Here is a 144,179-nt window from a genome sequence, read left to right on the forward strand (position 1 = left end):
TTCTCAATGAGTAAGGTGATAATAAATCCCACCTTTGCCCTATCCGTAGGATAGGAGCGAGGTTGCAATTCAAAGTGGATACTAATTTGGTTTAAAAACCCACGACACTTCTCAGGAGCACCACCATAACGTACTGGTGGGGTAATGCGAGAAGAAGCACCTACAGTGGCTACCTCTAGGCCTGAACCTACAGGAGAGATAGGAGTAGTACGTAACTCCTCTGGTGGATTATTGGCACGAGATAATAACGCCTGTAGCGCTAGCGCCATCTGATCCATTCTGTGATCCATGGCTTCAAACCTAGGATCAGGAGAACCAAGCTGACTGTTTGTACTTGCAGGATCCATTGGCCCTGTCGTAATGTCAGGATCGGGACAGGGATCCAACACGCAGAGTACAAACAGTAGCCAGATACGTATACCGGACCTTAGAATGGCCGGACTAACGTAAGTAGTACAGTAGAGAATGGTCAAAGACAAGCCGAGGTCGAGGGTAACAGAAGACAGGTAAGCGGTAGACAAGCCGAATCAAGGGTAACAGAGATAAGCAGAGAAGAGCAAACAAGCCGGGTCAAAACCAAAAGGGATAACTAGAAAACACGAGCACTGAGTGGCTAGAACAAGCTAGAACCACGACAGGGCAATGAGCTAATGAAAGAAGCACTGTTAAATGCCCTGTTCAGATAAGTAGACACACCTCCGACGAGTCCTGATTGGTCCTGAACCAATTGAGTGACAGGTCGTTCCGGGTTGACGTCCTGACATCGACTTCCGGGCGTCATGCTATAAAAGGGAGTCACTCCCTCGCGGCCGGCTTTGCATGACCGGATGGATGAACGACTAAGTCTCTACCTCTCTCGGAGGTAGAGACCTCAGGTACCCTGACAGTAAGGTGGCAGGGCTGAGGAAGAGTGACAGGAGCTTAGGAGGAGGGGGGGGGGGGGCATGGGCTGAGGAAGGGGCCATGGGCTGAAGAGGGGGACAGAGGCTGAGGAGGGGAGCAGGGGCTGATGAAGGGAGCAGGGGCTGAGGAGGGGGACAGGGCCTGAGTAACAAGACAGGGACTGAGGAGGGAGACATGGACTGAGTAAGGGGACAGGGCTTGAGGAGGGGGACAGAGACTGAGGAAAGGGACAGGGACTTGAGGAGGGGGGCAAGGACTTGAGGAGGGAGACAGGGCTTGAGGAGGGGGGCAGGGACTGAGTAAGGGGACAGGGACTGAGTAAGGGGACAGGGCTTGAGGAGGGGGGCAGGGACTGAGGAGGGAGACAGGCACTGAGTAAGGGGACAGGACTTGAGGAGGGGGGCAGGGACTGAGGAGGGAGACAGGGACTGAGGAGCGGGACAGGGACTGAGGAGCGGGACAGGGACTGAGGAGCGGGACAGGGACTGAGGAGGGGGACAGGGACTCAGGAAAGGGACAGGGACTGAGGAAGGGGGACAGGGCCCGAGGAGGGAGACAGGGCCTGAGGAGGGGGGCAGGAACTGAGGAAGGGGAACAGGGCCTTAAATAGGGGGACAGGGACTCAGGAAAGGGACAGGCCTGAGGATGGGGGCAGGGACTGAGGAGGGGGACAGGGACTGAGTAAGGGGATAGGGCTTGAGGAGGGGGGCAGGGACTGGGGAAAGGGACTAAGGAGGGAGACAGGGACTGAGGAGGGGGGACAGGGCCTTAAATAGGGGGATAGGGACTGAGGAGGGGGGCAGGAACTGAGGAGGGGGGGCAGGGCCTTAAATAGGGGGACAGGGACTGAGGAGGGGGGACATGGCCTTAAATAGGGGGACAGGGACTTAGGAGGGGGGACAGGGCCTTAAATAGGGGGCAGGGACTGAGGAGGGGGACAGGGACAGGCCTGAGGAAGGGGGACAGGGCCTTAAATAGGGGGGCAGGGACTCAGGAAAGGGACAGGCCTGAGGAGGGGGACAGGGACTGAGTAAGGGGATAGGGCCTGAGGAGGGGGACAGGGACTGGGGAAAGTGACTAAGGAGGGAGACAGGGACTGAGGAGGGGGGACAGGGCCTTAAATATGGGGGCAGGGACTGAGGAGGGGGGCAGGAACTGAGGAGGGGGGACAGGGCCTTAAATAGGGGGACAGGGACTGAGGAGGGAGACAGGGCCTTAAATAGGGGGACAGGGACTCAGGAAAGGGACAGGCTTGAGGAGGGGGACAGGGACTGGGGAAAGGGACTAAGGAGGGAGACAGGGACTGAGGAGGGGGGACAGGGCCTTAAATAGGGGGACAGGGACTGAGGAGGGGGGACAGGGACAGGCCTGAGGAAGGGGGACAGGGCCTTAAATAGGGGGACAGGGACTCAGGAAAGGGACAGGCCTGAGGAGGGGGACAGGGACTGAGTAAGGGGATAGGGCCTGAGGAGGGGGACAGGGACTGGGGAAAGGGACTAAGGAGGGAGACAGGGACTGAGGAGGGGGGACAGGGCCTTAAATATGGGGGCAGGGACTGAGGAGGGGGGCAGGAACTGAGGAGGGGGGACAGGGCCTTAAATAGGGGGACAGGGACTGAGGAGGGGGACAGGGCCTTAAATAGGGGGACAGGGACTGAGGAGGGGGACAGGGCCTTAAATAGGGGGACAGGGACTGAGGAGGGGGACAGGGCCTTAAATAGGGGGACAGGGACTCAGGAAAGGGACAGGGACTGAGTAAGGGGATAGGGCCTGAGGAGGGGGACAGGGACTGGGGAAAGGGACTAAGGAGGGAGACAGGGACTGAGGAGAGGGGACAGGGCCTTAAATAGGGGGACAGGGACTGAGGAGGGGGGACAGGGACTCAGGAAACTGATAAAAAAGAAACAAAAAAAACCCTAAAGTGCCTTCCCCCCTCCCTGAGGCTTACCTTGGGCCAGGAGGGGTGGGACTGTATCTGGAACCTGCAGCCTGCAGTCAGTGGAGTAAGCCGGCCTCTCCTGATGATGTCAGGAGGAGGGGGCGTGGCTTTCTCTGCTCCCCAGCGGTCCTGTGAGAAGAGCAGAGAAAGTCACGCCCCCCTCCTACTGACATTATCAGGAGAGGCCACTCCACTGACTGCAGGGGGAGAGGTGAGTTTAAAAATCCGAGTCCCCAGTCAGAGGCAGGGGATTCGGATTTGTGCTCCCCCTGCTCTGGCAGCCGCTTGTGCCAGCCCTGGGTCCTGCAGGACTAGTAATGGGAACGGCGTTCCTGCTGTGGAAAAAGTGCAGGAACGTCGTTCCCACGCGTTCCTGCAGGACTTGAGCCCTGGGAGGGGGAATATAATGTTTATTTTTTTCTTAAACTAGAAAAAAAATAATATATATATTTTTGCCTTAATATTCCCATCTCACACACAATACCTCCCAACACCCCTTACACACACACACACACACACACTGTACCCCTCATACACGCTGCACCACACACACCCTATACACCCGCTCTCTCTCACTCTCTACAGCTCTAGAGTCACAAATATTACACCACAAACCCAACACAACTGAAACCGACCTATTTACAAAAAACACCCCATCGCAGTCAGCTCACTCAACACATACACAGTTCCACAAGCAGGCTCCAAACGCATACACAGTACGCTTTCCTGGCCCTTTTGTCCTCTATTATCCCACTTATGGAGACACCAGAGACAAGTCACAAACCAACACAGCGCAAGCATGTTAATAATTATCCTTGTGCTGCACAGAACAAATACAGAACCATGGTCTGCCCTGGAAGAGCATTGACCCAGCATGCTCACTTTGCATATCAAATAAATAAATATATAAATACATTAAAAAATGTAAAAAAAAAAAATATATATATATGCATAATTTTGTTCTAACTGTATTTTGATATCAATATATATATATATATATATATAGAGAGAGAGAGAGAGAGAGAGAGAGAGATCAAAATACACGTAGAACAAAATAATATATATATCTATTTACATATATATACATATATAGGTGTAATGGCACTCACCCTTTCAAATGATATTTGTGCCAATAATGTGCCCTGGTGCAATTCCACACTGGATATATATAGTAAATGGAGAAAGGAGATGCACTCTTCGGTCTTTATGAAAAAATCTTTATTCTCAAATCTTGAGGAAGACCTGAAGAGGTCGAAACGGCGATCGGACATATGTAAACGTTTTTGCAACATTAAATAAGATTGATGTTTTCATAAAAACTGAAGAGTGCATTTCCTGTCTCCATTTACTCTTTACATAAATATTTATGTGTATATCACTATATATAAATAAAAAAATAAAAATAAATAAATAAATATATATATATGTTATTCTACGTATATATTTATGTAATATTTTTACATAATTAAGTCATTTTATTAATTACAATTTGCGGAACCTGTCTGATAACCCAGGCAGAATGTCCAGAGAATTTATTTTGCTAGCACTATATTTAACCCTATATTTAGCCCTGTAACTTTCCAAGACACCATAAAACCTGTACATGGCGGGTACTGTTTTACTCGGGAGACTTCGCTGAACACAAATATTAGTGTTTCAAAACAGTAAAATGTATTACAACAATGATATCCTCAGTAAAAATGCAGTTTTTTGTATTTTTCACACACTAACGGCACTTACAGACAATATAATTGTTGTGATACATTTTATGGTTTTGAAACACTAATATTTGTGTTCAGCTAAGTCTCCCGAGTATAACAGTACCCCTCATGTCCAGGTTTTATGGTGTTTTAAAAAGTTACAGAGTCAATACCTTGTCTACTATTGCAAATGGTATGCCATCATGGTGGTAATTCTAATTCCTGGGCTAAAACTGTGAAAAAACTGAAAATGTAACATGCTATATTTGACCTTGTAACTTCCCAATACACCATAAGACCTGTACATAGCGGGCATTGTTTTACATGTGAGACTTTGCTGAATAGAAATATGTGTATTTTATTGCAGTAAAAGCAAACAGTATTATGACATTAAATTATGTTTCATTGCTAAATATTTGATGTCAAGTTAAAGCCTTACTTCTTATGAATAAAATGATAAATAATAAGTGTGCATGCACTTAATATGACAGAGGTGAATTGCGGTTGAACAGACATTTAGCGCAAATTCAAGTTTTTGTTTACGTTTTGTTTTGATCACAATGTGTACATTTTGCTCAGTCATTAAACATAGAAACATAGAATGTGACGGCAGATAAGAACCATTCGGCCCATCTAGTCTGCCCAGTTTTCTAAATACTTTCATTAGTCCCTGGCCTTATCTTATAGTTAGGATAGCCTTATGCCTATCCCACGCATGCTTAACCCCTTAAGGACCAAACTTCTGGAATAAAAGGGAATCATGACGTGTCACACATGTCATGTGTCCTTAAGGGGTTAAACTCCTTTACTGTGTTAACCTCTACCACTTCAGCTGGAAGGCTATTCCATGCATCCACTACCCTCTCAGTAAAGTAATACTTCCTGATATTATTTTTAAACCTTTGTCCCTCTAATTTAAGACTATGTCCTCTTGTTGTGGTAGTTTTTCTTCTTTTAAATATAGTCTCCTCCTTTACTGTGTTGATTCCCTTTATGTATTTAAATGTTTCTATCATATCCCCCCTGTCTCGTCTTTCCTCCATGCTATACATGTTAAGATCCTTTAACCTTTCCTGGTAAGTTTTATCCTGCAATCCATGAACCAGTTTAGTAGCCCTTCTTTGAACTCTCTCTAAGGTATCAATATCCTTCTGAAGATAGGGTCTCCAGTACTGTGTACAGTACTCCAAGTGAGGTCTCACCAGTGTTCTGTACAATGGCATGAGCACTTCCCTCTTTCTACTGCTAATACCTCTCCCTATACAACCAAGCATTCTGCTAGCATTTCCTGCTGCTCTATTACATTGTCTGCCTACCTTTAAGTCATCAGAAATAATCACCCCTAAATCCCTTTCCTCAGATGTTGAGGTTAGGACTCTATCAAATATTCTGTACTCTGCCCTTGGGTTTTTACGTCCAAGATGCATTATCTTGCACTTATCCACATTAAATGTCATTTGCCACAACTCTGACCATTTTTCTAGTTTACCTAAATCATTTTCCATTTGGCTTATCCCTCCTGGAACATCAACCCTGTTACATATCTTAGTATCATCCGCAAAAAGACACACCTTACCATCAAGACCTTCTGCAATATCACTAATAAAAATATTAAAGAGAATGGGTCTAAGTACAGATCCCTGAGGTACCCCACTGGTGACAAGCCCAAGCTTCGAATATACTCCATTGACTACACCCCGCTGTTGCCTGTCACTCAGCCACTGCCTTACCCATTCAACAATATTGGAATCCAAACTCAAAGATTGTAGTTTATTGATAAGCCTTCTATGTGCAACAGTGTCAAAAGCCTTACTGAAATCTAGGTAAGCAATGTCTACTGCACCACCCTGATCTATTATTTTAGTTACCCAATCAAAAAAATCAATAAGATTAGTTTGGCATGATCTCCCTGAAGTAAACCCATGTTGTCTCTGATCTTGAAATCCATGTGTTTTTAGATGTTCAACAATCCTATCCTTTAACATGGTTTCCATCACTTTCCCCACTACTGAAGTAAGGCTTACTGGCCTATAGTTGCCCGACTCCTCCCTATTACCTTTCTTGTGAATGGGCACAACATTCACTAACTTCCAATCTTCTGGGACTACTCCTGTTATCAATGATTGGTTAAATAAATCTGTTAATGGTTTTGCTAGTACACCACTAAGCTCTTTTAATAGCTTTGGGTGTATTCCAAGGGGTTAATAGTCCAAAAACTCTAAAGAGGAGAGATTTGTGCTCCAGAATTCAGGAGGAGTTGCATCCATTTTTAGTGTCCTCACTATCTCTGCAGGATTTGCAAACAAATTGACAAACAGTGCAGTAAATCGTCATGTGAAATGTCATGTTAAACTATACGCAGCGCACACTCATACACAAGCAAATAAAATACGTGCTCTGATGAGCTTGTACACTGAGGGTTTAGAAAGATGGGCAGGGTTATTTACTAACGTGAGAATTCAAATTGAATTCAAAGAAAATTTCTAATTTAAGGTCAAAATTTGGAAATTCTCTTAAAGGGACTCTAGACTCCCAGACGATTTGCTCTCAATGAAGTGGACTGGATCCCATGCCCCTGTCTTTTTATCACTGCAACGTAAAACATTACCATTCTGCCGGATCATAGAGACCATTAGATTGGCACGGCAATGCGTTTTGACACACAGGTGCACTACCCTCCCAATGTTTGTCTATGGGGAAACATTTGATTGGCTGAGATCATAAATCTTGATGATCTCAGCCAAGAAGGCAGGACTTTGGAAAAGAGACCAATGCGTTAAAGGATGTAAGTTAAGTAAATCTTACCTGGGGGAACACCTACCGAGGGTACTCTGACATAGGTTGGAAAACAGCTACATGGGGACACCTACATAGGGGAACAGCTACATGGGGACACCTACATAGGGGAACAGCTACATGGGGACACCTACATAGGGGAACAGCTACATGGGGACACCTACATAGGGGAACAGCTACATGGGGACACCTACATAGGGGAACAGCTACATGGGGACACCTACATAGGGGAACAGCTACATGGGGCACCTACATAGGGGAACAGCTACATGGGGACACCTACATAGGGGAACAGCTACGTGGGGACACCTACATAGGGGAACAGCTACATGGGGACACCTACATAGGGGAACAGCTACGTGGGGACACCTACATAGGGGAACAGCTACATGGGGACACCTACATAGGGGAACAGCTACATGGGGACACCTACATAGGGGAACAGATACGTGGGGACACCTACATAGGGGAACAGCTACGTGGGGACACCTACATAGGGGAACAGCTACATGGGGACACCTACATAGGGGAACAGCTACGTGGGGACACCTACATAGGGGAACAGCTACATGGGGACACCTACATAGGGGAACAGCTACATGGGGACACCTACATAGGGGAACAGCTACATGGGGACACCTACATAGGGGAACAGCTACGTGGGGACACCTACATAGGGGAACAGCTACATGGGGCACCTACATAGGGGAACAGATACATGGGGACACCTACATAGGGGAACAGCTACGTGGGGACACCTACATAGGGGAACAGATACATGGGGACACCTACATAGGGGAACAGCTACGTGGGGACACCTACATAGGGGAACAGATACATGGGGACACCTACATAGGGGAACAGCTACGTGGGGACACCTACATAGGGGAACATCTACATGGGGACACCTACATAGGGGAACAGCTACATGGGGACACCTACATAGGGGAACAGCTACATGGGGACACCTACATAGGGGAACAGATACGTGGGGACACCTACATAGGGGAACAGCTACGTGGGGACACCTACATAGGGGAACAGCTACATGGGGACACCTACATAGGGGAACAGCTACGTGGGGACACCTACATAGGGGAACAGCTACATGGGGACACCTACATAGGGGAACAGCTACATGGGGACACCTACATAGGGGAACAGCTACATGGGGACACCTACATAGGGGAACAGCTACGTGGGGACACCTACATAGGGGAACAGCTACATGGGGACACCTACATAGGGGAACAGATACATGGGGACACCTACATAGGGGAACAGCTACGTGGGGACACCTACATAGGGGAACAGATACATGGGGACACCTACATAGGGGAACAGCTACGTGGGGACACCTACATAGGGGAACAGATACATGGGGACACCTACATAGGGGAACAGCTACGTGGGGACACCTACATAGGGGAACATCTACATGGGGACACCTACATAGGGGAACAGCTACATGGGGACACCTACATAGGGGAACAGCTACATGGGGACACCTACATAGGGGAACAGCTACATGGGGACACCTACATAGGGGAACAGCTACGTGGGGACACCTACATAGGGGAACAGCTACATGGGGACACCTACATAGGGGAACAGCTACGTGGGGGGAGGGGGGGGGGGGGCACGGCACTATAGCCATTGAAATACAAGCTTGTTCCTTTGACATTTTAAATTCGCTTTGAATTTTCACTTTAGTAAGTAACACTGAAAGGATCTAATTGTGAAGGAATTACTATCTCAGTAATTTTACTGGACGAACAAAATTAACAGTTTTAAGCTTTTTTTTTTTTAACCTAGAATTCTACGCCACCAAACTGCACAGTTCATTAGACAATCTTTTAGTTATTTAAAAAAAAGAATATTTATAAAAATAAACAAGCAGACATAAAAATGGTTAAATAGGGTCTGCATGCCCAACTGTACCCTGCTTTTCGCTGTGCATTGGCACACATGCACACCCCTTGCACATTCCTGTATTGCACAAGAAAGCCACAACTCGATTCCTATAGTGTTTCTACTTTCAGAGAGAAGTTTAGATATCCCCACATTACTAGCAGACACAGATACAAGAATAAAATCCTATCTTCTGTAAAAAATAAACTTTACTTGTCTGCCCACACATTGATCTGGAGTCAGTCTAAATAATATCTGAAATACAGCACGATAGATGGTAAGAATCTACAGAAAAAAAAAAGAATTATTTTCATTTATTAAATTAAACCCAGTAACAATGACTGTTTGTAACAATTTAGTTTCTTGTAGTTTTCAAATAAAAATAAAATAAAAATAAGACTAGGAATAAGTCCAAAAGTAATATAACCAAATCAATGATACATAATAACTTCTCACACACTGAGACTGTATAATAGTGCTTTGATCAGTTAGTGAGAATATAGGACTGGTCAGGACTGGGTGTAATGAATGGTGGGGGGGGGGGGGGGGGGGGGGCAGGGGGAGAAAGGTAGGACTGGTCAGGACCGGGTGTAATGAATGGTGGGGGGGGGGGGCAGGGGGAGCAAGGTAGGACTGGTCAGGACTGGGTGTAATGAATGGGGGGGGCAGGGGGAGCAAGGTAGGACTGGTCAGGACTGGGTGTAATGAATGGTGGGGGGGGGGGCAGGGGGAGCAAGGTAGGGCTGGTCAGGACTGGGTGTAATGAATGGTGAGGGGGCAGGGGGAGCAAGGTATGACTGGTCGGGACTGGGTGTAATGAATGGGGGGCAGAGGGAGCAAGGTAGGACTGGTCAGGACTGGGTGTAATGAATGGTGGGGGGGGGGCAGGGGGAGCAAGGTAGGACTGGTCAGGACTGGGTGTAATGAATGGTGGGGGGGGGGGGGCAGGGGGAGCAAGGTAGGACTGGTCAGGACCGGGTGTAATGAATGGGGGGGGGCAGAGGGAGCAAGGTAGGACTGGTCAGGACTGGGTGTAATGAATGGTGGGGGGGGGGCAGGGGGAGCAAGGTAGGGCTGGTCAGGACTGGGTGTAATGAATGGTGGTGGGGGGGGGCAGGGGGAGCAAGGTAGGACTGTTCAGGACCGGGTGTAATGAATGGTGGGGGGGGGGGGCAGGGGGAGCAAGGTAGGACTGGTCAGGACTGGGTGTAATGAATGGTGGGGGGGGGCAGGGGGAGCAAGGTAGGACTGGTCAGGACTGGGTGTAATGAATGGGGGGGGGCAGAGGGAGCAAGGTAGGACTGGTCAGGACTGGGTGTAATGAATGGTGGGGGGGGCAGGGGGAGCAAGGTAGGGCTGGTCAGGACTGGGTGTAATGAATGGTGGTGGGGGGGGCAGGGGGAGCAAGGTAGGACTGGTCAGGACTGGGTGTAATGAATGGTGGGGGGGGGGCAGGGGGAGCAAGGTAGGACTGGTCAGGACCGGGTGTAATGAATGGGGGGGGCAGAGGGAGCAAGGTAGGACTGGTCAGGACTGGGTGTAATGAATGGTTGGTGGGGGGGGGGGCAGGGGGAGCAAGGTAGGGCTGGTCAGGACTGGGTGTAATGAATGGAGGTGGGGGGGGCAGGGGGAGCAAGGTAGGACTGGTCAGGACCGGGTGTAATGAATGGGGGGGGCAGAGGGAGCAAGGTAGGACTGGTCAGGACTGGGTGTAATGAATGGTGGGGGGGGGGGCAGGGGGAGCAAGGTAGGGCTGGTCAGGACTGGGTGTAATGAATGGTGGTGGTGGGGGGGGGCAGGGGGAGCAAGGTAGGACTGGTCAGGACCGGGTGTAATGAATGGTGGGGGGGGGGCAGGGGGAGCAAGGTAGGACTAGTCAGGACTGGGTGTAATGAATGGTGGGGGGGGGGCAGGGGGAGCAAGGTAGGACTGGTCAGGACTGGGTGTAATGAATGGGGGGGCAGAGGGAGCAAGGTAGGACTGGTCAGGACTGGGTGTAATGAATGGTGGGGGGGGGCAGGGGGAGCAAGGTAGGGCTGGTCAGGACTGGGTGTAATGAATGGTGGTGGGGGGGGGCAGGGGGAGCAAGGTAGGACTGGTCAGGACCGGGTGTAATGAATGGTGGGGGGGGGGCAGGGGGAGCAAGGTAGGACTGGTCAGGACTGGGTGTAATGAATGGGGGGGGCAGAGGGAGCAAGGTAGGACTGGTCAGGACTGGGTGTAATGAATGGTGGGGGGGCAGGGGGAGCAAGGTAGGGCTGGTCAGGACTGGGTGTAATGAATGGTGGGGGTGGGGGGGGCAGGGGGAGCAAGGTAGGACTGGTCAGGACTGGGTGTAATGAATGGGGGGGGCAGAGGGAGCAAGGTAGGATTGGTCAGGACTGGGTGTAATGAATGGTGGGGGGGGGCAGGGGGAGCAAGGTAGGGCTGGTCAGGACTGGGTGTAATGAATGGTGAGGGGGCAGGGGGAGCAAGGTAGGACTGGTCAGGACTGGGTGTAATGAATGGTGGGGGGGGGGGCAGGGGGAGCAAGGTAGGGCTGGTCAGGACTGGGTGTAATGAATGGTGAGGGGGCAGGGGGAGCAAGGTATGACTGGTCGGGACTGGGTGTAATGAATGGGGGGCAGAGGGAGCAAGGTAGGACTGGTCAGGACTGGGTGTAATGAATGGTGGGGGGGGGGGCAGGGGGAGCAAGGTAGGACTGGTCAGGACTGGGTGTAATGAATGGTGGGGGGGGGGGGCAGGGGGAGCAAGGTAGGACTGGTCAGGACCGGGTGTAATGAATGGGGGGGGGCAGAGGGAGCAAGGTAGGACTGGTCAGGACTGGGTGTAATGAATGGTGGGGGGGGGGCAGGGGGAGCAAGGTAGGGCTGGTCAGGACTGGCTGTAATGAATGGTGGTGGGGGGGGGCAGGGGGAGCAAGGTAGGACTGTTCAGGACCGGGTGTAATGAATGGTGGGGGGGGGGGGGCAGGGGGAGCAAGGTAGGACTGGTCAGGACTGGGTGTAATGAATGGTGGGGGGGGGCAGGGGGAGCAAGGTAGGACTGGTCAGGACTGGGTGTAATGAATGGGGGGGGCAGAGGGAGCAAGGTAGGACTGGTCAGGACTGGGTGTAATGAATGGTGGGGGGGGCAGGGGGAGCAAGGTAGGGCTGGTCAGGACTGGGTGTAATGAATGGTGGTGGGGGGGGCAGGGGGAGCAAGGTAGGACTGGTCAGGACTGGGTGTAATGAATGGTGGGGGGGGGGCAGGGGGAGCAAGGTAGGACTGGTCAGGACCGGGTGTAATGAATGGGGGGGGCAGAGGGAGCAAGGTAGGACTGGTCAGGACTGGGTGTAATGAATGGTTGGTGGGGGGGGGGGCAGGGGGAGCAAGGTAGGGCTGGTCAGGACTGGGTGTAATGAATGGAGGTGGGGGGGGCAGGGGGAGCAAGGTAGGACTGGTCAGGACCGGGTGTAATGAATGGGGGGGGCAGAGGGAGCAAGGTAGGACTGGTCAGGACTGGGTGTAATGAATGGTGGGGGGGGGGCAGGGGGAGCAAGGTAGGGCTGGTCAGGACTGGGTGTAATGAATGGTGGTGGTGGGGGGGGGCAGGGGGAGCAAGGTAGGACTGGTCAGGACCGGGTGTAATGAATGGTGGGGGGGGGGCAGGGGGAGCAAGGTAGGACTAGTCAGGACTGGGTGTAATGAATGGTGGGGGGGGGGCAGGGGGAGCAAGGTAGGACTGGTCAGGACTGGGTGTAATGAATGGGGGGGCAGAGGGAGCAAGGTAGGACTGGTCAGGACTGGGTGTAATGAATGGTGGGGGGGGGCAGGGGGAGCAAGGTAGGGCTGGTCAGGACTGGGTGTAATGAATGGTGGTGGGGGGGGGCAGGGGGAGCAAGGTAGGACTGGTCAGGACCGGGTGTAATGAATGGTGGGGGGGGGGCAGGGGGAGCAAGGTAGGACTGGTCAGGACTGGGTGTAATGAATGGGGGGGGCAGAGGGAGCAAGGTAGGACTGGTCAGGACTGGGTGTAATGAATGGTGGGGGGGCAGGGGGAGCAAGGTAGGGCTGGTCAGGACTGGGTGTAATGAATGGTGGGGGTGGGGGGGCAGGGGGAGCAAGGTAGGACTGGTCAGGACTGGGTGTAATGAATGGGGGGGGCAGAGGGAGCAAGGTAGGATTGGTCAGGACTGGGTGTAATGAATGGTGGGGGGGGGCAGGGGGAGCAAGGTAGGGCTGGTCAGGACTGGGTGTAATGAATGGTGAGGGGGCAGGGGGAGCAAGGTATGACTGGTCGGGACTGGGTGTAATGAATGGGGGGCAGAGGGAGCAAGGTAGGACTGGTCAGGACTGGGTGTAATGAATGGTGGGGGGGCAGGGGGAGCAAGGTATGACTGGTCAGGACTGGGTGTAATGAATGGTGGGGGCAGGGGGAGCAAGGTATGACTGGTCAGGACTGGGTGTAATGAATGGGGGGCAGAGGGAGCAAGGTAGGACTGGTCAGGACTGGGTGTAATGAATGGTGGGGGGGGGCAGGGGGAGCAAGGTAGGGCTGGTCAGGACTGGGTGTAATGAATGGTGAGGGGGCAGGGGGAGCAAGGTATGACTGGTCGGGACTGGGTGTAATGAATGATGGGGGGGGGGGGCAGGGGGAGACAGGTAGGACTGGTCAGGACCGGGTGTAATGAATGGTGGGGGCGGGGCAGGGGGAGCAAGGTAGGACTGGTCAGGACCGGGTGTAATGAATGGTGGGGGGGGGCAGGGGGAGCAAGGTAGGACTGGTCAGGACTGGGTGTAATGAATGGGGGGGGCAGAGGGAGCAAGGTAGGACTGGTCAGGACTGGGTGTAATGAATGGTGGGGGGGGCAGGGGGAGCAAGGTAGGGCTGGTCAGGACTGGGTGTAATGAATGGTGAGGGGGCAGGGGGAGCAAGGTATGACTGGTCGGGACTGGGTGTAATGAATGGGGGGCAGAGGGAGCAAGGTAGGACTGGTCAGGACTGGGTGTAATGAATGGTGGGGGGGGCAGGGGGAGCAAGGTATGACTGGTCAGGACTGGGTGTAATGAATGGTGGGGGCAGGGGGAGCAAGGTATGACTGGTCAGGACTGGGTGTAATGAATGGGGGGGCAGAGGGAGCAAGGTAGGACTGGTCAGGACTGGGTGTAATGAATGGTGGGGGGGGGCAGGGGGAGCAAGGTAGGGCTGGTCAGGACTGGGTGTAATGAATGGTGAGGGGGCAGGGGGAGCAAGGTATGACTGGTCGGGACTGGGTGTAATGAATGGGGGGGCAGAGGGAGCAAGGTAGGACTGGTCAGGACTGGGTGTAATGAATGGTGGGGGGGGCAGGGGGAGCAAGGTATGACTGGTCAGGACTGGGTGTAATGAATGGTGAGGGGGCAGGGGGAGCAAGGTATGACTGGTCGGGACTGGGTGTAATGAATGGGGGGCAGAGGGAGCAAGGTAGGACTGGTCAGGACTGGGTGTAATGAATGGTGGGGGGGCAGGGGGAGCAAGGTATGACTGGTCAGGACTGGGTGTAATGAATGGTGGGGGCAGGGGGAGCAAGGTATGACTGGTCAGGACTGGGTGTAATGAATGGGGGGGCAGAGGGAGCAAGGTAGGACTGGTCAGGACTGGGTGTAATGAATGGTGGGGGGGGCAGGGGGAGCAAGGTAGGGCTGGTCAGGACTGGGTGTAATGAATGGTGAGGGGGCAGGGGGAGCAAGGTATGACTGGTCGGGACTGGGTGTAATGAATGGGGGGGCAGAGGGAGCAAGGTAGGACTGGTCAGGACTGGGTGTAATGAATGGTGGGGGGGCAGGGGGAGCAAGGTATGACTGGTCAGGACTGTGTGTAATGGATGGTGGGGGGGCAGGGGGAGCAAGGTATGACTGGTCAGGACTGGGTGTAATGAATGGGGGGGCAGAGGGAGCAAGGTAGGACTGGTCAGGACTGGGTGTAATGAATGGTGGGGGGGGGCAGGGGGAGCAAGGTAGGGCTGGTCAGGACTGGGTGTAATGAATGGTGAGGGGGCAGGGGGAGCAAGGTATGACTGGTCGGGACTGGGTGTAATGAATGGGGGGGCAGAGGGAGCAAGGTAGGACTGGTCAGGACTGGGTGTAATGAATGGTGGGGGGGCAGGGGGAGCAAGGTATGACTGGTCAGGACTGTGTGTAATGGATGGTGGGGGGCAGGGGGAGCAAGGTATGACTGGTCAGGACTGGGTGTAATGAATGGTGGGGGCAAGGGGAGCAAGGTATGACTGGTCAGGACTGGGTGTAATGAATGGGGGGGGCAGAGGGAGCAAGGTAGGACTGGTCAGGACTGGGTGTAATGAATGGTGGGGGGGCAGGGGGAGCAAGGTAGGGCTGGTCAGGACTGGGTGTAATGAATGGTGAGGGGGCAGGGGGAGCAAGGTATGACTGGTCGGGACTGGGTGTAATGAATGGGGGGGCAGAGGGAGTAAGGTAGGACTGGTCAGGACTGGGTGTAATGAATGGTGGGGGGGCAGGGGGAGCAAGGTATGACTGGTCAGGACTGGGTGTAATGAATGGTGGGGTGGGGGGGCAGGGGGAGCAAGGTAGGACTGGTCAGGACTGGGTGTAATGGATGGTGGGGGGGCAGGGGGAGCAAGGTAAGACTGGTCAGGACTGGGTGTAATGAATGGTGGGGGGGGCAGGGGGAGCAAGGTATGACTGGTCAGGACTGGGTATAATGAATGGTGGGGGGGCAGGGAGAGCAAGGTATGACTGGTCAGGACTGGGTGTAATGAATGGTGGGGGGCAGGGGGAGCAAGGTATGACTGGTCAGGACTGGGTGTAATGAATGGTGGGGGGGCAGGGGGAGCAAGGTATGACTGGTCAGGACTGGGTGTAATGAATGGTGGGGGGCAGGGGGAGCAAGGTATGACTGGTCAGGACTGGGTGTAATGAATGGTGGGGGGGCAGGGGGAGCAAGGTATGACTGGTCAGGACTCGGTGTAATGAATGGTGGGGGGGGCAGGGGGAGCAAGGTAGGACTGGTCAGGACTGGGTGTAGTGAATGGTGGGGGGCAGGGGGAGCAAGGTAGGACTGGTCAGGACTGGGTGTAATGAATGGTGGGGGGGCAGGGGGAGCAAGGTATGACTGGTCAGGACTGGGTGTAATGAATGGGGGGGCAGGGGGAGCAAGGTAGGACTGGTCAGGACTGGGTGTAATGAATGGTGGGGGGGTAGGGGGAGCAAGGTAGGACTGGTCAGGACTGGGTGTAATGAATGGTGGGGGGGCAGGGGGAGCAAGGTATGACTGGTCAGGACTGGGTGTAATGAATGGTGGGGGGCAGGGGGAGCAAGGTAGGACTGGTCAGGACTGGGTGTAATGAATGGTGGGGGGCAGGGGGAGCAAGGTAGGACTGGTCAGGACTGGGTGTAATGAATGGTGGGGGGGGGGGGCAGGGGGAGCAAGGTATGCCTGGTCAGGACTGGGTGTAATGAATGGTGGGGCAGGGAGAGCAAGGTAGGACTGGTCAGGACTGGGTGTAATGAATGGTGGGGGGGGGGGGGGGGGCAGGGGGAGCAAGGTATGACTGGTCAGGACTAGGTGTAATGAATGGTGGGGGGCAGGGGGAGCAAGGTAGGCCTGTCAGGACTGGGTGTAATGAATGGTGGGGGGGCAGGGGGAGCAATGTAGGACTGGTCAGGACTGGGTGTAATGAATGGTGGGGGGGCAGGGGGAGCAAAGTAGGGCTGGTCAGGACTGGGTGTAATGAATGGTGGGGGGCAGGGGGAGCAAGGTAGGACTGGTCAGGACTGGGTGTAATGAATGGTGGGGGGGCAGGGGGAGCAAGGTAGGACTGGTCAGGACTGGGTGTAATGAATGGTGGGGGGGGCAGGGGGAGCCATGTAGGACTGGTCAGGACTGGGTGTAAGGAATGGTGGGGGGGCAGAGGGAGCAAGGTAGGACTGGTCAGGACTGGGTGTAATGAATGGTGGGGGGGCAGGGGGAGCAAGGTATGACTGGTCAGGACTGGGTGTAATGAATGGTGGGGGGGGGGCAGAGGATGCAAGGTAGGACTGGTCAGGAATCCTAATCAGGACTGTGTGTAAGGGGTGGGGGAAGCAGGGGAGCAGGATTTGGAAGCTGGGAGGGAGGGGCACACTGCAGTGCTACAGTAACACACAGGACAGTGAGGAAGCCAGCATTGTGTGGGAGAGGCTGGGAGGGAAGGAGCTATTAAAGGGGGAGGTAGGACAGGCTGATGTCACAGCCCTGAATACTGCACTGGGAGTCAGACTTACTGCATCAGCTGCATCATGTCTGTCAGGGAGGTCCAGGCTGCAGGTAAGATGCTGCAAACACCATCACTACTGAGGGACTGCAGGGCAAAACTCTGCCTTTAACTCCTGTGTCGTCTCAATTTACTCATTTAACCATCTGATTGCTGAGTGCCTGGCATGGCACCATGTGAATGCCAGCAGGCAGTCTGTTTTCTTACACTGGATCTCATCCTAATTCTGCATCTTGGGTTAATGGGACCAAGGTGTTTTATCATACAGTATGTGGGGTGTGGGTATTTCTCTATATTGTGTCTATTACCCCATAGTGTGAGTGGGTTTGGGGTATTACCCCATAGTTAGTGTGGGTTTGGGATATTACCCCATAGTTAGTGTGGGTTTGGGATATTACCCCATAGTGTCAGTAGGTTTGGGATATTACCCCATAGTGTGAGTGGGTTTGGGATATTACCCCATAGTGTCAGTAGGTTTGGGATATTACCCCATAGTGTGAGTGGGTTTGGGATATTACCCCATAGTGTCAGTGGGTTTGGGATATTACCCCATAGTTAGTGTGGGTTTGGGATATTACCCCATAGTGTCAGTGGGTTTGGGATATTACCCCATAGTTAGTGTGGGTTTGGGATATTACCCCATAGTGTCAGTGGGTGTGGGATATTACCCCATAGTGGGTTTGGGATATTACCCCATAGTTGGAGTGGGTTTGGGATATTACCTCATAGTTAGAGTGTGTTTGGGATATTACCTCATAGTGTCAGTGGGTTTGGGATATTACCCCATAGTGGGTTTGGGATATTGCCCCATAGTTAGAGTGGGTTTGGGATATTACATCATAGTGTCAGTGGGTTTGGGATATTACCCCACAGTGGGAGTAGTTTGGGGATATTACCCCATATTTAGAGTGGGTTTGGGATATTACCTCATAGTGTCAGTGGGTTTGGGATATTACCTCATAGTGTGAGTGGGTTTGGGATATTACCCCATAATGTCAGTGGGTTTGGGATATTAACCCATAGTGTCAGTGGGTTTGGGATATTAACCCATAGTGTCAGTGGGTTTGGGATATTACCCCATAGTTAGTGTGGGTTTGGGATATTAGCCCATAGTGTCAGTGGGTTTGGGATATTAGCCCATAGTGTGAGTGGGTTTGGAATATTACCCCATAGTGTCAGTGGGTTTAGGATATTACCCCATAGTGTCAGTCGGTTTGATATATTACCCCATAGTGTCAGTGGGTTTGGGATATTACCCCATAGTATGAGTGGGTTTGGGATATTACCCCATAGTTTGAGTGGGTTTGATATATTACCCCATAGTGTCCGTGGGTTTGGGATATTACCCCATAGGGTCAGTGGGTTTGGGATATTACCCCATAGTGTGAGTGGGGTTGGGATATTACCCCATAGTGTCAGTAGGTTTGGGATATTACCCCATAGTTAGTGTGGGTTTGGGATATTACCCCATAGTGTGAGTGGTTTTGATATATTACCCCATACTGTCAGTGGGTTTGGGATATTACCCATTATTATTATGCAGTGCAGGTCGCAGTGACAGTCTGTGTATTATGCAGTGCTGGGTGCAGTGACAGTCTGTGTATTATGCAGTGCAGGTCGCAGTGACAGTCTGTGTATTATGCAGTGCAGGTCGCAGTGACAGTCTGTGTATTATCCAGTGCAGGTCACAGTGACAGTCTGTGTATTATGCAGTGCTGGGTGCAGTGACAGGCTCTGTATTATGCAGTGCAGGTCGCTGTGACGGTTAGTCTGTGTATTATGCAGTGCTGGGTGCACTGACAATCTGTGTATTATGCAGTGCTGGGTGCAGTGACAGTCTCTGTATTATGCAGTGCTGGGTGCAGTGACAGTCTGTGTATTATGCAGTGCAGGTCGCAGTGACGGTTAGTCTGTGTATTATCCAGTGCAGGTCGCAGTGACAGTCTGTGTATTATGCAGTGCTGGGTGCAGTGACAGTCTGTGTATTATGCAGTGCAGGTCGCAGTGACGGTTAGTCTGTGTATTATGCAGTGCTGGGTGCAGTGACAGTCTCTGTATTATGGAGGGCTGGGTGCAGTGATGGTTAGTCTGTGTATTATGCAGTGCTGGGTGCAGTGACAGTCTGTGTATTATACAGTGCAGGTCGCAGTGACAGTCTCTGTATTATGCAGTGCTGGGTGCAGTGACAGTATCTGTATTATGCAGTGTAGGTCGCAGTGACAGTGTGTGTATTATGCAGTGCAGGTCGCAGTGACAGTCTGTGTATTATGCAGTGCTGGGTGCAGTGACAGTCTCTGTATTATGCAGTGCTGGGTGCAGTGACAGTCTCTGTATTATGCAGTGTAGGTCGCAGTGACAGGGTGTGTATTATGCAGTGCAGGTCGCAGTGACAGTCTGTGTATTATGCAGTGCTGGGTGCAGTGACAGTCTCTGTATTATGCAGTGCTGGGTGTAGTGACAGTCTGAGTATTATGCAGTGCTGGGTGCAGTGACAGTCTCTGTATTATGCAGTGCTGGGTCTAGTGACAGTCTCTGTATTATGCAGTGCTGGGTGCAGTGACAGCCTGTGTATTATGCAGTGCAGGTCGCAGTGACAGTCTGTGTATTATGCAGTGCAGGTCGCAGTGACAGTCTGTGTATTATGCAGTGCTGGGTGCAGTGACAGCCTGTGTATTATGCAGTGCTGGGTGCACTGACATTCTCTGTATTATGCAGTGCAGGTTGCAGTGACAGTCTGTGTATTATGCAGTGCAGGTCGCAGTGACAGTCTGTGTATTATGCAGTGCTGGGTGCAGTGACAGTCTCTGTATTATGCAGTGCTGGGTGCAGTGACAGTCTGTGTATTATACAGTGCAGGTCGCAGTGACAGTCTCTGTATTATGCAGTGCAGGGTGCAGTCACAGTCTCTGTATTATGCAGTGCAGGTCACAGTGACAGTCTGTGTATTATGCAGTGCTGGGTGCAGTGACAGTCTCTGTATTATGCAGTGCTGGGTGTAGTGACAGCCTGTGTATTATGCAGTGCTGGGTGCAGTGACAGTCTCTGTATTATGCAGTGCAGGTCGCAGTGACAGTCTGTGTATTATGCAGTGCAGGTCGCAGTGACAGTCTGTGTATTATGCAGTGCTGGGTGCAGTGACAGTCTCTGTATTATGCAGTGCTGGGTGTAGTGACAGTCTGTGTATTATGCAGTGCTGGGTGCAGTGACAGTCTGTGTATTATTCAGTGCTGGGTGCAGTGACAGTCTCTGTATTATGCAGTGCTGGGTGTAGTGACAGTCTCTGTATTATGCAGTGCAGGTCGCAGTGACGGTTAGTCTGTGTATTATGCAGTGCAGGTCGCAGTGACGGTCTGTGTATTATGCAGTGCAGGGTGCAGTGACAGTATGTGTATTATGCAGTGCAGGGTGCAATCAGTCTCTGTATTATGCAGTGTTGGTTGCAGTGACAGTCTCTGTATTATGCAGTGCTGGGTGTAGTGACAGTCTGTGTATTATGCAGTGCTGGGTGCAGTGACAGTCTCTGTATTATGCAGTGCTGGGTGTAGTGACAGTCTGTGTATTATGCAGTGCTGGGTGCAGTGACAGTCTGTGTATTATTCAGTGCTGGGTGCAGTGACAGTCTCTGTATTATGCAGTGCTGGGTGTAGTGACAGTCTCTGTATTATGCAGTGCTGGGTGCAGTGACAGTCTGTGTATCATGCAGTGCTGGGTGCAGTGACAGTCTCTGTATTATGCAGTGCAGGTCGCAGTGACGGTTAGTCTGTGTATTATGCAGTGCAGGTCGCAGTGACATTCTGTGTATTATGCAGTGCAGGGTGCAATCAGTCTCTGTATTATGCAGTGTTGGTTGCAGTGACAGTCTCTGTATTATGCAGTGCTGGGTGCAGTGACAGTCTCTGTATTATGCAGTGCTGGGTGCAGTGACAGTCTGTGTATTATGCAGTGCAGGTTGCAGTGGCAGTATGTATATTATGCAGTGCTGAGTGCAGTGACAGTCTCTGTATTATGCAGTGCTGGGTGCAGTGACAGTCTCTGTATTATGCAGTGCTGGGTGCAGTGACAGTCTCTGTGTTATGCAGTGCTGGGTGCAGTGACAGTCTCTGTTTTATGCAGTGCTGGGTGCAGTGACAGTCTCTGTATTATGCAGTGCTGGGTGCAGTGACAGTCTCTGTATTATGCAGTGCTGGGTGCAGTGACAGTCTCTGTATTATGCAGTGCTGGTTGCAGTGACAGTCTCTGTATTATGCAGTGCTGGGTGCAGTGACAGTCTGTGTATTATGCAGTGCTGGGTGCAGTGACAGTCTGTGTATTGTGCAGTGCTGGGTGTAGTGACAGTCTCTGTATTATGCAGTGCTGGGTGCAGTGACAGTCTCTGTATTATGCAGTGCTAGCTGCAGTGACCATCTGTGTATTATGCAGTGCAGGTTGCAGTGACAGTCTATGTATTATGCAGGTCGCAGTGACAGTCTCTGTATTATGCAGTGCTAGCTGCAGTGACAGTCTGTGTATTATGCAGTGCAGGTCGCAGTGACAGTCTCTGTATTATGCAGGTCGCAGTGACAGTCTCTGTATTATGCAGTGCTAGCTGCAGTGACAGTCCGTGTATTATGCAGTGCAGGTCGCAGTGACAGTCTCTGTATTATGCAGTGCTGGTTACAGTAGTAGTGTACAGTTTCCTATTTTAATTACAATTCTTACTCTAATTCAGTGCATACACCTTGAAGAGACAATACATTTAGTCCATGGGGCAAATATAAATAATTTCCTTTTTGTGAACCAGAACTCCCAGCTCTCTGTGTGGCCGGTCCAGCGCATGCAGAGCGCAGTATGTATGTGACAGACAGAGGTGTTACGTTATATACATCAGTATACTGCACAGCATGGGGTGAGAGGTGTACATTCTGAGAGAATCACACCCTGTTTGCTACCTGATCACTGGATGTCTCAATAGGCAGCGACAGTAACAGCACACAGCCAGCACTGCATTATGTATCCTGCACCAGGCCCAGAACATCCTGCATGCAGTGACAGTAACAGCACGCAGCCAGCACTGCATTATGTATCCTGCACCAGGCCCAGAACATCCTGCATGCAGTGACAGTAACAGCACACAGCCAGCACTGCATTATGTATCCTGCACCAGGCCCAGAACATCCTGCATGCAGTGACAGTAACAGCACGCAGCCAGCACTGTATTATATATCCTGCACCAGGCCCAGAACATCCTGCATGCAGTGACAGTAACAGCACGCAGCCAGCACTGCATTATGTATCCTGCACCAGGCCCAGAACATCCTGCATGCAGCGACAGTAACAGCACGCAGCCAGCACTGCATTATGTATCCTGCACCAGGCCCAGAACATCCTGCATGCAGCGACAGTAACAGCACGCAGCCAGCACTGCATTATGTATCCTGCACCAGGCCCAGAACATCCTGCATGCAGTAACAGCACGCAGCCAGCACTGCATTATGTATCCTGCACCAGGCCCAGAACATCCTGCATGCAGTGACAGTAACAGCACACAGCCAGCACTGCATTATGTATCCTGCACCAGGCCCAGAACATCCTGCATGCAGTGACAGTAACAGCACGCAGCCAGCACTGTATTATATATCCTGCACCAGGCCCAGAACATCCTGCATGCAGTGACAGTAACAGCACACAGCAAGCACTGCATTATGTATCCTGCACCAGGCCCAGAACATCCTGCATGCAGTGACAGTAACAGCACGCAGCCAGCACTGCATTATGTATCCTGCACCAGGCCCAGAACATCCTGCATGCAGTGACAGTAACAGCACGCAGCCAGCACTGCATTATGTATCCTGCACCAGGCCCAGAACATCCTGCATGCAGTGACAGTAACAGCACACAGCCAGCACTGCATTATGTATCCTGCACCAGGCCCAGAACATCCTGCATGCAGTGACAGTAACAGCACGCAGCCAGCACTGTATTATATATCAAGCACCAGGCCCAGAACATCCTGCATGCAGTGACAGTAACAGCACAAAGCCAGCACTGCATTATGTATCCTGCACCAGGCCCAGAACATCCTGCATGCAGTGACAGTAACAGCACGCAGCCAGCACTGCTCAAAAATCCATATTGTGCTGGGAGACTCTCTTCCCGTTTACTTACATTGTATCAGACATTCTGAGCTCCATATGTGTCTGTCTGAATGTTCATATTCATTCCTAAAGAGAAACACGTGGTATCACACACACTCTCACACACACACACAGACACACACACACACACACACACACAGACACACACACACACACACACACACACTGGGCTAGGAATACAAAGTTGTATTTCAAACACTATAGCTCTCTCGCACACCTCCCCTCCAAGTCCCCCCATAGCAAGAGGGTGTCCAGTATCAGTAAGCCGACCAAAATTATCCTAGTCACTCAGAAGTGCCTCTAGTGGCTGTCTCAGAAACTGCAATAATTACCATTGCAGGGTTAAAGGGACATTGCACCCAGACCACATGAATGAGCAGAAGTGATCTGGGTGCCTACAATGTCCCTTTAACATTAGCCTTTCTAGAACTCCTGGTCCAGACTGGCTAATGATACAACTAAATGTGGTCTTACACCTTTGGGAATAAAGTGTATTGTCTCTATATTTGCAGCAATTTGAGCATGCACCATAACCACTTCAAATCACTGGAGTTGTCATGGTGAAGGGCCCAGAGGGTAGGACAATATTTCGAGTCTTTGTTCCCCATGAGTTTCCTCCAGAGGGTTGTGTTCTGCATCTGATCGGTGTGATCACACTAAAGGAGGGAGTGGTTACTCCTTACCTCCAGAGCTTCTCCTTCCGTGCACTCCTTAATACAGCGTCCGGGTCCAGCGTTGGGAAGGATGCTGGCCTGCTGCAAGGCGGCGGTATATAGTAACGCCGCCCACAATAACGTCAATAGTAATGTGAACGTGCGGGCAGCGTCTGGGGTCATGTGACCAAAATCAGCCAATATCAGGGTTTACTGGGTTATTTAAACCCAAACCTGCAGTTGTTCAGTGCCCTGTCGTGTTTCCATCCTGTTGGTTATCCAAGAGTGCGTTACTGATTCTGTTTGTTTTTTGTTCTTGGCTTGACTTTCCCGGACCTTTGGCTTTGTTCTTACCGTATGTGTTCCTTTCTGTATTCCTGACCTCGGCTCATGACGGTTTATTCTGTAATGTTAATTCCGGTCATTCTAAGGCCCGGTAATACGTTGTTACTGTTTGTCTTTGTTACGTGTTTTACTTATTTTTGCATGTTGGGCCACAGGTTCGTCCTGACACTAATCTTATTGATTTTTTTTTTGATTGGGTAACTAAAATAATAGATCAGGGTGGTGCAGTAGACATTGCTTACCTAGATTTCAGTAAGGCTTTTGACACTGTTGCACATAGAAGGCTTATCAATAAACTGCAATCTTTGAGTTTGGATTCCAATATTGTTGAATGGGTAAGGCAGTGGCTGAGTGACAGGCAACAGAGGGTTGTAGTCAATGGAGTATATTCGAAGCTTGGGCTTGTCACCAGTGGGGTACCTCAGGGATCTGTACTTGGACCCATTCTCTTTAATATTTTTATTAGTGATATTGCAGAAGGTCTTGATGGTAAGGTGTGTCTTTTTGCGGATGATACTAAGATATGTAACAGGGTTGATGTTCCAGGAGGGATAAGCCAAATGGCTAATGATTTAGATAAACTAGAAAAATGGTCAGAGTTGTGGCAACTGACATTTAATGTGGATAATTGCAAGATAATGCATATTGGACGTAAAAACCCAAGGGCAGAGTACAGAATATTTGATAGAGTCCTAACCTCAACATCTGAGGAAAGGGATTTAGGGGTGATTATTTCTGATGACTTAAAGGTAGGCAGACAATGTAATAGAGCAGCAGGAAATGCTAGCAGAATGCTGGGTTGTATAGGGAGAGGTATTAGCAGTAGAAAGAGGGAAGTGCTCATGCCATTGTACAGAACACTGGTGAGACCTCACTTGGAGTATTGTACGCAGTACTGGAGATCTCCAGAAGGATATTGATACCTTAGAGAGAGTTCAGAGAAGGGCTACTAAACTGGTTCATGGATTGCAGGATAAAACTTACCAGGAAAGGTTAAAGGATCTTAACATGTATAGCTTGGAGGAAAGACGAGACAGGGGGGATATGATAGAAACATTTAAATACATAAAGGGAATCAACACAGTAAAGGAGGAGACTATATTTAAAAGAAGAAAAACTACCACAACAAGAGGACATAGTCTTAAATTAGAGGGACAAAGGTTTAAAAATAATATCAGGAAGTATTACTTTACTGAGAGGGTACTGGATGCATGGAATAGCCTTCCAGCTGAAGTGGTAGAGGTTAACACAGTAAAGGAGTTTAAGCATGCGTGGGATAGGCATAAGGCTATCCTAACTATAAGATAATGCCAGGGACTAATGAAAGTATTTAGAAAACTGGGCAGACTAGATGGGCCGAATGGTTCTTATCTGCCGTTACATTCTATGTTTCTATGAGTCCAGAGGTCACCCAGTTCCTGGCCATCTCAACCTTTGAGGCTTCCAAGATCGATAAATGACAGTAAATCTCATACATTTAGTCACAAAACGCAATATTGTGTATTTTATAATTCATTAGGACCTTTACTCGTACTGTAGTCATTATGATATATGTTTGTGGTATATAGAGCTAAATTCAATAACAAACACGTTTGTGTGTATATAAATATATATATATATATATATATATATATATATATATAGAGAGAGAGAGAGAAATGAAAAAACAACAACTTCTGTTCAATCTCTTTAATACAATTTGTATCAAATGGTTACATTTTGATAACGTCTAAGGAGGCTTTCACTAAGCATTAAATTGTGGTAAATTAAAAACAGAATTGCAAAAATTAGGCTTAATTAGGCGAGCAATTTTTTCTGGTAAAAAAATCAGTATTCAGGTTTTTTAATCAATCCTCGATTAAGGCAAGTGCCGCATAATGCCACAGAATGGATTGATCAGTTCTGTACTGCATTTCACAAGGTGATCCAGATCAGCACATGGTATGAATGACCTTGGGCCACGAGAAGATTTATTTATCTCAAGGTCATTAGTGACAAGAGCACTTAGCAGCAAGCAGAGTTTGTTCTGGTAAACTGAACGGCCAAATTCAGAGCTTTGTCCAACCACTTACATCAAGAGGATCCAGTGTCGGGGAAGGAATAAAATAATGGCATTGTTTGTCCCGGTGATATTAGCGAAATCTAACGCCAAAACTAGAAAGATGTAAAAAATCTAAAGATTTGTAAGCACTAAAAACCCAGAAATAAATACAGCGTTCGTGCACTACAGAGACATCCTGAAATGAGTGACATGGAATGAAAACAAACATAGACCACTCATCTCAGTGCTGTGATTTTGCCATTTAAATCCTGCAGGTTAAAGGGCTCCTCTGATCCTTCTTTGATTTAATTAGAATAATGAGTAGAACTCAGTCTCATACACAAACATTGAATGGATGAAGAGCATAGAATTAGACCATCGCAGAGGTGGCCATGTCTGAAGCGGGAGGTGAAGATATGAACAATTACTTTTCTTTTTTTTCTTTTTATTGGGGGGGGATATAGACTTAGGGCCAGGGGCACTATAGAGTTAGGAATATAGGTTCGATAGTGTATCTTTAATACACAGCGATATTGCAAAATGCTATTGAAAGTTGCAGAAGATTCACGTGACGCCATAGTATAGCTGTGGCAGTATTCCTCTCTCTGTTAGATCTCATGGTACAGTATTGGTTTAGGAAAGGCCAGTGACATCATGGATGAGCATCCCCCATTCTGTCCCTGACCTGGTTGCCCTGTACTATGTCTGTCATGTAGACTTACCTTGACTAGAACCTGCGAGATTCCACCCGCATCTCCGTGATGAAGGGTTCCTGCTGAGATTAGCAGAATCCTAGAATGACCAAATCTGGCTCCTTGGATTTGGTGAGTAAGGCCTTGAGATGTCCCATCAGTGGCTATTTCAGTTAGGGATAGATGTGATCAGGGACCACGTCCAGATACAATCCATACCGTCAGTGCTCCGGTAAGGGATCTGATCATTACAGGGACCCATAGGGGTTGGGTGGACACCTGCATAGTCATTAAATATTTGCTAATTCTTGGTGACATAACGTGAGTAAATTATGGATCCTTTACTGACTCCATTTTTTTTCCGAATGGCCATTTAATGCCTGCATGAACACGTGACCCTTTATTTGAGATTTAACTCTCCAGTCTCTGCTCCCAAGCCAGACCTCCTGCGGTGAGATCAATACTATTAATCTCTGCCCGATCCAATGCTTCCCACAGAGAAGCCCTGCGTACACAGGGTATACCTTATAAGTGCAGCTTTAATTTGTAAAATACGCCAAAGGGGACTTGAATTTAACCCCTCAACCACTTCAACAAGTAAAGCAGCTTTAGGTGACCAGAGTGTCCACATAGACATCATATCGTCTTAATTAGAAAGCTCTAACATGAAATCCCTACTTAGCACATGGTCTGGGATAGACCATACCTCTTGTATGTAACCTTTATTAATCTAGGGCAGAGAATATTTGTATCTCTCTAATATTCTCAATATTTCTGTATGATTCAATAAATGGACCTATTTACCAGACAACACTGGCACAGTCAACATCCAATCAGATCCAGTCCGAAAACACAGAATAACAATAAAACCATACACGCATTTATTAGTGGTAAACAAAATAATACGTTGCAAAATGCAGGCTTTCATATTGAAGCTGTAACTACTGAGGAATATTCACAAATTGGCAGTTTGGGGTTTGGTTTTCAATTCACTGTTTGGCGAATAGTCTATATCTACATTTCTATTGAGATGAAACATATTGTACATGTAATATGTCCCATATCTAATATATATACAAAACACACATGTAATATGTCCCATATCTAATATGTATACAATACACACATGTAATATGTCCCATATCTAATATGTATACAAAACACACATGTAATATGTCCCATATCTAATATATATACAAAACACACATGTAATATGTCCCATATCTAATATGTATACAATACACACATGTAATATGTCCCATATCTAATATATATACAAAACACACATGTAATATGTCCCATATCTAATATATATACAATGCACACATGTAATATGTCCCATATCTAATATATATACAATACACACATGTAATATGTCCCATATCTAATATATATACAATACACACATGTAATATGTCTCATATCTAATATATATACAATGCACACATGTAATATGTCTCATATCTAATATATATACAAAACACACATGTAATATGTCCCATATCTAATATATATACAAAACACACATGTAATATGTCTCATATCTAATATATATACAATACACACATGTAATATGTCCCATATCTAATATATATACAATACACACATGTAATATGTCCCATATCTAATATATATACAATACACACATGTAATATGTCTCATATCTAATATATATACAATACACACATGTAATATGTCCCATATCTAATATATATACAATACACACATGTAATATGTCTCATATCTAATATATATACAATACACACATGTAATATGTCCCATATCTAATATATATACAATACACACATGTAATATGTCCCATATCTAATATATATACAATACACACATGTAATATGTCTCATATCTAATATGTATACAATACACACATGTAATATGTCCCATATCTAATATGTATACAATACACACATGTAATATGTCCCATATCTAATATATATACAATACACACATGTAATATGTCCCATATCTAATATATATACAATACACACATGTAATATGTCCCATATCTAATATATATACAATACACACATGTAATATGTCCCATATCTAATATATATACAATACACACATGTAATATGTCTCATATCTAATATATATACAAAACACACATGTAATATGTCCCATATCTAATATATATACAATGCACACATGTAATATGTCTCATATCTAATATATATACAAAACACACATGTAATATGTCTCATATCTAATATATATACAAAACACACATGTAATATGTCTCATATCTAATATATATACAATACACACATGTAATATGTCCCATATCTAATATATATACAATACACACATGTAATATGTCCCATATCTAATATATATACAATACACACATGTAATATGTCCCATATCTAATATATATACAATACACACATGTAATATGTCCCATATCTAATATATATACAATACACACATGTAATATGTCCCATATCTAATATATATACAATACACACATGTAATATGTCTCATATCTAATATATATACAAAACACACATGTAATATGTCCCATATCTAATATATATACAATGCACACATGTAATATGTCTCATATCTAATATATATACAAAACACACATGTAATATGTCTCATATCTAATATATATACAAAACACACATGTAATATGTCTCATATCTAATATATATACAATACACACATGTAATATGTCCCATATCTAATATATATACAATACACACATGTAATATGTCCCATATCTAATATATATACAATACACACATGTAATATGTCCCATATCTAATATATATACAATACACACATGTAATATGTCTCATATCTAATATATATACAATACACACATGTAATATGTCTCATATCTAATATATATACAAAACACACATGTAATATGTCTCATATCTAATATATATACAATACACACATGTAATATGTCTCATATCTAATATATATACAAAACACACATGTAATATGTCTCATATCTAATATATATACAATACACACATGTAATATGTCCCATATCTAATATATATACAATACACACATGTAATATGTCTCATATCTAATATATATACAATACACACATGTAATATGTCTCATATCTAATATATATACAAAACACACATGTAATATGTCTCATATCTAATATATATACAAAACACACATGTAATATGTCCCATATCTAATATATATACAATGCACACATGTAATATGTCTCATATCTAATATATATACAATACACACATGTAATATGTCCCATATCTAATATATATACAATACACACATGTAATATGTCTCATATCTAATATATATACAATACACACATGTAATATGTCCCATATCTAATATATATACAATACACACATGTAATATGTCTCATATCTAATATATATACAAAACACACATGTAATATGTCCCATATCTAATATATATACAATGCACACATGTAATATGTCTCATATCTAATATATATACAAAACACACATGTAATATGTCTCATATCTAATATATATACAATACACACATGTAATATGTCTCATATCTAATATATATACAATACACACATGTAATATGTCCCATATCTAATATATATACAATGCACACATGTAATATGTCTCATATCTAATATATATACAAAACACACATGTAATATGTCCCATATCTAATATATATACAATACACACATGTAATATGTCTCATATCTAATATATATACAATGCACACATGTAATATGTCTCATATCTAATATATATACAAAACACACATGTAATATGTCCCATATCTAATATATATACAATACACACATGTAATATGTCTCATATCTAATATATATACAATACACACATGTAATATGTCCCATATCTAATATATATACAAAACACACATGTAATATGTCCCATATCTAATATATATACAATACACGCATGTAATATGTCCCATATCTAATATATATACAATACACACATGTAATATGTCTCATATCTAATATATATACAATACACACATGTAATATGTCCCATATCTAATATATATACAAAACACACATGTAATATGTCCCATATCTAATATATATACAATACACGCATGTAATATGTCCCATATCTAATATATATACAAAACACACATGTAATATGTCCCATATCTAATATATATACAAAACACACATGTAATATGTCCCATATCTAATATATATACAATGCACACATGTAATATGTCTCATATCTAATATATATACAAAACACACATGTAATATGTCCCATATCTAATATATATACAATACACACATGTAATATGTCTCATATCTAATATATATACAATACACACATGTAATATGTCCCATATCTAATATATATACAAAACACACATGTAATATGTCCCATATCTAATATATATACAATACACACATGTAATATGTCTCATATCTAATATATATACAATACACACATGTAATATGTCCCATATCTAATATATATACAAAACACACATGTAATATGTCCCATATCTAATATATATACAATACACGCATGTAATATGTCCCATATCTAATATATATACAATACACACATGTAATATGTCTCATATCTAATATATATACAATACACACATGTAATATGTCCCATATCTAATATATATACAAAACACACATGTAATATGTCCCATATCTAATATATATACAATACACGCATGTAATATGTCCCATATCTAATATATATACAAAACACACATGTAATATGTCCCATATCTAATATATATACAAAACACACATGTAATATGTCCCATATCTAATATATATACAATACACGCATGTAATATGTCCCATATCTAATATATATACAATACACACATGTAATATGTCTCATATCTAATATATATACAATACACACATGTAATATGTCCCATATCTAATATATATACAAAACACACATGTAATATGTCCCATATCTAATATATATACAATACACGCATGTAATATGTCCCATATCTAATATATATACAAAACACACATGTAATATGTCCCATATCTAATATATATACAATACACGCATGTAATATGTCCCATATCTAATATATATACAATACACACATGTAATATGTCTCATATCTAATATATATACAATACACACATGTAATATGTCCCATATCTAATATATATACAAAACACACATGTAATATGTCCCATATCTAATATATATACAATACACGCATGTAATATGTCCCATATCTAATATATATACAATACACACATGTAATATGTCCCATATCTAATATGTATACAATACACACATGTAATATGTCTCATATCTAATATATATACAATACACACATGTAATATGTCCCATATCTAATATATATACAAAACACACATGTAATATGTCCCATATCTAATATATATACAATACACGCATGTAATATGTCCCATATCTAATATATATACAATACACACATGTAATATGTCCCATATCTAATATGTATACAATACACACATGTAATATGTCTCATATCTAATATATATACAATACACACATGTAATATGTCCCATATCTAATATATATACAATACACGCATGTAATATGTCCCATATCTAATATATATACAATACACACATGTAATATGTCCCATATCTAATATATATACAATACACACATGTAATATGTCTCATATCTAATATATATACAATATACACATGTAATATGTCCCATATCTAATATATATACAATATACACATGTAATATGTCCCATATCTAATATATATACAATACACGCATGTAATATGTCCCATATCTAATATATATACAATACACGCATGTAATATGTCCCATATCTAATATATATACAATACACACATGTAATATGTCCCATATCTAATATATATATACAATACACACATGTAATATGTCCCATATATAATATATATACAATACACACATGTAATATGTCCCATATCTAATATATATATACAATACACACATGTAATATGTCCCATATCTAATATATATACAATACACACATGTAATATGTCCCATATCTAATATATATACAATACACACATGTAATATGTCCCATATCTAATATATATATACAATATACACATGTAATATGTCCCATATCTAATATATATACAAAACACACATGTAATATGTCCCATATCTAATATATATACAATGCACACATGTAATATGTCTCATATCTAATATATATACAATACACACATGTAATATGTCCCATATCTAATATGTATACAATACACACATGTAATATGTCTCATATCTAATATATATACAATACACACATGTAATATGTCCCATATCTAATATATATACAATACACGCATGTAATATGTCCCATATCTAATATATATACAATACACACATGTAATATGTCCCATATCTAATATATATACAATACACACATGTAATATGTCTCATATCTAATATATATACACATGTAATATGTCCCATATCTAATATATATACAATATACACATGTAATATGTCCCATATCTAATATATATACAATACACGCATGTAATATGTCCCATATCTAATATATATACAATACACACATGTAATATGTCCCATATCTAATATATATACAATACACACATGTAATATGTCCCATATCTAATATATATATACAATACACACATGTAATATGTCCCATATATAATATATATACAATACACACATGTAATATGTCCCATATCTAATATATATATACAATACACACATGTAATATGTCCCATATCTAATATATATACAATACACACATGTAATATGTCCCATATCTAATATATATACAATACACACATGTAATATGTCCCATATCTAATATATATATACAATATACACATGTAATATGTCCCATATCTAATATATATACAAAACACACATGTAATATGTCCCATATCTAATATATATACAATGCACACATGTAATATGTCCCATATCTAATATATATACAATGCACACATGTAATATGTCTCATATCTAATATATATACAATATACACATGTAATATGTCCCATATCTAATATATATACAATACACACATGTAATATGTCCCATATCTAATATGTATACAATACACACATGTAATATGTCTCATATCTAATATATATACAATGCACACATGTAATATGTCTCATATCTAATATATATATACAATACACACATGTAATATGTCCCATATCTAATATATATACAATATACACATGTAATATGTCCCATATCTAATATATATACAATACACACATGTAATATGTCCCATATCTAATATATATACAATACACACATGTAATATGTCCCATATCTAATATATATACAAAACACACATGTAATATGTCCCATATCTAATATATATACAATGCACACATGTAATATGTCTCATATCTAATATATATATACAATATACACATGTAATATGTCCCATATCTAATATATATACAATACACACATGTAATATGTCCCATATCTAATATATATACAAAACACACATGTAATATGTCCCATATCTAATATATATACAAAACACACATGTAATATGTCCCATATCTAATATATATACAATGCACACATGTAATATGTCTCATATCTAATATATATACAATATACACATGTAATATGTCCCATATCTAATATATATACAATACACACATGTAATATGTCCCATATCTAATATGTATACAATACACACATGTAATATGTCTCATATCTAATATATATACAATGCACACATGTAATATGTCTCATATCTAATATATATATACAATACACACATGTAATATGTCCCATATCTAATATATATACAATATACACATGTAATATGTCCCATATCTAATATATATACAATACACACATGTAATATGTCCCATATCTAATATGTATACAATACACACATGTAATATGTCTCATATCTAATATATATACAATGCACACATGTAATATGTCTCATATCTAATATATATATACAATACACACATGTAATATGTCCCATATCTAATATATATACAATATACACATGTAATATGTCCCATATCTAATATATATACAATACACACATGTAATATGTCCCATATCTAATATGTATACAATACACACATGTAATATGTCCCATATCTAATATATATACAATATACACATGTAATATGTCCCATATCTAATATATATACAATACACACATGTAATATGTCCCATATCTAATATATATACAATACACACATGTAATATGTCTCATATCTAATATATATAAAATGCACACATGTAATATGTCCCATATCTAATATATATATACAATACACACATGTAATATGTCCCATATCTAATATATATACAATATACACATGTAATATGTCCCATATCTAATATGTATACAATACACACATGTAATATGTCCCATATCTAATATGTATACAAAACACACATGTAATATGTCTCATATCTAATATATATACAATGCACACATGTAATATGTCTCATATCTAATATGTATACAATACACACATGTAATATGTCCCATATCTAATATGTATACAAAACACACATGTAATATGTCTCATATCTAATATATATACAATGCACACATGTAATATGTCTCATATCTAATATATATACAATACACACATGTAATATGTCCCATATCTAATATATATACACAATGCACACATGTAATATGTCTCATATCTAATATATATACAATACACACATGTAATATGTCCCATATCTAATATATATACAAAACACACATGTAATATGTCCCATATCTAATATATATACACAATGCACACATGTAATATGTCTCATATCTAATATATATACAATGCACACATGTAATATGTCTCATATCTAATATATATACAAAACACACATGTAATATGTCTCATATCTAATATATATATACAATGCACACATGTAATATGTCTCATATCTAATATATACACAATGCACACATGTAATATGTCTCATATCTAATATATATACAATACACACATGTAATATGTCCCATATCTAATATATATACAAAACACACATGTAATATGTCTCATATCTAATATATATATACAATGCACACATGTAATATGTCTCATATCTAATATATATACAATATACACATGTAATATGTCCCATATCTAATATATATACAAAACACACATGTAATATGTCCCAGATCTAATATATATACAATACACACATGTAATATGTCCCATATATAATATATATACAATATACACATGTAATATGTCCCATATCTAATATATATACAAAACACACATGTAATATGTCTCATATCTAATATATATACAATACACACATGTAATATGTCCCATATATAATATATATACAATGCACACATGTAATATGTCTCATATCTAATATATATATACAATACACGCATGTAATATGTCTCATATATAATATATATACAATACACACATGTAATATGTCCCAGATCTAATATATATACAATACACACATGTAATATGTCCCATATATAATATATATACAATACACACATGTAATATGTCCCAGATCTAATATATATACAATACACACATGTAATATGTCCCATATATAATATATATACAATACACGCATGTAATATGTCTCATATCTAATATATATACAATGCACACATGTAATATGTCCCATATCTAATATATATACAATATACACATGTAATATGTCCCAGATCTAATATATATACAATACACACATGTAATATGTCCCATATCTAATATATATACAATATACACATGTAATATGTCCCATATCTAATATATATACAATACACACATGTAATATGTCCCATATCTAATATATATACAAAACACACATGTAATATGTCCCAGATTTAATATATATACAATACACACATGTAATATGTCCCATATATAATATATATACAATACACGCATGTAATATGTCTCATATCTAATATATATACAATACACACATGTAATATGTCCCAGATCTAATATATATACAATACACACATGTAATATGTCCCATATCTAATATATATACACAATGCACACATGTAATATGTCTCATATCTAATATATATACAATATACACATGTAATATGTCCCATATCTAATATATATATACAATACACACATGTAATATGTCCCATATCTAATATATATACACAATGCACACATGTAATATGTCTCATATCTAATATATATACAATATACACATGTAATATGTCCCATATCTAATATATATACAATACACGCATGTAATATGTCTCATATCTAATATATATACAATACACACATGTAATATGTCCCATATCTAATATATATACAATACACGCATGTAATATGTCTCATATCTAATATATATACAATACACGCATGTAATATGTCTCATATCTAATATATATACAATACACACATGTAATATGTCTCATATCTAATATATATACAATGCACACATGTAATATGTCTCATATCTAATATATATACAATATACACATGTAATATGTCCCATATCTAATATATATACAATACACACATGCAAAACCTTCGACATAGCACTTTGTTATATCTTTTTATTTGAGGGTAAATATTCAGTATTAAGATGAGTTACATCCTCTATGATAATTTATTAGTGTAAGTTTTCACTTGATAAAGGAAACTAATTATTGGTTTAGTTTGTTTTTAAACTGAATATCTGTTATAATAGCTGATATTACTGCAGGTCTCATTTATTTAGCTTCTGGATTTCTGGTCTGACAGGCCACCCTGGTTACCTCTATTAATTATTGAAAAGAAATAGATTTTTAAAACATGAGAATGAAAACAGATGATTTGATGCTAAATCAGCAGAGGGCCGGGGATGGAGGGATGGAGGGAGGGGGTCAGAATGATAAAACAGTGTGTAATGCATGTTCTGATGATTGGAGCTGAAACATTGAGTTTCTCTGCTCCCCCTCATTGAATGTCACATTCTGTCTAATAATGCACTCCTACACACCTTGCTTTCTCCCAACGCTCTCTGTGGGTAACCCATTTACTGAAATCATTTTCTCTTCTATATGATTGTGAAAAAGAAAGTGCACCCTATGGTCCAATCTATCTTTGGAAATGTAATAATTATGAAGACGCAGCTGTTATCAAACCTTACAATCATAAAGCATTAGCCGTTAATTTATAATGGACACGTTGGGGTACACTAAGGTTCAAACTCCTGATGTTTCAGTTTAAAACGACGATTATTATCCGTGACTTTGTTTTGAGTGAGCCTTTTAGTTCAATAAAAATACAGTAGCATCTGTTTGGCCAGTTCCATAGCTTGGTTTATTGAGAGTGAACCAATGTATTAGGATACGTTGAGACTCCAATTTGAATGGTACTGTCGAGAAGACGGTAGGACATCGATAAAGATATATTATTGGCCGTAGTATTACTGGGCTTAACAAAATATCTCTGAAGAGGCAAAAAGAGCAAAGACCATATATCAGACTAATTTATTATTGTACAGGTCAAGGTGGGGACAACCAAAAACCACAATATTGGTAGAATAGTCAAGTTGGGGATTCCAGAAACTTCAGATGATAACCTGATAAACCCTGGTAATAAGTCATCTTTTTAAAATGGTTACTGGAGCAGGCAGAGGGGTCAATTATCGCTTGGAAGGTGACTGTGGTCAATGGTACTGGAGGAGAAGGGACGGGCGACTTAGAGGGACAGGTCAGAATTCCAAGCTAATGACCAGTTAGCCTTGGTTCCTGTTACCCAGTTCTAATGAACCGTTACAACGGTATTGACACTGGTTTATATAGCAGGAGAGGTTAGTCAGTCTGGTGATGCTTTTACAATGAGGCTGACTTTGAACGGGTTTGTAACAGTTAGTAGTCCGATAGCTTGGCATTGATTATGAACCTTGGAGAACTATCGAGGTACAGGATCCTAGCGATGGGGTACTGGGCAATGTGATTCCAAGAAGGTCCAAGTAAACTCTAATACAGCAATTATGCTGTGCTTTCTTCTAAATGAACTCTGATAAAATCTAGTGCCTGCACCTGGATTCTGTTTAATGGCGGCCCTGACACTATCTATTTTAAAGGGACACTATAGTCACCTGAACAACTTTAGCTTAATGAAGCAGTTTTGTTGTATAGAACATGCCCCTGCAGCCTCACTGCTCAATCCTCTTCCATTTAGGAGTTAAATCCCTTTGTTTATGAACCCTAGTCACACCTCCCTGCATGTGACTTGCACAGCCTTCCATAAACACTTCCTGTAAAGAGAGCCCTATTTAGGCTTTCTTTATTGCAAGTTCTGTTTAATTAAGATTTTCTTATCCCCTGCTATGTTAATAGCTTGCTAGACCCTGCAAGAGCCCCCTGTATGTGATTAAGGTTCAATTTAGAGATTGAGATATGATTATTTAATGTAAATTACATCTGTTTGAAAGTGAAACCAATTATTTTTTCATGCAGGCTCTGTCAATCATAGCCCGGGGAGGTGTGGCTAGGGCTGCATAAACAGAAACAAAGTGATTTATCTCCTAAATGACAGTGAATTGAGCAGTGAAATTGCAGGGGAATGATCTATACACTAAAACTGCTTTATTTAGCTAAAGTAATTTAGGTGACTATAGTGTTCCTTTAAATAAGCCTCTTATTTAATTAGCTAATGGCTTTTTTTTTTTTTGATTGACAGTTGGTATATTGCATATCAACAATGGTAGTAGACACAGAGCAATACTAGCAATACATGTCGGAACAGGGGCACAATAGGTATCAACGAGAAATTACAAAATGTCTCTTTCCAGTTGTTCATGTCTTCGGAAGCTCATTTTGATCCCAGGCTGTCAAAGACGTTTTTAATAGAACATAACCCATGACTCTTTCGGTAACTAAAGATAGGAGATGGTATAAATGTATGTCCAGGCGTAACGTGTTTGAAATGAGTTGCGCTGCTGAGGTAGTACAGCCATATAACAGATACTCTGTACAGTAAAAGATGATAGCGGGAAAGCTAATGGATTATTTTAATATTGAAAGTATTTTGAGTTCTTTACAGTTTCAATGAAAGAAACATGTAGACATGCATTTACCTCCCATGGCACGGTGTGTTATATCCCGGTGATTGTAGATGAGAGGTTACAATCTTCTCAATTCTGGGTGATTTAAGACTTTGTTATCTGTGGCGCCATTGAATGGCGTGATTGAGGTAATGATGCAAGCATAAAGTTTAATGACGGACACAGTGTAAATGGTATATGATTTAACGGAGATTGTACATGCAGTGTAATAGCTGGGGATTAAAAAAGTAATTGTGCGTACACCGGTCAATCTACAGCACTTATTGCACGGGTTTGGTTAATACTGTGGGATCTGTGTCTGCACTAATCAGCCAAGTAACCAAACCCCCATATTTATCAACTGAGACAGATACTGTGCAGGCTTCCTCTGTTACTGGATCATTCGTTCTCTGTTATCATTTCATTCATTCACTCTGAGCATCGTTCGGTTTCTTTTTCACCATTCTGTCTGTATCCTAATTAAAGAGTCCTCGGTGATTTATAAAGGTAAATTAGTAGATCTCGGTACATCTCTCTTTTTACATTGCCTCTTGGTTCCAGCTGGGCTTTGTTTGCTATGTTGTTTGTAAATTATACTCTCGATTGGACTCTTTTCTTTGCTGTCTGTAAAGTTTATTTCTATCTGATTTCCAATTTCTAGGTTTTCATTTTACAATCTATACTGTTGTACCTTATTTGCAGTATTACTATTTAGTGTTTCTGGTTAAATAGCGATGGCTTATCATGAATACGTACGACACAGTGCCAGTGCCATTAATATATAATAGTTTGCCATCACTCCCAGTGGTGTATCCTGGTTTTGTGCTGCCCTAGGCAGGACAAAACTCAGGCGCCCCCCTCCCGCCCGTGCCACCCCCATCCAACCCTTCCCCCCGCCCGCACCACCCCCACCCTTCCCCCGCCCCGCCTTCTAAATACACACACACACATTCACTTACAGATACGCATACACTAGCTAACAGAAACACACACTCGCTAATAGAAACACACACACTGACTGACACACTCACACTCACTAACAGACACACACTAGCAGACACACACACTAACAGACATACATCCACACACACTAACAGACATACACAATAACAGACATACATACACACACACACACACACACACTAACAGACATACACACACACACACACTAACAGACATACACACACACACACACAGACATTCACACACACACTAACAGACATACACACATACTCACTCACATATTTATATTTAACACATTTTTTTTTAAATTTACCCCCCCCAGCCTCCTTACCTTTGGGAATGCTGGGGGGGGGCTATTTCTCCCTGGTGGTCCAGTGGCTGCTGGGCTGCTGGGCGGGCGGCGAGGGAGCACTTTCCTCTGAGCTGTCTGCTCCGCTCCCTCGCGCGCCGCCTGCAGAGTGAGGCTGGGAGGCGGAGCCGGAATATGACGTCATATTCCGCCTCCCAGCCTCACTCTGCGGGCGGCGCGCGAGGGAGCTGAGCAGACAGCTCAGAGGAAAGTGCTCCCTCGCCGCCCGCCCAGCAGCCCAGCAGATCGCCCGCCCAAACGGCATGTCTTTTAGCCGCGAGGCTAACAAGGCATTTGCCCTGGGCATTTGGGGGCGGCTTTTTTTTGCCGCCCCCTGGAAAATGCCGCCCGAGGCAAATGCCTTGTTTGCCTCGCGGCTAATACGCCCCTGATCACTCCGACGGACCGCTTAGGGTTAGGAGTAGGTACGGTTTGGGGGTACCCATGGTTAGAATATCTCTTTTGCCACGGGCCATTTTCATTGAACTATTAACCTTGTGTCTGTGAACTGCAGCCCTCCAAATGCTGTACTTTTTCTCCCTAATGGGGGACTACTCACAGGAGATTGGGGGCAATAGGGGTCGGTGTGTTGCATATTGTGTTTTGTGAAAGATGTGATTGGCTGAATTGTGGTATGTGTTGAGTTTTTTTTGTCCTGATAAAGGTATATTGGTAAGGATTATGTGTTTATTTCCACCTGATATATTAACTGTATGGCATTTGGCACACATTGCACAGGTATGGCGTTTTTGGGATCGATATTTTACTTAGATTGGGGGCTATGGGTTGTATTGTTGAATTTGTATTGTGTAATGTCGATGTATTATTAGGCAGTTAAAACGTTTTGTATTAATAAAGGAAGGATTGTACAATGGTATGAAATGCTACTGCACTTCTGGTCAGAGGCCAACTGTATTTCGTTGTCCTTACCCTCCAGGTAAGCTAGCGGGTAAGTACAGGGCCATCATCAGGGCATGACAATTATGATGGTTGTCACCGGCCTGGCGGTCCTGCGGGGGCCCAGACTGCTCTGGGGGGGCCCCACATTCCCTATGTGACAGATAACAAAGTCTTAAATCACCCAGCATGGAGAAGATTGTAACCTCTCATCTACAATCACCGGGATATAACACACCGTGCCATGGGAGGTTAATGCATGTCTACATGTTTCTTTCATTGAAACTGTAAAGAACTCAAAATACTTTGAATATTAAAATAATCCATTAGCTTTCCCGCTATCATCTTTTACTGTACGGAGTATCTGTTATATGGCTGTACTACCTCAGCAGCGCAAGTCATTGTAACCTGAAAGATTTCAATGTCAAGCACATTACGCCTGGACATACATTGATACCATCTCCTATCTTTAGTTACCAAAAGAGTCATAGGTTATGTTCATATAGATAGTGATTATCGCTATATGTATGTGCACTGCGGGCACCCGGCTACCTGTACACGGCAGAGATTCCAGGTGATCTTTCCTCTCTAATTCTCGCGAGCTCCCCGGCTGTCAGAGCGTTCTTACAGGTTAACATGGCAACACTCCGCGCGGCACGCAGGCCGTCTCGCGAGAGTCGGAGGAGCTGCTGGAGGGTTAAGACCATTAACGGCGCGTGCTGGGCCCAATCTGCCTTGTACTGCGGCTGGCTCCCTCCACCATGCCAACGGACCACCAGTGAATGCATCTTCCCCCTCCCTGGACAGGTAAGAGGAATGGAGAGGGGGGAGTCAAATTAAAAATACTCAAATAATAATAATCTGGATATGCAAAAAATGTCTAAACCATCTTTATATTTCACTATTCATATTTTAATTGCTGTTAAATTGTGTATCTCTGGGAACTGAAGAAAAAATGAACCTCCCAATTTAACAGATATCAAAGCCCAAATCAACTATCAGAGTATAATGTAAAAGGCAGCAATATTGATACCTGCAATAAGATATGGGCAACTTGGTCTGATTGTTATAAACAATATGGCTGATTCCTCCAAGCCAGCAATACCCTGGCATAGACATATCTACTTGGTATTATAATGATAAATCTCACTCATAAAGTGGTTCAGTCGTGATTTAATCTTATTTAAGAAGTGCTGCTAGAATTGTCCAAAAATGCTCTTTATTCACCACAGAATGCAGCCCCTATTTTACACACACTACATACCCCCACACACATACTCTGCAGTCACTACACACACACACTGCAGTCACTACACATCCACTATATGCCTACACATAATCTGCATTTATTACACAAATACACACTTTGCATTTACTACAAAAACTGCTTTCACAATTGCTACACACTCTTCATTCACTACACTACACTACATTCACTATATACACTCCACAGTCACTATACACATTCTGTAGTCACTACACATACTACATTCACTATATACACTCCACAGTCACTATACACCCTCTCTAGTAACTGTGCAAACACTACCTTCACTATACACATTCTACAGTCACTATACACACACTCTGCGTTCACTATACACACTACATCCTTAAACACACACTCTGCAGTCAATATACACACTGTGCAGTCACTATACACACTACATTCATTACACAAACACACTCTACAGTCACTATGCACACACTACAATCACAATCATGACACACACACACTATGCATTAACTACATATACTACATTCACTGCACAAACACACACTCTACAATCACTATACACACACTGCGTAGTCACTATACACACACTCTGCAGTCACTACACACACACTACAATCACAATACACACTCTGCATTCCCCCCACACACTACATTCACTGTACACACTCTTCAGTCACTATACACACTCTGCAGTCACTACACACACACTACAATCACAATACACACTCTGCATTCCCCCACACACTACATTCACTGTACACACTCTTCAGTCACTATACACACTCTGCAGTCACTACACACACACACTACAATCACAATACACACTCTGCATTCCCCCCACACACTACATTCACTGTACACACTCTTCAGTCACTATACACATTCTGCAGTCACTATACACACACTACATGACTACACACTCAGCATTCACCATATTCAACATACACACTATGCATTCACTACGCACACTATCCATTTACTACACACACTACGTTCATTACACAAACACTCTGCTCTCACTATGCACACTCTGAATTCACTACACACACTACATTTACTATACCCACTCTGCAGTCACAATACACGCACTACACAAACACACACACTACACACACTACATCCACTACACAAACTCCCACCCTCCCATACCTTTGCATTCACTATAAACACAAACACTACATACATTTCACAAACGTACAATCTGCATCCATTATACACACTGTATCCATGACATACACCACATTCAGAACACACACTTCATCCTTGTGGGTGGACTTGGGGGCTGCCCCCCAGGGGCCCAGACTTTGAGCTGTATCAAGGGCTTCAAAATTTCTGATGGGAGCGCTGGTTAAGTACACCGAGTATGCTGCTGTAACACGTGCTATAATTTGCCCCATGCTCTAATATTAGGTGTGTACATGGGGTGTACCCTACTGACATCTTAAGGCTAAATTGTTGGTTAAAGATAAATATTATGAACACTGCATACAAATTATAACTACAGGAAAAAAACTGATTTAATTTTGAGCCAATAATTTTTTTTTTACAAAGTTTCAAAATATTTTAATGTGTTAAATAAAAATATGTATACTTTGTCACTAGGGATTCAATACATATTTGCTTCTTTTAAAGGGCAACTGTATTTTTCTGGTAATGATACCATTACATAAAACATTGAAAATCATCTATACCTTGTTCTAACATTTTTTTTCCATGTGATGTACTATTTTAAATCTATGTTAACATTTAGCGAATTTCATAGCGCTATTAATCAGCCCTGGCACAGCCGGGGCATAATATGCAAATAATAGAAATAGGAACATTGTTTAATTTCTTCTGGTCTCTGTATGGACAGAGCTTATCATAATGATTGACAGGTAGCTAAGATGGAGGCGCCCAGGGGCACAATAAATTCTGTATTTAACATTAAGATCAGACTGGCAGGGCCGTCTATAGATTTGGATACTTGTATCTGATTGGTTGTTTCTGCTTATAATCTGTGCTGCTGGATTTTACAGTAAAGAGAGTAATGCAAAATATTCGCCTCCTGTCATTACTAAAATGAAGATGATAGGTACACTACGTTAGCATAATCTGCAATTTCTATTTTAATTATAATCAATTTAACATGGACTTAAAATGACCGACCAGCCCAGTGAGATCAAGGCACATCTTTTCTGTTTCTATATGTTTGTAATAATGGATCTGGGTATTTTTCTTATCCCAGAGGTAGATTTATCAAGCGATGAAATTCACACGTTTTACTAGAATTCTAGTCTCCATTCCACGTTTTTAGAAAGAGTGATGGATTTAACATGTCCCCAGCTCTCTGATCTGCACAAAATCGATTTCTACCATTTTCCTGCCCTGTCAGCACAGAAAACATTAGTTTCCTAAATCTTGCATTCCTTAAGGGGGCCCTTCCATACAGCCTGAATAGTTTAACATACCTTCTTTAAGGCCGGAACTGTTAACCTCTTCTGTGCTGGGTTATAGACCATATTTAAAAAATAAATAAAAGATACTTTATCTAGTGTATTATTTCCTACCATAGACACTACAATGCAGCTATTTATGTTAAGGCGGAGAGTGGTAAAATAATAAAATATATTTTTGAACTTTGACCGGCTGATTCGCTAAAGTATGAATTGTAAGGATTTCAAAGTGAATTGTATCTTTTATACCAAAAGAGCAGAAAGCTGACTGCAGATTCAACTATTACCGCCTAAAATTAGATATTCATTTTAAATTCCTGATAATTCAGACTTTAGTAAATATTTCTGTAACAATTTTTATGAGAAGAAAAAGACATTTTTTTTTTGCAGTTTTATACGGCTCTCCCAGTGACTCTGAATTTTTGCGATTCCTGTAACATATTGTGTATAATATATATTTTTATTAAATGTGCTCCTGCTGCACATTCCGAGCAGTGAACGGATATATCTGGGTTTACTCCTCTTCCTGACAGCCCTACCATCTCACCGTATGTTTTACATTGAGACAATGTCCCATCTCAGACCCACTTAGTAACATCCTGGCCGCACGTCACTGCTCGCCATTTGCTGCGCGTCGTAGTCAGGCCGTTTCCCATGGTCTGTGAAGACAGCATTTCCTGCTCGGCAGAGGGTCTCCCATGTCAATGGCAATGCTTATTGTTATTCACCAATACTATCATCATTTCAGCCAGTTATTTGGGGATCTTGTTTACACAGATTTATTTAAAGGAGCAGTCACACCAACTATTTTATATTTAATAGTTTGTTGCTTTTTTTGCCATTTAGGAGTTAAACCACTATGTTTATGCAGCTCCCCTGGGTGAGACTCACACAGCCTTAATGAAAAAGTAAACATTTTACAGCACAGTGTGTTTACTTTACATTCAGGACATACTTGAAAACGAGAGAAATCTCAATGTATCTTTCCTGATAAAATATTTTATAAATAAATAAATAATCTCCTCAATTGCAGAGAAATGATCAGTGAGGCTGCTTCATTAAGATAATGTTGTTTTGGTGCTTAAACCTTATATCTTCAATTTTTGTTATGCATTCGTACAAGAGGAAAACAATCTGATATAGCGGTATTGTCATTTTTAATTAAAAAGATGTTAAAAAAATATGAATTATAAATTTTCCCAGATAAGCATTCTTACTGGCTCATTATAATTAGGTTAGTGCTGAGATAGATGGCTCTAACCCTTTGAGTATTTATAATGTCAATAAATTATTTTACGTCAACAATATATCATAGGTTGAAAAACAAAAAACAATGATATAATATTATACAACATATTACATAGTACAAATTACAGTTACATAGCTGAAAAGACACGTGTCCATCAAGTTCAGCCTTCCTCACATTTGATTTTTGCTGCTGAAGCGCTTCCAATTGTGCAACAAACTAGGACAAGCTTCCTTCTCGACCGCAGAATGGCAGTCAGAAATCTCATTGGATTAAGAAGCTATTACCCCACTAATTAAAATTTATATCCCTGAATATTATGTTTTTTCAAGTATTATCCAATTTAAAAATGCAGTTTAAACATCTGTATGGACTCTGATAAAACCACCCTTTTAGGCAGAGAATTCTATATCCTTATTGCTCTTACAGTAAAAAAAACCTTTTATTTGCCTTAGACAAAATCTTCTTTCTTGCAGTCTAAATGCACGACCTTTTGTCCTATGTATAGCCCTGTTTATGAATAGATTTCCAGACGATGGTTTGTACTGGTCCCGAATATATTTCTATAATGTTATCATATCCCCTCTGAGGCGCCGTTTTTCCAAACTAAAGAAAATTGAAGATACTATAGTCGACAAAACAAGTTTAGCTTAATAAAGCAGTTTTTCTGTATATATCATGTCCGTGAATTTCCACTGCTCAATTCACTGCCTTTTAGCAGCTAAATCACGTCCCTTGATGCGACTCACACTGCCTGTATTAAACAAAATGGTTTAAGTGTAACTTACTTTAAAGGTTTTTATCTCCTGCTATGTAAATTGAGCAGGGTCATGTAAGATCTCGGAAGCTATTAACAGAACAGAAGATAGGAAATTCTGAAGTTAAGAGAATTTGCAATACAATAAGTGTAAACATTAGATTACTATTTACAGGAAGTGTTTAGGATGGCTGTGTAAGTCACATGCAGGGAGGTGTGGCTAGGAATGTGTTTTCATTCTCAAATAGTTTGTTTTTATTTTCATGTGATTGTTTTGTCTAAAAAAATGATACTTGTTTCTACTTGCTCAGCTCTATTTTATGATTAACATCCCCATGTTATGTAGAAAATATATTTATTTAAATTATATGAAGACGTCACTATGAGCCTTTTTAATGGCATCAGTTGGTGACAGCAGATTTATTTTCCAACGTTCCAAGATTCTAGTTTTATAGACAGATACGTATAATCTAAACCTAAAACGAAAGAGAACTGAACGTTGGTTGTTTTTTTGTCTGACTGTTGACCTAATTTTAACTTGAACTCAGGTGTTATCACAAGCCCAAAGACTGTTAGCTAGGATTTTGAGAAGTATGTTTTTTCATCTGCTTTCAAGGACCATTTGACCTTTTCATTGAAAGGTATTCCAGCTTGTCGAATCATTCAGAGAGATAAAACCACAGTCTGTAGAGGGTGCATTTTGTGTTTTAAATCAGTTTTAAAAAATAAATAAAATAAAATACACTGATCAAAATAAAATGATAAAACTAAAATGAAACAAGCTGATAAATAATATCCATCTACAGTTCAGAGTAGAAAGATGTGAACTCTAAGTATTTAGTTTAATATTTAGTCAAAATGGGTTGCTTTCATACAAAATAAAACCTACTACTAATGATGAAAACATAAATTAATGATAACAACAACTAAATAACTCCGAACTGGAAGAAACTAACCATGCTTCAAGCCATGCCTACAATTCCTCTGGCTACGAGAGCTGGGATGTTACCATAACATACCGTGACATCGTGTGTGTGTGCATGCGCAGTGCGGTCTGCCATAGAGAATCATTGTATTTAAATCTTGTCTATGGCAGACTTTTAGGTGCATAATGACGAGCACCGCGCATGTGCCTAAGGTCCCCGATGCTCCTCTGGGGGGCATTGGATTGGATCGTCACCCTGGAGGCACATCTTAAAAAGGAGGTTGCAGCGGCACCGAGAAAGACTCTGCGTTGGGGAAAAGGTGAGTCGTTTGTTTTATTTTTTTATATTTTTGGTTTTATTTTATACTACCTGGGCGGCCTAAACTAAATAGTCGCATCAGGACTGCAGCGGTAGGAAAGGAGATATTTATTCCTAATGCTACACTGATCCTTTAATGAAAAAATACGTAACCCTCGATTTAATTCTTTTGGATACGCTTTTCAAATAATCACAACCTGTTGGAAAAACCTTTCGACGTATTTATCGATAAACATTCCCAAAGATTTTCAGAGATTTCAGTGGATAAACCATATGATCAGATTTTTCTAGCAGAATTACATAATTTCTGATGCTGATTCAAACAAATGAAATCGAGGCTAGAGCGTGATCATTTAAAAAGCCTCGCTAAAAAGATAAAATCAAGGCAATAGTGCTCTGAGATAATATCCAGGTCTTATGTGACCACAAAGCCCTTTCCTACACCACGATGGAGGCTCCATTCTTACCACTCACCTGCCAGGTACACAGCGAGCTTGATATCGGTTTACTCCCAAACATCTGCTTCTGTATTTACTCCGGCGTGATCGTGGTCCTTTCTCTCAGGTCTCCTACGTGTTTGATTGTTAGTTTCAGAGGGTTGGTAGCTTCCATTTCCTAGCTAATGATGGATATCCAAATGGCCTGATAGTGTATACTGCTTCCATATACAATGTATCTCCAGCTCCCCGTTCTCCTCCAGCTTGACTAATGCTGGACTCTGCTGAGTTTGTTTATTCTGAAAATCTGGTTCTAGGCTGGGAGTCAGTGGTTTGCCAATTGTATCCTTATTAGAGCATTTCTGTTACCTGTTTAAACCGGACACGTTACCGTGCAAGGTGGGACGTATGTGAGTGTATTTTAATGTTAGATAATATCCAGTCAAGGAGCACAACTACAAATGTGAAAAACATTTTTGTTAGATAGGACCACAAAACATAGCTATCTCACAATGCATATCAAGAAAAATCACAACATGAATCCCATACTAATAGTATACAAAAATAGTCAGAAGTTCTAGAATTACAATCAAGCAGGAGATTTAGTAAACAGATTCTTAAATGCATACCAGAACCAGTGAGAAGAGGGAAGAAAAATCAATCAGCAAGCCCCAACGTTTCGGCCAAAGAGATGCCTTCTTCCAGGGAGCCTGCTAGTTCTGGTATGCATGTGTTTTTCTTATATGTATTTATTGATGGCTTGTTAGGATTTGGTTTCTCTATTAATTATTTATTACATTGATATTTAAGAATCTGTTTACTAAATCTCCTGCTTGATTGTAATTCTAGAACCTCTGACTATTTTGTATACTATTAGTATGGGATTCATGTTCTGATTTTTCTTGATATGCATTGTGAGATATCTATGTTTTGTGGTCCTATCTAATAAATTATGTTTAACCCATTTATGGTTGTGCTCCTTGACTGGATATTATCTGTCATTTCATTTGGTCCTTAAGGAATAGGACCTTGTTTGAGTGAGCTCCCAGATTTATAAATCTAAAAAATCTTTGGATTTTCTTTGATATTTTTGTTTATCAACATTTGATACATTTCTAATTATAACTATCTCTGTATATTAATGTAACATTTTTCATAAAGACATTAAAAACAAACAAAGAATTTTGCCATATTGAAAGTGATCTTTGGAGGGTTCAAATACAATCTAGTGCAAAATGCCAGTGTACCACGTGTAGCCTTTTGAGACTCGAGATTCGCTCTGGGGTGTTTTAACGGCCCTGTATTTTATGGAAACCCAGAACAGAAGGGCCAACTGTTTCTGCTGGCGGTTTTTCTTTCATAATAAACTGTTCTTTTTTCATTTTTAGCCTTTCGAACCTAATTAAGATCTGTCCTACAGCTTGCATCTCAAAGACCATACTGGCAGATAGAAACCTCCCAATCTCTCTTCTTAGTTTCTGCCTCACGGCTCCTGATATTCCATTTATTTTAAGGCTGCGTTTTGCAGAGTGTCTCACAGAACTGGCCGACCCATCTGTGAGTGTAATTCAGCCCGGATTCTGGAGGGTTAGATGTCAATGTTCCTCGGATCAGGTCAAGCGACGAATGAACAGAAGGTCCAAATCATTTTGATAAATATTCATGGGATGTTTTTGCTGAAGGATTGCAGAGACACAGTTTATCATTCAGCATTTTAATAAAACTTAACATTAAAAAAAGCAGAAAACAGACTAAAGCATTACACCACTTTGTGTTGTTTATAAATGCAGTTTGTAAAAATGTATCATCGCAGTAAATACATTTATTTAAACGTCATGCGCACAGCCAGTTATATGCTCAAACTCTAAACAGAGTACCGCTATTAATAGACTTTACATCCGGTGCCTCTTCAAAACAGAAATCCTAATATTAATATATATGTGCATCTTCACTGCTCCCCCAGAATGCCGTGCAGAATATGTAAATGAAGAAACATGTCCAGATTACTGTGATTTGCTATTTTATATATAGAAGGCGTATGCCTGAAATTGTGGGAGGGATTTTATGGCTATTTAAACCCAGCAAATCCCCTTACTCACCTGTCTGCGACGATTTCGGAAATTCCCTCCCACCACACCCTCTTCATATATCATTATACCTGGGTGGGCCCTCTTTTGCAGGCCTAACCTCACGTCGGTTTCGGCACACCTCAACAGACTTTCATATATTTAAATTACACACAGTTTAATGTGCGCCCCTTCCATAATCCCGTACACAAATATAGCTTTTCCATCATAACACATACATTCTTTTCATGCTATTAGTGTGGAGGTGGAATTTAGCCTTTATAAATAAGAGATAAAATGGGCCGATTTCTAGAGAAACGGTAATTATTCTGGCCATCTGTAGCTCACGTGTAGAGGCCAGTAACGGCCTGTACTTTACACTCGCTGTGAAAACAGGCTCCGGTGTCTCACTGCGGAGAGCTGACTCAGCAGCTTAGACCTTATTCCCCTGACACAAGCTCGGGTAACCAAAGAATATAAAAAGCTTCTGTTCCTTCCAATAGGGAACAGGTTATTGTACACCACAAAGAAGCATCTGAGACACTTAATGACTAATCACCAAAAGACACATAAAGGAATGTAAAAAGGTTAACCCTTTAAATGGTGAACAACGAACACCCTATTGCACATGGGTTTCACGCCACCATCGCAGTCGAAGGGTTAATGTTCACGTGATGTGTTGAGTAGGGACATTTGTTGTATTCACTTATATTGAAGGATGCATATCAGAGTTATAAATAGCCTTTTCTCCGATACACATTATGGCAATTTTCCAAGAAATACTGCAATTTCTAGAATTGCGTTTATGAAAGTCCCTACTTATCCTGAATTTCTGTTGACAATAAACAAGCCTTACAGAAAGTGTCTTAAAGGGACACTGCAGGCTGCATCGGACCCATTCTTTTTTTTTATAGGTTATGTAAATTAACCAGTAAAAATAGTAAAAATACTTTTAAAACGAATATATTCTATATTCAGTAGACATGTTCTAATCAGAGAAACTCACTGGTAAGGGATGGAGCCAGAGAGGAGGCACGTTGTGTCATCACCAATGACAAGTGAGAATGTTAGTTTAATGCTCTTTTAGGGCAGACCATGCACTTAGCCCTGCTAAAGAGTTCTTGCATTGGAAAAAGGCCCCGTGTAATGCACAGTGCTGTGTATGCTTGTGACTTGTCTCCATAGTAATATAAACCCACCCAGTATAACTAACTGTAACCTAACCTACACAGTGCATCTAACGTGTGTGGGAGCCTGGAGTGTCCCTTTAATAATATAAACCCACCCAGTATAACTAACTGTAACCTAACCTACACAGTGCATCTAACGTGTGTGGGAGCCTGGAGTATCCCTTTAATAATATAAACCCACCCGGTATAACTAACTGTAACCTAACCTATACAGTGCATCTAACGTGTGTGGGAGTCTGGAGTGTCCCTTTAATAATATAAACCCACCCAGTATAACTAACTGTAACCTAACCTACACAGTGCATCTAACGTGTGTGGGAGCCTGGAGTGTCCCTTTAATAATATAAACCCACCGAGTATAACTAACTGTAACCTAACCTACACAGTGCATCTAACGTGTGTGGGAGCCTGGAGTGTCCCTTTAATAATATAAACCCATCCAGTATAACTAACTGTAACCTAACCTACACAGTGCACCTAACGTGTGTGGGAGCCTGGAGTGTCCCTTTAATAATATAAACCCACCCAGTATAACTTACTGTAACCTAACCTACACAGTGCATCTAACGTGTGTGGGAGCCTGGAGTGTCCCTTTAATAATATAAACCCACCCAGTATAACTAACTGTAACCTAACCTACACAGTGCATCTAACGTGTGTGGGAGCCTGGAGTGTCTCTTTAATAATATAAACCCACCCAGTATAACTGTAACCTAACCTACACAGTGCATCTAGCGTGTGTGGGAGCCTGGAGTGTCCCTTTAATAATATAAACCCATCCAGTATAACTAACTGTAATCTAACCTACACAGTGCACCTATCGTGTGTGGGAGCCTGGAGTGTCTCTTTACTAATATAAACCCACCTAGTATAACTGTAACCTAACCTACACAGTACACCTAACGTGTGTGGGATCCTGGAGTGTCCCTTTTATAATATAATCCCACCCAGTATCACTGTAACCTAACCTACACAGTGCACCTAATGTGTGTGGGAGCCTGGAGTGTCCCTTTAATAATATAAACCCATCCAGTATAACTAACTGTAATCTAACCTACACAGTGCACCTAACGTGTGTGGGAGCCTGGAGTGTCCCTTTAATAATATAAACCCACCCAGTATAACTAACTGTAACCTAACCTACACAGTGCATCTAACGTGTGTGGGAGCCTGGAGTGTCCCTTTAATAATATAAACCCACCCAGTATAACTTACTGTAACCTAACCTACACAGTGCATCTAACGTGTGTGGGAGCCTGGAGTGTCCCTTTAATAATATAAACCCACCCAGTATAACTAACTGTAATCTAACCTACACAGTGCACCTATCGTGTGTGGGAGCCTGGAGTGTCCCTTTAATAATATAAACCCACCCAGTATAACTGTAACCTAACCTACACAGTACACCTAACGTGTGTGGGATCCTGGAGTGTCCCTTTTATAATATAATCCCACCCAGTATCACTGTAACCTAACCTACACAGTGCACCTAATGTGTGTGGGAGCCTGGAGTGTCCCTTTAATAATATAAACCCATCCAGTATAACTAACTGTAATCTAACCTACACAGTGCACCTAACGTGTGTGGGAGCCTGGAGTGTCCCTTTAATAATATAAACCCATCCAGTATAACTAACTGTAATCTAACCTACACAGTGCACCTAACGTGTGTGGGAGCCTGGAGTGTCCCTTTAATAATATAAACCCACCCAGTATAACTTACTGTAACCTAACCTACACAGTGCATCTAACGTGTGTGGGAGCCTGGAGTGTCTCTTTAATAATATAAACCCACCCAGTATAACTGTAACCTAACCTACACAGTGCATCTAGCGTGTGTGGGATCCTGGAGTGTCCCTTTTAAAATATAATCCCACCCAGTATCACTGTAACCTAACCTACACAGTGCACCTAATGTGTGTGGGAGCCTGGAGTGTCCCTTTAATAATATAAACCCATCCAGTATAACTAACTGTAATCTAACCTACACAGTGCACCTAACGTGTGTGGGAGCCTGGAGTGTCCCTTTAATAATATAAACCCACCCAGTATAACTGTAACCTAACCTACACAGTACACCTAACGTGTGTGGGATCCTGGAGTGTCCCTTTTATAATATAATCCCACCCAGTATCACTGTAACCTTACCTACACAGTGCATCTAACGTGTGTGGGAGCCCGGAGTGTCTCGTTAATGATATAAACCCACCCAACATAACTAACTGTAACCTAACCTGCACAGTGCATCTAACGTGTGTGGGAGCCACACACCAGCTCTCCAAAAGGTAGGAAGGCTCGGTGGTCCTCAAAAAATATAATTGTGAGAGTGTGTCTGACAGTGTGTGTGTCTGTCTGACTGTGTCTGTCTGTCTGTCAATGTGTGTGTCTTTCAGTGTGTCTGTCTGTTAGTGCCTGTGTGTCTGCCTGTCATTGTGCGTGTGTGTCTATCACAAATGTATGGGGGTGGGAGATGCACATGGCGGGGCTGGGGGTGGGTAAGAAACATGGAGGAACTGGTGGGAGAATGAGATGTGTGGAGGGTCTGGCAGAGGGAGATGAGATTTGTGAAGGGGCCTGCGAGGAAATGAGACACATGGAATGGCTGGCGGGGTGACGAGACACATGGGGGGAGGCACAAGTACAGTTTTCGCACTGGGGCCCTGTGGTTTCTAGTTACGCCTTTGGTGTGGAAGCATGGGTGTAGAGATTAATGCTTGTTATAAGAGCATTTTGTACATCTTGATCTGCAGTGGGTGAGTGAGTGGATACTCTCCTGTGTAAGTGTCTCTGTGCAGACTGTGGCATATTACCCACATCTTGACAAGGTTGATATGTTTAACTTGGAAGAGAAAAAAGAAATGGAAATATCCTATGCTTGGTGGCCATGGTGGGCTTATGCCACGTTTTTCTGGGCAGGGTTGGCTCATGGCACAATTGCAGGGCACGGTGGCTGTTAAGCATGGTTGCATCATGCAGAGTGAACAGACAATGTGTTTTATATCACTCCTGCTGTGTACTAGTGTAACTCCTCACATTTCCCCCCAGCCCGTAGACATAGGAGATACGTCAGTGTGCGTATTGCACAAACTCTGTCAGACTCTACGTTAATATAATATCTCAAAGTGGACATTGGGTGTTGCGCCTGGCCAGACACTGATTACTTATTATCGTAGATTGACGTCCAGCCCACCAAGGCTTACAGGACTTTTCATGAAATCATGAATTGTAGGAAATTGCTCATTCCCAGTCCATGATAGCCAAACTGGAAGATTCTCCAAGTCAGCGATGCTCCCAGCTCGGCTATTTTATCTTTAAATGAACACTATAGTATTAGGAATACACATGTCTACACTATTTATGGCAGAATACTCTGATAAATCTTACCGTTGGTTTCTCTGTTTTGGGATTGTTACAGTATGTGCTGTTTTATTACAGAGAGGATCTCCACCTCGGCTTATTCCTCACCGGCCAGAAGTTTGGGTGACCCAGGAATTACCCCCCTCTCTCCGTCACACATAGCAGCGGTAAGCTGATCATTTCTCTTATTTGGAAGATTAATATAAATATAATGTCTGGGCTCTCCCCATAACTTGATGTAAAATAGGTTTGTGTTACTCTTGGAGGTATCCTCATATCTGCCCATCCTTTCCTCGTCCCTTTGTTGACTCTCAGAGACTGGGGTGTTTTATATAAATATTTTTTAATGTTGCAATGTTTCGGGTAAGGTACAATAATCACTGAGTTTTGGACTTTGCCTGTTTGTTGCAGTCTATGAACACATTGTATCCAGATTGCCCAGTGTCCTGATTAATTATGTAGATTGCTTAGCGTTAGAGTATCATTTTCAACAGTTAGGATCACTCAGCAGGAATTAGCAGCAAGGTGAGAGCAGGGTTACAATCAGGTCAGTAGCCACTAAATGCTGAGTGTGTCTCTGTGCATTGTAAGAGCTACCTAATACAGCAGTTTCTACACCGGTTCCTGTGATTCAATATTGACCCAAGAGTCCAAGGTGTGTAACATGTCCAGAACTCACATAAATGGGACAGAGCCTGTGACTGCCAGAGATTTGTGGGAGTTGTAGACCTAGAGTAGATGTGGAGACAGCAATTCAGCCTCCGTCATTAGGCAGCTGCCTCCAGTCACCCATCAAGGTTACAATTCCACCAAATCTGAGCGTGACCCTGAGATCAGCACTAACAGTGGGAAATGCTGGGAAAGTGACATTTTATGGGGTGAATAAATTGTAAATTATTAATCAGATATCCCTGGCATTCAGTGATCGTTACCTGGCCAGAATATCAAGGTCCTGGACTATGGGATCCCAAACGATTTATTCATCAGTAAATCAAGACCCGAATTGCACAATTTATTTGAAAACTGCTGATTTGAAAATTAAATAAATCTCTAACTAGTCACAGATTTTCTGAAATTAACCAAGTGCCTAGATTTGGCAATTTAGTTTTTATTTCAATATATTCATTGTTCAGCGGATAAATCCCCATACATTTTATGTTTTCCACAGCAACATTCTGCTAGTTCCTGGAGTTAAATGACAACAGATGTTAACCCTTTCCTATAGATTCCCAAAACATCTATATTTGCAAATTAACAGGGCAATTCACTAAACTGAGATTTCAAAGCAAATTTTCAATTCAAGGAAAAAAATAGCCGATCTGGTAACATTCTCTAAGTCAGCTATATTCCCAGATCGGCTTCTTTGGTCTTATTTTTGAATTCTCACTTTGAATCTCCCTGTACTTTTTAATTGACTGCGATTCACTGATCGGTTAAAGAGTTTTTTTTATTTAAATCTCAGCTTTGTTAGTGGTTACACAGCAGCTGTGTGTAATAGATCACCCAATGGCAAGGAAAGTGTTAATTGTCCCTGTGTCCCTTCCAGAAGGACTCGGACTCCGGTACGGCTGACGAGCAGACCTTTCCTGTCGTAGTAGCCATTGACTTTGGCACCACGTCTAGTGGCTACGCCTACAGCTTCTCCAAGGAGCCAGAATGCATCCACATAATGAGGTAGGAGCGCATTGCAGCAGGCACGGGGGGCGGCAGTGACGGGAAGAGAGAGCATGATTTGTACCATCTGCAGGCTTCGGGAATTATTCATGTCTGTCTGCAGCGTTGGAATGAGACTTTATATTATTTTATATTACCCATTAATTGCCACAAGTCCTGCAATTCCTAGGAGCAGGATTTTACAAAGTCACTCAGGGTCTATTGATATTTAATTAGATTAATTTCTGTTTTATTCTGCAGGCTAGGAAGGGACGTGTGCTTCAAACGCACTCTACCCCATGTGACAAGAGCTTCCAGCAGTCGAGGGGTTAATAATAATAGATGCAGAGAGGGGCAGTAGTGTAATAAGGGATCGGTGATGTGTATGTTTCATTAACATTTTGAATGTCACAGTGGTGGCATTTATAGTAATCTGTCATACAAATCATGGTTATGCAATGTACAGGGGAAGCTTTGTCCTCTGCCCAATAAATTGGCCTAAATTCAGACAAATTGCAATTGCTCTAATCTCGCTCACAGATCATGCCCCATTCTCAGGTGGTGTTGTGACAAATATATCGCCCATTTCACCTCTATGTATATAATTAGTCAATGCCGCTATATTTATAATGAAGTGAATGTTAGAGGGGCCCATTCCCCTTAACATTGCGGCATTGAATAAACTAATCATCTTCCTTACTTATTATTATTAAAATAATTCTTCAAATATCATCTTTAAAATTCAGTATTTTTATTCTCCAACATATGGGGAAATATAAGCGTTATGCAATATGTCAGGAGTCGTGTTCTATGGCAGGAACCCTTAGATTGGTTCTTGTAGTGTGAGATGGGGCCTCAGTACATGGCTTGTTTTATAACTATAGATTGTAAGCTCACAGGCCATCTAACTAGGCTCTCTGTATAAGAAAAGACTCAGTGGCTAGATCTCCGCTCACGGAACGGCCCTCTTTACCCTTCATATTTGTCTGTGCATATTGTAAAATGTCTTGTCCTCTAATAATGAATCATATGCATGAAACTTAATGTAGAATAACAGGCATTTGGCAAATCCCATTATACAGTGCTGGATCTAAACTCAGGATTTATTTTAAAGGAATAATATAAAATATTGCATACTGTAAGTGTCGTTTCCCACACTACATAGGCCTTGACTTTTTTTCATTTTATTTTTTTTAAAAGCTTTTTAAGTTATTTAATCTTTTGAAAAATACTTTAATATTTAGAGTTTTTTTTATGTATGATATAATTTTTGATATTTTAATATTTAAAAAAAAAAAACACATTTTGGAAGTTTATCCAGAATTATGAATTTATTTAAAAAAAAACGTATCCAAATATATAAAATGTTTGTATTAATGGCTTGTTTCCTTTATGCGGAGATTATAATAAATATGGCCCATGATAGCAGGATGTCTTGCAATAAAATAAATACTGCAGATAGTGTACATGTAATCATGCCCACTTGGGATGAATAATCTGTCTGCAGAGGAAGGAGAGAGGAACAAGTTAGAATGTCAGCTCCACAGCTCTTAGGCGATCAATTAAAAGCCAGCGAATAGATATTTATGGTCATTTTATGGTTAGTTCTTTGGGGACAATTATCCATTAGCTGCATTAAAATACAGATTTTGTAAGTTACAGGAACATAGATCGCTGCCCTTATCACATAGATTATTGTATACCGAGCAGTTAACAGAACATGTTGGTTGGACAAAGACAGCTCTCGTCCCACCAGTATGGTCTATTCCCCTGGACTGGCCACACCTCAGTGAGAACGATAAGATCTGATTTTTTCTGCTTTCTTGTAATTTTATGTTGCAGAGATATATTTTATATATTTAATAGATTTGTTGGATGATCAGAGTAAAATCTTGCTTCCAGATTACGAAGGCTGTTAGGAGACTTAGCAATTTTACAGACAGATACAGGTATTTGGAAAAATAAATGCTTTGCAGAAAACCAAGATTTCGTAATTTATAAATAAGATAGACGACGTTCATATGGTTATATCCTGGTTAGAAGTGGCCAACAAGTGGCTTTTCCGTCCGGTGCTAGAGAGCCACAGTCACCTTTTGCAATAAAGTCCAAATAAATGATTGGCTCTTTTCCTTTTCTGCAGGCGATGGGAAGGAGGAGACCCTGGGGTGTCCAACCAGAAGACCCCAACCACCATTCTACTAATGCCAGACAGAAAGTTTCATAGTTTCGGATTTGCTGCCAGAGATTTCTACCATGATTTGGACCCCAGTGAATCCAAGCATTGGCTGTACTTTGAGAAATTTAAGATGAAGTTGCATAGCAGCACAGTAAGTCCTACATCCCATAAGAAAAATGGAAAATGTACTTCTGTAAAACATCCTTTTATAATTCTGTCCTAAACATATATAAACGTGTATGACATAGCCAGTACTTTTTAATGATTTCCTCTAATTCCACCAAGTAGGGAAACATTCGAAAACTGGCAACTGCAAAAAAAAAAATAAAAACTAACAAAAAAACAAGTAGAATCCACATATCAACAATAGTTTAACATGCTGAAAATCCACAAACTCTTATCAAAACAAATGCAATAAGTTTCAACACGTTAAAGGGACACTCCCTGCCAAAGTGCAAATAAATCACTATTTAGTAGATATACAACTAATGAAAACATGAATGCATTTAGTTATGTATTTTATCATTGAGGTTATATCTAAAAAACAGCTTGTAAAACCTGCAGTACTCTTGTCTGCAGCCATTGCAAGCCCTCCCCTTCTAACCCCTCCCAGAATTTCTGTGGCTGTCCAATCACAGACCAAATGCAGCTCAATGAGAAGTCTTTGCATGGCAGGTGCTCTGGGCAATTATCTGGCTCTTACGTTTATCTCCACTGAGCTAAACAAACCAGGAAGTAAAAGGATTGGTTGTCTGATTGACAGCCAGAGGGGGTGTAACAAGGTAAATGTATAAATTTCTATTGAAATCTGCACTCTTCACAAATAAAGCATTTCGGCAAGCTAAAGTGCTTTAGAGGTCTGGAGTGTCCCTTTAATTATTCTGACTGTGAAATATTTAAATGCCAGTTATTTTACCTCTCATGTGACATACAGTAAAGCAACAATCATAGTTTCAGAACAAAATAAAGCATATTGTCCTGCATCTACAGTTAATTTGGTGTAAGTTTCCTCACTACGGTTATATGGACATTTTCAGTTAAATATAATGTTTGCCTTTGATGAGGTGATGATTGTAGTTCCTGCCCATTTCTAATGCCCGTAGGATACGTCTCTGCTACCTGGTCTAGATCATCTGACTTGTTTCTGAAACCCCATGAGATATATAGGGATATGATGTCCATATGCACCCTATCTCCATTACAAATGTAGCCATGAGCTGAATAACACTCCCATACAAACAGAAACATCTTCTTAAATAACTCACACATTTGGTGAGCATCCAGTCTTAGTAATTGCTATCCTTTGACTTGAGCTGTCCTTTCCAAGATGTCCTCCGCCCAATGTAGTGCTGAGAAGAATTCTCGATAGGATTACGATACAAAATGTCAAGGCTTCGTGATTGACCCATTGACTCTGGAATAAATGAATGCATTGAGTGCACATATTGTCCATGTAACTTTTTTTTTCATTTTCTCTCCTTTTAGGACCTCACTATGGAAACAGATCTCATAGCTGCAAATGGCAAAAAAGTGAAAGCTTTAGAGATATTCGCTCACGCTCTCCAATACTTTAAGGAACAAGCCCTAAAGGTGAAAGTGGAATTATTATTTTTTGTTTTTTGACTACTCACACTCAGAGTAATTAGCTCTTTATGCCTGTTCTAGATGATCCCTTCTATTTCAGTGACACCAGACAGTTTGTGTGATAAAGCCTGGGTTCTAGATGAAGAGCATCAGTGGCCAGATGTATCACTAGTAATGTGTAACCAGCTGTGCTAGGTGGTGTATGTGGCGAAACCGACCTCGCCACGTGTCCTTGGAGGGGGCTGATTGCCCGCCTCTTGCCTTTGGACTATGGACCAGACTTTATGGGAATGTGATACCCCAGATAGCCATACCATGGAGCCTATTCATATAATGAAAGACTATGGGAAAGACTTTAGCTCCATGGCAATTGTACTGTGTGAGTAGGATCTGCGCGCTATTCGGTAGTTTTGTGCGTGCAGATCCCAGCTATCTGGGGATAGGTGAAATGTCTGTGTGTTATGTGTAAATGTGACTTAATGTATTTTAAAGTGTTTTATGTTGTTTTGCAACCATGTGGTTAATGGAGTCTGCCTTTAGTCCTGGGTAATTGGATTACTTCTCCAATTAACTCCAGGGCAGAAGGGAGGAAACCAGGGTGCATTGTGGGGATGTTTTTCTGCCAGACAGAAAGGAACAAAAGATACTTTTAGTAACTTTTGAACCCCTGGTCGGATTCAGGCCATTTTTTAATATGTTGTTCCCCTGAATGGATTGATTGTGGATATGTATTTTTATGTGAATGTGATGTATGGTTTTAAAGTTATGAAAGTTGTGTAAAAGTATATTTTACACTGTATGCATAATGGGATTATGTGTCACACTAAGGGGAGGGGATGTGTGGGAGGTAACATCTATGTCATTGGTTCTTTTATGCCTCCCCCTGGGTGTGGCCTGTATGTGTGAGTTGGAAATAAAAGCCAGGCTGGATGAGCCAGTCCAGAGTTCCTGTTTTACCCTCAAAGTGATGTGTCGTCTCATTATTGGGGGAAGGATTTATTGTATGCTGTTCCAGTTGACTGCTAGGAGTACAAGCCTATTCGTATGGTTCCTATTCAATGGTCTACAGCATTCATATGCTTGGGAGAATTTAAAGGTTTCTCGGATTCGGTGATTGTGGTGTCTGCCAGAGTGCTTGGAGTCCTCAGGAAGCACTAGGAGCATCCATTAACGGAGGTACCAAGTCGGGGTGCCAGGCGATCCGTTACAGTGTATTTCATCACTCCTTGGCCTATTTATGCATGTGTCGGTAATATAAATATCTGTGTGGTTATGAATGTATCTAGTGTAGTAGCTGGTGTGTTCCATCCAACCGTCTTATGGCTAGAATTTAACATTGTTACTCTTGGAATTCAGGAACTAAGCGACCAGGCTGGATCAGAAATGGACAATGATGAAGTAAGATGGGTAATCACTGTTCCGGCCATCTGGAAGCAGCCAGCCAAGCAGTTCATGAGGCAAGCCGCATACAAGGTAAGATATTTGGATGGCAGTCAGCAAATGTTTGTCTTTCACAATGTTTCTGTTTTCAACTGTTGAAAGTAGAGGGTTCCATGGTTCTCCTGGACAGTGATCTGCAGGTGGTGGGAAATGTCTTATGGTCTGACAGATTTACAGATATCAACCCTGTCCACATATTTATGGTAAAAGCAGAAGACTTGGATACTGTTTTGGTCCAAACTAAAATTTGTGCGCATTTCGACAACTTCTGAGCTTTATGAATTTCCAAAACATTTTGAAATCCCAATCAGATCAATTCAGAAGAACCTAAGGTTTTCACTGTGCACAAGTCTAAAGACCAGTCTGTGATTTCCAGCCTTATTATACTAACTAGATTTTACTCTGTCAAAAAAAAGAAAAAGAAAAATTGAAATGACAGGCCAAGACTTTAACCGAGACCTCTAATATAATATTTTTGGTTAAGTTTTTTTCAAATGATTTAAAAGTTTTGCATACGCTTTGTAATTTTATTTTCAAAATAATAAAATATCATAAAATATACCAAAAAAAAAATCAATATATCAAAAATATTAAAATATCTAAATATTAAAATATTTTTCAAGATTAAATCATTTTAAAAGCTTTCCCAAAAATATTAAATTGAGGAGATGGTTTTAAAAGTTTCTATTTAGTGTAAGAAAATATATTAAGTAATATTTTTATTTTATTTATTTAGAAAAACTGTACTTTTTTCTTAGTGTAAGGGGCTTGTTTCCCTGATATTCGTAAACAGTTACCGGTAATGACAATCAGTATTTGATGAAATGGCAAAGATTTGACACAAAATAGATATAAGGTTAACAACTGCAAACTCTCAATCCATCCGAAGTAATAGATGTATCCTCTAGTTAAGCTTGTTTAAGGTCTATCTAAAAGCATGGTTTGTGTAGTGTACAATGAATATCTGTGAACAGTCAGGTGTATGCAAACTCTGAGGACAGCTTGCTCCGATGTTACAGGTGATGTGTCCATGCACTACGTGAACCTGTTATATTGTGTCTTGATAGAATTGCTATAACAATAAATTGGAAATTGCAAACTATTAGAATGGTTGTGTTCTGTGGTTGTAATCTGTGGAGCTTCAGCATTGTGCCAAGGTAACCTATCTACATTTTTCAGCCACAGTAACCTTCTGGCTGTTAGTAATATTATTGTTCAATGAATACATTTTACTAACAATGATTAGAATCAGCCCTATGTCTGAATGTGCACTTTTGCTCACCATAAACAAATCGTTTTCAATTTTAAGGGAATTTAATCTACTCAACTGAGAGTTGAGCGTTAACAGCAGGGGATTTATATTATTTTTGCTTTAATTTATATGCCTAATAACTGTTTTATACCCCAAAATGTTTATTGGACATAATCTAGGTACATTTTATGTGCATTGACAAATGACATCAAAAAGGCAATGTGTTCACAATAAGACTCATTGTTATGTTTGATACTTCCTTTACAGTTTGTTCAGCACCTTTTAGAATATGCGTGAAAGTCAAAATGAGGTAGGAAAGAAAATAAACATAACATAAAAAAGATGAAATGAAAGAACTGAACCTTAAGCGGCACTGTCATGGCCAAATCCAGTATTTTTTAAACCCCCTCCCGACTCCACTACATCTAATTGTCCCCCAAGTCACCCCCAAATGCCCATATTACCTATTTTTAAATCTTCATTTTGTGCCCGGACCTAGGTCCTGGGCGCCGCCATCTTTGTGTTGGGTAGATGAAGTCCCTGTGGGACACGTCATCTGCCCACACTAGATAGCGCTGTGAGATTCCCGCACATGCCCAGTTAAACACTTGGGCATTCGCTATGGGAATTTTGTTTATTCATTCATTTGTCAGAAAGACGAAGGAATGGGTAGAAATTTCAGGCGAACAAACAAACACCAAATATCGGTGTTCGTTTGTTCATTCGTTCAGTTTATTACAAGGAGGGAGTTACCGGCGCGCAGCTCCCTCCTTGTAAAATGTAAAAATAGAAGCGGCAGGAACAGTGCTCCCCGCCACTTCCTAAACCCTCATGCCCTCCCTCACTCAATATGACCCCCATATTAACATAAGGGAGAATAAAATGGTGGGGCATCTATTAACTATTAACTAGCGGGGGACATAGTGTCTGTAACGGAATGCAGTGTAATAGCATACGATATCCGTTGGTACATCCAGGAAATCCACAGTCAGAATAGAAAGCAAGGCAATGTTCCCAATCCTCCCAATAACCGGACGAAACACAGTTTGGGAGTCAACTAACTCGGTTTATTCACAAGCAGCATATTTATACAGTTCCCCATGCAAGGGGTTTCCAGACAGTAATTCCAGGGGATTTCTCCCAACATGCACTGTGACTTTCCCAACAGGCATTGCTGCACGAGAAGGATACTCCCACTAAAATGGACGATTAAGTGGATTATCCCCTCGTGCAGCAAAACCGACAATTGACATTAAAATATATAATTCACACAATATTCGGTACTTTGGAATAACTGAACGTTCGGTAGATAGCTGGGGTCGGAGCGCACACTTTGTGAGAATACCGCCCTGATCCCAGCTGAATTGACCGAACGCCGCACATAATACAGTTAAACATTAAAGTGGGTTTAAAAGTACCGAATAAGTACGGGACATACAATGTACCGAACGCGGAACTCCCGAACGCTCTGGAAGTCCAGCGGTGTTCGGATCATTGAGTAGCCGTTTTCAGTTCCAGGCTCTCGACGACCGAACACCGCTGCAGAGACAAAGGATCCAAGATGGCCGACCGCCGCATGGTCGGTAGTCGAACGACGGCCACCTAGGAGAGCCCTTAATTACCGATTGCAACAATGTTGCAACCGGTTAATTGGTGCCACACGACCTGTGAATGTGTGGTCTACCTGGGGAGTCCACATTCGTACGGCGAACGGCCAGGATAGCCGTGTTTCGTCGTATGAATGCTTTGTATGCTGGCAGCATACGGCTGCCAGCATGCGAACGGCCATAGGACAATACATATACATTTAACGTTACACATTATATCTTCAGCCTACGGACAACCTGTACGGAATGTAGTTCAGAAGTGGCTAGGTTTGCCACAATGCTCCCCCAGAACCAAGCCGGCATACACAGTCTGATCCCAACGGATCGGCTTGGGGATGTCCGGGAGAGTACTCACAGATCACTTCTCGAGTTCAGTCTGTCTGGATAACCCGTCAGCGTTACCGTTTTGTTTTCCTGGCCGGTAATGGATAGTAAAGTCAAAGGGCTGCAGCGTCAAGCTCCAGCGCAGCAGCCTGGCATTGTCTCCAGACACACGGTTTAGCCACACTAACGGGTTGTGATCTGTGAGTAAGGAAAAAGGTTGTCCGTACAAATATGGCTGTAACTTTTTAAGGGCCCACACCACGGCCAGGCATTCTTTCTCGATGGCGGCGTAGCTCACTTCACGAGGCAGCAACTTGCGGCTTAAATAAGCTACGGGGTGTTCTCCGCCATCGGCTCCCACTTGGCTCAGTACTGCCCCCAATCCAAACATTGAAGCGTCTGTGTGAACAAGAAATCTTTTAGTTGGATCAGGAGCAGTTAACACAGGAGCATTAGTGAGAGCTGTCTTGAGTTGTTGGAATGCCTGCTCACACTCTGGGGCCCAGACAACCAGTCGGGGAAGGTTCTTTTTCGTCAGGTCTGTTAGGGGTTTGGCCAGGGTGCTATAGTCGGGAACAAACTTTCTGTAATAGCCGGCTGTCCCTAAGAACGCCAGCACCTGGGTCTTAGTCCTGGGGGTAGGCCACTTGGCTACGGCCTCAATCTTGGCTGGCTCGGGCCTCTGCTGCCCACACCCTACACGGTGGCCCAGATACTGCACCTCAGCCATACCTATGTGGCACTTGCTAGGTTTTAGCGTTAACCCAGCCTCCCCAATGCGATCTAGGATCGCCCCTATGTGGTGTAGGTGGTCTTCCCAGGTTTGGCTAAAGATGGCTATATCATCTAGATAGGCACAGGCATACTCCTGAAAACCGTCCAGTAGCCGATCTACCATCCGCTGAAAGGTAGCCGGAGCGTTTTTCATCCCGAAAGGCATGACCTTGAACTGGTACAGGCCAAACGGGGTGACAAACGCCGACTTGGGGATGGCGTCATCGGCTAGAGGGATCTGCCAGTACCCCTTACACAAATCAATGGTAGTGAGGTACTGGCCTCGTGCCATCTTATCCAACAGCTCGTCTATCCGGGGCATCGGGTAGGCATCAGACACCGTTTTGTCATTTAGCCTCCGGTAGTCAACACAGAATCGGGTGGTGCCATCCTTTTTTAGGTACCAGGACTACAGGCGATGCCCAGGGGCTATCGGAGGGTTCGATAACCCCTAGCTGCAACATTTCGTCTAGTTCGGCTTTCATATGGGTACGGACGGATTCCGGAACCCTATATGGAGCCTGGCGCATAGGTAGCTGTCCTGGGGTCTCCACTCGGTGGGTGGCTAGCGGAGTGTATCCAGGTAAATTGGAGAAGGTAGTCCCCTTTGCTACAATCAGCGCCTGTACCTGGGCACGCTCCTGGGGGCTTAGCCGCTCCCCCAGCTGAACTCCCCGGGAGGGCTCTATCTGTTCCTCGGGTTCTAGTAGGTCGGGTAAGGGTAAGTTTTCCTGATCCTCTAAGGAGGAGGCACAGATTGCCGTCACATCCTCGATCCTCTCATGGTAGGGCTTGAGCATGTTCACGTGGAGCATGCGTCTCTTCCCTACCCCTGAGCAGGGGCCGATCACATAGGTAGTGTCGCATCGCTGCTCCACTACCTGATATGGGCCTTGCCAGATGGCCTGCAGCTTATCTGTGCGGACGGGCTTTAAGATCAACACCTTCTGTCCCACCTGAAAGCTGCGGTCCCTGGCTCCTCTATCGTACCAGCGTCGCTGGCGTTGCTGGGCCGCCTGGAGGTTGGTGTGTACAGCCTGAGTTAGCGCCTCCAGACGGTCCCTGAACTCCAGGACGTATGATATGATAGGGGTTTCGTTAGTGGTACTCTCTCCCTCCCAGTGTTCCCTAATCAAGTTCAAGGGTCCTCGCACCCTCCTCCCAAATAGTAGTTCAAACGGGGAGAATCCTGTCGACTCCTGGGGAACCTCTCTATAGGCAAAGAGTAGGTGAGGCAGAAACCTCTCCCAGTCTTTGTGGGTTTCCCCGAACGTCCGAAGCATCTGCTTCAGCGTCCCGTTGAACCTCTCACATAGCCCATTGGACTGGGGGTGGTAGGCGGAATTAACTATTGGCTTAATGCCACACACCTTCCACATCTGTTGGGTAACTTCGGCCGTAAATTGGGTACCTCGGTCCGAGATTATCTCTTGGGGAAAACCTACTCGGGAAAATACCTTCATTAATGCTTCCGCTACGGTCTCAGCGTGGATATTAGAGAGGGCCACAGCTTCGGGGTACCTGGTGGCGTAGTCCACTATAGTTAGGATATATCTTTTGCCAGAGGGACTGGGTTTTGGCAGGGGCCCTACGATATCCACTGCTACTCGGCTGAAGGGTTCTGCTATGATGGGTAGGGGGCATAGCCTGGCTTTGTGGCGATCCCCTCGTTTACCTACACGCTGGCAGACGTCGCAGGAGGTGCAATACTGGCGCACATCCTGAGAGATCCCGGGCCAGAAGAAGGCATGTGTCAAACGGTATCGGGTACGGGTCATCCCTAGGTGTCCTGACAAGGGGATGTCATGAGCAATTCTCAGCAGCTCCTGTCTATACTTCTGGGGTACCACTAGCTGTTTATTAGTTAAGGTGACAGATCCCCCCACATCTTTTGCCGTGACACGGTATAGCAACTCTTTCTCCCAGATGAACCGCTCCCCCTCTAACCCTGCTTGGTCTGTTTGTGCCCGGTCCCTATATACTTGGAGAGTGGGATCGGTCTGGACTTCGGTCGCAAAGGTAGTCGGGGTATCCCAGGACATGGAGGTCAGTTGGGGAACATGGTCTCTTACCTGAGCCTCAGAGTGTATCGGTGTAGCCGTGGTGCGAGCCTGTTGCCGGGTGGTTACGGGAAGGGCCTCCTGGTACGGAGCCTGGGGAATAAAAGCGGAAGTCATTTGGCCCAAGTCATTCCCCAGTACAACATCGGCAGGTAAATTCTGCATCAGCCCCACTTCTACGGTCCCCTCTCCCACACCCCAATCCAAATGAACTTTGGCAGTAGGTAGCCGGTATACTGCTCCCCCGGCCACTCGTACTGCCACGGAGCCGCCAGTGTGGGTTGCGCCTGGTACCAAATGTGGTGCAACCAAAGTTAAAGTGGCTCCCGAATCCCGGAGCCCTTGTACCTCCTTCCCCTCCAGGGTCACTAGCTGCCGATGATGTTGTCGGTTGTCGGTGGCTCGGACTGACATTACTTCGTGCAGCACCCCTAGAGGCTCCTCAATTTGAGCGCTCAGCAATTCTTGGGTGGCGGGTGCTACCTGGTAATGGTGCGCAGCAGCCCTGGGTGCCAAATTTTGTCGCACCTGATTCCAAGCTTGTCGGCTCCGGTTTTGGGTGCACTCTCGAGAAATGTGCCCCCACTGCTTGCAGGTGTGACACTGAATGTTAGCCCGGCCGTTGTATCGGGAGGGGGTTGGTGGAGTATTCAGTGCCGGCCTGTGCAGGGGTGCGGTGGGGCCGGTAGGGATAAAATTATTGGGTGGCCCTGTAATCCGAGGGAGAGTCTTATTTTGGGCACCGTGATGCCTCCTGGCATCAAAATGCTGATCCGCCAATTTAGCGGCTTCGGGTAGGGTGAGTGGTTTACGGTCTCTCACCCATTCTTGTGCTTCTGGGGACAAACCATTAAAAAACTGTTCCAGCAGCATTAACTGCCTCAACTCCTCCATGTTAGTAGCGTTGCTGGCCTGTATCCAGCCTAGTGATGCTTGGTCCAGCTTGTGCGCCCATTCTGCATGAGAGTCTTTCTCAGGCTTGCGCAAGCCCCGGAATTTCCGCCGGTACGCCTCTGGGGTAATAGCATATCTCTCCAAGATCGCCCTCTTTACTTTAGGGTAATCCTTGCTGTCCTCTCGGGGTACAGCACGGTAGGCTTCAGCCGCCCTACCCGATAATTTGCCTGCCAGCAGCGGCACCCATGTTGCGGGTTCCAAATCGTGCAAATCGCACAGCCGCTCAAAGTCCTGCAAATACCCATCAATTTCGTCCTTTTCTTCACAAAACGCTTTAAATGCGTGATGTGGGACTTTGGGCTTTACCTGTCCGTAGGTGGAGGCAGTAACAGACTCTGCCCTAGGCGGTGTCGCTGGTGTGCTGGTTGCCATCAGATAATCCTGTACATCCGATACCATCACGGTCAATATTTCCAGCGGTACTGGTTGCGGTAAGAACGCCAACCTGGTTCGTAGCTCTTTTTGGAATGGGGTCTCTTCCATGGCTGGTGGGGGTGTAGCGCTGCGGGCTCTGTCTCCCTCCATCAGTTCAGCGATCAGCACAGCCTTAGATTTGTTGCTGGCTATCTTACCCCTGGCTTCCAGTAGCTCTTTTAAAGTCTGCCGTTTCAGTACGGTATAATCAATCTCCATACGAATTGCCCTTGCTTTCCTTGTTCGGTAGTTCCAGTTTACACGAACGCTGCTTTTTCGGCTGTAAGGTTCGGATCCCGTCGCTTGCCACCAATTGTAACGGAATGCAGTGTAATAGCATACGATATCCGTTGGTACATCCAGGAAATCCACAGTCAGAATAGAAAGCAAGGCAATGTTCCCAATCCTCCCAATAACCGGACGAAACACAGTTTGGGAGTCAACTAACTCGGTTTATTCACAAGCAGCATATTTATACAGTTCCCCATGCAAGGGGTTTCCAGACAGTAATTCCAGGGGATTTCTCCCAACATGCACTGTGACTTTCCCAACAGGCATTGCTGCACGAGAAGGATACTCCCACTAAAATGGACGATTAAGTGGATTATCCCCTCGTGCAGCAAAACCGACAATTGACATTAAAATATATAATTCACACAATATTCGGTACTTTGGAATAACTGAACGTTCGGTAGATAGCTGGGGTCGGAGCGCACACTTTGTGAGAATACCGCTCTGATCCAAGCTGAATTGACCGAACGCCGCACATAATACAGTTAAACATTAAAGTGGGTTTAAAAGTACCGAATAAGTACGGGACATACAATGTACCGAACGCGGAACTCCCGAACGCTCTGGAAGTCCAGCGGTGTTCGGATCATTGAGTAGCCGTTTTCAGTTCCAGGCTCTCGACGACCGAACACCGCTGCAGAGACAAAGGATCCAAGATGGCCGACCGCCGCATGGTCGGTAGTCGAACGACGGCCACCTAGGAGAGCCCTTAATTACCGATTGCAACAATGTTGCAACCGGTTAATTGGTGCCACACGACCTGTGAATGTGTGGTCTACCTGGGGAGTCCACATTCGTACGGCGAACGGCCAGGATAGCCGTGTTTCGTCGTATGAATGCTTTGTATGCTGGCAGCATACGGCTGCCAGCATGCGAACGGCCATAGGACAATACATATACATTTAACGTTACACATTATATCTTCAGCCTACGGACAACCTGTACGGAATGTAGTTCAGAAGTGGCTAGGTTTGCCACAGTGTCCCTCCCTAGCCCCCAGAAGTGGCTAGGTTTGCCACAGTGTCCCTCCCTAGTGGGGGCTAGGGAGGGACACTGTGGCAAACCTAGCCACTTCTGAACTACATTCCGTACAGGTTGTCCGTAGGCTGAAGATATAATGTGTAACGTTAAATGTATATGTATTGTCCTATGGCCGTTCGCATGCTGGCAGCCGTATGCTGCCAGCATACAAAGCATTCATACGACGAAACACGGCTATCCTGGCCGTTCGCCGTACGAATGTGGACATAGGGTCCCCCTTGGCCCTCACCCATGAGCGGCGGGTGGGGGCCCTAAATGAAAAGGGGGGGGGATCTATTGTTTGACTCAATCAGAGAGTTATGAGTCAAATTACAGAGCGTGGGAAAATTCCAAAGAACTTTCCCACGCTGTGTAAAATGACACAGAGCACTGTGATTGGTTGGATTTATAAGCTTTTACCCGCCCTGCTGAGCTCAGTCTGCGCAGTGCCCTCGCTGGGTGAAGATTTTTTTGGCGCTCTTGTTTTTTATTTTATTTAATAAGTTTGACGGGTATTATGGTGTTTTTATTTGCCCTTTTTTGGGTCTGAAAAAAGTATTTTTATTTATTTATTTTTCCTTCACCATTTTCATTTTTGGTCCCCACCCACCGCTCATGGGTCAGGGCTGGGGGGAGGACATTGTCATTTAGGGTCCCCACCTGCTGCTCATGGGTGGGGCCGGGGAGAGGACAATAGGTTCCCCCCATTGTCATTTAGGGCCCCAACCCGCCGCTCAAGGAGGTACAAAAAGAGGGGTTCCATATGACATCATATAAAAGAATATAAATAGGCATAAAAAAATGTATATATACATGACTTAATTATAAAATTCAGTAAATACCTAAAAAACTATGGGTATCAAACAAAGAAAATAAAATATTTATCCTTAAATGTAATTACAGAGATCAAAATCTATATTTAAGCCATATGGAGAGAGGGTTTCCATATCAAAGATCCATTTCAGCTCTATTTTATTTATTATCTTCATATAGTCAACCCATCTCCATGGCTTTTTAACTCTTTGTATACCCATAATGTGCGTTTGTCTAAAATCACCATTGTGAAATTCTTTAAAATTCTTTCATATGGAACCCCTCTTTTTTTACCTCCTTTATTTATACTGTTGTATTTCCTATTATTCATCCCTTTTTATGTACTACTGCCCCCATCTAATATGGAGTATGGGCATACTGTGGGAAGGGAAATAAAAATGGCAGGTATATTTATGTGCAAAGGGACAAAGGGAACGCAAGCGCAAAGGAAATGGCAGCCGGAACCGGAAGTGTTGTCAAAAACACTCGCGAGCCTCGGGATGGTGGCCGCGAGTGTACAAAATAAAGCTCTGCAAGTAGGGGGGCAGAGCTTAGTGCAGAATATAGTGAGAAGAAGACATTTAAAGCTATAAATGTATACAGTACTTTATGTACCTGAGGAAGACACACAGGACGAGGGTCGAAACGCGTTGTGCTTACTGTTATTTGGACTGTGGCATACCAGTTACCTAATGTAAGGTTTTTATATTTGTTATAACTTATTTTTATCCTAACTGGTGTTGCCTTTCCTGACTTTCATCATTGAGGATAACATTACTCCTAACACTCCAGTGGAATCCCAGTATCACACCAAAAGCTGAATTATCTGAGCCAGTTATATAGACTGGCTCAGAAACATGTGAGTGTGATAACCATAAGACTCCAATTGTGAGTATTTTATATATTATACTCACTATATTGCCCTATGAAAGTACCTGCCACAGAAAATAGGGTATATATAAAAAATCTTTTTACTTATTTAAATCTTTTGGGCCACTGTGATGCACTTTGTGGTTTAGAATATGGATCTGTAATACACCTCATATTGTTCGATGCGCTGTACACTTTTTTCATATTTTCATGTTTTTATTCTTGGTGGGGTTCACGTGATTAATCCAACAGTGTATTCTAGCTGCAATTTGTTAGCGCCATTTTATTACACACCAATATTGTATTATTGTAAGATCATTCGTGAAATCAATGATTGTAAGATCATTCGTAAAAAATCAGTGATTGGAAGATCATTCGTGAAATCAGTTATTGTAAGATCATTCGTGAAATCAGTGATTGTAAGACCAGGGGTGAAATCAGTGATTGGAAGATCGGGGGTGAAATCAGTGATTGGAATATCAGGGGTGAAATCAGTGACTGGAATATCAGGGGTGAAATCAGTGACTGGAATATCAGGGGTGAAATCAGTGACTGGAAGATCAGGGGGGGGGAATCAGTGATTGGAAGATCGGGTGGGGGGGAAATCAGGGGTGAAATCAGTGATTGGAAGATCAGGGGTGAAATCAGTGATTGGAAGATCGGGGGGGGAATCAGTGATTGGAAGATCAGGTGTGAAATCAGTGATTGGAAGATCGGGTGTGAAATCAGTTATTGGAAGATCGGGTGTGAAATCAGTGATTGGAAGATCGGGTGTGAAATCAGTGATTGGAAGACCAGGGGTGAAATCAGTGATTGGAAGATCGGGGTGAAATCAGTGATTGGAAGATCGGGTGTGAAATCAGTGACTGGAATATCAGGGGAGAAATCAGTGATTGGAAGATCGGGGGTGAAATCAGTGATTGGAAGATCGGGGTGAAATCAGTGATTGGAAGACCAGGGGCGAAATCAGTGATTGGAAGATCGGGGTGAAATCAGTGATTGGAAGATCAGGTGTGAAATCAGTGATTGGAAGCAGATGGAGGCAGACTCTGTACACCCAGTAGTTGTGCACTGCGGCAGGTATGATTGGCTGGAGTGTCATGGGAATCATAAAGCTCAGCAGTTGAATGTCACCTCTGCAGAGTTACAGCTCCTGCTGCCTGTCTTGGCTCTGTGAGAGCTGCATGCACTTACAGAATGCAATGCTGGAGAACCTGCATGAAGGGGTTAACACCTGTTGATGTAATCATTGCGCAGCAAGAACTTGTGCCAAGAAAGCACTTTAGCGTGGTCCAATTCCATCACACACATTAACCCTTGTACCTGCTTAACGAGGCAACACAAAATCAATTAGTGATGAATTACAACACCCACTGCAGGGCTGCGTCCAGGAAAGCCTTACTTACCCCGATATTAATCATATCAGCCGATATATGTAACTGCAGACAGCATGTATCAATCTGCCAACATTTATTACTAGCTCATAGCTGCCTGGCTTCGAATCCTCCTTGGATTGGGCATCCATGTCTCGATCTTATAGTCTGCAGGTTGTTTTACACATGGTGAGCTACAGAGTGAAATAGCTAAATCCAGTGTGCTTCTATCTCCCATCGTTTAACTGGCCAAGCAGCCACAGAGGTCATAGCTAGTGTCAGCCGTGTTTCCATATAGAGATGCTGAGCCTGGCAGGGTCACAACGTGTTCCTCTCAAAACGAATTACAGTATCAACTGCAGAAATTATTATTATTATTATTATTATTATTATATTATTTCTAGAGCGCCGTCAAATTCCCCAGAGCTTTACAATGGGTGGCCGAACAGACATGTAGTTGTAACCAGACAAGTTGGACACACAGGAACAGAGGGGTTGAGGGCCCTGCTCAATGAGCTTACATGCTAGAGGGAGTGGGGTAAAATGACACAAAAAGGTAAGGATAGTATTAGACTAGTGACAGTTGCAGAAGAGGAATCAGTCAGGAGCTAATAACAGTTTAATTGATACGCTTTTATGAACAAGTGGGTTTTTAATGATTTTTTGAAGGAGTGGAGACTGGGTGAGCATCTAACGGAGGAGGGAAGCGAGTTCCACAGGAATGGTGTAGCCCTCGAGAAATCTTGAAGGCGAGCATCAGAGGTGGGAGTACGGACAGAAGATATGATTCATCTCCCCAATCCCTCTGCTATCAGTAATTAATGGGACATTAGTCCAAGCAGACAGTGACAAACAGGATTATTCACTAACACGTGCTGGAGATTCAAAGTGAAGTTCACTATGTAGGCCAAATCAATACAAACTGGAGACATTCTCTGTCAGCTATATGGTCCAATCTGGCGTATTTTGGTCTAAAATGTGAAATTCAATTCGTCCATTACCGAATAACCCTGGTAAGGTTAGGACAGGACACAATCATGGCTGGATTTCTAATTAGAAAGTTGCTTTATTTTCTAAACAACAGATTTTAAGAAATCAAACAAAAACTACTACTAAAATAACAATAAAAATAACCATTTTAACCTTAAATCTAATACACAATTTACCTGTAGAAACATGATGTGAATTGAGATCCACATTGCAGTGTTCGAGATGATTTTTTTTGGATTAAAATTTGCAATTCCCCACCTGGTTTAGTGAAAGGTATCTAAATTCTAAACATACACCTTTAACATAATTATATCGAACAGAAAACTCTACTACATAAAGTATCAATGAAAAGAACATAAACACCAACTTTAACATTAAATATAATATAAAATTACTTTTTATTAGATCACTCGGTGATTATTCAGGGCAGATGATTTTGTAAGAACCAAGGATACAAGGACAGTCTGCAGACAGAACACACAAAGAAACATCAGACAGTATTGTAAAACAGCGCCACCCAGTGATAGCAACCCAGCGATAGCAACCCAGTGATAATAACCCAGTGATAACAACCACCCAGTGATAACAACACAGTGATAATAACAACCCACTGATAACAACCCAGTGATAACAACCACCCAGTGATAACAGCCCAGCGATAACAACACAGTGATAACAGCCCAGCGATAACAACACAGTGATAACAGCCCAGCGATAACAACACAGTGATAACAGCCCAGTGATAACAACCACCCAGTGATAACAGCCCAGCGATAACAACCAGGTGATAACAACCCACTGATAACAACCCACTGATAACAACCCACTGATAACAGCCCAGCGATAACAGCTGAATGATAACAACCCATTGATAACAGCCCAGTGATAACAACCACCCAGTGATAACAGCCCAGCGATAACAACCCAGTGATAACAACCCAGTGATAACAACCACCCAGCGATAACAGCCCAGCGATAGCAACACAGTGATAACAACCCAGTGATAACAACACAGTGATAACAGCCCAGCGATAACAACACAGTGATAACAGCCCAGTGATAACAACCACCCAGTGATAACAGCCCAGCGATAACAACCAGGTGATAACAACCCACTGATAACAACCCACTGATAACAACCCACTGATAACAGCCCAGCGATAACAGCTGAATGATAACAACCCATTGATAACAGCCCAGTGATAACAACCACCCAGTGATAACAGCCCAGCGATAACAACCCAGTGATAACAACCCAGTGATAACAACCACCCAGCGATAACAGCCCAGCGATAGCAACACAGTGATAACAACCCAGTGATAACAACACAGTGATAACAGCCCAGCGATAACAACACAGTGATAACAGCCCAGTGATAACAACCACCCAGTGATAACAGCCCAGCGATAACAACCCAGTGATAACAGCCCAGCGATAACAACCCAGTGATAACAACCCAGCGATAACAACCCAGCGATAACAACCCAGCGATAACAACCCAGCGATAACAACCCAGCGATAACAGCCCAGTGATAACAGCCCAGCGATAATAGCCCAGCGATAACAACCCAGTGATTACAAAAATCCAGCGATAACAACCACCCAGAGATAACAACCCAGCGATAACAACCCAGCGATAACAACCCAGCGATAACAGCCCAGTGATAATAGCCCAGTGATAACAACCCAGCGCTAACAACCACCCAGCGATAACAACCCAGCGATAACAGCCCAGCGATAACCACCCAGGGATAACAACCCAGCGATAACAACCCAGTGATAATAACAACCCAGCGATAACAGCCCAGTGATAATAGCCCAGTGATAACAACCCAGCGATAACAACCACCCAGCGATAACAACCACCCAGCGATAACAACCCAGCGATTACAGCCCAGCGATAACCACCCAGGGATAACAACCCAGCGATAACAACCCAGTGATAATAACAGCCCAGTGATAACAGCCCAGTGATAACAGCCCAGTGATAACAGCCCAGTGATAACAGCCCAGTGATAACAACCCAGTGATAACAGCCCAGCGATAACAACCCAGCGATAACAACCCAGCGATAACAACCCAGTGATAATAACAACCCAGCGATAACAGCCCAGTGATAATAGCCCAGTGATAACAACCCAGCGATAACAACCACCCAGCGATAACAACCCAGCGATTACAGCCCAGCGATAACAACCCAGCGATAACAGCCCAGTGATAATAACAACCCAGTGATAATAACAACCCAGCGATAACAGCCCAGTGATAATAGCCCAGTGATAACAACCCAGCGATAACAACCACCCAGCGATAACAACCCAGCGATTACAGCCCAGCGATAACCACCCAGGGATAACAACCCAGCGATAACAACCCAGTGATAATAACAACCCAGTGATAACAGCCCAGTGATAACAGCCCAGTGATAACAGCCCAGTGATAACAACCCAGTGATAACAGCCCAGTGATAACAGCCCAGTGATAACAGCCCAGTGATAACAGCCCAGCGATAACAGCCCAGCGATAACAGCCCAGCGATAACAACCCAGCGATAACAACCCAGCGATAACAACCCAGCGATAACAGCCCAGTGATAACAGCCCAGTGATAACAGCCCAGTGATAACAGCCCAGTGATAACAGCCCAGTGATAACAGCCCAGTGATAACAGCCCAGTGATAACAGCCCAGTGATAACAGCCCAGTGATAACAACCCAGTGATAACAACCCAGTGATAACAACCCAGTGATAACAACCCAGTGATAACAACCCAGCGATAACAGGCCAGCGATAACAACCCAGCGATAACAACCCAGCGATAACAACCACCCAGTGATAACAACCCAGCGATAACAGCCCAGTGATAACAGCCCAGTGATAACAGCCCAGTGATAACAGCCCAGCGATAACAGCCCAGTGATAACAACCCAGCGATAACAACCCAGCGATAACAGCCCAGCGATAACAACCCTGCGATAACAACCCAGTGATAACAACCCAGCGATAACAGCCCAGTGATAACAACCCAGTGATAACAACCCTGTGATAACAACCCAGCGATAACAACCCAGCGATAACAACCACCCAGTGATAACAACCCAGTGATAACAACCCAGCGATAACAGCCCAGTGATAACAACCCAGTGATAACAGCCCAGCGATAACAACCCAGCGATAACAACCCAGTGATAACAACCCAGCGATAACAGCCCAGCGATAACAACCCAGCGATAACAACCCAATGATAACAGCCCAATGATAACAACCCAGCGATAACAACCCAGCGATAACAACCCAGCGATAACAGCCCAGCGATAACAACCCAGCGATAACAGCCCAGCGATAACAGCCCAGCGATAACAGCCCAGCGATAACAGCCCAGCGATAACAACCCAATGATAACAGCCCAATGATAACAACCCAGCGATAACAGCCCAGCGATAACAGCCCAGCGATAACAGCCCAGCGATAACAGCCCAGCGATAACAGCCCAGCGATAACAGCCCAGCGATAACAGCCCAGCGATAACAGCCCAGTGATAACAGCCCAGTGATAACAGCCCAGTGATAACAGCCCAGTGATAACAGCCCAGTGATAACAGCCTAATGATAACAGCCCAGCGATAACAGCCCAGCGATAACAGCCCAGCGATAACAGCCCAGCGATAACAGCCCAGCGATAACAGCCCAGCGATAACAACCCAGTGATAATAACCCAGCAACCCGGTGATAATAACCTAGTGATAACAACCCAGTGATTATAACAACCCAGTGATAACAGCCCAGATAGACAGAAACACACACAAATACGCAAACAGAAAGAAACAGAAACACAGATACACATATAGACAGATACACACAGATACAGACACACATGCATATACACATACAAACACACAGATACATGTATAGACAGATACACATACACATGCATGTACACATACAGACAGATATACCCACATACAGACACACAGATACACATACAGACAGATATACACACAGATACAAAGACACACATGCATATACACATACAGATACACATAAAGCCAGATACACATACAGACAGACAGACACACACACACACACACACACACAGATAAACAGACACATGCTTATACACATACAGACAGATATACACACAGATACACAGACACACCTGCATATACACAGACAGATACACATACAGACAAACAGATACACATACAGACAGATACACACACACACACACAGATAAACACACATGCATATACACATACAAACAAATATTCAGACAGATACACATACAGTCAGAAAAACACACAAAGACTGCTACACATGCAGACAGATATACACACACAAACAGACACACATGGAAAATATACATTTTCAGTCTCCCTCCTGTTTCCTACCTTGTGGGTGCAGGAGGGCGACTTCCCTGGGGTCCAGTGGCTGTCTGAGGCTGTTGGAATTTGGGCTCTCTCCCAGTCCGTGCTCCTCCTCTCTTTCTCCCTCCCGCACGGTACTCTCTGTGTTAGCTACGAGGAAGTGATGGCACTACCTCCTAGCGCTGACCTCTTCACAGGGGGCCCGGTCGCACTGTTAAAGCGCCACAGCGCTGACTGGGCCCCTGCAGACTCATTGCCATCGGGTGGCCCTAAGAGCATGGGCCACTCTATATGACCCCCTCATCATGCGGCCCGCGGTGGTAGTACCATGCGGCCCGCACGCACCACGGTGGCCTGCGGGCTCAAGGGGCAGCTGCTTTGGGCCCCCTAGGAATGACTGCCTCTTTTGCCCAGCATTAAAGACGGCCCTGGCAGTATGTGTGTTACATCCTTCTTTTAAAACTTACTATGCTATGAGAGTTCTGGTATTTTTATATGTTTTATAGACACTTTCAAACATTCTCATTGGAAGGACAGCTATTTGCATTGTGGTTTGTGTTCAATGTCGCCCTTTTTTATAATTTTTTTCCATTTTATTTTTTATTATGCTTTTATAGAGTATCCGAGCACTAGGTGACGTGTAACCCCTCCGCCATTTACAACACCTTTAGCAGCTTCATCACTCTAGGTGTAACCGCCCCCTTGTGACTGGGTCCAGGAAAATGTAGAGATGGCAAACACACAGCCATGTGAACACCCACAGAGCTAATTCTGTCATGGGCAGCAAGGGAGTCACAGAGCCTCATCCATATAAACTCTGTTTTACTGTATGTATTAGTTCCACCCATAGCATCAAGTCCCACCATATCCTGGCTGTAGATAGCTTCACAGCTGTGCTGATCACTGGCACATATTTACTGAAGGTGCGATGATCTGGGGCCAAACACGACTCTCATTCAATAGAGCCACCAGAGAATGCGGAACAAGATCTATTCCTAAGAGATATCCAATCAGTCTGAACCGTGACTCAAAGAAAAGTGAGTTTGTCATATACCACTTGGTAATAAGGGTTCCTTTCCCCACAGCCTCTCCAGAATGCTATTGTATTACAATTTATTAGGAAGTGTATAACAAACCAAAGCAGGTTAGGTTGGTTGAGGTTGGTGCAGAATTGTTGATCTTGGCTTTAATTTAAGCTAGTGGCCGCATCAGATTCCCATTCTATGAGTTCTTCCACAATGACATAGCAAGAACTAAACTCTGGATCTGAGTTACTGTTTATATTTTCAAGGGGGGAATCGTCCAGGTTATTCTGTCACATTTGATTTCCTGATATTCTGCTAATAAACCCTCCTCATTTTGTGAGATTAGTCAGAATGACCGCAACAATAATTTAATTAATGAACCATTGAATAAGCTCTTAAATTCCTATCCAGAGCAGTCAGGTAACTAAAATGAATAACATCTAGCCGATTAGATACTAACTGTGGGCATTCTAACTTCATAAAGCACCAACATATACCATATCACCCATTTAACAGGCATTGGCCATTACACTAAGCAAACATTGATGTCAGGTTAAAATAATCTGTGTATTAATTAAACATCCATTACAAAAATAAAATATATATATCAGGATTTAAACATCGCAGTTATATAAACAGAGTCTAGCTTTTATTGTTCAGTATTTGTAGATTATATAAAACATTGGAATGAGTACATTGTGCACTAAATTGGAGGGTTTTATGTTTAAATACACATTAAGTCAAACATTTAGTATGGATTCCCCAGCTAATGGAGCCCAAATGAGACATGGTGGGTCTGTTTGTATAATTATCATCTATTTCTCTTGGTCACGCTACTTATTCACAGATCATTTTAGGATCTGAGATCACAAAACGGATTGCAAGCTCAAAGCAGATGTGCTGGAAGTGGTCCAACTCTTGTACCTTGTCCATTACTGACATTAATTGGATGTACACATTATGCTGTATACCACTATATTTCAAAGGTACTCCGTAACCTCCAGCGGGGTGTAATTAGCAGGTTGGTGCTATTTGCTCTGGGAAATTTTTTAGTACAGAGAAAAATATGCTTTTAATAAAGGGAATTAGTGTTATCCCTCCCATTCAGATTGATACATACTTCAAACACACGACGGTATTGCAGCAATGTCTTTTATCCACAATACTGTCTGTTTCTGCAAAGAATGGCTAATGGACACTGGGATGGGGAGAGACAATGGGTACCACCAGCCTGTGTGATTAGAAAGCTTGTAATGGGGAGCAGATTTAAAGCCTCCTAACTGATAATGCATTATCGTATGTTGCATCTGCCTTATCTTAATAACAGAATAGCAGAGACATCAATTAGATAATACAATCAAGCTTAATATTGCAAGTGTCAAACTAAGAGCTGGTTTACCTAAAGTGTCACTGACCCCTTTTGCCCTATCTACCATATAAACGTTAAACTTTTGCCCTTGCCTTGTGTCTATGGGCTTGGACAGTTTGTTACCCCATACAGTATCACAGTAAACCCCAATACTGACTCACTTTGATTTTATTATTTTTATCTAATTATAAAGCACCAACACGTTCCGCAGCGCTGTACATGGGTACAATTGGTCCAAGCAAAAACACAAATATGAAATACAGCTGGGATAATACAACATGCTACAAACGGAGGATTTCGGGGTGCTAGTCCTGTGGGAAATTATAATCTAAATATAAGAAGGTCCTTATTATTTATATACCAGATAGATAGACTGGAAGACAGGCGAGTGGGCAGATGGTGGTTGGGTGGGTAGATAATTATGAAATTGGGGAACGAGGCCGGTAGGTGGATGTTTAAATAGATCTGGAAATAATCCACTAAATTTTGTGATAGAGCTTCCGCTCACACTCAGACTGTAGAGCACAATTTACTTTGTTTTATCTGATTCACCCAGGACGATCCTCTCTGTATTCTCAATGTATTTCCCATGTGATACTTTTAATCCATTCTTTGTGTTTGTTTTGTCTCCCAGGCAGGCATGGTAAGTCCTGAAAACCCTGAGCAGCTGATCATTGCTCTCGAGCCTGAAGGAGCTTCTATATACTGCAGGAAGCTCCGTCTTCATCAGATGATTGACCTGAGTACCAAAGCGGCAATCAATGGCTTCAGCCCGACCGACCCAGGTGGGATTTCTACTCACAGCCCTTTCCTGTCGCAGTCACTTGATGTAAAGCGTCCCCTTGTCCAGGGAACAATTCCATCAAAAGGATAGTTCCACAAGCAATTCATGTCCCTAGAAGGACCATAGTGATGAATAACCTGGAATGGTGATAATTAATGCATAGAGCAATAATTAATTAATTGGATGAAGAAGCACATTTTGTGGAGGGCGAGTTCACCTGATAATTTGTATTTAGTTAGAGGAAGGCGGTCATCGAAAGACTAATTAGTAAATGATTGATGGTAAGGTCACGGTGTGTAAATGCTGATTTTATTAACAGATCCAGTTAGAGAAGCAGTAAGCAAATCTCGCTATATATTTAATAAACCAATAAATGTTGTCCTGCTCCTCCTGTTCGTCACTTTATTTGTTACTTTTTGTCACTTGTTTTGTGAACCAAATGGTGTTAAAATTCTCCTATCAGAGCGGCACAATATATACATAATATCTATATTTTGCAGTACACTGATTGGCCAATTTTCGCTCCATTTTGGTTAGTCTTTATCCTTTTTTCCCATAATGACTGCATGGATGACATTAATCAGAAACGCCACCTGGAGAAATCACGAATAGACAAACTATTTTTTCTTTCAAATGTTTGATTCAGCCAAACCAAATGTTTTTGCCATACACAAGTCTATTAATTAGGAATTGTATAACCTGGCCAGTGACAGTTTTGGGATTGCTCTATGTTGTAACAATGTCAATAAAGAGCGTAACTAATTGGAGCTCAGTTACTGATGACACTTAGTGAATTAACATGGTGATATTTGTAATTTCAATTTTGACGTCCCTATCAGAAGGCCACGTTATTAATATCTGAATAGTTCTGGGTGAATCGGAGAAGGTTCAATGAAAGGCAGACATGTTGCCAATGAGAGTTAGATAATTGCATGTAATATCTCTTGGATATTTTTCCAGGCAAAATTATGACAACTCGAAATTTAGGAAACGCTCATAGCCAACCTCTCTTTCTGAGATAGAAAATGCGAAGAGCTTACGTGTCAAAAAAGAGTTATAGAGGTCATTTTATATGTCACTTAAAAACCAACCGTTACATGATAAAGGCTAATGTTTGAAATACTTCTCTGCCATCTAGTGGTCATCATTGCCAATTACTGGAGGAAAAAAACATTTATCTTTTCTGAAACCACTCATATTTAAGATGTTTACCGTTATATTGGGGAACTAATGCTTTTGCTCAATTGATGGGAAAACAAAAAAAAAATCTACTTCCATATATTACTGGGTGACACAGAAAATACTACAAGTTGTATAGACTAGTTCTCTTGTAGAGAGCAAGCTTTTAACGAGATTGGGTTATAAATGACATAAAACGCCAAACGTATTATAATACAGTGAGTAGCATGTCTGACATGTTTAATAATATAGATATAACTTACTTTCTGGCTGGAATGACACGGTATGAATGCTTCGTAGCTTGTTACAGATACGACTCGGCGACTTCCAAAACTCTGAGTACCCGAATCACAAATGAAATGAGCCACCAATGCCAAACATGTTCGTTTCGATTCGTGATTCTGAATGCGACCCATGGTGCCAAAAGAAAAGATAATGGAAAAAAAAAATTTATGGTTAGGGGACAGTTATACGCAGATCAAGTGGTCAATAGAGAGGAAAAAAAGACAATATATACTTGTATGTTATATATTTACTATTTGTGTACGGGATTATGGAAGGGGCGCACATTAAAGTGTGTGTAGTTTATAACATATAAGAGTCGGTTGAGGTGTGCCGAAACCGACGCGAGGTTAGGCCTGCAAAAAGAGGGCCCACCCAGATATAATGATATATAAAGAGGGTGTGGTGGGAGGGAATTTCCGAAATCGTCGAAGACAGGTGAGTAAGGGGTATGCTGGGTTTAAATAGGCTTAAAATCCCTCCCACAACTTCAGGCATACGCCTTCTATATATCATATGTTACTATGGATTTTTTGTATTGCGTCTCCTGTTTTTTCCCTCCATTTGTAACTTTTTCTCACTTGTTCTGTGAACCAGTTGGCGTAAAAATACTCCTATCATTCTATTTATATTTTATATATATGTTACGGTACTCTGATTGACCCATTTGTTCCCCCTTTTCGAGGCACTCCATTCATTTCTAAATTGGGATTTGGTAACGAGATTCTACTGAGCTGAACCTTCAAATGGTTAAATGGTTCAGGATAAATGGTTCAGGATAAATGGTTCAGCCAAGCCAAATGTTCTTGCCGTACGCAAGTCTATTGTATTGTGTGAAAATGTAGTGACACATATTCTAATCCATATCCTTAATAAATAATAATAAAGGACTCAATTCTAGATTCAGACTCTGTAAAAATAGTTTAAATGGGGTCATAGCCATTGGAGTTGCTCAAATTAGGAGAATGATGACTGTCAGGGTTATTTACTGAACGGAGAATTTAAAGTGAATTTCTAATTTAATACCAGAGTAGCCAAACAGAAAGCATAGCTGGCTTAAACAACATTCCTAGTTTTGCTAAGTGGACATTAAATATGAAATTTGCTTTGGATTCACCTACAATTCACACACTGGCTGTCTTTGTGCATTGACATCTCCAGGGGATTTTCAGAAGCAATGACTTTTGGAGAATACTCACACAGTTATGCGAGAGATACCAGCACTTGTGGTGTAATAGAGATTCCAATCGTTTTCTTGGAGAATACAGCTTTTATTTGATATCCAGATAGGATATCATTCTCGGGCACAAAGCAAAGAGTAGGGGTCAGCAAAGGGACCTAAAGGTATTCTATGAGCCGGGAATTAGGCACGGTGCAGGAAGCACTTCAAAATGCCACATTCAACAACTAGCCTTTCTCACATAGAGGCTGACAGATTTATAGAGGCGAGAAATCAGGAGTAAGTTCCTCTTCTTCAATTCTTCATGCTTGTAATGGCCAGCTGTTCTAGTGAAACCCCAGGTGGACTTCTGTAGACCAAAGAAGACCTGATGATACTTCATAAGACACTTGGAATTTTTATTTTTCAAATATGTATAATCTAATGGTTGAGCAAGTGGTATCAGTATTAGTTGGAGGTTGATGTGAATTCATGCGTAAACTCCTGGTAAATTAAACTGTGAATTTCTTTTTGCGTATGACCAGCCAAAGACCATGTACGCCGTAATCGTCAGAGTCGGACCTTCCTGGTTGAAAATGTCATTGGAGAGCTGTGGTCAGAACTCGAGCAAGGTACTGCTATGTCCCGCATCTGCATTCCCAAACCATAGAGATGTCTAATCAATGAATCTTGAGTCCTGAAATTTCAGTGTAGGTCAGCATCTGCCATGAATTTATATTCTTGCTCTAAAAATGAGCCCAATTCTCCATGATGTCACCCAGGAAATAGGAGTTTTCTGTAGCTTAATATGAGCATTGCAGGTTAATAAAGAATGACCGGGCCTGCTGTAGCTATAAGAACCAAATTTGTGTTATCTCTCAACTCTGTAGTGACATTAATAAAATATCCCTGCGTCACGTGTTGCACTGTTTATGAAGAACTACTCAGATGGTGTCTCTAACACTATAGTAATTTCTATTATGGTAAAAGGGGGAGGGACGTGGGGATCTGCAATGGGTGAAATTACTTTTAGCTCTCTGATTGCCGAAGATGAGTAATTTATTGCAAAGCTCTGTATGTCTGTAGCTTCTAGTATCTAAGTATGAGCCGTATTTAATTACAGTAATTCATTTTAAATATGTTTCCAGCACTGAATCTAACACCCCCTTTATACAACTTGTTATTACCGCCATGTGGCTTTTTACAGAACCTATATCGCACCAGTTTTTTAGGTTTAATTGCTCACCATCCTTTGCCATTATCACAAATAATAACCTATGGATCCCTTTCCTTGCAGGAATTTCCCGGTATGTCTAGAAAACGTAATGTGCAAACTTGTTTGCATCAAATTACAGTCTCTATAAAGGTCAATAACATGGAGAGAAGCTACATTTCAGCACAGTTTTAGCACAGAGCAGTTTCTTGAATAGTTCCTCTAATAAAGAACAAGTGCAAAGTTGGAGAGCAGAAGTTTAAATGATTATTGTTTTTAAATTATTGTTTTAATTTGCATACCATTGTTGCCAAGAAGTGTATCACTTGGCTCTGTTTTCTCTGTCTTAGGGGATCGTTATGTTGTTGTTGACTGTGGTGGAGGCACGGTGGATCTAACCGTCCACCAGATAAGCTTACCTGAAGGACACCTCAAAGAACTCTACAAGGCATCAGGTAGGTTGTAGGACTTCACTGGGTTTATCTTGAATACTTTGTAGTCTAAATCGTGTCGTTTTGTTGTTATGGAAACCGTTTAAATTATTTTTCAATACAGGTGGACCTTATGGGTCTCTTGGGGTTGACTACGAATTTGAGAAGCTGCTTTGCAAGATATTTGGAGATGATTTTGTTGACCAGTTCAAAGTGAAGCGTCCTGCTGCTTGGGTGGATCTGATGATAGCTTTTGAGTCTAGAAAAAGAGCTGCAGCCCCAGACAGAACCAATCCGCTAAACATTACCTTGCCTTTCTCGTTTATCGATTACTACAAGAAGTTCCGAGGTCACAGCGTAGAGCATGCTTTGCGCAAAAGCAAGTTAGTATGTTGTGTGTATATGTCATGTGAGTGTGAGTACACCCCAGGATTGCTGTAAGAGTGGGCGCTCCATTCTGTAATGCAATGAGCACACTGTGTGCTTTGCATTATGGGGCCTGGTAGAAGTGATATAGAGACATACCAGCTGGTACCTGGACGCAGTCTTACAGGAACGTATAGCATTAAATAAATACATTTTCTGCTGTGAGAATAACAGATTAAGCAGTTCTACACAAATATGCATATTAATACGAGCTATGGCCAGTAAAATATTCTAAAACACTGGATTACAGGGATTATTTCCTGCAGCATTCAAGGAAAACTGGCTAAAATTGGAAAAGGATATGCAATATAAATTAATTTAAAAAAATTACAGATATTTAACTCTTTCACTCCATGAAAGAAACAGTACTTTATACACACATTCAGTTTTTATTTGTAGCTGGTTTAGACTTTGTGGTGATGTGAAATACAAGGGTTATTTACAGTGACTGTAGGATGATTTTGATTTTTATTGGTGGTAATTATCATAGAACCTAGGTCGATTAAGGTCCCCCGAAAGGTTCATCCTTCCAGGGGAAGGATGAAGAATTCAATAGAATCTCTTGTGGAATTAAGTGAGTTTAATTTTAGACTGTAAGCCCTTTATATTCCTGTTAGATTTGACATATGTCAACCTTGTTTTATCATTTGCTCATATTTGCAAAAAGTGAATTGAATCTGTAATTCTGTTTAACTCCTTCTTGATAAGATATTCCTGTTCCATAACGCCATGTGTAGCAACGTGTCTGTAATGAAGAGGTTAAAGCTGTACAGAAATGACGTGTTATGTTACGCTGTTCTTCTCATTCAGTGTAGACTTTGTGAAGTGGTCCTCCCAAGGAATGCTAAGGATGAATCCAGACGCCATGAATGCTCTTTTCAAGCCCACCGTAGACCACATCATTGAACATCTAAGTAAGAACGGCAGAATTTAAAGCAGCATTTTATTACATGACATTTAACGCAGCTCTGTTACAACAATATTTCCTTTGAGTATTCATATAGATAGAGTCTTTAGACAGGGGCATTGCTAGGTTACAGAAATGCCTGGGGCGTGATCCCAAAGCAATCTTCAATGACCCCTACACTGACAGAGAGGTAGGAATAGGTCATGACTAGTGATGTCCCGAACGGTTCGCTTGCGGGCGAACATATGCGATGTTCGGTCCGCCCCCTATTCGTCATCATTGAGCAAACTTTGACACTGTACCTCACAGTCAGCAGACACATTCCAGCCAATCAGCAGCAGACCCTCCCCCCCAGACCCTCCCACCTCCTGGACAGCATCCATTTTAGATTCATTCTGCAGCTGCATTCTTAGTGAGAGGAGGGACAGTGTAGCTGCTGCTTAGTTAATAGGGAAATTGATAGCTAGGCTTGTGTATTCAGTGTCCACTACAGTCCTGAAGGACTCATCTGATCTCTGCTGTAAGGACAGCACCCCAAAAAGCCCTTTTTAGGGCTAGAACATCAGTCTGCTTTTTTTTTTTCCTGCGTAATCTAATTGCAGTTGCCTGCCTGCCAGCATGTGTGTCAGGCTCACAGCGTATACTTTGCCCACTTGCCCAGTGCCACCACTCACTCACTGGTGTCACAATAGCTTGCATTTAAAAAAACAACACTTTTTTGACTGTAATATAATAGCAGTCAGTTTCCTTCACACGTGTGCGTTTCAGGGCCTGCCAGGGCACAGTGTCATACCAGTGCAACTCATATCTGGTGTAACAGTAGTGTACATTAGAAAAAAAAACTAGAAATTTGACTGTGAAATAATAGCAGTCAGTTTCCTTCACACGTGTGCGTTTCAAGGCCTGTCTGGGCACAGTGTCACACCAGTGCAACTCATATCTGGTGTAACAGTAGTGTACATTTAAAAAAAAAATACTATTTTGACTGTAATAGATTGAATAGCAGTTAGTTGTCTGCCAGCGTGTGTGTCAGGCTCACAGCGTATACTGTGCCCACTTGCCCAGTACCACCACTCATATCTGGCGTCACAATAGCTTGCATTTAACAAAAAAAATTACTTTTTGTACTGTAATATAAAAGCAGTCAGTTTCCTTCACACGTGTGCGTTTCAGGGCCTGCCAGGGCACAGTGTCACACCAGTGCAACTCATAGCTGGTGTAACAGTAGTGTACATTTTAAAAAAAATTTTTGACTGTAATAGATTGAATAGCAGTTAGTTGTCTGCAAGCGTGTGTGTCAGGCCTACAGCGTCTACTCTGCCAACTTCTGCCACTGCACAGTGCCACTCATATCTGTTGTCACAGTAGCTTGCACGCATAGTACCACTAATCGAAAAAAAAATTACAGGCAGAGGCAGGCCACCCCGCAGGGGCCGTCGTGGTTGTGGTGCTGTGATTCCCTTTGGCCCTAGAATAATGCCCAGTGTTCAGAGGCCACGTACCCTGAACTCGAAAATTTCTGAGGACATAGTTGACTGGCTAACACAGGACACCCAATCTTCTACAGCTTCCGCTCGATAGCTTGACGCACCATCCTCCTCCAGCTTAGCTTCAGGCACCTCTCAAGATACCACTCGCCCACCTGCCGCCACCACCAACACTAGCACCACAGCCGCTTCACTTGGTATGTCAGAGGAGTTATTTACACATCAGTTGGTAGAAACGAGTGATGCGCAAGCATTATTGCCAGAGGATGTAGATAACAGGGATATGTCTCAGTCAGGCAGCATTACACACATGGACGTACGGTGTGATGATGATGATGTTGTAACTTACAGTAGTGATGGTGCGCAACAAAAAATTCGTATTCACTATGGACCTCTTATAGAGAGTGAAAGTAACCCTGTGTACATAAAATGAGGTGTTTACAGAGTGGAAATATTATAAATAATTGAAAAACAAAGAGTGGTTGTGGTGAAACAAAGCACAATCTGGAAAAGGAGCTCTTTTTCTGTTTTTGTCTCCTTAATAGGTGGCAGAGTGATTTCCATGTTTGCAAGTATACCTACAGATTGTGCTTTGTTTCACCACAACCACTGTTTGTTTTTCAATTATTTATAATATTTCCACTCTGTAAACACCTCATTTTATGTACACAGGGTTACTTTCACTCTCTATAAGAGGTCCATAGTGAATACGAATTTTTTGTTGCGCACCATCACTACTGTAAGTTATTTTATGTTCAAATCGTTTTACCAGGATTTGTTTTTGTTGGTTGCTGCATGTACTAAGATCCTTCTCTCATTTGCGCCATCCTATTTATAATCGTTTTTTCTTGATGATGATGATGTACCCGCTGCTGCTTCCTTTGCTGAGTTGTCAGATACAAGTGAAGCGGTTGATGATGACGATGCGTCCGTGGATGACACGTGGGTGCCCGCTAGAACAGAAGAAGAACAGGAGGAAAGTTTAGATGGGGAGACAGAAAGGAGGAGGAGGAGACGAGTTGGAAGCAGGGGGAGGTCGTCGCAAGGAGATAGTGGCACAGTCAGACAGCATGCATCGGCATCCGGGGTCAGCCAGACAGGACGCCAATCAACGCATGCTGTTGCCACCACCAGAATGCCATCATTGCAGAGCTCAGCAGTGTGGCATTGTTATTGTGTGTCTGCCTCTGACAACAGCGATGCCATTTGCAACCTGTGCCAAAAGAAACTGAGTCGTGGGAAGTCCAACACCCACCTAGGTACAACTGCTTTGCGAAGGCACATGATCGCACATCACAAACGCCTATGGGATCAACACATGAGTACAAGCAGCACACAAACTCAAAGCCGCCATCCTCCTCCTGGTCCAGCATCTTCAGCCACGTCAACCACTGCTGTCCTCCTTGCCCCCTCTCAACCATCCGCCACTCCGTCTCTCGCCTTGAGCAGTTCCTGCTCATCTGCCCACAGTCAGGTGTCTGTCAAGGACATGTTTGAGCGTAAGAAGACAATGTCACAAAGTCACCCCCTTGCCCGGCGTCTGACAGCTGGCTTGACTGAACTTTTACCATACAAGCTGGTGGAATCTGAGGCGTTCAAAAAATTTGTAGCTATTGGGACACCGCAATGGAAGGTACCCGGCCGAAATTTCTTTGCACAAAAGGCAATCCCCAACCTGTACTCGATTGTGCAAAAGGAAGTAATGGCATGTCTGGCACACAGTGTTGGGGCAAGGGTCCATCTGACCACTGATACCTGGTCTGCAAAGCATGGTCAGGGCAGGTATATCACCTACACTGCGCATTGGGTAAACCTGCTGACGACTGCCAAGCATGGAATGCGTGACTCTGCAGAGGAGTTGACACCGCCACGACTTGCAGGCAGGCCTGCTGCCACCTCCTCTACTCCTCCTACTCCATCCTCTTCCATAACCTCCTCGGCTGAGTCCTCTTGTGCTGCTGCGTCTTGCTCCACCTCAACGGCACCCCCCCACCTCCCCAGGTACTATTCCACATCCCGGATACGGCAGTGTCATGCCGTCTTGGGGTTGACTTGCCTGAAAGCAGAGAGTCACACTGGAGTAGCACTCCTGTCCACCCTGAACGCACAGATGGATCAGTGGCTGACTCCGCACCAACTGGAGATCGGCCAAGTGGTTTGTGACAACGGAAGAAATTTGTTGGCGGCATTGAATTTGGGCAAGTTGACACATGTGCCGTGCATGGCACATGTGTGTAATCTGATCGTACAACGTTTTGTGCTTAAGTACCCAGGCGCACAGGACGTCCTGAAGCAGGCCAGGAAGATGTGTGGCCATATCAGGCGTTCCTACACGGGCATGGCGCACTTTTCAGATATCCAGCGGCGAAACAACATGCCAGTGAGGCGCTTGATTTGCGACAGCCCGACACGTTGGAATTTAACACTCCTAATGTTCGACCACCTGCTCCAACAAGAAAAAGCCGTTAACGAGTATTTGTATGACCGGGGTGCTAGGACAGCCTCTGCGGAGCTGGGAATTCTTTTGCCACGTTACTGGACGCTCATGCGCAATGCCTGTAGGCTCATGCGTTGCTTGCTGGACCTGCGGCAACGCTGGAAGAGGATTGTGAGGAAGAGGAGTCAGAGGAGGAATGCGGCTTTGAGGAGGGGGAGGAGGAAGACCAACCACAACAAGCATCCCAGGGTGTTCGTTGTCACCTATCTGGTACCCGTGGTGTTGTACGTGGCTGGGGGGAAGAACATACCTTCTGTGAGATCACTGAGGACGAGGAACGGGACATGAGTAGCTCGGCATCCAACCTTGTGTAAATGGGGTCTTTCATGCTGTCGTGCCTGTTGAGGGACCCTCGTATAAAAAAGCTGAAGGAGAACGACCTGTACTGGGTGTCCACGCTACTAGACCCCCGGTATAAGCAGAAAGTGCCTAAAATGTTACCAAATTACCGCAAGTCGGAAAGGATGCAGCAGTTCTAAAATAAATTAAAAAGTATGCTTTACACAGCGTATAAGGGTGATGTCACAGCACAACAGGAATCTAACAGGGGAAGAGGTGAAAGTAATCCTCTTCCTCCCACGACCACGCCGGCAAGGACAGGACGCTTTACAGACGTGTTGTTGATGCAGGACATGCAGAGCTTTTTAAGTCCTACGCATCGCCACAGCCCTTCGGGGTCCACCCTCAGAGAACGACTCGACCGACAGGTAGCAGACTACCTCGCCTTAACAGCAGATATCGACACTCTGAGGAGCGATGAACCCCTTGACTACTGGGTGTGCAGGCTTGACCTGTGGCCTGAGCTATCCCAATTTGCGATAGAACTTCTGGCCTGCCCCGCTTCAAGTGTCCTGTCAGAAAGGACCTTCAGTGCAGCAGAGAAGTCGCCTAGGTCAAAAAAGTCTAGATTACCTCACCTTTATTAAGATGAATGAGGGATGGATCCCGAAGGGACTGACAGTGGGTAATACATTCGACTAAAAAAGGCCTGATGAGGGGGACTACTTAACACACCACTCCTATCTGGTGGCACATTAGATTACATGCGCAGTGCCCCAAATTTGAAGTAGGAGGACCAACTGATAGGAATAGTACTACTTAACACACCTTATAATAACGCAGAGAGAGGCAATGCAGAGAGAGGAGTCTGAAGAAGAGGAGTCAGAGGAGGAAGGTGGCTTTGAGGAGGTGGAAGACCAAACACAGCAGGCGTCCCAGGGGGCTTGTTGTCACCTTTCGGGGACCCTTGGTGTTGTACGTGGCTGGGTGGAGGAAGAGACCTTCAATGACATCAGTGAGGACAAGGAACGGGACATGGCTAGCTTGGTATCCAACATTGTGCAAATGGACTGTTTGCGGTTGTTTGCGGTGCGTTAAACGGGGAGTTTGGTCTGTCACTGTGAAGCGGGCGTAACCCTTACACTACCTGATCGATACAACATCATACCTGATGTTTTAAAGCACGTTATTCCAAACAATTTAGGAATGTTAGGTGATTTATGCCCTTTATGGATTAAAACCAGACTCTACATCAACTATGTAATGCCATGGATCCCCCTCCGGCATGCCACAGTCCAGGTGTTAGTCCCCTTGAAACAACTTTTCCATCACTATTGTGGCCAGAAAGAGTCCCTGTGGGTTTTAAAATTCGCCTGCATATTGAAGTCTATGGCGGTTCGCCCGGTTCGCCTGTTCGCGAACATTTGCGGAAATTCGTGTTCGCCGTTCGCGAACGGAAAATTTTATGTTCGCAACATCTCTAGTCATGACATGTCCCATTCTCTTATCCGATTAACTTCTTGTGCTTTCCATGAATTGAATAAAAGCAGAGCCGCCCAGTAAGGTATTCAGTGTGATCCCACCATACGGTGTAACTAGCAAAGGGGTGTGCAGCAAAAATCTATCCCTCTAATACTCATTATGGAGTGGCAGATATAATGCAATAAAATTAAAACAAATGTTAAAAATAATACAGCCATGTGGGGTCAGGCCTGTTACAAGACTATTTTGCTTTTTCTCTTTCCCCAGCCCCTCTATGTGTCTCTTCCCCCCCAGCACCTTTGTTGTTCTCTTTCTCCCACAAAGGTGTCTCTTTCTCCCCCAACTCCTTTGTGTGTCTCTTTTTCCCCTTCCTCAGTACCTCTTTTTGTCCCCCCCCCCCCCCGAGAACCTTAGTGGGTATTTTTGTCCCCTTCTATGCCTCTTTCCCCAGAACCTTTGAGGGTCTCTTTCTCCCCTCAGCCCTTTTGTGTGTCTCTCTTCTCTCCAAAGCCCCTATGTGTGCCTCTCCCCCTTCAGCCCTCTATGTGCCTCTGCCACCCTTAGCTCTGAGTGAGTCTCCTCTCCAACCCATCTACCTTGTGGTCCCCCCCCCCAACTCCCCATTCGTGCCTGCTCTCCTCCCACCTCCTGTGTAAAGTGGCCGACCCACAGGCCGCAGTGGAGTTGCTCATGTTCCCTCTAGCCTCTATTCTCAATGAGCACTTCCTGTTAGACCTGGTAGAGAATATTGAAGCTTCTCTACACTGCATGCAGTGGCCAGCAGGAGGGGGTAATGCTGTGCCACTGGCGGCTGTGCTGTGTGCTCCCTTTCTGCTAGTCATCCGGAGACTGCACCCCCTGGGCTGGGCTGCCCTATGTGGCTACCTAACCCACCTAGCAGTTGCGCCAACTCAATGTAGGGTTGAGGATCGGGTATCCAACCAATCACAGGGTACTGAAGGCTCTTCTCGCTCCCTGAGCTAAAGAAAACAACTGCATCTGCTTTCTTTTTCTTTTTCTCTGGGGCTTGTTCTCACCAGATAAATATCAGAAACCGTGTCCTACTTTAGTAGATACACCCCTATGTCTGTGTTATTTTGAGCATTACCATGACAACAATAAGCACAACTTGTTTTGACTAAATGAAATATTGGCAAATTCAGAAGAAATGTTTTGTTGGCATTTGCTCATATCAGGCCCTGGTCTTTTTTTAATGTCTGTATAACTATAACTGTTTCAGACATGGGGGGCGCTCACCGTACTATATGGAGTGTGACTGTATATCCATAGAAGACATTTATTTAATTATTACTCATGGACTTGTTTACTAAATATTGAAATTACTCCATGTTAACTGAAATGGAAACCACCACATCTATTTTAATGTCCATTTTGAATTTATTTAAATTAACTTAAAAGTGTAATTTAGACCTTATGTTAATAAACTTTCTAAATTATTCAATACTGTTAGAAATCCCTACCAAATGAGTAATCTACAACAACCCAATAGAGTATAATCGTGACTTCTGTAAATCATTTGGTAAGTTTTTCTAACAGTTCTGAAACAGTTTGAAAAAGTTTTTTTGTGATTATAGTGTCTCTAATTATATATAATATTTGCAATTAATAAAACAAATAATTAAAGGGACTCTACAGTTACCAAAACAAATTTAGCTAAATGAAGCAGTGTTGGTGTATAGATCATACCCTTCAGTCTCACTACTCAATTCTCTGCCATTTAGGGGTCGAATTGCTTTGTTTAAGCACCTCCCTGCATGTGACCTTCCAAATACTTCCTGTAAAGAGTCATCTAATGTTTACACTTCCTTTACTGCAAATTCTGTTTTATTTTGAGTTTATCTCCTGCTCTGTTAATAAGCTTGCTAGACCTTGCAGGAAATTAAAGTTAAATTTACAGAGCAAGAGATAAACAATTCTAAAGTAAATTATCGTCTCAGTCATAGCCAGGGAAGGTGTGGCTAGGGCTGCTTAAAGAGAAACATAAGTTATTTAACTTCTAAATTGAACATAGAAACATAGAATGTGACGGCAGATAAGAACCATTCGGCCCATCTAGTCTGCCCAGTTTTCTAAATACTTTCATTAGTCCCTGGCCTTATCTTATAGTTAGGATAGCCTTATGCCTATCCCACGCATGCTTAAACTCCTTTACTGTTGTGGCGAAACCGACCTCGCCACGTGTCCTTGGAGGGGGCTGATTGCCCGCCTCTTGCCTTTGGACTATGGACCAGACTTTATGGGAATGTGATACCCCAGATAGCCATACCATGGAGCCTATTCATATAATGAAAGACTATGGGAAAGACTTTAGCTCCATGGCAATTGTACTGTGTGAGTAGGATCTGCGCGCTATTCGGTAGTTTTGTGCGTGCAGATCCCAGCTATCTGGGGATAGGTGAAATGTCTGTGTGTTATGTGTAAATGTGACTTTATGTATTTTAAAGTGTTTTATCTTGTTTTGCAACCATGTGGTTAATGGAGTCTGCCTTTAGTCCTGGGTAATTGGATTACTTCTCCAATTAACTCCAGGGCAGAAGGGAGGAAACCAGGGTGCATTGTGGGGATGTTTTTCTGCCAGCCAGAAAGGAACAAAAGATACTTTTAGTAACTTTTGAACCCCTGGTCGGATTCATGCCATTTTTTAATATGTTGTTCCCCTGAATGGATTGATTGTGGATATGTATTTTTATGTGAATGTGATGTATGGTTTTAAAGTTATGAAAGTTGTGTAAAAGTATATTTTACACTGTATGCATAATGGGATTATGTGTCACACTAAGGGGAGGGGATGTGTGGGAGGTAACATCTATGTCATTGGTTCTTTTATGCCTCCCCCTGGGTGTGGCCTGTATGTGTGAGTTGGAAATAAAAGCCAGGCTGGATGAGCCAGTCCAGAGTTCCTGTTTTACCCTCAAAGTGATGTGTCGTCTCATTATTGGGGGAAGGATTTATTGTATGCTGTTCCAGTTGACTGCTAGGAGTACAAGCCTATTCGTATGGTTCCTATTCAATGGTCTACAGCATTCATATGCTTGGGAGAATTTAAAAGGTTTCTCGGATTCGGTGATTGTGGTGTCTGCCAGAGTGCTTGGAGTCCTCAGGAAGCACTAGGAGCATCCATTAACGGAGGTACCCAGTCGGGGTGCCAGGTGATCCGTTACATTGGTGGCAAGCGGTGGGATGGCGTCCTAGTGCGAGGAGAAGCAGCTCAGAGACACTGGTAAAGTTTGGAATTACAAATTGAGGGCAACGCTAGTATCCGTACAGCGCCCTTGGCTACAGCAGGATGGAATCAGCTAGTTTTTGGACAGCGTTCCATGATGAGGAGGAGGAGGCGGCCGCGGACTACAGGGATGCAGACAGAAAGGAAGTCTGGTATGATGCCCTGGAAGACGCCCAGTGGCGGCGAGGTGAGAGTCTCCCCAGTGATGAGCAGCGGCTACAGAAGCGTGTGGCGATGCGCATGTATCTATTGGGAGAGCAGCCCCTGGATGAGTGGGTGACAAGACTAGAGACCCTGGTATGGCGAGAGATCTGGCTAGACAACGCATACCAGGCCCTCTGGTGGCATACCATTCGACTTACCCCCGGGACGGCCGAGCACGACTTACCGGAGGGGGATGATTATGATGGCCCGGGTTTATTATGGGATGCCTTGGAGGACGACATTGATCTTGGCAGCACGGAGGGGTCTAGGTTTTGGGACATCTACGACTACCGGATGGGCATGTATGTCTGGGCTGACGAATGCGAGGTGAGCAAAGACATGACCCACCTGGTAACAAGGGAGTGGGAGCTGGAGCAGGACTACCAACACCTGTTCAGCTTCGTGCAGCTCCAACCTACCCGACAAGCAGAACCAGACCTCATAGACTGGTCCTGGAGAGACCCACAGATGGCAGGTGGAGATGGGATCGAGGTCTCTCTACTGGCCCTACAGGGATGCTGGGCAGTCGGCCCAGATCCCCAGCGGCAGGTTACAGTTCAGAGAGAGGAGCTTGTTACACCCTCTCTCCAGCGGCAGCCTAACCCACCAAGGGGAGACCGTAAGCCCCACACCAGCGCAGATGGGACCGTGGTCTCTGCGCCCAAGTTACAGGGAGCTGAAGGAGCCGTCCTCCCTCCCCAGCGGCAGTGTGATTTGTTGGGAATTGGGAGCCCGGTCTCCATTCCCCAGCGGCAGAGTATCCAGCAGGGAATAGAGAGCCCATCCCCCTTTCCCCCACAGCAGGACTCTGTGCTGGGAGGAGAGACAGTCGGTCTCCCTCCGCAGAGACGGGAAGTATGCATGGGAGAGGAGATTGTTACCACCTCTCCCCAGCAGCGGATCATTAATGTACAGGGAATAGAGAGCCCAGTCTCCATTCCCCAGCGGCAGAGTGTTCTAATGGGAGAGGAGCTGGTTACCACCTCTCCCCAGCGGCAGCTTAATGTACCAGGGGGAGACTGTAAGCCCCACACCTGTGCAGATGGGACCGTGGTCTCTGCACTTCCAGCACAGGGGGTAGGGACGGTCGGTCCTGCCCCCCCACAACAGGGCTGTTTAGCCAAAGGGGAGACAGTCTGTCTCCAGCAGCAGAGCTGTGTAACTAAAGGGGAGACAGTCGGTCTCCAGCAGCAGAGTTGTGTAACTCAAGGGGAGACAGTCGGTCTCCAGCAGCAGAGCGGTGTAACTCAAGGGGAGACAGTCGGTCTCCAGCAGCAGAGCGGTGTATTTAAAGGGGAGACAGTCTGTCTCCAGCAGCAGAGCTGTGTAACTAAAGGGGAGACAGTCGGTCTCCAGCAGCAGAGCTGTGTAACTCAAGGGGAGACAGTCGGTCTCCAGCAGCAGAGCGGTGTAACTCAAGGGGAGACAGTCGGTCTCCAGCAGCAAAGCGGTGTATTTAAAGGGGAGACAGTCGGTCTCCAGCAACCAGGCTCCAACCAGACTACTCCCGTGGTAGTGCTGGCAACAGGACAGAGTACCGCTGGTCTCTGCCCCCTCAGCAACCTACCAAGGCAGCCTACCAGTCCCCCACACAGCCGTGGTGAGGCACCTGAACCTGGACAAGATTCTCCCTCACCCAGGTGTAGTAACTGTTTATTGTGGGTGGGCTGCTCTGCTGTTTCTGTCTTGTGGGTGGGCTGCTGGACTAACAAGGGCACTGACCGGCAGGAGGTCAAGTACCCTGTTAGTCTGGGGGGTAAAGGGGAGAAGTGTGGCGAAACCGACCTCGCCACGTGTCCTTGGAGGGGGCTGATTGCCCGCCTCTTGCCTTTGGACTATGGACCAGACTTTATGGGAATGTGATACCCCAGATAGCCATACCATGGAGCCTATTCATATAATGAAAGACTATGGGAAAGACTTTAGCTCCATGGCAATTGTACTGTGTGAGTAGGATCTGCGCGCTATTCGGTAGTTTTGTGCGTGCAGATCCCAGCTATCTGGGGATAGGTGAAATGTCTGTGTGTTATGTGTAAATGTGACTTTATGTATTTTAAAGTGTTTTATGTTGTTTTGCAACCATGTGGTTAATGGAGTCTGCCTTTAGTCCTGGGTAATTGGATTACTTCTCCAATTAACTCCAGGGCAGAAGGGAGGAAACCAGGGTGCATTGTGGGGATGTTTTTCTGCCAGCCAGAAAGGAACAAAAGATAATTTTAGTAACTTTTGAACCCCTGGTCGGATTCATGCCATTTTTTAATATGTTGTTCCCCTGAATGGATTGATTGTGGATATGTATTTTTATGTGAATGTGATGTATGGTTTTAAAGTTATGAAAGTTGTGTAAAAGTATATTTTACACTGTATGCATAATGGGATTATGTGTCACACTAAGGGGAGGGGATGTGTGGGAGGTAACATCTATGTCATTGGTTCTTTTATGCCTCCCCCTGGGTGTGGCCTGTATGTGTGAGTTGGAAATAAAAGCCAGGCTGGATGAGCCAGTCCAGAGTTCCTGTTTTACCCTCAAAGTGATGTGTCGTCTCATTATTGGGGGAAGGATTTATTGTATGCTGTTCCAGTTGACTGCTAGGAGTACAAGCCTATTCGTATGGTTCCTATTCAATGGTCTACAGCATTCATATGCTTGGGAGAATTTAAAAGGTTTCTCGGATTCGGTGATTGTGGTGTCTGCCAGAGTGCTTGGAGTCCTCAGGAAGCACTAGGAGCATCCATTAACGGAGGTACCCAGTCGGGGTGCCAGGTGATCCGTTACAACTGTGTTAACCCCTACCACTTCAGCTGGAAGGCTATTCCATGCATCCACTACCCTCTCAGTAAAGTAATACTTCCTGATATTATTTTTAAACCTTTGTCCCTCTAATTTAAGACTATGTCCTCTTGTTGTGGTAGTTTGTCTCCTCCTTTACTGTGTTGATTCCCTTTATGTATTTAAATGTTTCTATCATATCCCCCCTGTCTCGTCTTTCCTCCATGCTATACATGTTAAGATCCTTTAACCTTTCCTGGTAAGTTTTATCCTGCAATCCATGAACCAGTTTAGTAGCCCTTCTTTGAACTCTCTCTAAGGTATCAATATCCTTCTGAAGATAGGGTCTCCAGTACTGTGTACAGTACTCCAAGTGAGGTCTCACCAGTGTTCTGTACAATGGCATGAGCACTTCCCTCTTTCTACTGCTAATACCTCTCCCTATACAACCAAGCATTCTGCTAGCATTTCCTGCTGCTCTATTACATTGTCTGCCTACCTTTAAGTCATCAGAAATAATCACCCCTAAATCCCTTTCCTCAGATGTTGAGGTTAGGACTCTATCAAATATTCTGTACTCTGCCCTTGGGTTTTTACGTCCAAGATGCATTATCTTGCACTTATCCACATTAAATGTCAGTTGCCACAACTCTGACCATTTTTCTAGTTTACCTAAATCATTAGCCATTTGGCTTATCCCTCCTGGAACATCAACCCTGTTACATATCATCCGCAAAAAGACACACCTTACCATCAAGACCTTCTGCAATATTACTAATAAAAATATTAAAGATAATGGGTCCAAGTACAGATCCCTGAGGTACCCCACTGGTGACAAGCCCAAGCTTCGAATATACTCCATTGACTACAACCCTCTGTTGCCTGTCACTCAGCCACTGCCTTATCCATTCAACAATATTGGAATCCAAACTCAAAGATTGTAGTTTATTGATAAGCCTTCTATGTGCAACAGTGTCAAAAGCCTTACTGAAATCTAGGTAAGCAATGTCTACTGCACCACCCTGATCTATAATTTTAGTTACCCAATCAAAAAAATCAATAAGATTAGTTTGGCATGATCTCCCTGAAGTAAACCCATGCTGTCTCTGATCTTGAAATCCATGTGTTTTTAGATGTTCAACAATCCTATCCTTTAACATGGTTTCCATCACTTTCCCCACTACTGAAGTAAGGCTTACTGGCCTATAGTTGCCCGACTCCTCCCTATTACCTTTCTTGTGAATGGGCACAACATTCGCTAACTTCCAATCTTCTGGGACTACTCCTGTTATCAATGATTGGTTAAATAAATCTGTAAATGAGATTGCAGGGGCATGATTTATACACCAAAACTGCTTCATAACGCTAAAGTTGTTTTGGTGACTATAATGTCACTTTAACCTGTTCTGTGATTCTGTGATTGTTTTTGGCTTTTCATATTTTTACTTTTTTAAATTTAGATATGTTTATGGTCATTTTTAGCATGTGATACTAAGATAATAATGTACATTTGTAATGTAGTGTCTACTAAAACTGTATATTTCTCTCACAGCAAATCTCTTTCAGAAGCCAGAGGTGTCTGGCGTTAAGTTTCTATTCCTGGTGGGTGGATTTGCAGAGTCCCCATTGCTTCAACAGGCTGTTCAACAAGCATTTGGAGACCAGTGTCGTGTCATAATTCCCCACGATGTAGGATTAACTATCCTAAAAGGTGCTGTCTTGTTTGGTCTTGATCCTGGCGTGATCAAGGTACGACGCTCTCCAATGACCTACGGGGTTGGTGTATTAAATCGGTATGTGGAAGGCAAGCACCCACCAGAAAAGCTTCTACTGAAGGATGGAACCCGGTGGTGCACTGATGTCCTAGATAAATTTATCTTAGCTGATCAGTCAGTGGCTCTTGGTGAAACAGTGAAACGGAGTTACACTCCTGCTAAACCTTCACAGCTAATGATCATCATCAACATCTACAGCTCAGAACGCGATGATGTCAATTTTCTTACCGATCCTGGAGTTAAAAAATGTGGCACACTCAGACTGGATCTGACAGGTAGTGAAGGCTCACCAATTCTGAACCGCCGAGAGATACAGACCATTATGCAGTTTGGAGATACTGAGATCAAAGTCATGGCAGTCGACATTGCCACATCTAAAAGTGTAAAAGTCTGCATTGATTTCTTGAATTAGAATTTCTTTCAAATTACACATTGATGTCCACTCTTACAACGTCCAATGTGCGTTCTCCAAGAGCCACTAAGCCAAGCTCCCGGTAGTTTGGAACCTAGTCCTATTTAGAGAACTTTAATCTGTACGTTGCAATTATATTTTAGGGTAAAAAAAAGGGAAAGTTAAATCAAAATTACAAAATGTAAATTGAAAATTAATTTTACTATTGCTAAAATATTTTATTTCTTCTCCCAAACAATGACTTGTGTCAACCCAACGTATTATACAGAGCATCCAAGCTCATCACTGATACCTAGAGTAATCGTGTTGGCCCTTACTTTATGTCACCTCCTTATTTCCATACAGAGCGAGGGGGCACAGTTAGAGAAGCACTGCCAGTTTCATCCTTTTCTCCTAAGTATAAGGTTGAAATCCTTTTTCTTCATTTGAATCCCCTTAAAAGCAAAATCTGAGCCTGTTAGAAGTTTTACTGAACTTGGGTTTTGGTGATATAATTGTTTAAGGCTTGAATGTTTCTCTTTTTAGGAAACAAGAACATTGAGAGTACAGTTCTGGTATACTTTGGCCTCGGTTTGACCGCCATTGTAATGCCATACGAAGTTAATGCATTTAAAAATCAGCAAAAAATATCTGATTGTTGTTGGCTGTAAATTTGCAGCTTATGCAGTGGTACATTTTTCTGCCAAATATGGTCCTCCATTTTCAATGGAAATATGGTGCATATCCTATAAATTCCTGCCTACGACTTGCCGGTAGTTTTATTCATAAAAAGGTAATTGGCTAATAAAAGCCGCAGCAGGTTCACACATGGTTTTTCATGGTTGAAGCTATTAGCAGGTTCACACATGGTTTTTCATGTTTGAAGCTATTAGCAGGTTCACACATGGTTTTTCATGGTTGAAGCTATTAGCAGGTTCATACATGGTTTTTCATGGTTGAAGCTATTAGCAGGTTCACACATGTTTTTTCATGGTTGAAGCTATTAGCAGGTTCACACATGTTTTTTCATGGTTGAAGCTATTAGCAGGTTCACACATGGTTTTTCATGGTTGAAGCTATTAGCAGGTTCATACATGGTTTTTCATGGTTGAAGCTATTAGCAGGTTCACACATGGTTTTTCATGGTTGAAGCTATTAGCAGGTTCATACATGGTTTTTCATGGTTGAAGCTATTAGCAGGTTCACACATGGTTTTTCATGGTTGAAGCTATTAGCAGGTTCACACATGGTTTTTCATGGTTGAAGCTATTAGCAGGTTCATACATGGTTTTTCATGGTTGAAGCTATTAGCAGGTTCATACATGGTTTTTCATGGTTGAAGCTATTAGCAGGTTCATACATGGTTTTTCGTGGTTGAAGCTATTAGCAGGTTCATACAGGGTTTTTCATGGTTGAAGCTATTAGCAGGTTCACACATGGTTTTTCATGGTTGAAGCTATTAGCAGGTTCACACATGGTTTTTCATGGTTGAAGCTATTAGCAGGTTCATACATGGTTTTTCATGGTTGAAGCTATTAGCAGGTTCACACATGGTTTTTCATGGTTGAAGCTATTAGCAGGTTCATACATGTTTTTTCGTGGTTGAAGCTATTAGCTGCTGCAGTACAAACTGACTCATACAAAGTTATGGAAGAGTTTGTACATTTAAATAGGACTTTTTCCTAGGGGAAACATAGTTATATAATATGTAACTACAGTTATCTTTTCATGGTGTAGCTGAAATTCCAGCAGACACAGGATCAAGGGTCAGACACACGTGGAACATGGACAGTTGTGGTACGTGCCCTTTAATTGACACATCAAAAATGAAACACCCAAAGTGTTCAAAGTGGACCTGACATAGGCAAAGTCCAGGGTAGACCAGAATAGATTTGTTTTAATTTGTTTTAATTTAAAAAAAAGATGTGAATCCTGACATGAGCTGGCCAGTCCATGGATAAGTGATTTTCATCTGATATGATCACTCAAATAAAGAGATAATCAATCTCATGAAAAGTTGGCGAGCACTATAATTTTTAGGTGGAGAGGTGGAATTCCAATATATTCTGCTGATGGAATTACCTATAGCTGTAGAACTCTGTTATCTTTTATTCATTAAAAATGTGAAACAAAAAATGACCTTAAAATAGCCCTTATAGTAATGATGTCAAAATTGTGAAGAATTGCAAGGAATTCATCTAAGGCATGTTGACACCTTTCAAATATCTCCTGGGCTTGGTCAGTAGACTCCATTTCTCTGACTGTAATAGATTCCAAATATAGAGTGGGGAATTTTAGTTCCTCCACTTTATTAAAAAAAATCACATTATTCGTTTAATTCCCTCCTCCCCATGTTTATAATACAGCTGATTTATGAGACTCTCACAGGTTGAATTATTTCAGACATGTAAGCAACGACATTTAGTATATTGATAGCGACTTGGATTCAAACCCGATGTTTTGGCTCAGAGAGCATATTCCACCCTCAGAGTGGGATACCATCTTAAAATATTGGCCATGCCATAAAAAAACCTAGAAAAACAAATAAATGTATTAAACATAGTTTGAGTGTTAAACTAATAAGCAATACAATAAGAAAACTGGAGGTATCTGGCTTACCATGGTTTGTCTCCAGATTATATAAAGTGGCAAAAACGTAAAAAAAAAAAAAAAAAAAGAAACTAAAATATTACAGACACTTACCTGGTTTAAGTCACTAGAGTGGACCCCATCAGTACTGGCACTGGTTTAAGCCTCAGCTGATACGTTCAATATGCATGTTTTATATAGTAACGGCAAACCATTGCTCACAGCTACACTACGGCATGACGCTTCCAGGTAGCGTACCCCTTGGCCATATCTACTCACAATGTGCCCTTCTTGGCCCTCGATGTGCTTATGAATGTTAATTACTGAAGCACATCGGGTCCATAGAAAAATGATGGATGTGTTTTAGGAACAGAATGCTTGCTGGTTTTACACGATTTGCTTAGAGCGTAACCCCCACAAATGCTTCTATCATGACATGGCTATTACACCAAACACTGTTTAAGGGAACTAGCAGATAATAAAACACAGTATAATTGTTTATTTTTTAATTACCTCAGATAGGCTTCAATTAAGCAAATTCAGTAATATTTCTTTTTTTTTCTAATTTTAGTCCCTTGGTAAATAAATACAAAATTAAGATGAAGTTATGAGCCTAGATAGGGATATTTACAAAAAGATAAACCTGGTTTTAGACAAATTATCCACTGGGCGGATATATTAGCCTAATGCGCTGATATATTGATCATGTGAAATGCAATATCAGAGGCAAGCAGGTTTCCCAACCATCTATCTTGTAACCAGGAGCCATTTTGCTTCCTAACTACGCTTCTTTTAAATATATATTTCTAATTATTTAATTACTTTAAAAATGTTGTATAAAGAAAAATGAATGTTCATTGTTGACTCTTTATTTATGCGTTGGAGATCGGCCAAAAAACTGAATTGGTGGCCACCCCATCATTTCTTCTTGTCTTTTATATATAAAAAGCTTTGTACCTGTATTCACACACTTACTGTGATAAATAATTGTTATTTTATTCATCTGCATCTTTTCCTTTAAGGAAAGCGTTTTGTTGATTAAGTAAAGTAAACCTTGTTATACTCCTGTTACTTTGCCCATCTTCTTTAATTCATTTACTTGAAAATATATTGATAATGTTTAATGACTTGGAATATTTGCAACTTAATTATCAGTTTCAAACGCAGTCTGAATCGTTGCAATTTCAATTTTCGTTTTTATTTACTGAACACCAGATTTTTCAGCCAGATTCACTCTGGATAATCCAGCTGATCAAAATGAATTCCTGAATGGAGAGACATTTCGGCTCAGCTGAATAATTTTTCCGAAGTTAGAAAATGTTTTGGGACACCCGCAATTTGGTCAGATATCAGTTTGGCCGAATGTTTATTCAGAAACTAAATAAAAATAATCAAGTCACAAAGGGGCATGATAATCTGCCAGTCAGTGTGCTGTAAAATATTATAATTATTATAATATTATATATATATTTTTCAGTAGCCTGATAAAAGCATTTTCCTGCCATCAAGATATAAAAAGTGACCAATCTAAAGAAAAGCAGTAAACCATCTATATTTATATATTGTACATTTATAAAATACATAATATGTAAATATATAAATATAGTTTTTCCTTTTTTTCCCATCTACTGGTCACATCTCATTTGATTGGTGTACAGTTAGTTACTGTCCCTTAGCCACCAATCATCTTTGTTTCCCATCAATCAGCTCGTTTTTGGGGACCATGGACAGAATTTAGACCACCCCCTGAAAGTGGTTGGCGTTTGGTGTTTTGGTCAGTCTGTAATTTGAATATATATTTCTGCTTGAATGTAAGAATTCTGCAGAATACCCAATTGACCCAAGTTTGGCCATGTTGCAGTTTGGTCCGAAGTTAATCTCCAAGTTTAGTCAGATCAATGTCTGGATTTTGTGGTCCAAGTGCCTCGGATGATACCAGTTTATTATACTATTCCAGACTGGAGACATCTGGAGTTTAGTAAATAAACATAAATGACAGATAATCCAGTTTCACTATTTATATCGTAAAAACCCCATTATCCTTATTCAATTAGGTATCTCAGTCTTGGAAAATAACGTGTTCCTGCAATAAATACTTTCTAGTTTGTCTCAAATCACTAAGTGTTTGTCTTTCGATTCCTTGTCAGTAAGATAAGATATTACTTTATGTATGTTTGTGTACATGCACTATTTAAACTTGTACAGAAATGTTTGTTTCAATTAAATCATATACGCTGTCCTTTTTTAACTTGAAAACCATTTATTCCTTTGAGTTCTTTTCAATGTATATTTTTATCTGTTTCTTATACATTTGCAGTTTTTGTGTGAAACCTCAGGCTTCCTATTTCAGAATTGATCGAAAGAGAGTTTATATCCTCCAGGTGATGTTGATCAATAAGTACTGCTGTAAGTCCCACCAGTTTGATAACTATATTCTACGGAGTTAAATAATATTAACTCAATACATACATTGTATACACGTTATTGAATAGAAAACAAGTCCAGAACTTGGCAGCAGGGGGCTCCTGTAAGTAATTGTTTTTTCCTGAGTCCTCTGTTTTTTATTCAATAACATTTAGACTAAACATGGTACAAACATGGTATTAATATCAGTCAAGACGGAAAACATTTAATTGGACATATTATTAACATTGCATCTCTTCTTTGAGTTTCAAATCGAACTTTGGTTTTATGTTTACACTCCAATATGTTGTTAAATGTTTGTTTTAATAACACAAAATTCACCCAGAGCCTGTAAATAATTTGTGTGGAGCTGCATTACGTGTCTGCAAATCAATAAAAACTGAAAACGATGTCAAACGCATTTTATGTGGTCGTGTTGTTTTATTTTAATGGCTGTCTTGTGGGGATTCCATTTGTAGCCCTGATGGTTTTTACCTTTCTCTATCTCACAATTTCTTTAACACCTTCCCTCCAAACTGCATGTATTTAGCTTCACTCACATGGAAAACCGTGGAAAACACACCTTGAGTAACTTTAGCATGAATCCTCCCCTCCATTCCCTCCATGAATCCTCCCCTCCATTCCCTCCATGAATCCTCCCCTCCATTCCCTCCATGAATTCTTCCCTCCATGAACCCTCTCCTCCATTCCCTCCATGAATCCTCCCCTCCATTCCCTCCATGAATCCTCCCCTCCATTCCCTCCATGAATTCTTCCCTCCATGAACCCTCTCCTCCATTCCCTCCATGAATCCTCCCCTCCATTCCCTCCATGAATCATTCCCTCCATGAATCCTCCCCTCCATTCCCTCCATGAATCCTCCCCTCCATTCCCTCCATGAATTCTTCCCTCCATGAACCCTCTCCTCCATTCCCTCCATGAACCCTCTCCTCCATTCCCTCCATGAATTCTTCCCTCCATTAACCCTCCCCTCCATTCCCTCCATGAACCCTCCCCTCCATTCCCTCCATGAATCCTCCCCTCCATTCCCTCCATGAATTCTTCCCTCCATGAACCCTCTCCTCCATTCCCTCCATGAATTCTTCCCTCCATTAACCCTCCCCTCCATTCCCTCCTTGAATCCTCCCTAAAACCACAAACTACAACTATCCTTAAATAGTAAACATTCATGGCTTTGTTCAGTGTGAAGAGAGAAAGGGGGTCTTCACACACACTAAGCTCATTACAAGGATTCTTCATAGCTGGAATAGCAATCTGCAACACTGATCTAATGGTACATATTGTATGAAGCAGCATTGAAAGGACACAACCCCAAAGCAACATTAGCTTAATAAAGTAGTTTTGGTGCCTAGATCATGCCCACACAGATTCCCTACACACTTCCTGAAAAAAAGAGTCATATATTTTTAGCTTTCACACTGTGTTTACATTAGAATTTCTTATCTCTTGCTCTGTTACTTGCCTGCCGCAGCCTCCTGTCTGAGATTAAAGTTACATTTTCAGAGCAGGAGATGAGAACTTCTAAAGCAAATACACAGTGCCATCACATCTGATTGTCAATGAAGCTATTTTTTTGAATGCAGGTTGTGTCAGTCACAGCCAGGGGAGGTGTGGCTAGGGCTGCATAAACAGAAATTAAAGTGATTTAACTCCTAAATGACAGTGAATTGAGCAGTGAGGCTGCAGGTACATGATCTATACACAAACACTGGTGTTGAGAGAAGTTTGTTTTACAATAAGACAGTAAACACCCGATCACCATGTGATCTATAAATATTTCAAACTACCAAACCGTAATGAAAGAGAGAGTAGAAATAAATAAATTGTATGTGACAATGGAATTTCTGCTCCCGTGCAGAGGCCTGATTGTCAAATATCACAGAGAGCAGATGATCAAGAAAATGTTTTCTATGCCTTACTATATTTCTGTAAATTATTAATGAATACCTTAATTATTCAAATTGTGTACAGTGACATCATTTTAATTTATAATAATCCAGAAAATGTTTCTATTTTATCGAATTAGGAGTCATGAGTCCCATGTTTCAATGTTATCCAATTTTATTTGATTTTAGTGGAAATACGTTTTCAGTGTTAATATTCAGAGACATTTTTTAACAAGTTATTTTATTATTTTCAGGATAAAACATACTGTGCTTCTGTCCTTTGGAGTCACAAGCTCTCGATCTTGTTAGAAAGCATTGCATGTCCTCAGCAATCCGAGCTATATTTTCAGGGGTTTTATATTCAGTGCATGTTAAACCCTAATGTTCACAACTTTCCATTGATACATAATATAAAGAACATTGTGTATTACCGGCATTTATTTCAGAATGAATCCTGTACAGAAAACAGCTGAAGACAATTGATTCCCTAATGACATGTGGCCCATGTTTCTCATAGATTAACCTTTTCCTGGTCAGTATAACGCATTGTAATTCCATATCTGATGACTGAACATTGTATCTGTTCACTGGAATCCATTCCGAGGTCACAGATATCAGTAAGTCCCCAGATTTGGTCAATGAAGTCTATATTCTGACCGTCCCACAGATACACTTGGTACTAATTTTAAAAATGTCCAATTTTTTAGTCTACATGTTCTATAGATCTCTTCTCCTAAACAGATGTAACGTTGTAACATGCAATGCATTTTGGTACATTGATTTGGTACATTAATCGTGTTTTAAGGGGCAGTGAATTTATATCCATTTTATAAGCCCAATCTCTTAAATTACCTCTGTAAAAACATGAGATTTTCTGTGAATTTTGCGTTTTGGTTAATTTTATTAGATCCTTCATACCAATAGATTTTGATCTATATATTGTCTGAGCCTTTACGGTGGCTCGTAAAACTGGCAAAATCTTTTCAGACTATGGGCGAACATTAAAGCTGAACTTTAATTTAGTTTCTGATAAATGCAATCCGTTGGTGTCTGCCTCTCTACAGGTCCTCAATTGAAGGAAGTACCTTCTACTATGGTGATATGTTCCAGTGTTTTCTGTACAGGATTCATCACATAAGAAGTATAAAATATATTTACTCTTTACTTATCTTCCACTAGACCTCAGGGCAGTCCTCTGCGTGAAATGAAATGAGGACATTTGTAAAAAGTACAAAACAATGGGCCCCCTGCAATATTGAACAATGACATTTTCCATAGCTAAATCACCTACTGTTCCTCTATTTTATTTAAATCAGAGATATTGTTTTCAAAGTCACCCATGCATGACGGGTTAGGAGTCTCTCAGACTAGATGAATTGTCTCGTCTGATACAGTGAGAATTCTTATCTCTATAGCGCAATATGTATTTTGGACCTTCTGCCCACAGCTGACAATTCAGAGCTTCACTTCTCACAGTGGTCCTCTAACTAGTCTAAGTTTTACTATATCTGGAACAATGGAAAAACGGTGGAGAATCTCTGCATCCGGGAGCATTGACAATGCCTGAAAGCTTTGTTTTGAGGACCAATCGTGTAAATGACATACTAGAAGAGCAGAAAGGAAGCTGTGGGATGTAACTTAGTTCTTGGAGATATTTCAAGGGACACTCCAGACGCCTAAAACACTTTATCTTACAGAAAAAATTCAAGTGTGTATAATGTGTACTATTTTGATAATTTTGCAAAAAGTGCAAATTTCAAAGGGGAACTTTTATTGTTATTGTTTCACCCTCTGGCTGTCAATCAGGCCTGTTACTTCCTGGTTATTTAACTCAGTGGAGAGGCAGCAGTTGTCCAGAATACCTGCCTTGCAAAGACTTTGCATTGAGCTGCATTGGTAAGTCTGTGATTGGACAGTCACAGAAATTCTGGGAGGGGTTAGAAGGGGAGGGCTTGGAAAGGCTGCAGACAAGAGAACTGCTGGTTTTGCAAGCTGTTTTTGGATACTGAGCTTCTGTGGTTTCTCATGAACAATCCTGTCATGATATTGCCATCATATAGTGAGAGAAGGAGAATAAATATCCCCCTGTTCTGAATTAAACCCTTTACCACCAATGAGCCCCCACTCCATGCCCTGGATGAGCAAGCAGGAAATAAAGAGACAACAAATAAGCACTCAGGTACCTGACAAGGGTACCTGGAAACTTGGGGTGGGGGAGCGCTTGCCCTAATGCTCTCCCCCTGGGTCTATGTCTGGTTCCTGCAGTTTTCTGGTTCTATGTAAATTACAGGATTTATATTTCGGAAGCAGGAGATTGCCTTTTTAAATATATATAAAAAAGATAAATAAAAAAAATGGCATTGTGACAGACCACCCTGTCACTGGAGTACAGTTCTTTCTTTTTATTCCTTGTTTATGTTTATACCTTTTTTCACGTTTTGTTCGGTAACCGAACAAAACCACGAAATACCCAGACCACCCGTATCCTTGTTAACCTCGTTCACACCTGTTCACACCTCAATAATGTTATACATCTCCGTTCTAAATGTTCGGCTGGGTGACCGCCGTTCGTATGTGCTGGACATTTTGTTCCCGCCTATGCAGGCAGTGGTGTTTGGTCATTGAGTGCATGGAACTAAAATTGGACACTCGACCTCGCGAACACCGCTGATCTTCCATCCCCGCCTGCATTTGTTTTTATAAATCCTGAAAGAACACAGTTCAGTGGAATCATCCCCATGAATGAGGTGAACACTATCTGCTGACCGTCTCGAGCATACGTCCGGTATTTTGTGTGTTTTCATACTCCCAAAAGAGACGCTACCACTGATTCTGTGGAGCTATTGTGGGCAGGAGCATCGTGTGCGGTCGGTCACAACCTTACCCGATGGCGTTACGGCTGTATTGTGGGATCTGATCACTTTTTGGATATATATCCAGGCTACCCGGGGAGATAGAGCTTGAGGGGATACATGGTTGTTTGCTGTGTGTTTTGTTATAGAAATTGTAGATTTTCTGTACCTGAGAGGGAACTGAATTCTGTCTGTGACACAGAGGATCATGGGAGGGATGACTCTGTAATGTTGTGTTGGAAATCCCTTGCAGGAGGCTTTTGTAAAAGTCCATGGGTGGCCCTGAATGAAACAGTTCACTCCCAGCATTCAGTCTCGACTAATGTCTGTGGGGGAAAGCTGCTCTGAAGTTTTACTACTTGGGAAATTCTACTCTTGATTGCTATTATTACTGGAGCTATAATTACTTGAGCGAGGGTAAAGACATTCTTGGTGGCGAAACCCGTGTTCCTATCCGGGTGGTCGTCACAGGCATGTTTTGCAGAGCAGGGATTTGTATAATAAAATGAGACAATGAATAAGTTAATATATTTTATCACACATAGCAAACATGAACGCATATCGAGTGCTCTCAGCGTGACTGGGCAATCATAAATACTATTGACCAGACCGGTAATTGACAGTAAGTGTTTTTACAATATAGATGTGAGAGCATGATGAGTCGAATGAACCTGTGTCCTTGAATTAATCTCAATATAGCAAACAATTTATCGTATACATTGTATCTGCCAGTTTACAATATATGCATACACACATCAAGAGATATTTGTGTGTGTGCTGGTAATAATTTATCTCAATGTATCAATTAAAAATCACTTCTGGTTCACGGATGTTTATGATTTCCGTATTGATTTCCATTTGGGTCCATCACTTCCATCGGAGAACAACAAACTCTAAGGGATCCTTCAGACGTGAAGCAGGCAGGTTTCTTGAAACTCCAATCAAACTTTACTATTCTAAAGTCTATAAGGCGGTATAAGTAAAACACCTACACCTATAAGGGGGTGCGCTTACCCCACGTGACTTGATATCAAACTTGGTATGTAGTACATGTGTAAATAAAATAAAAAATCAATACAGGCAGATGGTACGTCAAATAGAATCAGATAAAATGGTGGTGAAGTGGAACACTCACATTTAAAGGAGCCTGTAAATGAACACTGGCTCCGTAATCCAGCTTTTAAGGTAGCATCACACCTACAATCCACGATATGATGTATCTCAAAGAAAAAACATGGAGAGTATGGAACCAATGTGCAGTCTATTTCAAATGATGTGAAAGGTGAAAACAAGTAAAAATAATTATAAATATTTAAAGACTGTTACTCTCATACCCAGACATATTATGACACGATGCACCCGTGCTCAGTGCTGTCACGGCTTGTTATGGAGAATCATTGGTGGATCACGACGTTACTTCCTGACTGTCATACCCAGACATATTATGACACGATGCACCCGTGCTCAGTGCTGTCACGGCTTGTTATGGAGAATCATTGGTGGATCACGGCGTTACTCCCTGACTCTCATACCCAGACATATTATGACATGATGCACCCGTGCTCAGTGCTGTCACGGCTTGTTATGGAGAATCATTGGTGGATCACGGCATTACTCCCTGACTCTCATACCCAGACATATTATGACACGATGCACCCGTGCTCAGTGCTGTCACGGCTTGTTATGGAGAATCATTGGTGGATCACGGCGTTACTCCCTGACTCTCATACCCAGACATATTATGACACGATGCACCCGTGCTCAGTGCTGTCACGGCTTGTTATGGAGAATCATTGGTGGATCACGGCATTACTCCCTGACTCTCATACCCAGACATATTATGACACGATGCACCCGTGCTCAGTGCTGTCACGGCTTGTTATGGAGAATCATTGGTGGATCACGGCGTTACTCCCTGACTCTCATACCCAGACATATTATGACACGATGCACCTGTGCTCAGTGCTGTCACGGCTTGTTATGGAGAATCATTGGTGGATCACGACGTTACTTCCTGACTGTCATACCCAGACATATTATGACACGATGCACCCGTGCTCAGTGCTGTCACGGCTTGTTATGGAGAATCATTGGTGGATCACGACGTTACTTCCGGACTCTCATACCCAGACATATTATGACATGATGCACCCGTGCTCAGTGCTGTCACGGCTTGTTATGGAGAATCATTGGTGGATCACGACGTTACTTCCTGACTGTCATACCCAGACATATTATGACACGATGCACCCGTGCTCAGTGCTGTCACGGCTTGTTATGGAGAATCATTGGTGGATCACGGCGTTACTCCCTGACTCTCATACCCAGACATATTATGACATGATGCACCCGTGCTCAGTGCTGTCACGGCTTGTTATGGAGAATCATTGGTGGATCACGACGTTACTTCCTGACTGTCATACCCAGACATATTATGACACGATGACCCCGTGCTCAGTGCTGTCACGGCTTGTTATGGAGAATCATTGGTGGATCACGGCATTACTCCCTGACTCTCATACCCAGACATATTATGACACGATGCACCAGTGCTCAGTGCTGTCACGGCTTGTTAAGGAGAATCATTGGTGGATCACGGCGTTACTCCCTGACTCTCATACCCAGACATATTATGACACGATGCACCCGTGCTCAGTGCTGTCACGGCTTGTTATGGAGAATCATTGGTGGATCACGGCGTTACTCCCTGACCCTCATACCCAGACATATTATGACATGATGCACCCGTGCTCAGTGCTGTTACGGCTTGTTATGTAGAATCATTGGTGGATCACAACGTTTCTCCCTGACTCTCATACCCAGACATATTATGACATGATGCACCCGTGCTCAGTGCTGTCACGGCTTGTTATGGAGAATCATTGGTGGATCACGACGTTACTTCCTGACTGTCATACCCAGACATATTATGACACGATGCACCCGTGCTCAGTGCTGTCACGGCTTGTTATGGAGAATCATTGGTGGATCACGACGTTACTCCCTGACTCTCATACCCAGACATATTATGACACGATGCACCCGTGCTCAGTGCTGTTACGGCTTGTTATGGAGAATCATTGGTGGATCACGGCGTTACTCCCTGACTCTCATACCCAGACATATTATGACACGATGCACCCGTGCTCAGTGCTGTCACGGCTTGTTATGGAGAATCATTGGTGGATCACGGCGTTACTCCCTGACCCTCATACCCAGACATATTATGACATGATGCACCCGTGCTCAGTGCTGTTACGGCTTGTTATGTAGAATCATTGGTGGATCACAACGTTTCTCCCTGACTCTCATACCCAGACATATTATGACATGATGCACCCGTGCTCAGTGCTGTCATGGCTTGTTATGTAGAATCATTGGTGGATCACAACGTTTCTCCCTGACTCTCATACCCAGACATATTATGACACGATGCACCCGTGCTCAGTGCTGTTACGGCTTGTTATGGAGAATCATTGGTGGATCACGGCGTTACTCCCTGACTCTCATACCCAGACATATTATGACACGATGCACCCGTGCTCAGTGCTGTCACGGCTTGTTATGGAGAATCATTGGTGGATCACGGCGTTACTCCCTGACCCTCATACCCAGACATATTATGACATGATGCACCCGTGCTCAGTGCTGTTACGGCTTGTTATGTAGAATCATTGGTGGATCACAACGTTTCTCCCTGACTCTCATACCCAGACATATTATGACATGATGCACCCGTGCTCAGTGCTGTCACGGCTTGTTATGGAGAATCATTGGTGGATCACGGCGTTACTCCCTGACCCTCATACCCAGACATATTATGACATGATGCACCCGTGCTCAGTGCTGTTACGGCTTGTTATGTAGAATCATTGGTGGATCACAACGTTTCTCCCTGACTCTCATACCCAGACATATTATGACATGATGCACCCGTGCTCAGTGCTGTCATGGCTTGTTATGTAGAATCATTGGTGGATCACAACGTTTCTCCCTGACTCTCATACCCAGACATATTATGACACGATGCACCCGTGCTCAGTGCTGTCACGGCTTGTTATGGAGAATCATTGGTGGATCACGACGTTACTCCCTGACTCTCATACCCAGACATATTATGACACGATGCACCCGTGCTCAGTGCTGTCACGGCTTGTTATGGAGAATCATTGGTGGATCACGGCGTTACTCCCTGACTCTCATACCCAGACATATTATGACATGATGCACCCGTGCTCAGTGCTGTCACGGCTTGTTATGTAGAATCATTGGTGGATCACGACGTTTCTCCCTGACTCTCATACCCAGACATATTATGACATGATGCACCCGTGCTCAGTGCTGTCATGGCTTGTTATGTAGAATCATTGGTGGATCACAACGTTTCTCCCTGACTCTCATACCCAGACATATTATGACATGATGCACCCGTGCTCAGTGCTGTCACGGCTTGTTATGTAGAATCATTGGTGGATCACGACGTTTCTCCCTGACTCTCATACCCAGACATATTATGACATGATGCACCCGTGCTCAGTGCTGTCACGGCTTGTTATGGAGAATCATTGGTGGATCACGACGTTACTCCCTGACTCTCATACCCAGACATATTATGACATGATGCACCCGTGCTCAGTGCTGTCACGGCTTGTTATGGAGAATCATTGGTGGATCACGACGTTACTCCCTGACTCTCATACCCAGACATATTATGACATGATGCACCCGTGCTCAGTGCTGTCATGGTTTGTTATGGAGAATCATTGGTGGATCACGACGTTACTCCCTGACTCTCATACCCAGACATATTATGACATGATGCACCCGTGCTCAGTGCTGTCACGGCTTGTTATGGAGAATCATTGGTGGATCACGACGTTTCTCCCTGACTCTCATACCCAGACATATTATGACACGATGCACCCGTGCTCAGTGCTGTCACGGCTTGTTATGGAGAATCATTGGTGGATCACGGCGTTACTCCCTGACTCTCATACCCAGATATATTATGACATGATACACCCGTGCTCAGTGCTGTCATGGCTTGTTATGGAGAATCATTGGTGGATCACGACGTTACTTCCTGACTCTCATACCCAGACATATTATGACACGATGCACCCGTGCTCAGTGCTGTCATGGCTTGTTATGGAGAATCATTGGTGGATCACGGCGTTACTCCCTGACTCTCATACCCAGACATATTATGACACGATGCACCCGTGCTCAGTGCTGTCACGGCTTGTTATGGAGAATCATTGGTGGATCACGGCGTTACTCCCTGACTCTCATACCCAGACATATTATGACATGATGCACCCGTGCTCAGTGCTGTCATGGCTTGTTATGGAGAATCATTGGTGGATCACGACGTTACTTCCTGACTCTCATACCCAGACATATTATGACACGATGCACCCGTGCTCAGTGCTGTCATGGCTTGTTATGGAGAATCATTGGTGGATCACGGCGTTACTCCCTGACTCTCATACCCAGACATATTATGACATGATGCACAGGTGCTCAGTGCTGTCACGGCTTGTAATGTCACGTTACTTCCTGACTCTCATACCCAGACATATTATGACATGATGCACCCGTGCTCAGTGCTGTCATGGCTTGTTATGGAGAATCATTGGTGGATCACGGCCAGGGGCGGACTGAGAACCCTCAGGGCCCCCGGGCAAAATAAATCAAGGGCCCCCTTACAGGCCCCACCCATACTCCGCAGCAAGCGCCACCCATGTCCCGCCTCCATGCACCGCCTCCAGCCACACCCTACACAATCTTTAGACACAAGGAACAAAAGAGCAATAATCCCTTCAAGGCCCCAGTAGAGACTACAATTGAGGGCTAATGGGCCATGGAGGGGGGTCTTTCTAGCAGAGGCTATCTCAGTGTCCTTTAGAGAGTGTGTTAGAAAGAATCCCCTCCAGGCCCTATTAGAGACTACAATGGAGTCTAATAGGCTTGGAAGGGGGTCTTTCTAACAGAGGCCATCTCAGTGTCCCTGCTGGAAACAGTCGCCTCCAGGCCCCAGTAGAGACTACAATTGAGGGCTAATGGGCCATGAAGGGGGGGAGCATTCTAGCAGAGGCTATCTCAGTGTCCTTTAGAGAGTGTGTTAGAAAGAATTTCCTCCAGGTCCCATTAGAGACTACAATGGAGTCTAATGGGGCCTGGAGGGGGGTCTCTCCAACACTCTGGTTCCTATTCACAATATAGCAACACAACATAGCTTATACCTAGGCCAAGTTGGCTCCTCTTACCTTAATTACTGTTGCTGGCTGGCAGTCTGTGGGCTTGCTGGAAGACTGTGGGCTTACTGGCTGCGGCTGGCAGGCTGTGGGCTTGCTGGCTACTGCCGGCAGGCTGTGGGCTTGCTGGCTGCGGCTGGCAGGCTGTGGGCTTGCTGGAAGGCTGTGGGCTTACTGGCTGCGGCTGGCAGGCTGTGGGCTTGCTGGCAGGCTGTGGGCTTGCTGGCTACTGCCGGCAGGCTGTGGGCTTGCTGGCTGCGGCTGGCAGGCTGTGGGCTTGCTGGCTGCGGCTGGCAGGCTGTGGCTTGCTGGCTGTGGCTTGCTGGCTGGCAGGCTGTGGCTTGCTGGCTGCGGTTGGCAGGCTGTGGGTTTGCTGGCTTTAAGCCTAACTGGTGGCCTGTAGGCTGGCTGGCTGTCTACTGGCCAGCCTGTGGGCTGGCTGGCCTGTGGGTTGGCTGGCTTGCTGGCTACTGGGGCACTCGTAGATTATTTAAAGAAATAATCCATGCACAATAACCACTACTACTCTGTGTAGTCGTTATGGTGCCAGAAGGGCCGGGCCCCCCTCCCAGAGTAAGTAGTCAAACCGTTTAAGAACAGTTTGACAACTTACCTGGGGTCTGCTGGGATATGAGGCTGTAGTAGGGTATAGGAGCAGTGGTGCAATGTGTAAGGGGTGCAGTGTGTGTGAAAGGTTCAGTGTGTGTGAGGGGGTGTAGTGTGTGAATGTGTAGGGTGTGTGGGGCAATGTGTGTACGAGGGGGCTGTGTATGTGTGTGGCAATGTTAGTATGGGGGGCTGTGTGTGTATGGGTGGGCAGTGTATGTGTGTGTGTGTGTGAGGCAATGTGTGTAAATGTGTATGGTGTGTGTGGGGGCAGTGTGTGTGTATGGGGGGCAGTGTGTGAATGTGTATGGTGTGTGGGGGCAGTGTGTTTATGGGGCTAAAGTTCACTCTCACCACTGCGACCACCAGGAATACCTGGTGGTCACAGTGTTGAGAGTGAACTCTAGCCCGTAGCTCCAGGGCTAGAGTTTACTCTCGCAAGAGCCGGAACGTTGCCGTGGTAACCGCGGCAACGATCTGTGCTCGCGCAAGAAGGACCCAGAGGAGCTGCAGGCTGAGCTCCCGGGTCCTCTCTTCCTCCCTCCCCTGCCGGCTGCCCGCACGGTGCCTGCGGACAGGGGAGGGGGCAATTGCCCTCCTCTTACTCCCCCTCTTCTTACCCCCCCTCCTCCTCTTCTTACCCCCTTCTTACTCCCACTCTCTTCTTAGCCCCCTTCTTACTCTTCCCCTCTTCTTACTCCCCCCTCCCCCTCTCCTTACTCCCCCTTCTTACTCTCCCCCTCTTCTTACTCCCCCCTCCCCCTCTTCTTACTCCCCCCTCTTCTTACCCCCTCCCCCCTCTTCTTACCCCCCCAGCTCTTCTTACCCCCCTCCCCCCTCTTCTTACTCCCCCTTCCTCTTTTTACTCCCCCTCCCCTCTTCTTACCCCCTTTACTCCCCCCCTCTCTTCTTACTCTCCCCTCTTCTTACCCCCCTCCCCCCTCTTCTTACTCTCCCCTCCCCCTCTTCTTACTCCCCCCTTCCTCTTTTACTCCCCCCTCCCCCTCTTCTTACCCCCTTCTTACCCCCCCTCCCTCTTCTTACCCCCCTCCCTCTTTTACTCCCCCCTCCCCCTCTTCTTACCCCCTTCTTACTCCCCCCTCCCTTCTTACCCCCTCCCTCCTCTTACCCCCTCCCTCTCTCTTCTTACCCCCCTCCCTCTCTCTTCTTACCCCCCTCCCTCTCTCTTCTTACCCCCTCTCTTTCTCTTCTTACCCCCTCTCTTCTTACCCCCCCCCTCTCTTTTTACCCCCACTACTCCCCTCTCTCTTTTTACCCCCCTCCCTCTCTCTTTTTACCCCCCTCTCTCTTTTAACAACCCCCCTCTCTCTTTTAAACCCCCCTCCCTCTCTCTTTTAACCCCCTCCCTCTTTTAAACCCCCTCCCTCTCTCTTTTAACCCATCTCTTTTTACAACCCCCCTCTCCCTTTTAACCCCCCTCCCTCTCTCTTTTAACCCCCCCTCCCTCTCTCTTTTAACCCCCCCTCCCTCTCTCTTTTAACCCCCCCCCTCCCTCTCTCTTTTAACCCCCCCTCCCTCTCTCTCTTTTAACTCCCCCCCTCCCCCTCCCTCTCTCTTTTAACCCATCTCTTTTAACAACCCCCCTTCTCTCTTTTAACCCCCCCTCCCTTTTAACCCCCCCTCCCTCTCTCTTTTAACCCCCTCTCTCTCTTTTAACCCCCCCTCTCTCTCTCTTTTAACCCCCCTCCCTCTCTCTCTTTTAACCCCCCCTCCCTCTCTCTCTCTCTCTTTTAACCCCCCCTCCCTCTCTCTCTCTTTTAACCCCCCCTCCCTCTCTCTCTCTTTTAACCCCCCCTCCCTCTCTCTCTCTTTTAACCCCCCCTCCCTCTCTCTCTCTTTTAACCCCCCCTCCCTCTCTCTCTCTTTTAACCCCCCCTCCCTCTCTCTCTCTTTTAACCCCCCCTCCCTCTCTCTCTCTTTTAACCCCCCCTCCCTCTCTCTTTTATAACTCCCTCCCTCTCTCTTTTTACCCCCTCCCCGTAGCGTGGCCGAGCTGCTCTGCGTCCGCGGTGCCGGCCGGATTGATAGGAAGGTGCACACACACTGAGTGTGCACCTTCCTGTTAGTCCAGCCGGGTACAGGAAACAGAAACTCCTGTTCCGCGCGGAACAGGAGTTTCTGTTTCCTGTACCCGGCCGGACTGACAGGAAGGTGCACACTCAGTGTGTGTGCACTTTCCTATCACTCCGGCCGGCACCGCGGACGCAGAGCAGCTCGGCCACGCTACGGGGAGGGGAGGTGAGAAGCTGCAGCCGCCTGAGCGCTCTTAAGAGAGCGCTCAGGCGGCTGCAGCCTTTAAAGGGGCGGCCGGGCCCCCTGATGGCGGGCCCCCCTCCCGGCCGGGCCCTCGGACCATGTCCGAAGTGCCCGACCGGTCAGTCCGCCCCTGATCACGGCGTTACTCCCTGACTCTCATACCCAGACATATTATGACATGATGCACCCGTGCTCAGTGCTGTTACGGCTTGTTATGTAGAATCATTGGTGGATCACGACGTTTCTCCCTGACTCTCATACCCAGACATATTATGACATGATGCACCCGTGCTCAGTGCTGTCACGGCTTGTTATGTAGAATCATTGGTGGATCACGACGTTACTCCCTGACTCTCATACCCAGATATATTATGACATGATGCACCCGTGCTCAGTGCTGTTACGGCTTGTTATGTAGAATCATTGGTGGATCACGACGTTTCTCCCTGACTCTCATACCCAGACATATTATGACATGATGCACCCGTGCTCAGTGCTGTTACGGCTTGTTATGTAGAATCATTGGTGGATCACGACGTTTCTCCCTGACTCTCATACCCAGACATATTATGACATGATGCACCCGTGCTCAGTGCTGTCACGGCTTGTTATGGAGAATCATTGGTGGATCACGGCGTTACTCCCTGACTCTCATACCCAGACATATTATGACATGATGCACCCGTGCTCAGTGCTGTCACGGCTTGTTATGTAGAATCATTGGTGGATCACGACGTTTCTCCCTGACTCTCATACCCAGACATATTATGACATGATGCACCCGTGCTCAGTGCTGTCATGGCTTGTTATGTAGAATCATTGGTGGATCACGACGTTTCTCCCTGACTCTCATACCCAGACATATTATGACATGATGCACCCGTGCTCAGTGCTGTCACGGCTTGTTATGTAGAATCATTGGTGGATCACGACGTTACTCCCTGACTCTCATACCCAGACATATTATGACATGATGCACCCGTGCTCAGTGCTGTCACGGCTTGTTATGTAGAATCATTGGTGAATCACAACGTTTCTCCCTGACTCTCATACCCAGACATATTATGACATGATGCACCCGTGCTCAGTGCTGTCACGGCTTGTTATGGAGAATCATTGGTGGATCACGACGTTACTCCCTGACTCTCATACCCAGACATATTATGACATGATGCACCCGTGCTCAGTGCTGTCACGGCTTGTTATGGAGAATCATTGGTGGATCACGACGTTACTCCCTGACTCTCATACCCAGACATATTATGACATGATGCACCCGTGCTCAGTGCTGTCACGGCTCGTGTCATAATATGTCTGGGTATGACAGTCAGGAAGTAACGTCGTGATCCACCAATGATTCTCCATTACAAGCCGTGACAGCACTGAGCACGGGTGCATCGTGTCATAATATGTCTGGGTATGAGAGTCAGGGAGTAACGCCGTGATCCACCAATGATTCTACATAACAAGCCGTGACAGCACTGAGCACGGGTGCATCGTGTCATAATATGTCTGGGTATGAGAGTCAGGGAGTAACGCCGTGATCCACCAATGATTCTCCATAACAAGCCGTGACAGCACTGAGCACGGGTGCATCGTGTCATAATATGTCTGGGTATGAGAGTCAGGGAGTAACGCCGTGATCCACCAATGATTCTCCATAACAAGCCGTGACAGCACTGAGCACGGGTGCATCGTGTCATAATATGTCTGGGTATGAGAGTCAGGGAGTAACGTCGTGATCCACCAATGATTCTCCATAACAAGCCGTGACAGCACTGAGCACGGGTGCATCGTGTCATAATATGTCTGGGTATGACAGTCAGGGAGTAACGCCGTGATCCACCAATGATTCTCCATAACAAGCCGTGACAGCACTGAGCACGGGTGCATCGTGTCATAATATGTCTGGGTATGAGAGTCAGGGAGTAACGCCGTGATCCACCAATGATTCTCCATAACAAGCCATGACAGCACTGAGCACGGGTGCATCATGTCATAATATGTCTGGGTATGAGAGTCAGGGAGTAACGCCGTGATCCACCAATGATTCTCCATAACAAACCATGACAGCACTGAGCACGGGTGCATCATGTCATAATATGTCTGGGTATGAGAGTCAGGGAGTAACGCCGTGATCCACCAATGATTCTCCATAACAAGCCGTGACAGCACTGAGCACGGGTGCATCATGTCATAATTTATTGAAAGCTTAGTTTGCATCATAATGACTCCTACGCATGGAAAAGTAATATAAATGCAAAATCCCAGTGAGTTTAACAAACAATATCTGATACTCTAACACCTATGTGGGATCCTCTTGACCCACACGAAGAAATAAAACCACAAATATGTATCTGTATACTAGAGTTAAAGCAAATTGGTATATACGAGTGCACTCAAAAGTGAGCAGCCAGTGAAACCTCCGCTCAAAGTATCAGCTTAGTGGGATTTTTGGGGTCCCACTCCCTCTTGTATGGATTGTAGTAGCTGCCACTTTTTGATTGTAGCCACAAATTGAAGTATTTGAAAAAGTGCATTATTCATCCATAGAGTGCACAAAACATATAAAATAAGCAAATACAAGCAATGACAATCAGAAATTAAATTTAACAAAACATTTAAGTTCTTTGCTCTTCAAAATATTGCTACAAATACATTTGTTATTTTATTCTTGAATATTTATATATGTTAACAATATTTTAGTTTTATTAAGCTCCTTATTTCATGTAATAATTTGCCAATTCAGCTGACATTCAACCTGTATTCATCATTCCTCCTCCAGGCACGGCAATGCACGTTTCTGTGCACTTTGTGGCCACTCGTGGGATATGAAGAGAGGTTCGACACGTCTGTATTTGTGCTGTGAAAATATCTGGGACAATACGAATAATACGTGCAGTTGATGCACAGATCTGTCCTTGTGAAGTGTATCATTCAAAAAGGCTGACAATTAATGGGTTTAAACTGTGCATTGTGAAAGGGTTCTTTGTGTTTATATAAAACACTATGTTGAAGGAATTTTGTAGCTTGATGTGAGGGTGTTGGACCCCTGCGCTACTTATAATGGGGTCAGAAAAGGGAAGGTGGGAGTTTCAAGGTAAAGGAATAACTGTTAGAAAAATGTTGTGATACAATTTGCTGCGGTGTGTTTCATTAACTGCTGCTACCAGGCGAGGAGGTTGAGAGAGGTCATGGACTTACCCATTCTCCATTCTGTGATAACAGCTTAAAACAGACCTTTACATTTATTGTTCCCAATTGAATTCTGTCACCTGCTGAGAATTGCCACCATTAGCAAAGGTGCCTTCATTTGGAGAATGTTTTTGTAGCTGAGCTTTTTCACACTTCGGTCTAGAAAAAGCAAAAAAAAAAGCAAAAAAACCCAAACAATAAAAGCTACTTTTGCAGGTTCACTCAGCCTTGCACCGTCCCACCACTTAACCTTCCACGCTTGCAGCTTTTGACTTTCTGGCACACAGTACGACACGGAGAGTACTCAAGCATTTTCAAGATGTTCAAAGTGCTGAGATTTTGAATTTTAATTCAATTAATTCACAGGCCTGAGAATAGAGCAGTGATCCAGGCCAATCCAAAGAATAAAGGTATCTTTGTATATTTATTCTATAAAATAGAAGAACATAATAAACATAATTTCTCAGCTAAAGGCGTTGCATATAGACTGGCTCCTTAGACACAAGTGATTGCCAAGTGAGGACAAAACAGATGTATTTATATTTGTACAATATTTGTTCTTTGTCTGTGAATATGATGCCATCCTTTGGCATGGAGTTACCTCCTTCAGGTTACTACACCTCAGTGTAAAAAGCTCACAAATTAACTAGCTTTTACAAAAATTAGCCAGTTCATACCCAAATATCCACAACTCAAGGACCCATGTACAACATATATGTGAAAATAATTTAAACTGAATTTCTCTATCTATAATGGTACAAGTTAAGGACACTCCAGACCCCTAAAAACACATTTTGCAGCATGACCCAGCCCTTTTAGCCACACCTCCCCATCTCAGACAAACAGCTTCCTGATTGTAAAGTACACAACCAATGAGAGATCACATTGAGCTCCCTTATTGACCTGGCTCCACCCCACAACCACTTACTATCTACCCCCGTCCGCTTAGCACGACCTAAACATAATATACAGAAAACTACAACTCTGGATTGCATGCAAAATTTATTGAATAACTGTACATGGGCTAAACATGGTGTGCTACAGAACCCGAACGCATGACATACCTGGTTTACAACAAACAAGGGTGTGTGTAAATTAAAAACCGGTAAAGACACTTGAATTTTTAGCATTTGTTTTTATATTTTAGTAAATGTATCCTTGTAGTGCTAATTTCTCAGCAGGATATCATTAAACTGATTGCCAACACAGATATATTATGCTCTACATTTAAATCTGGTAGTCTAGTCAGATGTTTTACTGCTGACACCTAGTGGCAACTGTGGTGAACTGAACTCTTTGAAAGGTTGTGTCTTTGTGAGAAATATACAGTCTTTCCCCCCAAAACATTTTATTGGATTTTAAGAAGAATAAAGAAAACAGAAATGATTTTTAAACATAATTCAGAGAACTGAGTAAATATTGCCATGTTCATTTAAAAAAATAAAAATAAACACAACATTTAAGACAAATCTTTTAAAATATCCAACTAGTGATATATCTGCTGTGATTGGTTCCAAATTAAATCATAAATCAAAATACATCAAAATGAGACGCAGGAATCAACATTATTAGATGTATTGCAACAAATAGTAATAAATCAGTGACTCAATTCTTAGTGGGACACTCAAGCAGCTAAACACATTTGGACAGATGAAGTTGTTTTGGTGAATAGATCATGCCCCTGTTGTCTCACTGCTCAATTATCTTCCATTTAAAGCAGCAGCCTTAGCCACACACAACTGGAATAAAAAGGGTTTTATTATTTCAGCACTGTCTGTGTATTTTAGCAGTTCTTATCTCCTGCTACGATAACTTAAATTTATCAGAAAGCAGGCAACTAACAGTGAAGAAAATAAGAACGTCTACAGTAAACACACTGTGCTGTGCTATAATTTACAAATAAACCATTTTTTATTCAGGTTGCATGAGTCATAGCTGGGGAGGTGTGGCTAAGGCTGCCTAAACAAAGTGTTGCAAAAAATACAAATATTTTTAAAACACAAACGCTTATGCATAAATCACATGATATTTGCTTACAATATAAGATTATTATCAATATATTTTAAATTGTTTTAGCATAATAAATTCAAATTTTTGTTTAATGACTATTTTTATAATACCAGCTTTATTATTGTAGATGCGAATGAAATCGACTGTTTATTGATGAGCCGGGATCTTTTGCTCGTTTTTGTTAATTTGTCTCAACACGGATAGAGCATCTGAATGACATCCTGGCTAACTGTCCCATTAGCACAGTAAGCAAAGCTGTTACAAACAAGAATAAAGAGAGTGATAAAAGTGAATGTTATAGAGCTTTTATATAATGTAATATTATATGCACATTATGGAGAATGTGTGCAAATTGCACTGTAATAAAAATATAGTTTAATATAAAGATACTAATATCAAAACATTTAGCCAGGAGAGGGACATTTAGCTTAATACGAGTTTCCAAGTATGTCCTGGGGTCTATATTTTATTATCACTCAACGTAATGGTAATAATTTTATTGACATCGGAAGGATAATAGGCTGAGTTGACCCAGCAGGGGAATATTGCAGATGGAGTCCTATCCACAGAGCTATCTCATTATAGCTTGCATTTAGCCAATATCATATAAATTGCACTGAATACATTTAGTCCTTTATTAATAATGTGTTTTCTATTAGTAAGATTTTTTTTATTTAAATGTATTTATTTTTACCACATTTATCAATGAGGAGCAAATATCTACCACCGGACTGCAGCTCATTTTATACACAGACATGGAATCATTTCAAATTGACCAGATATGCTACTTTTTTTACTATGTGCTGATTTCACCTTGTTTTGGGAATTGTTGGTATTTTCATAATTCGTACAGATGATTTTACATATTGTTTTTTTTACAAATAGGAGGAGAATGAGTTTATTATAAGGTTTTACTGCCCCTTCCAGTGACGAATATAAATAACACCAATATATTAGAAACCTTTCAGTTAGATAAGCACATCATATCTACCATTAGTTAAACTCGTACAAAGTACATCGAAGTTAAATTTATTGAAAACAAAAGACGAGTAATGCGCATGTTGCAGCCTTAAATTATTACTTCTTACAATTCTCTCATTTGGAGATATATATCAGAAATTCTATGCATTTTCCTGGTTAGAATCCACATATCCCAGATATACTCACATTTGTCCATCTATCCCTCTTTGTACAGATATTTTTTCTGCTCCGATCTGAGTTCCAAATACATTTGTCAGCGTAGACCATGTGAAGGTGACATAATATATATTATTCATTTCAAAGCCAATATCAAGAAACGTAGAAGATGTACTGCTAGATAGCAAACTGGGACTAAAAAACACAAATAATAATATAAATGCACAGTTAGGGCTAAGCACAGACAATGAAGGGCTATTCAATATTTACTTCTAGAGACAAATTTGTAAAAATGTCTGCAGTCTCTAATTCCGCTGTATATCGCCTATAATTCCATTCACAGTCCCTGCTATAGTGAGTTTTGACCGCCTCTAATTTATTATTTATTTACTTATCACCACAATGCACTATTCACAAGACGTTTAGGAAGTCGGTCGTGCAGTTGAGTTTGGAGTTTATTTACTAATTGATGCGTTCTGGGGAGTTAAAATCTGACTTGTAAATTTTGGGCAAAATTAGCAAAACAAAAATAAATAAGCATAATTCAAAACAATGATTAAACTCAGTAGTTTTTAAATCCCCATCGTAAGGTTCCCTGTGGCTGTTAGTGGTACTTCTGCATACCTGGGTTATTTTGGTGCCAATGTTGACATCTTTCCAACATGAAAAACTATGCTGGACATCACAAAACCACGTCCTTTTAGAATTCTAAGTCTGCATGCATCAAATTACAGACTAAAACAAAATATAAACTCAACGTTAAGTGATGGACCCCACCAAACAGCAAAGTGAGAGTGCAACACCAATGTTTTGCAAAAAACAACTTACCCCCCAGGTACACACCGGGGCAGTAAATATATGCAAAAGGAAGAAATAATAGTTTAATCCTGTTTATATTGGATAAATAGTGCAAACAATGCATATGGTTGCACTCACATTTAAAAGAGCCTTTTGGTACTAATAGGCTCTGAATGAAAAAGCAAATATCCTCCAAAAGTAGATATATAGAATTTGAGAGAAAATAAAAGCAATATGGTGCAGTTTATATTTATACACACACACACACACACACACACAGTATGGAACTGCTTTGGCCATGGGACCATGTGCACGGTGGGGCAAAAATAAGACTTCCGGGAAATTCCTGAACCCCCTCTGGGTGATTTTTGGATATGTTGTTCACCCATAACGAGGCTATGTGTGGGAATATGTTGTATTTTGTGGTATTTTTGGGGGTTTGTAAAAATGTATGTTTTTTTCTGCTTAGAGTTAATTGAATTAGTCCATTGTCTTAGTTAACTGTATCACAGGCAGAGGGGAGGGCTTGTGTTCTGTATGTGGGAGTGTTGTACATTGTTCTGATTGGTTTGTGTGCCTGTGTTCCATCAGGCCCAGGGGGTGTGCCTCTGGCCTGAGGAATTGCATAAATTGTGAGTACTGGCTTGCATTAAACAGATCTGTTCTACCCTTCACGAAGTCTTGGCTCATGTTTGGAGGAGAACTACACTCTGAGGATTGCTATAATCACTATACTCACCAGAGTATAATCACTAGCTCTTGTAAGAGCTGTTCCTGTTCCTGTTTCACTCTCTGGAAAGGTTCATCCACTGGAAGCTGGAGCCCGGTCTTGGGTCCAGGGACGGTGGAGGACGGCGGCAGTTCATGGGGTTTGCGGTGGTTATGGTGTCGAGTGCGGTGCTGATGGTCCTTGGCGAGCAGTAGGAGCATCGTTAGACGGAGGCACCAGTCGGGGTGGCAGGCGGTCTGTCACAACTCCTTCTCGTATTGGTCGCTCGCTCCCTGCGGCGATCAATCAGCACTTTACTTGTGCCGACCAACCAGGAGAATGGCGCAAAACCCAGTTTGAATGGGCACTCCTTCTCCCATTGGTCGTCATGGACTTTCATGCGGCCAGCGGGAACCCTGCGTCCATGAGACCGACTCACATTTCCAGGGACTCCCTGCTGGCAAGCGTCCCTCTCTCCGGTGGATATCCCCACGCAGGTATACACCTGAGAAAGCGCTTCCCTGGGCAGCCAAGAACATAGCCTCGTAGCTCCCAGGTAAGGGAAAGTAATGATTGATTATAGTTCCGTTAGGAGCAGGTAGGATGATCCCTGTGACAAGACCAATCTCGCCACATTGCATTGGAGGAGCCTGGTTGCCCACCTGCTGCCTTTGGATTATGGACCAGCAGTTAAAGGGTTAATTTTACTGTGCAGAAAGATTTATTTTTTCCTTTCTGCACAGCCGTTTGGTAGATTCTATCAGCCTCCCCAGAGCAGTGGGAAGCCAGCCGGCGCCGTCAATTGGCCACCCAGAAGCTGGAGTGCGCCCTTCATTTACCTCCCTGAAGCCGCGGTTAACCGCGGCTTAACAAGCGTGTGCCGGCAATTGACCACCCAGTAGCTGCGGTTAACCGCAGCTTAATTGATTGTTACTGGGTGGTCGCGGTTACACCTAGCCGCCACACGATGGCGGTGTTCTGGAGCTCCCTGAGCAGTCAGCACTTTTCTGCCCGGCTTTCATGCACTGAGAGCGGACACTTTTACGTGCAGGCACCGCTGAGCCTCCAGCCCCCTGGTTCCTATTCGGGACAATTCAGCAAACACCTGGAACTTCGGGAGTTCATTTTATGTGAATGTTTTAACCCAGATAGCCATGCCATGGAGCCTGTTCGTGGAATTAAAGACTTTGGCTCCATGGCAATTAAACTGTATTTGTGTGGTCTGAGTGCCATTCACCTAATAATGTGCACTCAGACCTTAGCTATCTGGGGATATGTTACATGTCTGTGTTTTATGTGTAAAAGGTGACTTTATGTATTTTAAAGTGATAGTCTGTCTTTGTGTCCCCACGTGCATAATGGAGTTTTGCCTTTGTCCTGGGAGATAATTGAATTACTTCTCAATTATCTCCAGGGCAGAGGAGAGGAAGCCAGGATGCATTGTGGGGATGTTTTACTGCTGTATGTCTGTAATTGGTACTTGTCTGTCCGTTGTTACAGTCTTCCATCTGGTCCCCTAGGGGAGTGTCCACCAGGTGGGAGACCTGCATAAATACAGGGGCAGGTAGCCCTCAATAAACAGACCACTGCTTGACCGTCAACACGGAGCCTTGTCTCGTTCTTGGGGGGATTCACTGTATGCTGATAGAGACTGATTGCCAGGAGTGTAAGCCTCTTGGGAGCTTTTCCTGTTCGTCTGCTAGCAGCTATTCGTGAGGTTCCAGTTCGGGAGTTTGGAGTGCTACCTTATTCCCTTGTATGCAGTTCGGGAGTTTGATGCATTCACCTATATCCAATCGTGAGTTTTGGTGATTATACAGTAGCTGTGCCTGTCTTTGAAAAGGGGATTATCGCCTAAACGATTTTAACCCCTTGTCTGCTGAAACGGTCCGTTACAATTGGTGGCAGCGGTGGGATCGTTCCTACAGCCAGAAGGACAGCTACAGGAGACACCATTCTGTGGATTTTACAATTTGAGGGCAACGCATGTCTGAGTACAGCGACCCTGACAGCACCAGGATGGAACCAGCAGTGGTGCATGATGAGAGTGACATGGATGACCGAGATGCAATCCTTAAAGGCATCTGGTACCAGGCATTGGGTATTGCGGAGTACCAGCGGGGCGAGAGACTCCCCAAGGAAGACCAGCGGTTGCAGAAGCGAGTAGCCCTGCGGATGCCCTTCCTGGGAGAGCAGCCCCTGGAGGAATGGGTAAAGGAATTGGAGCTCCGGGTATGGCAGGAGATGTGGCTGGAGGATGCCTACCAGGCGCTCTGGTGGTATGGGGCACAGTACCTGCCCTGGACAGCCGAGCATGACAAGCCAGAGGGAGAGGAGTTTGATGGTCCTGGCTTGTTATGGGAGTCTTTTTCAGAGCTCGAATTTGGGAGCCCTACATAAGCCTGGTTCAGTGATCTCTTGGAGTGGAGGGAGAGCAGGTATGACTGGGACGACACTCACGAAATTGAGCAAGACCTGGTCCACCTGTTGACCCGGGAGATGGAGCTAGAACAGGGCTACCAGCAGCTGTTCCAATACAGTGAGAAGGCTCAGCAGGAGAGCAGCATGACAGACCCAGAGCCAGACCCATTCAGAGGGGACGAGATGGTACAGTTTTACTGGAAAGAACCCCAGGCGGCCAGTGGAGATGGGACCGAGGTCTCTCCATCGGTCCTGCAGGGAATTGGGAGCCCAGTCTCCATTCCCCAGCGGCAGTGTAAAGTGCAGGGAGAGGAGAGCAGCGTCCTCCCTCCCCAGCGGCAGGCTGAGTTACAGGGGGCAGAGGTAGTTGTTCCTGCCCTCCAGCAGCAGAGTGAGATGCCGGAAAGGCAGTGTGAAGTCCAGGGAGAGGAGAGCAGTGTCCTCCCTCCCCAGCGGCAGCATGATTTTTTGGGAATTGGGAGCCCAGTCTTCATTCCCCAGCGGCAGTGTGATGTGCCGGGAATTGGGAGCCCAGTCTCCATTCCCCAGCGGCAGTGTGATGTGCTGGGAATTGGGAGCCCAGTCTCCATTCCCCAGCGGCAGTGTGATGTGCTGGGAATTGGGAGCCCAGTCTCCATTCTCCAGCGGCAGGGTTATTTGTTGGGAATTGGGAGCCCAGTCTCCAGTCCCCAGAGGCAGAGTATCCAGCAGGGAATAGAGAGCCCAGTCTCCTTTCCCCAGCAGCAGGACTCTGTGTTGGGAGGAGAGACAGCCGGTCTCCATCCGCAGAGACTAGAAGTATGTATGGGAGAGGAGCTTGTTACCACCTCTCCCCAGCAGCAGATTAGTAATGTACAGGGAAAAGAGAGCCCAGTCTCCATTCCCCAGCGGCAGAGTGTTCTATCGGGAGAGGAGCTTATTACCCCCTCTCCCCAGCGACAGCTTAATGTACCAGGGGGAGACTGTAGATATTTTATTTAGTTTTGTAAAATGCTTCCAAAATTAAACAGAATAACAAAATAAATAACAAAATAACTATAGCAACCAACTCAAACATAATACCAAATGAAACATAAATACCCAAAAATTAAACATAAATACTGAAATAAACTCTGGAAGGGGCACTATTAGGGGAGTAAACCCATACCAAATTAAATAACTGGGAAATAACAGGGAGAGGGATTAACATAAAGGGGGGGGGGACTAAATCATAAGGGGAGAAATTTAAAAGGCGGGGGGCTCCATTACATCATGGAGCACTGGGTAGGGGAGGAGAAAGGCTGAAAATTTCTCTAAGGGGGTCTACATAACAAGGGGACAAGGGGGGGACAGGACCCAATTGACCTCAAGTCCACAGCCAGCTAAACATAACCACATACCAAAACATAATAATAATAATAGACATAATAATAAACCTAGTAAAACCCACCACCCACTTGGAGTCCATTTCTCTGTCCATCACCATAACCCACCACCCACATGGAGTCCATTTCTCAGTTCAAAACAGTTCAAAACCACACAACCCACCACCCACCTGAAAACAAGTCCATAACCCACCACCCAAAAGGAGTTCATTTTTCTGTTCAAACCACATAAACCCACCACCCACATGAAAATTCTTGTCCATAAACCCATCACCCATAACCCACCACCCACATGAAATCAAGTCCATAAACCCACCACCCGCAAGGAGTCCATTTCTCAGTTCAAAACACACAAAACCCACCACTCGCATGAAAATTCTTGTCCATAAACCCACCACCCACATGAAAACCATTTTGTTCAAACCCACCACCCTCAAGGAGTCCATCCCTCCGTCCATAAGACACCCTTAGTGTTTTACCCCCCACCCAAAAGCAGAATGTTCAATTGTCCATATTACAAAATCACACACAAAACCCACCCTAACCCAAATAGTACCAAAAACCGTGCAAAACCATTACCATAACCTAACTACCCTACACTACCCTACCTATACGCAGAGGAAGGTACTCGTCTGCTAAAGTGTGGTAGCCTTCCATGAAAAGAAAAAAACAGTTCAAAATCTAAGGGGGAAAGGTGAAAACAGATTTGGAATTCCCTTTACCAAGACAAGGGCGCCCATGGAGCGGTTCAAGGCGGGTGGACCTTGAGATTTCGCCACAAACGCTGCCAAATGGACGAATCCATAGAGGCCCTTTCGGTGGTATAGATCCCACGAACTGCCCTCAGAATGTCTGCTACCACCACCTGACAGGAAAGGTCTTTACGTTGAAGGGAAACCTGACACCGTGCCATCCAAGTGAAATACTTAACCACTGAACTGACTACATAAAGAGTGCCCAAATCAAAAGCCCTCCTCCGTGAGTTGGACGTCCCGTACGCCCACTCCGCGTAAGTCCAGCGGGATAAGCAGGGGATGCCCAAGGCGGCTGAGACCTCTTTGTAGACCTGTACGTTAAAGGGGCACTCGAGGAGGAAGTGGTCCATGGACTCCACCTCCCCGGAACATTCCACCCGAGGACAACCGCGATCCGTTATGTTCCTGTACTTCAAGTTCCCTCGAACGTAAAGTCTACCGTGGAAGGAGAGAAACGCCACGTCTCGGGATTTCTCCGGAAGGCGCCTGGAGTTGATGTTTTTCAACCCCGAGGCGAGAGTACTTGGCGGGCAGTCCTTCAAAGCAAGCTGAATGCCAAAGTGGGTGGCCAGGACCCTCCCGTCGAGAAGCTTCTTGGGAGTGTCCCGAACCTCCTCCACCGTGACGTTCCACCTGCGCAGAATTCCCACTCCCTCGATGACCGAAGTCGGAAGATAGCTAGAATGTCGAACTCTCATGCTCTTCACCCTCCCACCCTGAAACCAGTCTACCAGGAAAGGTGTGACCCACTCCCTGAATATACATACCCAGCCAGGCTGCTCATCCTTCAGGAGAGCCCCAAAGTTCCTTTTCAGGAAGTTGTTAGTTAAAAAGACGATGGGGTTGACCATGGCCAGACCCCCGTCTTTTCTGGCCAGGTAAGTGACCTCTCTTTTGATGAGGTTCAGCCTGTTCCCCCACAACATGCGGAAGAACAGCGCAAACATCCGAGCGTGGAGGGACCTGGGCAAAAGGAAGATGTTACTGACGTAGCCGAATACGGTCAGAACATAGGTTTTGATCAAGTTCACCCGTTCTCTGAACGTCAGTTTCCACCTGTGGCTCTCCTCCACCTTGCTGGACGCTATGGCAAGCCGTTCGGTCCAGTTCCTGAGAGCCAGATCCCCTGGTCCGAACACCACCCCCAAGATCTTAATTTCAGGCTGGGCCCTCGGGAAACCGTCTGGAAGAGGGAACTGGTCCCCCTCCTTCCCGCACCAGAAAACTACGCTCTTGTCCCTGTTGACACGAGAGGCTGAAGCGGCAGAATACGCTAGGATTAAATCATCCACCTCCGTGGCCTCCCGAGTATCGGAGACCACTATGGAGATGTCATCAGCGTAGGCAACAACCCGTAAAGGTCTCTCCGGAGCCCTAGCCACTCCCTGTAACGTGCCTGCCTCGACCCTTCGGATGAAGGGATCGACTGCAAACACGTACAAGAATGGGCTGAGAGGACAGCCTTGCCGGACCCCGGATCGGATCCTAAACGTCCTGCCCCTCCACCCGTTCACAAGAGCGAAGCTTTCGGCCCCTCTGTACAAGGTGATTATCCAATTGATGAATTTTCCCGGCAAGCCATACTTCCGCAAGACTGACCACAGATAACGGTGATCTACCCGATCAAAAGCTTTGGACTGATCAAGTGCCAGAAGGTATATCCCCCTTTCTCCGGCCCTGCACTTCTCGAGGGCTTCCCTGACTTCGAAAACGGCATCAAAGACAGTTCTGCCCCCGATTGAACAGTACTGGGAGGTGGATAGGACACGCCTCGCTAGGCCCTGCACTCGTTTCATCAAAATCTTTGCCAGGACCTTCCTGTCGACATTTAACAGGGATATGGGGCGCCAGTTCCCCACATCCGCTGTGTCGAGCACGTTCGGCTTGGACAGCAAGATCAGGGCAGAAGTCCTCATCGAGGGTGGCAATAATCCTTGAGCCAAGCTCTCATTAAACACCTCGGTCAGATGAGGGGCCAAGAGGTCGCAGAACTGTTGGTAAAACTCAGCCGTCAGACCATCAGGACCTGGCGACTTACACTTGTTCTGCTGTTGGATACTCTCTGTGACCTCTTCTATGGTGATCTCGCTGACCAACTCGTCAAAAGAGAGGTCGCTATGCTCAGGGAGCGTGAGTTCGCTTAAGAAGTCATCCACCCTTCTCCCGTGGGAGGTTCCCGCCTCGCTACATTGGGGGCTGCCCTTTCCAAGGAGCTCAATATAGTAGTCGCGGACCACCTTCAGAATCCCGCGAGGAGACTCCTCGAGGGTCCCGTCGGTGCCCCGCAGACTAGGGATGGACTTGGTACCTTCCTTCCGCTTGCAGCTAAGATAAGGATCGGGCGAGCGGTACGGCCCATGATCCCTCTCTTTTACAAGGGAGGCGTACCTGTCATACTGATAACTCCTCATCAGGTCTTTAACCGCCGCAATGTCCTCGGGGTCACCTCCCTGCGAGATCAGGATGTCTAACCTCCCAAGCAGGCCCAGATACATCTTGTACCTGGAGGACTGCATGTTTCGGGCGAGATTGCGAAACAGCCGTTGAGTTCTGGCCTTCACCATCTCCCACCACTCAGACTTCGTTTGGCCTAAGTCGGCCAATGTCATCTGATCGTGAAAGAATTCCATGAAGGCTTGCTGAACTCTCTGTTCCACCAGGAGGTCTGAATTTAGCCGCCAGATCCCCCTACCCTTAGGTGGGGTACTATGGACGTTCAACTCGCAAGACAAAATGTGATGATCGGAGAACTCCACCGGTGTAAGCACGGGTGCCGCCACCAGGAAATTCTCCTTAAAGAAAAACCTATCTATCCTACTCTGACAGCTACCTCTGTGATAAGTGTACCCACCCGTGGGATTGGGAGTGTGATGAAGGTACACATCGACCAATCCAGCCTGACTAACCATCTTATTTAAAAAATAGGAGTCATACCCCAGCCTCTGAGTGGCGTCTCTCCTGTCTTGAGGCCTAGTTATGGTGTTAAAGTCACCGCCAAACAGGATTTGCTGGGATGTATAAAGGTAAGGCTCTATCTCAATAAACAGGCGCTTCCTCTCCCACTTAGATTGGGGGCCATAGATGTTAATTATCCTGAAAGGTTGCCTGCCCAGTGAGACATCTAAAACCACACACCTTCCTTTTTGCAACTCAATAACCCTGTTGATGCTAACATCAACGTCCTTAAATAGGATGGCGATTCCCCCATATCTCTCTGTGGCTAGAGAGAAGTAGGAGGGCCCCCATCTCCAGTCCCGCTTTGCAGCGTGCAGGGCCGCAAGGGTTTCCAGCCGGGTCTCCTGTACCAAGATGACATTGTACGGAGCCCGGCTGAGGTGGTCGTAAACCAAAAAGCGGGCCCTGCTGGACTTAATGCTGTTTACATTCACCGTAGCCACAGAGAGTACAGGAAAAGTCGCCATAAGGGCATTAAGTATAAGGAGACTTTCCCTTCCTTCTGCGATACCCCTCCTCCTCCGTGTCAGAACCGAGGAACCTCTTCACTGAGACTCCGGGATATAGTGGCCCGTCGTCTCTCAGAAGCACCTCCTGTCCCACCTCAACCTCTGCCACCACCTCGGGGAGGTTCGCCATCTCCTCCTCGAACTCACAGTCGGCCCAGCTGGAGGACAGTGCCTCGTACCTGTTAGATACGGGCACCGGGGCCTCCTGCAAGCCCGAAGAGGAGGATGACGCCCTTGCCACACCACCCTTATAAGTTGCGTCTCCCCCTTTCGGGGGTTTCGCCGCAGGGGGTATGGCGGTCTTCCGGGGTGAGGGCAGCGTCGAGGTCTTGGAGGGGGGGGGTTTCTTACCTTTCACCGTGCTCCACTCAAGGGACTGTGCATCTAAGGAACGTGCATCTGGGGACTTCTCAGTGGGGGTAACCTTCACCATGGAGAGTTTAGGAGGGGGGGGCCTAGGGGGAGGGGGCCTAGGGGGAGCCATAATGGCTGTGGAGGTAGTGCTTTCTCTATGTATACTTTCTGTGAGGGGACGTGAACTTGCTGCCTTCCCAGGGTCCTGAGATGGTGCAGAGACCGAGGGGAGGATGGGCTGTTGCTGGGGCAGGGAAACCCCTGTGCCAAAGATGGGCACCGTATTCGAACTCGCTACCTGAACCCCTAACCCAGCAGAGTCCATCTCCACCGGCTCCTGACTCCAGATGGACTCGATATTGTGCTGGGCTTCGGGGCAGGTGCGGTACGTGTGACCCATCTCTGAACATAGATGACACCGGATCTCCCTGCAGCTGTCCCGGAGGTGCCCCACAGCGCCGCACATAGTGCATTTGAGGACCGTACAGGCATTGCTGTAATGCCTGTACGATCCGCACTTGTGGCATACCCTGGGCTGACCAGGGTAAAAACAGGATACCCGGTCAGCCCCGATAAAAAAACTATTAGGCATATGCTGTGTGACACCTCGAATCTCTCGCAGCAACACTGAAACAGTCCATCCGCCTGTCCAAATCCCATCCTCATCTAAAATCTTAACTGGTGAGGATTTAACATCCCCAAACCTCTTAGTCCAAACAAGGATGTCTGCTATGGGGATGGATTCATTTCTCACCAGGAAGGTGACCTTCTTAAGACCCTGGCGAGAAATGGCCACAGCGGTGAATCCTGCCCACTTTGTACCTTGTGCAGACCTGGCCGCTTCCCACCCAGCCCAGAAGCGATCCAGGAGCTGCGACGTCATAAAGGAGACGTCGAACTCCCGGGTGCCCGAGGCATGGATGAGCGCGTACAGGTCCACGGGCGCAAATCCCATATCCTTTAGCCGGGTTACCAGCCACCGTCTGTCAGGCACCTGGGTCTCACCCCCACAGACGAGCCGTACCACATTCCTCCTGTTCCCAAAGGAAACCTGAGGACGCGTAGCAGGCCCGTCCGCAGATAGGCGAGGTGGCCCAGATGCCCAAGCATTGGGCGCACCGGGACCCGCCGTCTGGGAATGATTCGGGCGGACTCCCCTCGCTGAACCAGAGGCCTCGGTCACACCAGAACCCTGGGTGACAACCTGGGAGTGCCTAAGGGGAACCCGTGTACCTGCTTGTGCGTCTAAACTATTTATAACCGCGGCACCCTTTGTTAGGGTGCCTGTACCCGTGCTCGTGCCCGCCACCTGTGTATCAACTAACTCCAGTGAACCAGGGGCAGGGGCAACATAACCTGAGGCGGGGGCAACATAACCAGGGGCAGGGGAAACAATACCAGGGGCAATAGTACTGGGGGCGGGGGCAACATAACCAGAGGCAGGGGCAACAACACCAGGGGCAGGGGCATCAACACCATGGGCAATAGTACCGGGGGCAGGGGCAACAACACCAGGGGCAGGGGCAACAACACCAGGGGCAGGGGCAACAACACCAGGGGCAGGGGCATCAACACCATGGGCAATAGTACCGGGGGCAGGGGCAACAACACCAGGGGCAGGGGCAACAACACCAGGGGCAGGGGCAACAACACCAGGGGCAGGGGCAACAACACCAGGGGCAGGGGCAACAACACCAGGGGCAGGGGCATCAACACCATGGGCAATAGTACTGGGGGCAGGGGCAACATCACCAGGGGCAACATCATTAATACAAACAGGCTGGCTGTGGACCTTTTTACTAAGGTCAATGGGTCCCATCATTACATTTACAGTTACATCCATACTCCCATCATCCTCAGCCATCCCCAAACCACCAGTGGAGTCAAACACAATGTTAGTCATACTTTTCTTACCTCCACTGGCGGTTTCCTCAGTATGGACTGCTGGCTGAGGATGATGGGAGTTTCCTGCAGTCCTGTCTTCCATAGCGCCAGTGGCACCCGCGGCACCGGTACCCGCGACAACAGGGGCACCAGGAACAACAGGGGGACCAGTTACACATGCAGACATAAGGGGAACACATAGGGAAGCAGGGGGAACAGACTGGAAGACAAACTTGGACACATCCAGGGAAACAGACTGGGAGACAAACAGGGGAGGAGACTTGCTGGCAGGGGAGAGCAGTGGAGCTTGCTCCAAGGGAGCAGAGGGAAAAGGAGGGCCACTACTCAGAAATGTTTGGTGCTGCACAGCCCCAGCAGCTGCAGCAACCTTCATGGAAGGTCCAACAGTGCCGCTATTCCCCCCACAGGGACGCCCCGCTTCAGGAGCAACCACCATGGAGGGTCCAGCGACACCGTCTTTCCCCCCAACAGGCCGCATAGCGCCGGGAACTGCGGCAGCACCTTTCATGGAGCAGCCATCTACACCCTGCTCCAGACTGTTCCATCCAGTGCCATCCTGCCCAGCAGCCGCCTGAGGACAGGAGGCAGAGGTACCAGCCACCCCAGGGGACGCAACCACACGGAGAGGAAGGTCAGAGGGAAGGCAGGTAAGGGAGGGAGTGGAAAGGGAGTAAGGGAAGGGCCCCTCCATGGGATCACCGGTACACGCCATAGTACCGGCGGGGATGGTCTCCCTGTCACTATGGAGGGCGGCGGGGGGCCCAGATACTTCCACAGAGGCAGGTTGTGCAGGTTTCTGGGGCATACAGGTGTTGCCACCTGTAGGGTTAGTATCCCTGGCCCCAGGCTTCTGCAAGGCCTGAACATCATCATTGTACATATACTCAGTATTTGAGCACTCACCCTCCTCTGTGGAATCTCCAGACCCCCTGACAGAGGTCTCAGGCTGACGCCGGGCGATGTTTTTCTTATTCTTCTTTTTCTTCTTTTTGTCCTTTACGGAGCCCTCCCCAAGTTCGTTTCCAAACTTGAGGAGAGACTCCTTAATCAGCCCTCGACCTCTGTCCTGCACTTTCATCTGCCACTCTTCACCTTTCTCTCCGTCCCACTCCTCTTCACTGTCCTTCTCTCTGGCCCTCCTCTCCGTCTCAGCAGCGCCCCCTGGAGTAGCAAGGACAGAGGTACATGGCTCCCCAGGTGAGTGATGGGAGTTGGAATCCAAGTCCTTGCTGGACTCCTCACCTGGGGACATGTCCCTCCTGCCCTCCATAGCCCTCTGCCTCCTGGACCTCGCAGCGTCCTTGGCTCTCTGTTGCAGGATGGCCTGGATGTCTGCTATTTTCTTTTCAGTCTGGAGCAGGGTGTAGGATAGATGCTGCTCCACTAATTTTTTCTCAGCTATAGCGGTCCTCAAAGGACCTCTTTTGTAATTAGAGGTCCTGTTTGATATTTCCCTCTGCTCCCTTAGCTCCGCCTGGACCCCAGCTAGGCCCGAGTCTGCCTCGGCATGCTGGGCCTTCAGGGACACAAGCAGACCCCGGAGCCTGTCAGAAGGTAGCCCCGAAAAGACCCTAGCCTCAACCCCCTCACCTTTTGCAGCCTCAGCATAGGTGAGGGAGGCCTGAGGGGCCTTGCTGGTACTAGCCACCTCAGGGGGGGTCTCAGGGACTACATTCTCCTCGGTACCCTCTCCCACCTCCAGGGACGGGGGGGGCTGCTCTAGGAAGTGGAGGCCACTGCTGGCAAGTTCACGGCACTCAGCCAGCAGCCCAGAGAGCAGCTGGATATCGGCCCTGGTGTGGGCCGTGGCTCCCTGGGGGACCCCCACTCCCCTTTTCCATGCACCAAGCTTCCTGGACATCCCCCCCGCCAGTTCCTCCAACAGGGAGACCTGGTTCCGGACTTGCCGGGAGAGGGCCTGGTGTTCAGTCCAGGACAGGCCCCTGGTATCTGCCTTACCTTCCCCAAAGGCCAGCTCAGCCTGCAGCTCGTCCAGCCTGACCTTCCATCCCCAGGCTGGGGAGGAAGGCCCGAGGGCCATGCTGCCTAGGCCCAGGCAGAGCCCCCTGCTGCAGTAGTCCTTAGCCCAGTAATTGAGCTCAAAAAACGGATACAAACACACTCAGAGTTCCTGGGAACACCCAGAGCAGGCAAGCACAGCTCCACTCCCCAGCAGCAGTAGCGAAACTCCTCCCACCCCAGTGGGAGGAGAGACTGTAAGCCCCACAGCTGTGCAGATGGGACCGTGGTCTCTGCACTTACCACACAGGGGGTAGGGACGGTCGGTCCTACCCCCCCACGACAGGGCTGTTTAGCCAAAGGGGAGACAGTCGGTCTCCCCCTCCGGCAGCAGAGCTGTGTATCCAAAGGGGAGACAGTCTGTCTCCCCTTTCAGCAGCAGAGCTATGCACCTAAAGGGGAGACAGTCAGTCTCTAGCAACCAGGCTCCAACCAGACTACTCCCGTGGTAGTGCTGGCATCAGGGCAGAGTACCGCTGGTCTCTGCCCACTCAGCAACCCACCAAGGCAGCCTACCAGTCCCCCACCCAGCCGTGGTGAGGCACCTGGACATGGACAAAGTTCTCCTCTACCCAGGGGTAGTAGCCATTTATTGTGGGTGGGCTGTACTGCTTTTTTCTGTTTTGTGGGTGGGCTGCTGGACTAACAAGGGCACTGACTGGCAGAAGGTCAGGTACCCTGTTAGTCTGTTTGGAAAAGGGGAGAGAAGTGACGAGACCAATCTCGCCACATTGCATTGGAGGAGCCTGGTTGCCCGCCTGCTGCCTTTGGATTATGGACCGGCAGTTAAAGGGTTAATTTTACTGTGCAGAAAGATTTATTTTTTCCTTTCTGCATAGCCGTTCGGTAGATTCTATCAGCCTCCCCAGAGCAGTGGGAAGCCGTCCGGCGCCGTCAATTGGCCACCCAGAAGCTGGAGTGCGCCCTTCATTTACCTCCCTGAAGCCGCGGTTAACCGCGGCTTAACAAGCGTGTGCCGGCAATTGACCACCCAGTAGCTTAGCATGTTACAGAAAATAGCTATGCATGTTACAGATACCTGAAGCTCTGCCTGTATGTAGCTTCGCATGTAATAATAAACACATATAGTTCTGTATGCTATAGATACCTATATCTCTGCATGGTGTAGACACTTATATGCCTGCATGTTATATATCAATATTACCCTACCTGTCACATATATATCACTCAGCATGGTCTATAGCCATGGCTCTGCCCGTTTCCAGAGAAGCATACTTAGTAGGTCAATGTTATTTATGCTCTGCCGGCACAGATATGACCAACAGCCTTCTCCTAGAAAATATTGCTCTATTCTGTGTGATTGCTTCTTCCCCCTCGTTCGCACGCGGGCACGGCGAGAGAGAGGGACAAAAACATGTTGATGCAAGTAATCGCTCCCCTAGGTGTGCAAGCATAGAGACCGTAGGTGGTCTCAGCTGACAAAACCGTGAGTCCACGTGTGTTCCTGCTCCCCGGCTAAGACCCCGAGCGTCATGGGGGGAGGGGGTTTAGATGTGGTTAATACTGAGAACGCGGGGCTGAGGAGAGGCGTTGAACAGACCGTGGACCGCAAAAGACCACGAACAGGAACTACAGGAACCGTCACCCAAAAGTCGTGCACCGGAAGTGATCCTATGCTGAGCGTCAAGCTTCTATGGTGATGTAGGTAAGGGGGGAGTCCCTTAAGTAGGTCCCACATGCCCTTCCCACAACTC

The 144,179-nt window shown here is 44.0% G+C and overlaps 1 protein-coding gene across 2 annotated transcripts; it reads left to right on the forward strand.

Annotated features, from left to right (window-relative positions):
- The first annotated feature begins 17,406 nt into the window (after positions 1 to 17,406).
- Positions 17,407 to 104,849, forward strand: HSPA12A (heat shock protein family A (Hsp70) member 12A). Of its 2 annotated transcripts, none has more exons than XM_063434938.1 (13): positions 17,407 to 17,553; positions 56,656 to 56,744; positions 58,124 to 58,251; positions 60,371 to 60,557; positions 61,892 to 61,996; positions 63,347 to 63,463; positions 83,567 to 83,717; positions 86,882 to 86,968; positions 87,900 to 88,004; positions 88,105 to 88,363; positions 89,217 to 89,320; positions 102,829 to 104,414; positions 104,491 to 104,849. In XM_063434938.1, the coding sequence occupies exons 1-12, from the start codon at positions 17,526 to 17,528 to the stop codon at positions 103,461 to 103,463; spliced, it is 1,995 nt and encodes a 664-aa protein (XP_063291008.1). In that variant the 5' UTR covers positions 17,407 to 17,525; the 3' UTR covers positions 103,464 to 104,414; positions 104,491 to 104,849. The 2 variants fall into 2 exon arrangements, with proteins under 2 accessions (XP_063291008.1, XP_063291007.1); XM_063434937.1 differs by having other exon boundaries at positions 58,127 to 58,251.
- The last annotated feature ends 39,330 nt before the right edge of the window (positions 104,850 to 144,179 follow it).

Source organism: Pelobates fuscus, chromosome 10 (genome assembly GCF_036172605.1).
Source record: "Pelobates fuscus isolate aPelFus1 chromosome 10, aPelFus1.pri, whole genome shotgun sequence".
Lineage (NCBI taxonomy): Eukaryota > Metazoa > Chordata > Amphibia > Anura > Pelobatidae > Pelobates > Pelobates fuscus.

What these genes read in the sequence shown, in the direction of transcription:
- HSPA12A (XM_063434938.1), top strand. Translation starts at nt 17,526, where the DNA reads ATGTCTGTCAGGGAGGTCCAGGCTGCAG. An exon ending in CTCCGTCACACATAGCAGCG is followed by an intron (nt 56,745 to 58,123) that starts GTAAGCTGATCA and finishes TGTCCCTTCCAG; the next exon opens with AAGGACTCGGACTCCGGTAC. An exon ending in TTAAGGAACAAGCCCTAAAG is followed by an intron (nt 61,997 to 63,346) that starts GTGAAAGTGGAA and finishes CTTGGAATTCAG; the next exon opens with GAACTAAGCGACCAGGCTGG.